The sequence below is a fragment of the Capra hircus genome, chromosome 9 (genome assembly GCF_001704415.2).
Source record: "Capra hircus breed San Clemente chromosome 9, ASM170441v1, whole genome shotgun sequence".
Classification (NCBI taxonomy): Eukaryota; Metazoa; Chordata; class Mammalia; order Artiodactyla; family Bovidae; genus Capra; species Capra hircus.
In genome coordinates this window covers 88,684,222-88,825,788 of record NC_030816.1, presented here as the reverse complement: position 1 = coordinate 88,825,788, position 141,567 = coordinate 88,684,222, and the positions used below count along the sequence as shown (strand labels likewise).

At 50.2% G+C, this 141,567-nt stretch overlaps 3 protein-coding genes and 2 long non-coding RNA genes across 6 annotated transcripts; 3 read left to right on the top strand and 2 right to left on the bottom strand.

Moving 5' to 3' along the window:
• On the top strand, positions 2,131-15,420 carry MPC1 (mitochondrial pyruvate carrier 1). Its single transcript, XM_018053459.1, has 5 exons — positions 2,131-2,329; positions 11,541-11,544; positions 13,735-13,831; positions 14,411-14,543; positions 14,889-15,420. Exons 1-5 carry the CDS (start codon positions 2,259-2,261, stop codon positions 14,911-14,913), a joined length of 330 nt encoding a protein of 109 aa, XP_017908948.1. The 5' UTR covers positions 2,131-2,258; the 3' UTR covers positions 14,914-15,420.
• LOC108636754 lies at positions 23,283-24,815 on the bottom strand. Its single transcript, XR_001918571.1, has 2 exons — positions 24,354-24,815; positions 23,283-24,079 (listed from the first exon to the last, which is right to left on the bottom strand). It is a non-coding gene; the product is annotated as an uncharacterized LOC108636754 (long non-coding RNA).
• On the bottom strand, positions 26,915-33,660 carry LOC106502493. Its single transcript, XR_001296116.2, has 3 exons — positions 33,392-33,660; positions 27,698-28,039; positions 26,915-27,479 (listed from the first exon to the last, which is right to left on the bottom strand). It is a non-coding gene; the product is annotated as an uncharacterized LOC106502493 (long non-coding RNA).
• On the top strand, positions 47,131-62,896 carry SFT2D1 (SFT2 domain containing 1). 2 transcript variants are annotated; one of them, XM_018053457.1, is made up of 8 exons: positions 47,131-47,284; positions 54,102-54,188; positions 54,720-54,802; positions 56,598-56,679; positions 57,584-57,619; positions 59,099-59,157; positions 60,761-60,790; positions 62,356-62,896. In XM_018053457.1, the coding sequence occupies exons 1-8, from the start codon at positions 47,222-47,224 to the stop codon at positions 62,393-62,395; spliced, it is 480 nt and encodes a 159-aa protein (XP_017908946.1). In that variant the 5' UTR covers positions 47,131-47,221; the 3' UTR covers positions 62,396-62,896. The 2 variants fall into 2 exon arrangements, with proteins under 2 accessions (XP_017908946.1, XP_017908947.1); XM_018053458.1 differs by lacking the exon at positions 62,356-62,896 and adding an exon at positions 60,931-61,755 and having other exon boundaries at positions 47,132-47,284.
• Positions 69,287-72,425, top strand: PRR18 (proline rich 18). Its single transcript, XM_018053522.1, has 2 exons — positions 69,287-69,372; positions 69,469-72,425. Exon 2 carries the CDS (start codon positions 69,482-69,484, stop codon positions 70,247-70,249), a length of 768 nt encoding a protein of 255 aa, XP_017909011.1. The 5' UTR covers positions 69,287-69,372; positions 69,469-69,481; the 3' UTR covers positions 70,250-72,425.

Genomic DNA, 141,567 nt, shown 5'->3' with positions numbered 1-141,567 from the left:
GGTGTCATTTGCATATCTGAGGTTACTGATAGTTCTCCTGGCAATCTTGATTCCAGCTTGTGCTTCATCCAGTCCAGCATTTCTCATGATGTACTCTGTATAGAAGTTAAATAAGCAAGGTTACAATATACAGTTTTGACATACTCCTTTCCCAACTTGGAACCAGTCTGTTGTTCCATGTCCAGTTCTAACTGTTGCTTCTTGACCTGCATACAGATTTCTCAGGAGGCAGGTCAGGTGGTCTGATATTCCCATCACTTGAAGAATTTTCCACAGTTTGTTGTGATTCACACAGTCAAAGGTTTTAGCATAGTCAATAAAGCAGAGTGAGTGAAGTCGCTCAGTCGTGTCCGACTCTTTGTGACCCCGTGGACTGTAGCCCAGCAGGCTCCTCTGTCCATGGGATTCTCCAGGCAAGAATACTGGAGTGGGTTGCCATTTCCTTCTCCAGGGGATCTTCCAGACCCAGGGATCGAACCCAGGTCTCCCGCATTGCAGGCAGATGCTTTATCATCTGAGCCACCAGGGAAGCCCCAGTGAAGCAGAAGTAGGTGTTTTTCTGGAACTCTCATGCTTTTTCAATGATCCAATGGATCTCTGGTTCCTCTGCCTTTTCTAGACAACCTGACAGAAAATAAATCTGATTCAATGAAATGATTGCTATTTCAATTCTCAAAGGCATTTCTTTTCTTTACTATTAATTTTGAATAGATAACATATGATCGTTGCACAACTTTCAAAAGGAACAAAGGGTGCACAAAGAACAGTCACCCTCCAACCTTCACCCCCTTAACATCCTTAGAGGCAGCCATTGCCAACATTGCTCTTGATCTTTGGAAACACAAATTTATATACTTTCTTTGTCTCTGTGCACAGATGGCCAGCATACTACACACATGATTCTGCACCTTGATTGTTTTCCTATATATCTTAAAGATCTTTCTGTTAGCACAAGTTCCTGTGTCCCACACACTAAGGCCAAACAAACAGAAACATTGGCATTTGGAGGAGAGAAAGGTTTACTGCAGGGCTAGGCAAGGAGTTGGGTGGCTTATGCCTTTAAAAAATGTTAAAAACCCTGAACTTCCTGAATGGTTTTGGCAAAGCACTTTGAAAAGCCAGGTGAGACAGGGGAATAGCAAGGTACAGTGACCACCTGGTGCACAAGCCTCTGACTGGCTGATGGTGAGGGAACGAGGTGGTGTCACAGGGGTTACCTTCATGCAGCCTGGGGCTATATGCTCACAGAAGTTAAACCTCCCTTGCGGTGGGGTGTTTTCATATCTTTAAAGCAACTCCAGAAATGTGCATCAGATACTGTTATCTGGTAAAGCAGAGAATGGGGGAGGTGGGGAGGAAGGCCGCTTCCCATGAGGCCCCACAGAGTCCTGCGGGCTGTATTTTTATATCAGAAGGCACAGCTGCCTTACGTTTTAGGCATTCCGCGGAAAGGACGCAGGCCTATTTCTTTGACTCTCTCCCTTTGGTGGCTATGGAAATCGTTTCCCATCCTCCCATATTAAAAATAAATAAGTAATAATGGTGTTTACGTTCCAGTTGATGTCAGGGCCTCTGGACCGCCGCCCCTCCCTGCTCTCTCCCCACCAAAGGCCTTTTAATTGACTCATACCTCCACAGTTTGGGCCAGTGTAAAGCATTCACCATAAAAACCAAGCAAAACCCAGAACAGCCGGGCGCTCCCACGTCTCCCTCTCCCGGCGGCTCGCCCCGCACGTGGCTCTGCAGCTCCGGGGTCGGTCCTGAGCTTGTGACCGGCTCTCCTGCCGGTACAGAGGGCGGCTTCTGGGGACGCCGCCTGTCCGGAGCCTGCAGCAGCTGCAAAAACCCACGAGAGGCGGGTAGCGCGCCCCTGCGGGCGGCGAGGATAGACCCGCGCGCCAGGAAGCTGTCACTTGCCGCCCGGCGCGAGCCCGCTTGGCTGCCTAGCAACCGCTTGCCAATCGCCGCCGGGCCCCGGCCGTTTTACGGCAGCGGCCCTCCCCCTTCCCCTCCGCGCACCGCCTCTGAGGGGCGGGGCGGAGGTGTGCGGCCAGCGCCAGCCAATCGGCGCCGCCGTCTCGCGCTCAGCGCCCTCCAGTAGGCCGAGAGCCGGGCGGCGGCCGTAAGGCGGGGCCGAGCTGTCGTGACGCGCGCGGGCGGTAGGGTGCGGTGTCCGCGCTGTCCGCTTCGCCGGGTGTCATTGGGATCCGAGGCGCTGCGGCGAGGGCACCGCGGGCGGCTAGGTGTCCGGCACGGCCATGGCAGGAGCGCTGGTGCGGAAGGCGGCGGACTATGTCCGGAGCAAGGACTTCCGGGACTACCTCATGAGGTGACGAGTCCCCCCGGGGCCGGACCCTGGACGCGCAGAGGACTCGGGGCTCCGGAGCGGATGGCGCGCGTGACGTGGGGCGCGGGGCGGGCGGGAGCCCGGTCACTCCTGAGGTGACGAGTCCCCTGGCCGGACCCTGGACGCGCAGAGGACTCCGGGCTCCGGAGCGGATGGCGCGCGGGACGAGGGGCGCGGGGCGGGCGGGAGCCCGGTCACTCCTGAGGTGACGAGAGTCCCCTGGCCGGACCCTGGACGTGCAGAGGATTCCGGGCTCCGGGCTCCGGAGCGGATGGCGCGCGTGCCGAGGGGCGCGGGCAGCGGGGCGGGCGGGAGCCCGGTCACTCCTGAGGTGACGAGTCCCCTGGCCGGACCCTGGACCCTCAGAGGATTCCGGGCTCCGGAGCCAATGCCGCGCGTGACGAGGGAAGCGGGCAGCGAGGCGGGAGTCCAGTCAGCCGAGCAGGGTCCCGGGGTAGCGGGCCGGCGGCTGGGGGGCCGCGGCGCAGGGTCCTCCGGACGGTGGGGCGCAGGCGGAGCCCCGGCGCGGTCGAGCGCTGAGAGCCGGCCGGGTCCGGCGGGTGGGGCCGGGGCTCCGCCTCCAGGCACCTGCCTGGCAGGTGTGCGGCGGCCGGGCGCGGGGAGGGCGCGCCCTGGAGTCGCGCGGGGCCAGCGGAGCGGCGGGGGCCAGGGCTCCTTCTCCGCCACAAGGGCACCGTGCCCGCCGGGGCGACTCGTCCTTCGCGTTTCTCAGCTTCAGGAGGTCAGGCGTGGGTGGGAGGGAGTCATATCCAGCACAGTCTTACAGAGGAATATTCTGCCAACCTAGCGCACGCTTTTTTGCATGGTATTTTCCGTTGATTCTTTCCAGGTAGAAAGGGTCTTGGCGGGATGAAAGGCCTAAAGACACTTTCTGTATTTTATTTCTGTCTCTAGCCTTGAGACGCCTGCTTTGTATTTCAAAATATTTAATAAGACTTTAAAGCCGTTTTATGTAGTTTATTTGGGGGCTTCCCAGGTGGCGCTAGTGGTGAAGAACCGGCTTGCCAACGCAGGAGACTACAGAGGTTCAATCCCTGTGTGGGGAAGATCCCCTGGAGGAGGGCATGGCAACCCACTCCAGTATTCTTCCCTGGAGAATAAATTTAAATTTTAGTTTTTATTTGTGTGATTTTCTTAAACCTAGGTAAATTTAATGCTGCAGTGTTTTTCAACAGTTTAATGTAGTAGAGTTAATGACAGCTAAGAGATGTAACCATCCATAGGGTACAGTATGAAGGCAGCTTCATTTACCAGTAAAAAAAATATATATAATTTGTTAAAATTTTGAATCTTATTGCAAATACTGTTTACTTCTAATTTTAAAGATCAGTAGGGTAAGAAAAATAATTTTCTGCCATAAATTTGGGATCAAGAACTTCACTCTTGAGTTTTCTGAAAAAAAAAACCAAAAAACAAAAAACAAAAAAAACAAAACTTTTTGTACTTGTATAGCACTGTGGTTAATTAAGATAGATGTTTAGTACTGTGGAGTACAGTATTTATCAGGTTAATGTCCTGGAAAGTCTGAGCAAAGTAATCATGTGAGGCTGTGTGCTTAGTCCCTGCAGTTAAGTTTCCCTATGGCTTCAGATACTACCTTAGGTTTTACTGATGTTTTCTCCTGTGTATGAGCCTTCCTAATAGTTAAGGACAACTAAGGATAAGACTGTATGGTGTAATTAAGAATAAAATCTTATCCATATTAGAAATATGCTGATGATCACCTAGGAAGAGTTTGTAGAATATATGTATTTTCAAGGAAGAGAGTTAGCTCCACTTTTCTAAATTTATATTTTTTCTACTAGATAGGTGTCTGAGAGCCAGACATTTCAGTTGAATGCTTTGATGTGTGGTCTAACGTATTTTCAGAGGTTAGGTTCATGTAGCTTTAATGTTTGTATAACTTCTCTAGCATCACTTTAATTGTATTAAGCTCTGACTAAATGAGGAAGAGAATTGCAGTGTCCAGGAAAGTGCTGCGAGGTTTGGCTCTCAGCTAGGATTCCGAAGAATGACTTCAGGCCAAGGGATCTCCAGCAGTCAATCCCAGTGGACTTTAATTACCCCATCTATGAAATGGGCTTAATCATAATGTCCTGTCTCACTGGGTTGTTGAGAACATTAAACCAGGTGAGGGGTGTGAAAATAGTTGGAAACCTCAAATCACTATGTATTTCTATTATAGCTTGCTGTCTTTGTAGCAGAAACATTTTAAAAAGTTTCCTGTTATGGGAAAAGTTAAAATCATAAATGTGGATTTTTTACTGAACAGAGCTTGAGTCTATGCACCCGATACACAGCAAAGCCAATCTCCTGACCCGGCATGGTGGAGAAGGAAAGTGCCGTGTTTATTGCAGGGTCCCTGCAAACCAAGAAGGGATGGATCATGTTCATCCAGACTCCCAGATGACTCTCAAGAAAGGGTTCTTAAAGACACAAAACAAAAGAGCGAGAGTTGCAGGGTGTGTGATCAGCTTGTGGACTTCTGACTGGTGGATGGTGACATAACCAGGTGATTTGGGGAATCTTAATAACAATCTGGAACAACAGACTGATTCCAAATAGGAAAAGGAGTATGTCAAGGCTGTATATTGTCACCCTACTTATTTAACTTCTATGCAGAGTACATCATGAGAAACGCTGGGCTGGAAGAAACACAAGCTGGAATCAAGATTGCCAGGAGAAATCTCAATAACCTCAGATATGCAGATGACACCACCCTTATGGCAGAAAGTGAAGAGGAACTAAAAAGCCTCTTGATGGAAGTGAAAGAGGAGAGTGAAAAAGTTGGCTTAAAGCTCAACATTCAGAAAACGAAGATCATGGCATCTGGCCCCATCACTTCATGGCAAATAGATGGGGAAACAGTGGAAACTGTCAGACTTTATTTTTTTGGGCTCCAAAATCACTGCAGATGGTGACTGCAGCCATGAAATTAAAAGACGCTTACTCCTTGGAAGGGAAGTTATGACCAACATAGATAGCATATTGAAAAGCAAAGACATTACTCTGCCGACTAAGGTCCGTCTAGTCAGGGCTATGGTTTTTCCTGTGGTCATGTGTGGATGTGAGAGTTGAACTGTGAAGAAGGCTGAGCGCCGAAGAATTGATGCTTTTGAACTGTGGTGTTGGAGAAGACTCTTGAGAGTCCCTTGGACTGCAAGGAGATCCAACCAGTCCATTCTGAAGGAGATCAGCCCTGGGATTTCTTTGGAAGGAATGATGCTAAAGCTGAGACTCCAGTACTTTGGCCACCTCATGCGAAGAGTTGACTCATTAGAAAAGACTCTGATGCTGGGAGGGGTTGGGGGCAGGAGGAGAAGGAGACGACAGAGGATGAGATGGCTGGATGGCATCATTGATTTGATGGACATGAGTTTGAGTGAACTCCGGGAGTTGGTGATGGACAGGGAGGCCCGGTGTGCTGCGATTCATGGGGTCGCAAAGAGTCGGACACGACTGAGCGACTAAACTATAACTATAATGACAGTCTTCTAGTTCCAACTTCTTATGGTGGAAATGTAGTCACCACCCCCACCATGGGTGGGGTCTTTGTTCCTGCAGAACAACTCAAAGGTCTGTGTTAGACTGTTGTGTGTGTCCCTTTAGGAGTTAGCAGCAGCATTAGGACTTGGTTTGTCGCTGAACTATTGTTTACTCTTTCATTACTTTTCTTGCTTACATTTCCTTCTTTCTGTGTTTCCTCACTTTCCCCATTAGTAACTGCCTGAATCTGCCCTTGGGAACTTCAGGAAGGCCTTGGAGACTAAAGCCCTTTTCTGTAACAAGAAATGGGGGCATAGAGGGGCTTTTATACCCAGAAAGGCCCTACAGGGTCGCGCTCATTTTCACAAGGTGTGAAGCTGTGTATTTTGACCTGGAAATACTTTTGTGGACTGAACGGAGGAAGTGAGTGTCCTACTGTGCTTGTTTTCTCTGCTGTTCTTGGCAGCAGTGGGATCTCATGCCAGCCTGCCAAGAGATGATTGAGGACAGGTTTGAGGACTGGTATCAAAAGTCTCATCAGAAGCTCTTTTATTAGCCTTTTCCCCTAGAAAGACAGACTTCTCTCTCCAGAACTTATTAAAGGGATGTTTCCTCTGTTTGTTCTTCCAGTCTTCCTTACAGCCCCTGCTTTGCTTCTGCAAAAGCAAATGAAGCAAAAGACAATTTCATATTCTCCTCCAATCAGAAATGGGGTTCTGTGCCTGCTCCTCTCATCAGTTCTACATTCTTTGCAATCCTGGACTACTCAAGAGCTCCAGCCTTCTTCTTACAGCCTGCCAAAGGGGTATAGAGGTTTTCCAAACTAAAGCTGTTGTAGAGTTTTAAAGTCATCTTATTAACGACAGAGTTGACATCTGCAGCAAAAATTTAAAATCATGTTTCACATAGATTATAAACTCCTGTCAGTTACATTTTCTGAATAAGATTGAAATGCCTTTCTTACTGAAGTGAATTTTCAAGTGTATTTTAAAATGTTGATTTTTTTTTTGTTTTTGGTTGAGAATTCTGAGTTGAAAGAGCAGGCTCTAACCAAAGGCAGCGTGTGGATTTTGTTTGGATCTGGTACGGATGAAAACAGCTCTAAAAGGCATTACTCGGACAACTGGGACATTAAAATAGGGTCTCAGTATTAAAATATTAAGTAATTAGCAATAGTTTTGTTGTGAATGCTGGCAGTATTGCACCTAGTATTGAATTTGAATGATAGGTTTGAATCCGAGCCCTGCTGCTTTCCAGCTGTGTCAGTTCAGTCTTGGACAAATTTCTTGGTTTTTGTGCTTCGGTAACTGTTTGATGACACACCATAGTGCTGCGTATACTTACCGAAAGAAATGTTCTATTAACTTGTATTTTTATGAATATTCCGTGCTTAGTCCCTGAATTCCTGGTACTCTCCTTTTGGTACCTTTCAGCTTTCCTTTCCCTGATTTCTTCTTCTTACCTTAATGAAACTCTTGAATCAAGAACTTTCTGGATCTCTATTCTGTTATCTTTCTAAAGAGGAATAAATTATGTCCCCACATACCTTATCAGTGGAAAGCAAAAGAAGATAGCTTTTTTGGGGGGAGGGGGGGTCCTCTCCTCTTATTCTCCCTCCTGAATTAAGAAAAATAAATTAGAAGGAGCAGCTAAGCTTGGAGATAGGATGTGTGTTTTGTGGTCTGTCAAAGTCTGTGCATGTTTATACTAGAGATTTATTCCCCTTCCTAGAGGAGTGAATGGATGTTTATGTGCACATATGTGCAAAGGAGGTCTTCTTAAGTAAGCCTAGATCATGAGTGTTAGAAAATCAGTTTATCAGTCAGCATGCTCTTATAAACTCCAGGTAAGTTGGGTGTTTGCAGTGAGTATTCTCCAGTTAATAAGGTTTTCTATTCTGTTAATTTTAACTTCTAAGCTTCCAGGAGAGCTTTAAGAATTTATAGTTAATACCCAAGGGAGAAGTGGCAGGGGAAAACAGAACTCTTTCCAAATAGAATAGAATGTTAGAGCTGAATGGTCCTCAGACATCAGATGGTCCAGCACTTCCCTAGCCATATGGGAAAACTAAGATCCAAACCACGCAGAAAAGTTGAGACGTCGAGACCCTCTGGATGCCAAAGTTGTGAAGCCGAAACAGGAATGTATATTTAAGATTTGAAGGGAAGTAGTTAACGCACAAAAATGGTTTTGAAAAGAAGGTGTCAGTGCTTTCTTTGCACCCCCTTTTCCTGTGTATGTCTCCCTTCTCTGCCACAAGCTTCCATACCCTGCCCTTGGCTTTGCTTCCCTGTCGTGTAAATGACCTTCAAACACTTTCTGAGGCTGAGTGTAGAAGCAGAACTGGCCACAAGAGTTTCTTTTCTGCCTTCCAGTTTAGTTTTGACCAGTTGAATAACACACATTATGATTTGTAAAAACACCCTGATTTTAACTTGAAGTAGAAAATCAGGTAAAAGTTGGTGAGAATAAATGAAATGGTGGTCACCATTTTCAGCCTCTAAGAGAATTGCAGTCTAGAATATCTCAGAATCTTACTTTACTCTCAGGAGTGATATAGACAGACTATGCTAGGATCCTTTTAGTACTGTATAAGGAGAAGACTCTTGAGAGTCCCTTGGACTGCAAGGAGATCCAACCAGTCCATTCTGAAGGAGATCAATCTTTGGAAGGAATGATGCTAAAGCTGAAACTCCAGTACTTTGGCCACCTCATGCGAAGAGTTGACTCATTGGAAAAGACTCTGATGCTGGGAGGGATTGGGGGCAAGAGGAGAAGGGGACAACAGAGGATGAGATGGCTGGATGGCATCACTGACTCGATGGGCGTGAGTCTGAGTGAGCTCCGGGAGTTGGTGATGGACAGGGAGGCCTGGCGTGCTGCAGTTCATGGGGTCGCGAAGAGTCGGACATGACTGAGAGACTGAACTGAACTGAAAGCAAATTATAAATTACCTAAATTACCCAGAGTACTTGCAGAGAAAGCTAACAATTACTGTCAGTAATTTTAGGAAAAGGAAACAAATTGTCAGTGCCCAGGAGACTTGTTGAAAATAAAAATGGGTGTGGAAAAGACCTGGGACCAGACAAGCAGTATTCAAATAAAGGAGGAAAAGAAGATAACGTTTATTCAGGCTGGTCCTGGTCCTCCTCCTCTCTCAACTCCATCATCATTCGGCTTTTTTTTTTTTTTTAATTGTTTATTTGGCTGTGCGAGATCTTTAGTTGGGGCAGGTGGGATCTTAGTTGGGGCAGGTGGGGTTTTGTTCCCTGACCAGGGATCAACCCTGGAGCTCCCTGCACTGACAGTACAGTCTTAGCCACGGGACCACCAGGGAGGTCCCTCCATCAACATTCTTACCTGGTTTCTCCTTCACAAAAATTCAAGGTCAAGTGAACCAAGAAAACCTGTATCCATTTTGAGTTTTTTTTTGTTTTGTTTTGAGGTTTTTTAACCTTCACTGAAGTACAGGCAGCGTCCCGAGTGGAGAGAGGGTGTTCTCCACACAGTTTTACATTTCTGTCCCCAGGTGCAGTTTGTGTGGCTTTTAGGTTTATCTTTCTTTAGAATAGCTATTCATACTGGGAAACTTTTCTAGTTTGGCCCTGCACCAATGTCCTTTTTAGATTTTTTGACTGATAGTTGATTCACGTTTTGGACAACTCTGACGCAGAATTAAGAGATGTTGAGTTGTGGATTTTTGTATTTCCCAAGGATGTTTAGAACAGTTTTATTCTCAAGGTCGTTTTATAATCATTAAACCACTATTAAAGTGATGTGATCAACATTATTTTTGTGATCAGTTTCACGTAGGACTTTTGTACTGAGCAGGGAATGGTGGCAGAAATTAATTCCTCCTTCACATTCTGCCCTAAGGTCACCTGTTGTAAAATAGGGTAGAGTTTGAACTATTGTACAATCCAGGGAGAGAGTTCTGAATTGAAAACTAAATTATCAAGTTGACATTTTGGATTTTAAGAACTACATCTTGGAATATTTCTGAAATAATTTGTAGGAAAAAAACAATCAGCCATTGGTCATTGATCGGTGAATAAAAGGCTTCTGCCAGACCCTGAACAGAGGAGAGCAACCCCCAGAGGTGACTGCAGCCTGTAAACTGCCAGACCCTGCCCTAACCGGCTCAGGACGTTGCCCCCAGTAAAGCCCTGTGCTCAGCTGAGACCTGCTTGTTCCACAGTGGAAATGTCATCTGTTAGAACAGCTCACTTAACTGTGAAAGACGGGCTCTTTCTAGGCTGGTCGTAGTTCATAATGGAAGCTACTTGAAGTGTATAATTAGCACCTTTGGCAAGTACTTTCATGCTGAAAATTAGAACTTCCTTGATCCCTAACTCGAAACAACTAGAGGAGGGACCTCCCTGGTGATTCAGTGGTTGGGACTCCGCTTCCAGGGCAGGGGGCATGGCGTGGGGTTCGTTCCTGGATGGGGGAGTCGCGCAACGTGCCCAGGAACAAAAGGACAAGATGAGTTATTCGGACGTGACTGTGTGTATAGAGATTTATATTGTTTTATTCCAGTGATTCTTTCAGTGAAAGTGAAGTCGCTCAGTTGTGTCCGACTCTTTGCAACCCCATGGACTGTAGCCTACCAGGCCCCTCTGTCCATGGGATTTTCTAGGCAATAGTACTGGAGTGCATTGCCATTTCCTTCTCCAGGGGGTCTTCCCGACCCAGGGATTGAACCCGGGTCTCCAGCATTGTAGACAGATGCTTTACCGTCTGAGCCACCAGGGAGGTAAGCTGTACTTTAATAAGAGTTTGCCTTAACAGAACTGTTCAGCTATATCCTGGAAAGAAGAACTAGCCTTTCAGCAATAAAAGTAACTCGACATATTTCTGAATGGCATTAGTTTTAACATTCAGGAAAACAATTAACATTGAAAGTTTTTTCTCTTCATTCAGCAAACATTGTTTGAATGCCTTGTGAATGCTGGGTGTCACTTGGACCAGAGTTTCAGTCATGAACAGAATATAGAATTACACACCTATTTTTAGGGGCTTATGTTCTGGTGATAGCCTGTTAGTAAGAGTGGAAAGTTCCTTGTGGATAGAATTCTGCAGCACTGTGCGTATGTCCAACTAGTTGTATTCAAATAAATGCTCCCTTGAAGCCCGTGCTGTCCAGTCTGAGAACCCCCAGCCCCAAGTGGCCGTGGAGCTCGTGGAGGGTGGCCAGTCCAGGCTGAGGTGTCCAGGGAGTGTTGGCGCCCACTGGATCTCAGAGACTTAGAGCCAAAAAAGAATGCAAAGTGCCTCATTGTGAGGTTGTTCTTGATTACATGTCCAAATTAAAATATTTGAAACATTGGAATAAATAAGGTTAACTCCTGTTTTTCGTTTTTGTTAACATAGCTTCTAGAAATATTTAACTTCCTTATGTGGCTCCCGTGTGTGACTTGCATCGTATTCCTATTGGATAGCCTGGCTTTAAGGATTAAGTTTATTTTTGATAAAATTAAGGTTTACTTTCGTTAGGTAAAGGTTGTTATTAGAAATATCACTAACTCATCTCTTTTAAAAATGTGCTGCTTGTGTTGTAGTTCTGTTACTGAGACGTGGACACGTGTGCCGTTAAAGAAACTGAAATGTCTCTAAGCATCTGATCTTTTTTTTTTCCTTCCCTATGTCTTTCCTGTCCGAATCTTGGCGGCTCCTCACGAAATAGTACGGTAAGAACCTATCTCTCCTTCGAGCAAGGCTTCTGCAGACTTTGTGCCATAGCAGAGTTATGGACAGGAAATAGCACATCCTGCCTCCATCCTGCAGGCCTCGGGCCGGGGGCGCCTCCAGTGGCCCCTGGGTCCTCGAGGTCCCCTCTGGACTCGGGCTTCCCTGGAGGACCAGTGCCCTGCCCTGCACCTGTCTGGGGCACAGGCCAGATGCTACTCCAGAGCAGCGAAGTGACGACTGGCACCTCACACTAGATAGAAAGGATGTTTTCTGCGGTTAGATGATTTCGTAACTAGTTTTGAAATTATATTTTCCCTTTATGTTCTTTTTAAGAAATGTATCTTAAGTATCTCTCAGTGCTTATAACCACAAGTGTATATATAGCCCTTGACTTGCAGAACCCTGTGTCATATAACCCTACACTCAGGCCAGTGAAACTCTGAGCACTGTCATGTGACCGGAAGTCCCCACCCTGCCTCAGGTTTCAGATTCACGCCAAGGCCTCCACTGTCTGGCCACAGCTGTGATGCAGACACTGGGTATGGCCGAGCCCATACGTGTAGATGCAGAGGTTGCTGAGCAGAGCAGAGTGACGGGAAACAGTTAGACAGCAAGTGATGGGAGTAGACGTGGTAAAGAAAAAGGCGGAGAAGAAGATGATGTGGGATAAAGTGAGGGGCCACAGGGAAGGACAGGTCCCTCCCTGAAGTAAGCAGGTGAGGAGGGGGAGACATTGTGTCACTGGAGGTCTGGAGGGTGAGGAAGAAGGGAAGTGGCCAGCCCTCATCTAGACACCAGGACTAGGAAAGGTTCAGCTGTGTGTGTCTCAGACAGAATCCAGTCTGGAAGCAGGACTAATTAGCCACCCCAGCACCTCAGAGGTTCTGTGCACCAGCTGTGCCTAGGTTACAGGGTCCGTAACTCAGACGTAGACGCCGCAGTTCTCAGCATGCTGGCGCAGGACAGCTCTGGCGCTGGATAGCTTCTCAGGGCACAGCCTCGTGCTTGCGTCAAGCATATCGTGCAAACATTTCAGAGTATTAGATCATGACAAAGGGAATTCTCATCTTTTTTTTTTTTGCATTTCCCTTCTTTCTTATTCTTAGGAGGTTTTGAATTTTAGTGACTCTTGGTCAGTATTTAAAAATGCAGATCTAGAAATGTATTCTGCAGTCTAAATTTATCTTAAATGCTCTGATAGGCAGAAATAAAGCACTGCTTAGTGTTCTGATAACCAGAAAGGGTCTTTAGCCAATGATGTGTGGTTTCCTTCATATTTTACTTTTATTTTTTTCGGCTGTGCCGCGTAGCTTGTGGGAATCTTAGTTCCCCAACCCGGGATCAGACCTGGGCCTCCGAAGTGAGAGACTGAGGCCTACCCACTGGCGCCAGGGATTCCCTCCCTCATACTTTCAAGTATTATTTGCAAATTGTACATAAATAAGACAAGTTTTAATTTAATAGGGGAAGCCCCTGGGCTTATTTCAGCCTCAGAAATTAAATTAAGTTGGCTGTCACTGCTGTTCAACATGGACAACTAGGTTGTGGTGGCCTGTGATGGCTGTGGTTGCCCGTAAGAAACAGTTGGTCCATTTTCTAAATATAGCTCGCTACTGTTATTTTAAAAGTATTTTCAATCTTTATTTCATACTATCTGAGGTTCCAAGTATAGATTTTTTGCTTCTCTGATCTGAATATGATCATATGAACTGAAAGCAGTTTCTTCCCTTTCTAAGTTATTTTCTTCAGAAAAAGTATCCAACTTAGGGTCTGTATTTTAAGAGATACTGACACATCGTAATGAAAACTTGAAAAAAGAAGTTCTGATAGATTTAAACATTGCAGAGAATAGTTCTAACAAGGTTTAAGTTAAGTTGTGGCAAGATTGAATTATGCAAGAAGTTGATCTCATTTGAAAATTCTCTAAATGAGATGGTCAGAGATTACTTACCTGTCATCTGGAAGTTAGCAGGGACCTTGGTAAAGTGCCTGCTCCCTTCAGTTTGGGGTCTCACCTGTGAGAACTGCTGATTCATAGGCCAGCATTTGCACAGCCCAGCGCCTGCCTGCCTGGTAACCTTCCAGGGGTTAACCGCACAGTTTGCGTTACCATCTAAGGTAGAGGAAGCTGCAGCTGTTCATGGCTCCATCTTCACTTCTCGTCTTCTTTCTCTCCTCATTTTTTACAGCACTTTTGGGGCCCAGTAGCCAACTGGGGTCTTCCCATTGCCGCCATCAATGACATGAAGAAGTCCCCAGAGATCATCAGTGGGCGGATGACATTTGGTAAGGACGCAGGTGTGGACGATTGGGAGGGATTAGGTGTAATTATAGCAGGATACAGCTCCTGCGCATGTTCCAAGTGTGTCGCCCCAGATACTGCAGTCACAGTAGAAAGTACCGCAGAGAGCCTGCTGGCATTGAGGGACCTTACGTCACACAGCAGGGAGCAGCTGGGCTGCTGTGTTTAGAAGTATTTGTTAGGGTCCTGTCTGCCTTTCAGAGTTAGTGCCCCCAGTTAAAGAGTGTGTCCTCTTGAGCTTTATTCAGAAAAAGTATCTTTAAGTTTACTTGAAACTCTTAATATTTGACCTTAAAACATGTTGAGGGGATTAAATAGCAGGTCTTTCAGGTGACAGACTATAAACAACTGTAGGGGACAGAAAAGGAGCTCAGAACTGATGTCCGTGCACTGACTTTAATAAATAAGAGTAGCCAGCAACGGGGCAAACCATCTCATGAGTTTCCCGTCTGCGGAAGCATGTAAAGGTCGTAGCAGAAGACGCTCCTGTGTTGAGGCAGTCGGCCCAGCAGCCCTTGCTCCTGGAGGCTGTCAGTCACTGTCTGTCTTGCGTGTCCTGACAGCCCTCTGCTGTTACTCCCTCACGTTCATGAGATTCGCCTACAAGGTGCAGCCTCGGAACTGGCTCCTGTTTGCCTGCCACGCCACCAACGAAGTTGCACAGCTCATCCAGGGAGGACGGCTGATCCGGCACGAGTGAGCAGACCCCTCCCACCCTTTGTGTTTTGAGGACCTGGGCGGAGTAGAGCAGAGATCACTAGGGGTGGGTGTGGACAGAAGTGCATCCCAGCTGGGGAGACTTGATTCAGAGCAAAACTATGCCAAGAATTTGAAACAGTGATTGGGTGGTTAATACACAGTGAAAAGTCACTGATTAAAACAGGAACATTGGCATGAAGTAGGCAATCACTGTTTCTGTAAAATCCTGACTGGAAATAAGTGTTACGTCAAGCTCTCCATGACCTTTCTTAAAGGCCTCCTGACCTTTGAGGCTGTGGAGAAGTTGTTTCCTCACGGGTTTTGCCTTGTGCTTCTTCCCAGGATGTCTAAAAAGGCATCAGCGTAACAATGGGAGATGAAGAACCGGCCTTTGAAGGGACTGCATCGCCAGCTGCTGTTGCCGAGTCACGGATTCCACCATCATGAATCGTCTTGCTGAGGAAAATACGCAGAATGCTGTTTTTACTAACCAGACTATTTTTCTAGACATAGCAGAGTCCGTAAACCAACTCTCTGCTGCCTTACGAGTACTGAATATTTTCCTTCTCTTCAGAAAGAGTAGCACAAATATGCAATCAATTTAATAATTCTCAATGAAGGTTTTATCTGCAGTAATATGTGTATTACCTATAAGAATATACTTAGTGAAAAGCTGAAGAGAACAAAATTTGTAACCATTAGCATTTAAGTACTCAGAAGTCACATCCTTAATGACCATGACCCGGCTGACAGCTGGCCACATGCCGGAAAGCACATTGCCAGTGTTTGAAAAGCTATTTGTACTTCTGTGCAGTGTGTATATTGAAATGCTGTAAATTAATGGCAATAAATGATTTAAATATTTGTCAAAAGAGTATGATTAAATACCTTGCTGTGTTTGTTAAGAAACTGAAGAACTGTATCCCAGAAAGGACACTTACAGGTGAAAACTGAGCTCCCTGAAAGTGGGCGAGCCGGCCGGGGGCAGTGACAGGCCGGGGCCTGTTTCCAGAGGGCACCCCCAGTCCCTGCTGCTCATAGCGCCCTCTGCCTTGTGGGCAGGCAGTGGAAAGTGGGTGCCCCTGGGCACACCCGTGCTGTTGCCACGGACGCCGTGGGGACTGCAGGCCCCCGGCACGCATCGACACCGCATGGCCAGCGCCGTGCGGGGCACCGGGAGGGGAGGCTGACCCCAGGCAGGCGCACGCTCGGAGGGCGGGGGTGGGGCGACCCTGAGGAGCCTGTCCTGATGCCTCGGGTCAGCACGCAGCACGGCTGGGGTTTCTAACGCTCCCCTGCAGAGGGGGGCGGGTTTGCTGTGCTCTGGCGGTAATGGACAAGGGAGGCAGATGGAGAGGAGTCCGCAGGCTCTGTGTCCCTTCTCAGCCAGCCTGTTCCCGCTGAACCAGAGGCAAGGGGGCAGGGGGCCTGTGTGACTGGGGCCTCCTGCCTCGAGGTGCATCCACCACAGAGGGGAGCCTGGGGACAAGCCCTTCCCCCGCCATCAGGTTCATGCCTCCACGGCTGCCTACCTGCAGGGGAGGGTGGTTGAAAGAAACTTTGGATCAGAGCCTGGATGGGCTTAATTAAACAGCGCCTTCTGCTGGACCAGTTGCACAAGTAACAACTTGTAAGCAATGCAAACCACCCAGCTGCACATAAAGGAGCCTCACGGCCTGTCCCGTCCGGAGCCAGCACTGTTAGCCTGCGGTTTGGGATCCTCCCCTCCCCCTTGCACCTTGGAGAACCCGTCCTACCCGTCTCTAGTGCCAGCGAGGAACCCGTGTAGCTCCAGGTTGTCAGTTGGGAGACTGATAACCATCTGCCAGCTCTCACACCTGGGCACCTGGTGAGGAAATGCAGACAGGCCGGCAGGGCCACTTCTGCCCTGAGTGGATGTGGACGAGCAGGGTGTGTGCTGGGCGCAGGGCTCGGGGAAGGGACCCATGGGCCCCGTGAGGTGCATGGCCCACATCAGAGGGGGCGCTGAGGGGCCCCGGGGGCCAGCTTCCCACGGGGTCTCAGGCGGCCCTCAGCTCCCCGTTCTCTGTGCAGAGTCCCGGCGGGGACACATGCCAGGACCCCAGAGGAATGACGAGGAGAGGTGTGGGTGCAGCGTTGCTGGCTGGAATCCGACTCCTAACTCCCTTCAGCATCAGCACCAACAGGACAGCCGTGGCCCAGAACCAGACTTATTCTCTTAAAGGTTCTCGGTTCCTTTAAAATGACCGGTGAATCAGAAGAAAGGACACTTAGAACAAGTGGGTTTTCTGTTCGTAAGTGAAAATCTCATCAAAGAGACTGGCCAAATGGTATTAAAACTTCGTTCTCCCAGTGGGCTGGACGGAACCCTCCTGGGAGCACGGACTCCGGGCCCTCCAGCTCTGTGCTCCTCCTGTGAACGTACCAAGCCTTGTCTTGGGGCGACATGAGAAGTGAGTTTTCACAGAACGTGGTTGCTATCTGATCTGCCCTCTGGGCGCAGTGCCTGCTCCCTGCAGGGTGCCCGCAGGGCATCTCGCCTGGGTATTGGCTGGAGTGTCAGTAGAGAACGCCAAGCCAACATAAATACGTAAATATGTTAGCCATATATATATGGTCGCTAACACGGTAATAACAACTGAAACAGGAAAACAGGGCTCGGTTTGGTGCGAATGTGGTTATTCTAAAAGCCCAACGGAGCAGGACCCGATGGCCTTCCGGGACGGACCCCTCCCCCAGGTCCTTCGCTGAGCCCTCCTCTCAAGCCCCCAGATGACATCTCTGGTGCTCATTCCTGAGCTGTCTCACGGATGCTAAACCCCCTCCAAAAGGAAGAGGTCAACTACCAAGAGCACACGGTCCCCAGACATATCAGTGCCTGAGGGTTGATCATGTGAACACCTGACCCCTCCCTGTGACCTCACCATCAACCAATCAGAGAACTGATCACACTCCCTGGGACCCCACCCCACCCCCCGCATCTGGCCTGTAAAACATGCTTTACTGAAACCCACAGGGAGCGGGGCTATTTGGAGCACCAGCTGTCCAGACTCCTTGCCCATCACCTGCAGTAACGCTGCCCATTCCTTCCCCACAGCCCAGGGTCAGTGGGCTGGCTTTACTGTGCAGGCAAGGAGACCCAAGTTTGGGTTGGTAGTGAAGTCGCTCAGTCATGTCTGACTCTTTGCGACCCCATGGTCTGTAGCCCACCAAGCTCCTCTGTCCATGGGATTTTCCAGGCAATAGTACTGGAATGGATTGCCATTTTCTTCTCCAGGGGATCCTCCCAATCCAGGGATCGAACCCAGGTCTCCCGCATTGTAGACACGCTTTACTGTCTGAGCCACCATTTTTACTTACCAAGAGCATTGCCAGCGGCTGAACAGCAAAGGCCGTCTGCCTCTATGGGGACTGAACCCCGAGCTGCGACAGCTGTTGACCTTCAACACCCCCTGAGGGAGTTCAGGGTGGAGGGAGGCACTCAGTGCTCCAGGGAATCTGGTGGGACAGGTCTTCAGATAGTTGGATGTTTTAGAACAGATTTTATTATCTCAATCCTGGCATATCTAGAGACGCACTAAATCCCTTCATGGTGATGTCAGACCCTCATGACTGACAGAAAACCTTTTGTAAAATGACTGCTTCATGGTAGGGAACGCCCCCTTCACCTAAACCTTATATGTTGACTTTCCCCGACTGCCGCTTTGGAGCAGGCTCTCAGAGCTCCCTGAGATGCTGCCTCCTGGGCTGCAGTCCTCATTCTGCCCCAAGTAAAACTTAACTCCCAGCTCTCAACTTGTACTTCTTTTTTTAGTTGACAGTATCACCACATTTTCGATTTTTTAAACTGCCACGAATAATGTTCTGTCTGAAAATAATACTCCAGGGCTCAAAATGTTTTTCATTTCAAATAATAAAATGCGGGGTTCAAAGCCTGCCTTGTGACACTTCCATAATGAGTGACGTCGACTGTCACGTGTCAAAGGGCCACGAGGGCTTCGTCCGGGAAAGGACACTTCCTTTCTCTGACGGGTCACGGGGCAGAGGTGGGCGCCGTGACGAGTGGGCTTCGCTGTCCCGGGCTGGACCTGCACGTCCCAGCACAGACGTGGCGGCTGGGAAATCCACAGGCCCCTTCAGTGACGTTCCTCCCGCCTCGCTGGCCGTGCCCCACACCTCCTGCAAAGGCTGCTCCCGCCCGCCACGGGGCCACGTGGGACCTCCGGCCGGGCTCAGGGACTGTGCCTTCTTACGTGCTCGTCTGGGATTTCTCAGCCATCTTCTCAGATGTGTTTGTGCAGGGGGGTTGGCTGAGGGTATCCAAAACACAAGTAGTCACACAATCTAAGGTCTTGACACCCGACGTTACATGGGAGCGCTTCCACAGCCTGTCATTGTCTCCGAAGAACTCGGTTTTCAGGCCTGGAGAGAGCGCACGGAGCAGAGTCACACGAGGGGTCTGTCACCCAGGCAGGGTCCTAGCCTGGAGGAGGGCAGAGGCTGACCCCAGGGGCGGGAGGGTGGTACTGGCCCCAGGTGGTAACTCTTACCTAGACAGTCACAAGGGCAGCTGGACAGTGCTTTCTATGTCTAGTTATCAGAGCTTTGCTATAAAGTAGCGCATTATTCCATTAACTCTTCACTTACATCTGGACATGGGCCACAGTGAAGAACAGGATAAATACTCAATCTTTCCTTTTCTGCTCGATTTTTCGAGTATAATGGGCTCAGTAGCCATTTCAATTGTAACAGGTTACTTTGACTTATTTTTTCTGGTGTTTCCCCTTTTGAGCAGAGCAGCATCAGGAACCGTCATAGGTTGAATGTTTTCGTCAGTGACGATCACTGTTTTCAGTTCAAAGGTCATCACTTTGGCCTCTGGGAGCCCCTGTCCGAGTCTCTCTGCTTTGATCGCACTAAGCCCAGCACGAGCCCCCCCGAATTCTCAGCCCCACTGTGAAGGCCCCCCTCCTCGCGTGGGGAGTGTGTCAGCAACCCACACGCCAGCCCGGCTCCCTCCTGCTGCCAGAGGCGCAGGGTGTCTTGGCCAGTTCAGCCCACAGCACTCAAAAGGACTTGGAAAAAAGGCCATACGCTCACACTGATATTTCCCTGTCAATTCTTGTTGAGTTCAGTTCAGTTCAGTTCAATCACTCAGTCATGTCCGACTCTTTGCGACCCCATGGACCACAGCACGCCAGGCCTCCCTGTCCATCACCAACTCCCGGAGCTGACTCAAACTCATATTCACTGAGTTGGTGATGCCATCCAGCCATCTCATCCTCTGTCATCCCCTTCTCCTCTCACCTTCAATCTTTCCCAGCATCAGGGTCTTTTCCAATGAGTCAGCTCTTCGCATCAGGTGGCCAAAGTATTGGAGTTTCAGCTGCAGCATCAGTCCTTCCAATGAATATTCAGGACTGATCTCTTTCAGAATGGACTGGTTGGATCTCCTACCAGTCCAAGGGACTCTCAAGAGTCTTCTCCAACACCACAGTTCAAAAGCATCAATTCTTTGGTGCTCAGCTTTCTTCACAGTCTAACTCTCACATCCATACATGACCACAGGAAAAACCATAGCCTAGACTAGATGGATATTTGTTGGCAAAGTAATGCCTCTGCTTTTCAATATACTGTGTAGGTTGGTCATAACTTTTCTTCCAAGGAATAAGCATTTTTTAATTTCATGGCTATAATCACCATCTGCAGTGATTTTGGAGCCTGAAAAAATGAAGTCAGCCACTGTTTCAACTGTTTCCCCATCTGTTTGCCATGAAGTGATGGGATTGGATGCCATGATCTTCTTTTTCTGAACGTTGAGCTTTAAGCCAACTTTTTCACTCTCCTCTTTCACTTTCCTTAAGAGGCTCTTCTGTTCTTCTTCGCTTTCTGCCATAAGGGTGGTGTCATCTGCATATCTGAGGTTATTGATATTTCTCCCAGATATCTTGATTCCAGCTTGTGCTTCATCCAGCCCAACGTTTCTCATGATGTACTCTGCATATAAGCTAAATAAAAACAGTGACAATATACAGCCTTGATGCACTCCTTTTTCTATTTGGAACCAGTCTGTTGTTCCATGTCCAGATCTAACTGTTGCTTCTTGACTTGCATACAGGTTTCTCAAGAGGCAGATCAGGTTAGTACTTGCAGAGTACTTCTACTTAATTTCTTTAATTTTTGTAATCAAATTGTTTAATGAATTGTATTATTTCTAACACAAGCATTTCATTCCTTACTTGCTTTACCCAACAATATAAAAATAGTTTCTCAATCATTCCATTATTACAGCAAACAATGAAACTACTGAATGCCAGCTTGGCAATTACTCTTGTTCCTTGCCCTCAGAATTCACGTCCTCAATATGTAAGTTCTAAGTAATAGTTCTAAATTCACTGGAGACGGTCTTTTTTCTCTGCTACATGAACACTTACCCAATGTAGAGTTCAACACAGGTGTTTGCGTTTGTTTTCAGTGTGAAGGCTTTTGCATTCCAGTAGCTGGTAGTTCTTAGAAGGGGAAGCTCTAGGCTCATGTTCCCAGTATCAGTTCAGTCGCTCAGTCATGTCCGACTCTTTGTGACCCCATGAATCGCAGCACGCCAGGCCTCCCTGTCCATCACCAACTCCCGGAGTTCACTCAAACTCATGTCCATCGAGGCAGTGATGCCATCCAGCCATCTCATCCTCTGTCGTCTCCTTCTCCTCCCGCCCCCAATCCCTCCCAGCATCAGAGTCTTTTCCAATGAGTCAACTCTTCGCATGAGGTGGCCAAAGTACTAGAGCTTCAGCTTTAGCATCATTCCTTCCAAAGAAATCCCAGGGTTGATCTCCTTCAGAATGGACTGGTTGGATCTCCTTGCAGTCCAAGGGACTCTCAAGAGTCTTCTCCAACACCACAGTTCAAATGCATCCATTCTTCGGCACTCAGCCTTCTTCACAGTCCAACTCTCATATCCATACATGACCACTGGAAAAACAATAGCCTTGACTAGACGGACCTTAGTCGGCAAAGTAATGTCTCTGCTTTTGAATATGCTGTCTAGGTTGGTCGTCACTTTTCTTCCGAGGAGTAAGTGTCTTTTAACTTCATGGCTGCATCACCGTCTGCAGGGTAGGACACTGGAAATCAGGCCAAGAATCACGCGACCGTCCAGGCACCTCAGTATCTATGATCTCGTCAGTTCCTCAGTGTGGGCAGTGAGGTCTGTCTACACTCGTGGGTTCTGGCTAAACAAATCAACTCTACCTTTTGATATTTAGCTTCTAGTAATGCTGGGAGGGATTGAGGGCAGGAGGAGAAGGAGACGACAGAGGATGAGATGGCTGGATGGCATCACTGCCTCGATGGACATGAGTCTGAGTGAGCTCTGGGAGTTGGTGATGGACAGGGAGGCCTGGCGTGCTGCAATTCATGGGGTCGCAAAGAGTCAGACACGACTGAGCGACTGAAATGAACTGAACTGAACTGAATGTTACAACCTAGTTTATTTTAACTTTTTTTTTTTGCAAAGAGCGGGCTTCTCATTGCCGTGGTTTCTTTCGCTGTGTTGCAGACTTAGTTGCCCCATGGCATGTGGAATCTTTCTGGATTAGGGGTCGAATCTATGTCCCCCGCACTGGCTGGTGGATTCCTAACCACTGGACCACCAGGGAAGTCCAGTTTAATTTTTAATTTTGTTCTGATAGGCAAGTTTTATCTTGTACCCTTTTTGAGTTATCACCATTCTATTTAAATAAAAATAATAAAACTGACTCATTGGAAAAGACCCTGATGATGGGAAAGATTGAAGGTGGGAGAAGGGGATGACAGAGGATGAGATGGTTGGATGGCCCCACCGACTCAATGGACATGAGTTTGAGTAAACTCTGGGAGATGGTGAAGGACAGGGAGGCCTGGCGTGCTGCAGTCCATGGGGTGGCAAAGAGTAGGACATAATGAGCGACTGGACTGAACTGAACCAAATTTTCTGCATACTAGGCTCTGTATTTTCATGCCAAGGTTGACATCGCACACGCTCACATAATTCTCGGTTAATATCCTCTAGACCTTGCGCGGTCCATTTACTTTTCTGTAGGCAGAGTTTGGGGAGACGGATGGTCTCAAGATCCCGTAGGACAGGCACTTCCCTGGCGGTCCAGGGATTAAGACTGTGCTGCCGATGCAGGGGGCCTGGGCTTGCTCCCTGGTCAGGGAACTGGACCCCACATGCCACAGCTGAGCTCGCATGCAGCAACTAAGACCTGCTGCAGCCAAGCAAATAGAATATTTTTTTATTAGAAAGATTCCACAGGATAAGCAAAAACAACATATCTCTCTCTCTCTCTCTCTCTCTCTTTTGGATCTGAAATCCTCTCTTCATTCAGACGTCAAAATGCAAGCTTTGCTTCCTCTGTATATTTTCTGGGCTTCCCTGGTGGCTTGTCGGGTAAAGAATCCACCCCCAATGCAGAGGACACAAGAGACACAGGTTCGATCCCTGGGTCGGGAGGATCCCCTGGAGGAGGTGGCAACCCACTCCAGTATTCTTGCCTGGAAAATCCCATGGACAGAGGAGCCTGGCGGGCTATGGTCCATGGGGTCACAAAGAGCCAGACACAGCTGAAGTGACTGAGCTTGCATACGCACATGTATTTTCTAGCGTAATCAAATACCTCCTAAGTAGTTCACCCACCTCAAACCTTATAGTGACTGTAGTTAGGCACTTAAAAATACAAGCAAAACCCCGAGAGTTCTCTGACCACATTTGCTTAATTTTTAACTGCAGCTCCGCTCTTGGCCCAAGTTCTGCCAAGAGTCAGGGGAAAGGTCAGCATGAGCCGGATGGAAGGCCAACGCGTGCTGCCGTGCCTTTCACTGAATTCCATCGCAGTGTCTTTGCTTCTGGCCAAGAGTGAGAGCAGAGCACGGGGTGAAGCTGTTAAAACAGGCTCCCGTCAGCAGCGCTGGGCCTGCCGACATCCGTGCTCGGTGTCTGGAAACCAGCGCTGGAGATGGGAGCCGACGGTGTGGATGGTAAGGACAGTCTGCAGTGCGCGGATCCAGTCTTTCCAGTTCTGCTTCATTTAAACACAACCACATTCACCTTTCTTCTGAAAGCCTTCCTAATTAAGAATTACATAACCTCATAGTTGCTTATTACAGTTTTCAGAAGTTACTACTTAGAGCAAAGAGTACATCTTTCAACACAATTTGGGCACCTAAGCCTCCTGAGTGGGCATTGAATCTTAGCGGTTGCTTTTCCTAATCAGACGCTCTGAAAGCCCCCCTGATCAATGAGGTCATCTCTCTGTGGAACTGATAAGCTTACAGCGTGTTTAAAATAATCTGAAGACTTCTTGAACATAAGAGAGACAACTCTGCAAATTTAATTTAAAAGGCTTCCTTTTCCTGGAGATGGGAGAATTAAGCAAGCACTCAGAGAAATGTGAACATGTTCCTGGTTGGCAGAGCTGTCTTAGGTTGGATGGTCCGTTCCGTCCTCCTGGGGGCAGTTCTGGGAAGTTTGCTGGTCTTCCTCCTCCTTTGGCTTGGAGGCTCCTTGGGGGCTCCTGTAACCAGAGCCCGTAACACAAGCAGCGTTTGTGTATTTTAGGAAGTTCTCCAACTTCCCGTTTCCTCACAGGCCTCCCTGGCAGCCGGCAGGCAGGAGGCGAGGTTGGGGCTCCCGCTGTGCCCCCAGGCCTCCCACGGGCGTGCCCCAGAAGCAGGCTCCCTACGGAACATCCACTGTACGGGCCCGCGTGCGGGCAGCATCATCGCTTAGAAGATGGCCGGTTCTGGCAGCAGAGGCCCCGCCACTGATCAGGGGAACCACTTTCTCACCTATCCGCGCCCGTCACACCGCCCAGGTGTTGGTCCTGGAAGCACAGTCTTAAAACGCACTCGCATTCTGCATGATTCTCTGATGGATCCTGTAGCATTTACTTTTCTGCTTAGACTGGTCCAAGGAGATTCTGCTGTTTGTGGTCAGGGGCTCTAGCCATCCTGAGGCAAGGAAAGTGGAGTCTGAGGCTTCATGTCCACAGTTCCTGGAGGGATAGCAGTAGTACCACAGGCATCTGGAAACACCTTTTACGATCATAAAAGTAAATAGATAGCTTTCAGGAAGGCCGAGGGGTGGGGCTCCTGCCTCCCCAGGCCCAGAGTGCCTACATCTGCAAAAGCACTTGAGCATTAAAATGTGCTGGAGACAGGGAATAAAACAGAATGCCTTTTAAAAAACTCGTGATAATAAATCCATTTCACTGGGACTGAAACGGCTCCTGCAGGCAGGATGAGTAGCTCTACGTTTGACTACAGTGAAGAGTCCAGAAGAGAGTTCACAGGAGGAGTCCGGAGACACAGAGTGAGGGAAGGGAGGGAGGCAGGGAAAGAGAGGAGGAGGGTGGGGGGCAGGGAGGGACGGAGGAAGAGGGCGTCACACGGAAAGAACTCATACAAGGAGGAACAGCAGCAAATCCACACAAGAAGCGCTGAAACAAAACCCACGAACATCAAATGCAAGGAGAAAACTCTAAACGCTTCCAGAGAGAGGATGAAGCATCTGTAATCAGGGTGGTTAAACAACCTGCCGGTAAGTAGAGCGTGTGTCTCCATTTTGGGCTTCCCTGGTGGCTGAGCTGGTTAAGAGTCCACCTGTAATGCGGGTCACCTGGGTTCGATCCCTGGGTTGGGAAGATCCCCTGGAGAAGGGTGTCTCCGTTTACGCGAGGCCCTTCTAGTTTACATCTGTGGCCCAAGTTTCATTACTAGAAGCGCCCCTTCACTCGCAGAAGTTTCATGGTTGAATTTTATCCTCACTCTACCTGCAAAGGAGTAAGAGACAGCTTGGTAGGGAAACAGTCCAAGAGGATACTGGTGTAATGGGCTTCTCTTTTTTAAATAATTTTATTTATTTCTGGCTGAGCTGGGTCTTCGCTGCCGTGCTCCAGTTTTCTCCAGCTGCAGAGAGAAAGGGGGCGACTCTCCAGCCGAGGTGTGTGGCCTTCTCCCTGCAGTGGCTCCTGTGGTTTCCAAACACGGGCTCTAGGGTGCACGGGCTTCAGCAGTTGCGGTTTCCGGCTCTAGAACGCAGGCTCAGCAGCTGTGGCGCATGGACTCAGCCGCTCCATGCATGAGGAATTTTCCTGCACCAGGGATCAAACCATTGGCAGATGGATGTTTGTCCACCGTGCCACCAAGCAAGTCGTCCTTTAATTGTTTTAAAGTAGTAAAAGAAAATGACTTTGAATGTTAGCTTTTTAAAATTTGAATTGTCACTCAAATGTGAGGATATAAACATTCTCACTCATACAAGCCTCAAAAATGTTGCCATCCACTAAAAAAAGCTCTTGGAGGCAGGATTCAGACATGAAAAGAAACAAACCCAGGAGACTGCTATAAGAGCCACAGAGCTAAGGGTGATGAAACGCCCAGGAAAAGTCCACCATCGGAACCAGGTGGGGAACAGACTGTGTCCACAACAGTCCCAGGGCTAAAATATCAGCACCATGGGGGCTGAAGGAAGAGGGAGCCCCAAACCACGGGCAAAACGTCCTGAATTGCAAGATACAATAAGATATTGCCAAGTTTACCAAGACTGGTAAAGATTCATAATTAGAGGTTTTAAATTGAGGTTAGCCACAGTAAGAACAAAAATACAATCTTTAACCTTTTAAACTGGCAGAAAACTCAAAATGGCCACAAGAAAGCAGGAAAAGAGAATAAAAAGAAGCAGAAAAGAAAATAAAATTCAATAAAAGCAAAGCATAAGATCACAAAAGCAAAATCCTAACATACGGTCACTATAATAATTATAAAGAGACAAAACTTACCAAATATAAAAGATAAAGACAGATTGAATATAGAAAAATATATACAATAACATGACGTCTGGAAGAGGCATGATTAAAACCGAAAGATACTGAAAGATTAAGGATAGAGGATGGCAAAAATACAAATAAAATGTTAGCAAGTAGAGGTCAATACCACATTAAGAAAATAATTTGTCATGACTAAGTGTGAGTTATTCCAGGAAAGCAAAGTTGATTCAATATCTGAAAATCCATCAATATTATACACATTTTTACAGATCCAGGAAGACATCTTATAATTATCTCCACAGAAGCGGTAAAAGTCTTGGACAAAACTCAGAACCATTCCTGATAAAAATTACTTACTTAAGATACTTTCTTAGTATAATAATGATGATAATGTAGATAGTCTTTGGTCCTGAAGCCAGCATCTTACTTAATGAAGAAGCATCAGAGGGATTTTTACTAACATAGAGAACAAGGTAAAAGTGTGTTAGCTGCTCAGTAGTATCTGACTTTTTTCGACCCCATGGACCGTAGCCCGCTAGGCCCCCCTATCTCTGGGGTTCTCCAGGCAAGAATACTGGAGTGGGTAGCCATGCCGGTCTCCAGCGCTGCAGGGGACTCTTTACCATCTGAGCCACCGGGAAGGTCAAAGTAAGGTATGCCCCGCATTTTCTCAACTAGTCCACACAGAATATGCTCAGCAGTGCAATTAGATGAAAAGTATTCAATTGCAGGTGTAAGAATCAGCAAAGAAGTAAAAAGTCTCTTTACATATGATATGGAAATACAGCAGGAAAACACCAGTGTTTCAATGTTGTTTTGTTTTGATTTCATTATGAATGATTGTGAGCATGTTTTTTCATTGAAATACTATTTTTTTCACCTGTCAGGTTGGTAAAAATAGAAATGTCCGGTGGTACACCCCACTGTCCAGGCTGTGGGCAAACACACTCTTACATGTGACTGGTGGGGAGGCACATCTGTGTGATCCACCTGCCGGCACACACACACACTCTGACCCAGCAGTTCTCTTCTGAGAATGTGCCCTGAAGATAGACTCCGCAGCAGGCAGGTTCTTGACGGTCCCCAGGCGCCCTGCGGCCTGGGGCTTGTGCTCCGCGCTCCTTCCTTCCGTGAGTATTACCTGGACCTGGAGACAGTGCCAGTCGCTCAGTCATGTCCGACTCTTGGCGACCCCCTGGACTATACCCCTCCAGGCTCCTCTGGCCATGGGATTCTCCAGGCAAGAATACTGGAGTGAATTGCCATCCCCTCCCTCCAGGGGATCTTCCCAATCCAGGGATCAAACCCGGGTCTCCCACACTGCAGGCAGATTCTTTACCATCTGAGTTAGAGGGAGTGACGCACCTCTCATTAACAGAATGCGATGAAAGGAATGGAGGCAACATTTGAGACTAGGTTGCAAAAAGGCTGTGTCTTAGGTCTTGCTCTGTCTTGCTCGCTCACGTAGATGGAAGACAGACTTGAAGCAGTGAGCCACTGCAGACAACCCAGGAATTCAGGGTAGCCTCCGGCCAGGCAGGAAGTGAGGCTCTCAGCCCAGCACTGCAGAGGGCTCGCATCCCACACACAGCCGCCCGGGCGAGCTTGCACGAGGGTCCTCCCTTGGGTGAGACCACAGCCTGCTGGTACCTCGACCCAGAGCCAGGTGACCGGCTGAGTTGTGCGTGGATTCCTGATCCCCAGATTCTGTAAAGTGATAAACAGCTGCTGTTTTAAGATACTACATTTGGAAGTAACTTGCGATACAGTAGCAGCTAACTCATAACTCCAGGTATACATCTGTATGCACGTGCTTATGTGTAGGTGTGGCTGGGTGCTCACTGCTCAGTTGTGTCTGACTCTTTGTGACCCCATGGACTGCAGCCCACCAGGCTCCTCTGTCTGTGGGATTCTCCAGGCAAGAGTACTGGAGTGGGTTGCCATTTCCTTCTTCAAGGGATCTTCCCCACCCAGGGATCGAACCTGCATCTCTGAAGTCTTCCACACTGGCAGGCACATTCTTTATGGCTGAGCCACCAGATGTACATATGTGTACGTGTAATCAAGATGTGTATGTATGTGTACATGTATGTGTGTATATGTGTGAGTATATGAATATGTATTGTTATTCATTGTAGCATTATTTGTTGTTGAAACAATGTAGGAAGAACCTAAGTAGTCACTGAGAAAACTGTTGAACACAAAGCAACATTATTCAGCTGTTAAAAAAATAAGGACTTCTAAGAACTGATGTGGATATTCCAGGATATACTGCTAAGTGAAAAAAGTGAAATACAGGCTTATTTGGTATCCTGTCCTCCTGTAAGAGAGAAGGGAGATGGGGGAAGCAACACATCTGCTCTTTGTGCAAAGGAAATGCAGATGAATAAACCAGACAGGAGATTAGGCAGCAGTGCGGGAAGGGTGGGGGTGGGGGTTGAGGGGGAGGGGAGCAAGACACCGCTGTGTGTCTGGAAAGACTTCCCCAGAATAGCACTTAGAATCAGCCAGGATGTGGGGCACCCGGCTGGGACACAACGGTTCCAAATGAACCGATCACTAACCTGATGTGTTTGGAAAACGGTTTACTGACCACACAGTGTAGCTCAGAACAGAGTGATCCATGCTCAAACATTTTGCTGTTGTTCAGAACTGTGTTTCCCGCAAGGGTTAGGGCAACGCTCCGAACTGCAGTGCGGTTAGTCTAGGATTGAGCAACTATGCAAACACAAGACGGGGATGAAAACCAGGCTTCTCACCCTCAGGAAAAGACGTTATGATTTAAGCAAAGAGGAGGAGGGGATGATGGGAGCTGAGGGAATCAACTCACAGGGTCCACGTATCGCCCCAGCTCTGTCCGCTTGGGTGGCCTAGAGGCAAGAACACCCCCGGGACAGTGGGCGCACCTGGAGGCCAGATATTTGTTTCTGAGTATGAGTCTCCTTGGAAAACAGTTGGCTCGGCGTGGGGTTGGGAAAACACACCATGAGCCTGGAGCATGCTATGGTGTCAGAAGTTAAGCAAGTGCTCCAAAAACGATGTGGGAACGTGGGCAGAACACAGGAGCCCCGCAGGCGAAATATGGGACAATCTGAGCAACAAAATAAACAGTGACAGTGATTACTAAGCTGGAGCATGAAATCAATACCCGTCAGCCCACAGCCGCATCAATGAGGGATGAATGAGTGACGGAATCCACACACATGCAGGCAGACAGCGGAGAGGGACAGTTCTTCCTCATAACAGAATCACAAAGACACACACAAATGATGGGAAGAGACAGTTGCCCTTAGGCTGACGCCACAGTAACTATGTCTGTAAGCCAGAACCACCTGCTGTTGCTAACACGGCAGGTGTCAGCACGATGGGAAATCATAGTTGAGTCTCAGTACATTTCCTCTGAGTGTTAGTCACTCAGTTGTGTCAGACTCTTTTGACCCCATAGCCCACCAGGCTCCTCTGTCCACGGAATTCTCCAGGCCAGAATACTGGAGTGGGTCGCCATTCCCTTCTGCGGGGGATCTTACTGGCCCAGGGAATCCAGAGGATCTTCCCGACCAACGGAGAGAACCTGGGTCTCCTGCATTGCAGGCAGATTCTTTTCACTGTCTGAGCCACCAGGGAAGCCCACAGGTGTGTACCAGTGACGAAGGAAAGCAGTGACTCTACAGTGAGGAAACCCCACGGACAGCACCCGAATCATCAACATTAACAGAACAATCGTTCTGATCGGTTCTAATTGGTTCCAAGACCCCCTCATAAGATGTCAATGTTATGTAAATAGTTGTAAGTATAATGTAAACACTATGTAAATTGTGTTGGCAGTAGAAACTCAAGGTTTGCTTTTTGCAACTTTCCAGGAAAAAAAAAAATTCTTTTTATTGTTTTCCTTCAACCTCCATAGGTGGAATCCACCAGATTTGAAACCCCTGGTTACAGAGGAAGACTCTAGACACCCTGTGGTTCTCAATAGGATGCAGAGAATTCTGCGGGATTCTTGCCTCAAAAACATCAGCTCAATGTAACTATGAGGAAATATCAGATTATCCCAAAGCGAAAGACATTCCATGGAATCGCTTGCCAGAGATCTCCCACGTGCTCAGGTTGTGAAAGACGCAGGAGGCCCGCAGACACCCCCGCACCCTACCCCCCGGGGCTGGGGCTGCTGGTCACAGTGGGACTGGCTCCTGACTCAAAGGAGTGTGTTAGTGAGACAGTTGGAGAGATATGAATGAAATTTCCAGCTTAATTAACTCAATTTGCATCCACATGAATTTCCTGATTTTGATCACTGTGGTCTGGTGATGTAATATGTTAAGAGTGGGAGAAATTAGGTGAAGGATATGAGCAAAATCCAGACTTCCTTCCTTCCTACTTTTGCATTCCAGTCCCCTATAATGAAAAAGACATATTTTGGGGGTGTTAGTTCTAAAAGGTCTTGTAGGTCTTCATAGAACCTTTCAGCTTCAGCTTCAGCTTCTTCAGCGTTACTGGTTGGGGCATAGACTTGGATTACTGTGATATTGAATGGTTTGCCTTGGAAACGAACAGAGATCATTCTGTTGTTTTTGAGATTGCATCCAAGTACTGCATTTCTGATTTTTGTTGACCATGATGGCTACTCCATTTCTTCTAAGGGATTCCTGCCCACAGTAGTAGATATAATGGTCATCTGAGTTAAATTCACCCATTCCAGTCCATTTTAGTTCGCTGATTCCTACAATGTTGGCCTTCACCCTTGCCATCTCTTGTTTGACCACTTCCAATTTGCCTTGATTCATGGACCTGACATTCCAGGTTCCTATGCAATATTGCTCTTTACAGCGTCGGACTTTGCTTCTATCACCAGTCACATTCACAACTGGGTCTTGTTTTTGCTTTGGCTCCATCCCTGCGTTCTTTCTGGAGTTATTTCTCCACTGATCTCCAGTAGCATATTGGGCACCTACCGACCGGGGGAACTTCCAAATGTTCAAGCTGGTTTTAGAAAAGGCAGAGGAACCAGAGATCAAATTGCCAACATCCACTGGATCATGCAAAAAGCAAGAGAGAGAGTTCCAGAAAAACATCTACTTCTGCTTTACTGACTATGCCAAAGCCTTTGACTGTGCGGATCACAATAAACTGTGGAAAATTCTGAAAGAGATGGGAATACCAGACCACCTGACCTGCCTCTTGAGAAACCTATATGCAGGTCAGGAAGCAACAGTTAGAACTGGACATGGAACAACAGACTGGTTCCAAATAGGAAAAGGAGTACATCAAGGCTGTATATTGTCACCCTGCTTATTTAACTTATATGCAGAGTACATCATGAGAAACGTTGGACTGGAAGAAGCACAAGCTGGAATCAAGACTGCCCGGAGAAATCTCAATAACCTCAGATATGCAGATGACACCACCCTTATGGCAGAAAGTGAAGAGGAACTAAAAAGCCTCTTAATGAAAGTGAAAGAGGAGAGTGAAAAAGTTGGCTTAAAGCTCAACATTCAGAAAACGAAGATCATGGCATCTGGTCCCATCACTTCATGGGAAATAGATGGGGAAACAGTGGAAACGGTGTCAGACTTTATTTTTCTGGGCTCCAAAATCACTGCAGATGGTGACTGCAGCCATGAAATTAAAAGACGCTTACTCCTTGGAAGAAAAGTTATGAGCAACCTAGATAGCATATTCAAAAGCAGAGACATTACTTCACCAACAAAGGTCCGTCTAGTCAAGGCTATGATTTTTCCAGTGGTCATGTATGGATGTGAGAGTTGGACTGTGAAGAAAGCTGAGCGCCGAAGAATGGTCGCTTTTGAACTGTGGTGTTGAAGAAGACTCTTGAGAGTCCCTTGGACTGCAAGGTGATCCAACCAGTCCATCCTAAAGGAGATGAGCCCTGAGATTTCTTTGGAAGGAATGATGCTAAAGCTGAAACTCCAGTACTTTGGCCACCTCATGCAAAGAGTTGACTCCTTGGAAAAGACTCTGATGCTGGGAGGGATTGGGGGCAGGAGGAGAAGGGGACGACAGAGGATGAGATGGCTGGATGGCATCACAGACTCGATGGACATGAGTTTGAGTGAACTCCGGGAGTTGGTGGTGGACAGGGAGGCGTGCTGCAATTCATGGGGTCGCAAAGAGTTGAACACGACTAAGTGGCTGAACTGAACTGATGAGCAAAATCTTCTGTGTTTGCAACATTTTAAAGTTATTTTGAAAGGAGACATCATAAAGGACAAAGATGAGCTACTATAAAAATTGGGACATGATCACAAGCGTGTAGGAAGCACTTAAGATGCTCCTGCATACCACTGTGCTCCCTCTTCCATGGATAGAGACTGGACACAAAGGGGTTAAATAGCTTGTCTGAGATCAACCATATAGCCAGGGGGCTCGGGGTTTGAACCCAGGTCTTCAGGACCAGCACCCTCCACCCAAGCACCAAGCAACTGGTCAATCTCCATTCCAGTAATTGTGGAGCGCTCGCCTAAGACAACAAGTTCTTTTTTTTCTTTAGCTTTTCATTTATATTGGGGTGTAGCTGACAGTGTTATGGTAGGTGCAGGTGGAGAGCACAGCCACTCAGCCACACATAGACACGCGTCCACTCTCCCCCAGCCCCTCCAGTCCAGACGGCCACATGCATTGAGCAGAGCTCCCCGTGCCGTGCAGCAGGCTCTGGTTGGGTATCCGTTGTACAAACAGTACGGTGGCTCAGATGGTAAAGAATCTGCCTGCAATACGGGAGACCTGGGTTCGATCCCTGGGTTGGGAAGATTCCCTGGAGAAGGGAAAGGCTACTCCTCTCCAGTATTCTTGCCTGGAGAATCCTGTGGCCAGAGGAGCCTGGTGGGCTACAGCCCATGGGGTCGGACACAACTGAGCGATGAACACTTTCTTGGAGTACCAAGAGAGACCCCAGCAATGTGTACATGTCGATCCCAAACTCATTCTCTATCCTTTCTCCCCTCCTCCCCCCCTCACCCCCCACCCCGGCAACCTTAAGTGTAAGACGACAAGTTCTGACGTGTTAAATGCCGGGAGTCACAGCAGATAACACATCTGTCTTACCTGATCTCAGCTCAAGTTCTACAGGCAGGATGTACAGGCATCTACTTGCAGCTAGAGTCTGCCTAACCGGAACTCAGATGACACACAACAGTCAGAGGAGAGAAACTTCATTCTGTGGACACAACGCAACCGGACAAGTCCTTCCGGAAAGCCCGGGGCACACACCTGCCTTCCCAGGAGGACTCTGTGCTTTCTTCCGTTTACACTGGCACCTGTGGGCTGGTCCCCAGGCAGAGCTGCAAGGTCAAGGCCAAAAGAAGTAAAGGGGAGGCTCCTGAATAAAGGGGGGGGGGGGCATGGGAGCGATGAGAGGGAGGAGGGGAAAGGGAATTTGTCCGTCTGTCAGTTTTAGCAGCCAGTTCAATATTTGGGGTTTTCAATGAAACATACAAATCACTGAGCTCCCCTACGCCATCGGTCTGTCTGCAGGGAGGACGGTGCTCCTCCTGATTTAAGTCGTGATCCCCTAGTGGCAGAGTCACCAGGCTGGGCTGGAAGGATTCTCTCCCCAAGGGAGAGCCTGGAGCTCCCACACACCTGACTCTCCCAGAAGCAGGGATAGCCCAGAGCGGCTTGGCCCTCCGAGGCTTGCCCCAGACTTGAGGCTCTTTTGTGGCAAAATTACGCCATCTTGTGGCCTCGTGAGATTCGAATGCTGAGGTGGAGAATTGGAATGCATTCGCAATTGTGAGGATATGAAGACAAACAGGCGAGGCTCACGATGGAGGTCCAATCTACTTTCTGAAGTTCACGTGTGCGTTATTCTGGAGTGAAGACATCCTGCAGCTCCGTCCGCTTGGGGCGTGGAGTGCCAGGAAAGAGTGCTGGCTGCCCAGAGAGACCCCAGCTCGCGCATCTGGGGGCTAATATCCTTTGTAGCAGCATGAAGCAGTTCTTTCCTTTTGCCCTTTGACTGTGTGCGTGCTAAGTCACTTCAGTCGTGTCCGACTCTGGGCGCACCTAGCCTGCCAGGTTCCTCTGCCCATGGAATTTCCCAGGCAAGAAGGCTGCAGTGGGTTGCCGTGCCCTCCTCCAGGGGATCTTCCTGAACCAGGGGATCAAACCCATGTCTCCTATATCTCCTGCATCAGTCGGGGGGTCCTTTAGCATTAGCACCACCTGGGAAGACCCATCTGAACACAAATTTGAAACTCATGTTCTTATCCAGGGAATAGAACTTCCAAAGCTGCAACCAACCAGAAGTGCATGAAATAATATTATTTCTATGTAGAAACATGAAGAATTTTAAAATAAACAGCAGAAAACCTGAACAAGTTCACAGCAACTAAGGGACCAGGCTGAGAAACAACCATTGGTTTATCTAAATAAATGATGCAAATAGCAGAAAGTGAAGAGGAACTAAAAAGCCTCTTAATGAAAGTGAAAGAGAAGAGTGAAAAAGTTGGCTTCGAGCTCAGCATTCAGAAAACTAAGATCATGGCATCTGGTCCCATCACTTCATGGCAAATAGATGGGGAAACAGTGGAAACAGTGTCAGACTTTATTTTTCTGGGCTCCAAAATCACTGCAGATGGTGATTGCAGCCATGAAATTAAAAGACGCTTACTCCTTGGAAAGAAAGTTATAACCAACCTAGATAACATGTTGAAAAGCAGAGACATTACTTTGCCAACAAAGGTCCGTCTAGTCAAGGCTATGATTTTTCCAGTGGTCATGTATGGATGAGAGAGTTGGACTGCAAAGAAAGCTGAGCGCCGAAGTATTGATGCTTTTGAACTGTGGTGGTGAAGAAGACTCTTGAGAGTCCCTTGGACTGCAAGGAGATCCAACCAGTCCATCCTAAAGGAAATCAGTCCTGGGTGTTCATTGGAAGGACTGATGCTGAAGCTGAAACTCCAGTACTTTGGCCACCTCATGCAAAGAGTTGATTCATTGGAAAAGACCCTGATGCTGGGAGGGATTGAGGGCAGGAGGAGAAGGGGACGACAGAGGATGAGATGGCTGGATGACATCACCGACTCGATGGACATGAGTTTGAGTGAACTCCGGGAGTTGGTGGCGGAAAAGGAGGCCTGGTGTGCTGTGATTCATGGGGTCGCAGAGTCGGACACGACTGAGCGACTGGACTGGACTGAACTGAACATCCGTCAGTCATGGAGCAAGCACTCAACATGTAGCAGGCGCAGTCTTAGGTCTCTATTTGCAGAATCTCATTTAATCTTCCCAACATCCCCTATCGGGTCAGCACTGTTATAAGTCCCAGTTTTCTGTGAAGATGAAGGAGGCGGAGACAAACACAAAGTGACCAGGTCATTTGAAATGACAGGGCTCAAACACAGACCCAACATCGGTATAAGCGGTGCCCCGACCTGTCTGCAAGCTGCCTTCCTCTGCTTCAGCCAAGCCAGCTTCAAGGAGCGGGAGTGTGGGTCCAACATCACTCTTTGACCCCACTGTGGTCAGGAAACCCTTCTGGACACAGCAGCTGCAGCCACACACCCCTCCTACGGCTGGACACGGCCACGGCCGGCCTGGGCTTGGCTCCCGACACTCACCGTGCAGGTGGCTCCACAGTAGTGCCCACCTTTCCACAGTCCCCAGGCTGACGGCCCCTTTCTGCATATCCCGATTAATTCGAAGCCGTGAGAGGTCCGCTTGTGTTCAGAGGCCAGCAAAGGGGTTTCTTGCAGGTCTCAGACGGACATGAATAGGGTGCCTGGAAGCCCCATTCACAGCAGTGTTGAATCCACAGCGGCAGCGGTGTGATGCTGACCACACCACCTGTCGCCAGAAGGTGGAGGAAGAGCAGAGGCCCGTTCTTACGGGCCAGGCCCTCTCTGCTCTTGGGAGACAGGATTCAGGGACGGCATTTTCACTCGTCAAGCGGTTGGAGGTGTAAAACCTTCTCCTGGCAAAGGCATACTGCCCACCAGATAATCAGAAAAAGAATCACCTTTGTGTCCTTCTTTGGAAAACCACATGTGAGTAAAACGGAGAAGCGGGATAGTTTCCAACAGAGCAGACCCCTGGGGAACACACCCTTCCACTTCTCACTCGGGGGCTCACGTGGCTCAGCGCCGGGGCAGGGACCCTGGGGCAGGGCATGCTGGGCACCACTGGACACCACTTAGCTGGCACATGGTTCCAGACCTTCTCAGCCGTGGAGGGAGGGCTGGTGGGCACCCGGGTGGAGGAAAGGCCTGGCTCATGTCAGCCGTTTAAATACCCAGCTTATCTTTCTATATCTCACCAGCCCTCCGAGGGGGGAGCTACACACAGGATGGGCTCTGCACTGTTCATAGGCTGGCAGCTAGACTAGCTTTCTCCCCACAACTAACTTCAGGTGGCAGATGGAGGCAGCTTATGTCTCAGACTCTTCAAATGTGCTCTAGTTATTGTTACCGGAGAAGGCAATGGCACCCCACTCCAGTACTCTTGCCTGGAAAATCCCATGGGCGGAGGAGCCTGATACGCTGCAGTCCAGAGTCGAACACGACTGAGCGACTTCACTTTCACTTTTCACTTTCATGCATTGGAGAAGGAAATGGCAACCCACTCCAATGTTCCTGCCTAGAGAATCCCAGGGATGGGGCAGCCTGGTGGGCTGTTGTCTATGGGGTGGCACAGAGTCGGACACGACTGAAGTGACTTAGCAGCAGTTATTGTTACTTATGACAGTCCCTGGGACAGCAAGGAGATCAAACCAGTCCATCCTAAAGAAAATCAACCCTGAATAGTCATTGGAAGGACTGACTTCAGCCTGAAGCTGAAGCTCCAATACAGATGCGAAGTGCTGATGGATTGGAAAAGACCCTGATGCTGGGAAAGACTGAAGGTGGGAGGAGAAGGGGACTACAGAGGATGAGATTGTTGGATGGCCTCACCTACTCAACGGACGTGAGTTTGAGTAAACTCCGGGAGTTGGTGATGGACAGGGAGGCCTGCGTGCTGCAGTCCATGGGGTTGCAAAGAGTCAGACACAATTTAGTGACTGAACAATAATTGTTACTCATTTATTCATTCTGAAAATATCCTCTGAGCATCTATCACAGGGTGGGGTCTGGACACAAGGCTGCCCTCGGCCAGGCAAAGCCAGGGAGAGACTGTGACCCTGCTTAGGGACGGACACAGCAGCGTGGAGAGCTCCAGGCAGGGGACCCTGCTCACGTTGTAGGAGGTCCGGGAGGGCTGCCCAGAGGAGGAGGCCGAGGAGATCGAGGGAGCTGGCCAAGAAAGGCAGTCTGGAGGAGCTCGGGGCGGGTGGGGCACACGGGAGCAAGATTTCGGGCAATGAGAACAGGGCAGAAAGGCCTGTCGGTGGGCCTGTGGCTTCTGCAGGCTGAGCAAGGAGAGCTGGCTGAGCTGCGGTCTGTGCAGGTGCTGCAGGGTGTGTGTGGGAGCTACAGGGTGTGTGCGGGAGCTACAGGGTGTGTGCGGGAGCTGCAGGGTGTGTGTGGGAGCTGCAGGGTGTGTGTGGGAGCTGCAGGGTGTGTGTGGGAGCTGCAGGGTGTGTGTGGGAGCTACAGGGTGTGTGTGGGAGCTGCAGGGTGTGTGCGGGAGCTGCAGGGTGTGTGTGGGAGCTGCAGGGTGTGTGTGGGAGCTGCAGGGTGTGTGTGGGAGCTACAGGGTGTGTGTGGGAGCTGCAGGGTGTGTGTGGGAGCTACAGGGTGTGTGTGGGAGCTGCAGGGTGTGTGTGGGAGCTGCAGGGTGTGTGTGGGAGCTGCAGGGTGTGTGCGGGAGCTGCAGGGTGTGTGTGGGAGCTGCAGGGTGTGTGCGGGAGCTGCAGGGTGTGTGTGGGAGCTGCAGGGTCTGTGTGTGCGCACGGAAAGGCAGTTGTGGTGATGTGCAGGGCTGCAGAGAAGAGCTGGGCTGGGTCATGACCAGCTCCGCGAGTTACCCAGTTTATCCGGTCTTTTGTTACTCTGAGGACGGAGGGGAGTTGTTGGAGGCTCTTCAGCAGAGGAGTGAGACGAGCAGGCTTAAAACGACCTCCATGCCACGTGCGGACAACCGCCGGAGCGGGACCCGTCTAGGCAGATCAGCTGGAGCTGACACTGGCCACTTCTGTGCCGTGTGTCTCCCGGGACGGTAGTGTTCTCACGTGTGGTTTACTGGCCCCCACATCTGCCTGCCCTGGGGGGGGTGGTCTGGCGATCATCTCAGGGTCCCTGCTGACTCAGGAGAGAGAGTGGGAATGGCGCCAAGCTCCCGTTGCAGTGGGACCCTCAGAGCATCTGTTTGCAGGGGTGTCGTCAGGGATGGCACAAAGGAGTTGGGGTCTCTCCGGGGCCACAGGCAGCCTCAGAGCTAAGGCTGTTTCCCTAAAGGCTAACCTCTTCTCTGCTCGTTTCACCCACATCCTTTGAGGTGTGCATGCGTGTGTGTGTGCTAAGTTGGTTTAGTACACGCTGTAGAGGGGTTAGTCACTCAGTTGTGTCTGACTCTTCGCAACCCTATGGACTGTAGCCCGCCTGTCCACGGGATTCTCCAGGCAGGAATACCAGAGTGGGTTGCCATGCTCTCCTCCAGGGGATCTTCCCGACCCAAGGACTGAACTCTCATCTCTTATGTTTCCTGCACTAGCAGGCAGGGTTTTGTTTTTTTTTTTTTTTTTTTAACCACCACCACCATCTGGGAAGTCCATCTTTCTAGGCGAAACAGTGACAGACTTTATTTTCTTGGGCTCCAAAATCACTGCAGATGGTGACTGCAGCCATCAAATTCAAAGACACTTGCTCCTTGGAAGAAAAGTTATGACCAACCTAGACAGCATACTGAAAAGCAGAGACATTACTTTGCCAACAAAGGTCCGTCTAGTCAAGGCTGTGGTTTTCCTGTGGTCATGTATGGATGTGAGAGTTGGACTGTGAAGAAAGCTGAGCACCGAAGAATTGATGCTTTTGAACTGTGGTGTTGGAGAAGACTCTTGAGAGTCCCTTGGACTGCAAGGAGATCCAACCAGTCCATTCTGAAGGAGATCAGCCCTGAATACTCATTGGAAGGACTGATGCTGAAGCTAAAACTCCAATAATTTGGCCACCTCATGTGAACTGACTCCTTGGAAAAGACCCTGATGCTGGGAGGGATTGGGGGCGGGAGGAGAAGGGGACGACAGAGGATGAGATGGCTGGATGGCATCACTGACTCGATGGACATAAGTTTGAGCAAGCTCCGGGAGTTGGTGGTGGACAGGGAGGCCTGGCATGCTGTAGTCCATGGGGTCGCAAAGATTTGGACATGACTGAGCGGCTGAACTGAACTGAACTGAACTGTCCCCAATTCCTTCTCTTCCACCCACACCTTGACAGCTGGTCCTGACCCTCTGCTTGGAAGTAGCCTCACAGCCTTAACGGGAAACGGACTTTATTCACTCAGAGGCATCTGGGGCCTCGGTACTCATGCAGGGAAAGCTCGGTGTTACATTTTGTACCAAGGTTTTCTGTCATGTCCAGAAGAGCAATTAAGACGAGCTGATAAGACAGAGTAAGTGGCCAGTGGTGAACTGTTATCAGCTCTCTCCCGAGTTCTGCACTCTTTCTAAGGTACTTCTAGCTGCACAGGGACTCAGGTTTGAGTGTAATTTCCCAGCTGAATTATTACTGGAGAGTGTCTGATCCAACTTTCTACCGAGTACTGTATGAAATCTAAGAAATGAGAATAGCAAACTTGAAATGCTTTATATTATCTTTGTTTCAAGATGCTTAAATGTTGCCATGGGGTTGGGTTCCCACATCCCTCTCCCCAGGCCCCTCTGGGAGGCCAGCCCCTGTCACTACCGTCAGCTGGTGGAGGGGTGGTGGTTTGTGCATGGACTTCTTGCGGGGAGGGGTCCTGAGGTGGGGTGGAGAGGCCTCTGAGGGCTGCTCTGGGCCCGGGCTTGTCTGCAGAAGGGACCACGTGTTCCCCGATGGGGACCTCCTTCTCCCTGACTGGGGGCTCTGCCCCTGGGACCTATGTTTGCCTTTGACACTCCTGCTCCCCTGTGGTCAGGTGAAGGGATGGAGGGAGGAGGGACGGACGGCAGGTGTGGAGACCCCTCCACCGGCCCCCCAGTAGGACTAGAGGAAAGTGGGGACTCTCATCCCGGGGCCCAGAAAAGACTCTCAAGCTTTGCGTCTCCCCTCTTGGAACCTTCTTGTCCCCCTGCCTTGTGTGTGAAAAGGCCATTAGCTCTGGAAAGCTGTGTCTGAGAGGCAGGAAGAGGAAGGAAGTAGGCAGCTCCTGGCTTTTGTTCTAGGATTATGGGCAAGAGGTTGGTTTCCTTACAGACTGTTCACCAGGATGTGTCTACCAAAACATGTCACACAGGAGTCTGCAGACAGGGACAGTTTATCTGGGGCCTTAAGAAGGGCAATTTGGAGACACAGATTCAGGGTAACCCCAAAGGAGAAAGGATCAGGGGCTTCTAAAGACACAAAGCCAGGGAAAAAAAGGAAAAGAAAGAAGAAAACGAGGCAGGAAGATAACGAGAAGTTGCCTGGAGAGGACTGTGACTGACGGATGCCGAGTCAGAAAAGATCTGTCCTTAAGGACTCCATTGTCCTTTAGGATAAACATTTGTCCTAAAATCATGTTTTTGGGCCGGCGTCCAATAAGCAGATAGATGGCCCCAAGTCATTTTAGGGTAAATGTCCTGGTATCTTGGGGCTTCCCAGGGGGCGCAGTGGTAAAGCACCCGCCTGCCAATGTGGGAGCCACAGGAGACGCGAGTTTGATCCCCGAGTCGGGACGATTCCCTGGAGGAGGAACTGGCAACCCACTCCAGTATTCCTGCCTGGAGAGTTCCATGGACAGAGGAGCCCGGGTGGGTTCCAGTCCGCGGGGTGGCAAAGAGTCGGACACGACTAAGCCCGGCCACCTTCTGCCTGCAGGTCTGACATCTTGCCTTTCCAGCAGGTGTTCTGGACAACTTCATCAGGTCAAGAGGTCAGGCCCTCCTCCAGGCGGAGGCAAGCGAGTCATCTTCCTCTGCGGTGTCCCGGCTCCATGTCACAGAGCTTGTTGAGCAATACCAACTCCGTTTAAATTTTCCTTCCACAGGTGGGATGGGAGACAGGGAACCAGAGCTGGAATTGCGCATGATGAAACAGCAGTACTGATCATAATCGCGGAACCCAGCGCTGACTCAGCACTTGCTGTCTACACCTAGTCGGTTCTTGTTATCTGCACGTTATGTTTGACAAAGTTGCCACAAACACTGCTCCTAGGAGAGACATAGATCAGGTTCCTGTGAGCTTGTGAGAGCACTTTCCTCAAATGATCAGCCTACAGCCTCGCCTGATGTGCTTCTGTTTAAAAGCTTCTCAGCACGCATTATTGACTCATTCACGTGGAACTCACAGCCATCAGTGTATAACAGCCTGAACGCTTCTCGAAGACACATTCCCCTCCATAAGCTTTCTTGCGCTTAGGGTGCAAGGCAGCACTTCAGCACAAGGCTTGGGGCCTGTTTTAAACAGTGAGATCACCGACAAAAGGCGCAAATATGTGAAAAATGTGGCAGTAAGCAGACCGTGAAAGTGTCGCTTGTTTGCAGAATGAGCAGAAACAAGGAGACACAGCACAGTCTGGCTCCACCGCAGCCCAACTGGAGAGCGGGGCGACCAGCTTTTCACGCCTCTGCACCTGCCCCCACTCACTGAGAACATGCATGCAAGTATTAACTTTGGGTTACAAACAAACTTTGGCCAGTGGGTGAATTTGCAATATAGAACCCCTGAATAAAGAGGGTCAGGAGATATATTATTTTTATTTCGTCCTCATAACAACCCTGCAAGATAGGAACCACGATCCCCTTGATTTTCACATGGCATTGTGAAAAGGGAGTGGAGGTTGAATCGCCCCCAACATCACAGCTACGGAACAGCGGCGTCAGGACCCTAGCCCAGGCTGGCTGACTCCGAGCCTAGACCCCGTCGGCGTTTCCAGTGGGTTATGCCTTCAGGGCATCTTACGCAGCATTTTTTTTGGAAACTGAGTTTGACTCACAGGGCATGAGAAGCAAGAAAGTCCGGATCTCCAGTATTACATTCTAAGTAAAATTTCTTAAACCCAGGTACAGGTTAAAACCTGTGAAATTGCCCTTTTCAGGTTAAACAGAGTCAGACTTTGGCAATTTCACATGGTTCAGCCTCACATATCCTTGGAAAGCTTTCTCCCCATTAGTAGAGGTAGTTTATTTCATCGTTTTGTACACACAAAACTCAAGTTACTATACTTCAAAAGGAAAAATTTAAAAAACGAGATAGACAGACTCTTTTTGTTAAATAGAAGCATAGAGGCGTATCATTTTACAGCATTGATGCTTTTGAACTGTGGTGTTGGAGAAGACTCTTGAGAGTCCCTTGGACTGCAAGGAGATCCAATCAATCCATTCTGAAGGAGATCATCCCTGGGATTTCTTTGGAAGGAATGATGCTGAAGCTGAAACTCCAGTACTTTGGCCATCTCATGCCAAGAGTTGACTCATTGGAAAACACTCTGATGCTGGGAGGATTGGGGGCAGGAGGAGAAGGGGACGACAGAGGATGAGATGGCTGGATGGCATCACTGCCTCGATGGACATGAGTCTGAGTGAACTCCGGGAGTTGGTGATGGACAGGGGGGCCAAAGAGTCAGACACGACTGAGCGACTGAACTGAACTGAACTGTGTTCATCTATTTTCTGATCTTTTTAAACTAAGGAAAAAAGGGGACGATCTCACACTTTAGTATAAATAGGCCAAATATAAGTATTTCCACCTAAAAGATGCTTTATCAGAGCAAGCACATCATATTTTTCTAGGGGTCTTATGTTTTCTATCTCACTGAGATTAGATAAAATTCTACTGAAGACAGTAAGGATGGACAATAAAAGTTTTGGGGACTTCACCTTTTAAATGTGAGATTTTAGGGAAGGAATAAAGTAGGTGATTTAATAAGCAGAACAGTAAGCAGGCATTTTCATCACTATTTTCATCACCAAACTGGAAGGCGAAACGCATCACCTGATGACCTTGGAAGGAGCTCCATGGGCTTCCCTGGTGGCTCAGCAGTCAAGAACCTGCCTGCCAGTGCAAGGAATGCAGGAGACTGGGGTTTGATCCGTGTTAGGAGATCGCCTGGAGAAGGGAATGGCAACCCACTCCAGCATTCTTGCCTGGGAAATCCCAAGGACAGAGGAGCCTGCTGGGTGACAGTCTTTGGGGTCACGACTCAGAACTGGGCACGACTGAGTACACACCAAGGTCACCGCCCCTGGCCTCGGGCGCGAGGTGGCTTCTTATGGCCGCCCCTGATCTCGGACGGGGTGTCTCCTCCCGGCCGCCACTGGCTTCGGATGCAGGGTAGCTCCTCCTGGCCGCTGCTCTGACCTCAGACACGGGGTGTCGCAGCGGAGGCGGCCGTGCGCCGGCTCACTAAGCGCAGGCAGCCGCCTGCCGGCTCACTAACCCATGGAAAAGAAATGAAAAAAAGCGAAATGGCTGTCTGGGGAGGCCTTGCAAATAGCTGTGAAAAGAAGAGAGGCGAAAAGCAAAGGAGAAAAGGAAAGATATAAGTATCTGAATGCAGAGTTCCAGAGAATAGCAAGAAGAGATAAGAAAGCCTTTTTCAGCGATCAATGCAAAGAAATAGAGGAAAAGAACAGAATGGGAAAGACTAGAGATCTCTTCAAGAAAATTAGAGATACCAAGGGAACATTTCATGCAAAGATGGGCTCAATAAAGGACAGAAATGGTCTGGACCTAACAGAAGCAGAAGATATTAAGAAGAGGTGGCAAGAATACACAGAAGAACTGTACAAAAAAGATCTTCACGACCGAGATAATCATGATGATGTGATCACTAATCTAGAGCCAGACATCTTGGAATGTGAAGTCAAGCGGGCCTTAGAAAGCATCACTACGAACAAAGCTAGTGGAGGTGATGGAATTCCAGTTGAGCTGTTTCAAATCCTGAAAGATGATGCTGTGAAAGTGCTGCACTCAATATGCCAGCAAGTTTGGAAAACTCAGCAGTGGCCACAGGACTGGAAAAGGTCAGTTTTCATTCCAATTCCAAAGAAAGGCAATGCCAAAGAATGCTCAAACTACTGCACAATTGCACTCATCTCACATGCTAGTAAAGTGATGCTCAAAATTCTCCAAGCCAGGATTCAGCAATACGTGATCCATGAACTTGCAGATGTTCAAGCTGGTTTTAGAAAAGGCAGAGGAAACAGAGATCAAATCGCCAACATCCGCTGGATCATGGAAAAAGCAAGAGAGTTCCAGAAAAACATCTATTTCTGCTTTATGGACTATGCCAAAGCCTTTGACTGTGTGGATCACAATAAACTGTGGAAAATTCTGACAGAGATGGGAATACCAGACCACCTGACCTGCCTCTTGAGAAATCTGTATGCAGGTCAGGAAGCAACAGTTAGAACTGGACATGGAACAACAGACTGGTTCCAAATAGGAAAAGGAGTACATCAACGCTGTATATTGTCACCCTGCTTATTTAACTTCTATACAGAGTACATCATGAGAAACACTGGACTGGAAGAAACACAAGCTGGAATCAAGATTGCCGAGAGAAATATCAATAACCTCAGATATGCAGATGACACCACCCTTATGGCAGAAAGTGAAGAGGAACTAAAAAGCCTCTTGATGAAAGTGAAAGAGAAGAGTGAAAAAGTTGGTTTAAAGCTCAACATTCAGAAAACGAAGATCATGGCTTCTGGTCCCATCACTTCATGGGAAATAGATGGGGAAACAGTAGAAACAGTGTCAGCCTTTATTTTTTTGGGCTCCAAAATCACTGCAGATGGTGACTGCAGCCATGAAATTAAAAGACCCTTACCCCTTGGAAGAAAAGTTATGACCAACCTAGATAACATATTGAAAAGCAGAGACGTTACTTTGCCAACAAAGGTCTGCCTAGTCAAGGCTATGATTTTTCCAGTGGTCATGTATGGATGTGAAATTTGGACTGTGAAGAAGGCTGAAAGCCGAAGAATTGATGCTTTTGCATTGTGGTGTTGGAGAAGACTCTTGAGGATCCCTTGGACTGCAAGGAGATCCAACCAGTCCATTCTAAAGGAGATGAACCCTGGGATTTCTTTGGAAGGAATGATGCTAAAGCTGAAGCTCCAGTACTTTGGCCACCTCATGTGAAGAGTTGACTCACTGGAAAAGACCCTGATGCTGGGAGAGATTGGGGGCAGGAGGAGAAGGGGACGACAGAGGATGAGATGGCTGGATGGCATCACAGACTCGATGGACGTGTCTGAGTGAACTCTGGGAGATGGTGATGAACAGGGAGGCCTGGCATGCTGTGATTCATGGGGTCGCAGAGTTGGACACGACCGAGTGACTGAACTGAACTGAACTGAACTGAGTACACACTCAAGATTCAGTGTAATTCACTGTACAGGAAGCCCTAGTTTCTCCTCTCTCCTTAGCATGGTAGAGAACAAGAGAAAAAAAGTCACTAGCTCATTGCTAGTGTCCACCCACCCAGTGCAGGTGGAGAACTATGTTTACGCTGTTCAGAGGTTTGCAGGGTTTATGCACAACTGGCAAGGTGGGTTGGATTAGCTATTCCTTTTACAGGTAGGGTTTCACTCTTACAAACTTAAACACCTCTCACAAGGAAAAAGGAAGAAGGCAGCAGCCTCTTTCTTTTTCCTGAGACAGTCTGAAGTACAGTTGACCCTTAAACAAAACAGGTTTGAAATACACAGGTCCACTTAAACTTGGGCTTTTTCCAAAGTAAATACTACAGCACTACCGAGTCCTCAGCTGGTTGAGCCCAACACGCAGAGCCGTGGACACAAAGGATCCGAAGATAGAAACGATTCACACATGACAGCCTGGCTGTAAGCTATACAACAGTTTTAGACTACAGTTTGCGCGGACGCACCTAGCCCCCACATTGTTCAAGGCACAAGAAAGCTACTCTTTAAGACTGAACCCTTGTCCCTGTTTTCACATTGCAGTAAATTGCTCAGTGGTGTCCGACTCTTTGCGACCCTATGGACAGTAGCACATCAGGCTCCTCTGTCCGTGGGAGTCTCCAGGCAAGAATACTGAGTAGGTTGCCATGCCCTCCTCCAGGGGACCTTCCCGACCCAGGGATCGAACCCGCGTCTCTTACACCTCCTGCACTGGCAGGCGGGTTTTTACCATTAGCGCCCCTGGGAAGCCCGTTCTGATACTGGCCCCCAGCATTCTTCCATCAGGCCTGGAAGGGGGTCTGCGGCACGGGGCCTCGGGTCTGCAGCGCTGGACAGGAGTCTGCAGAATCGGATTCTGGTACAGTCACTGGACATGCATCTGGGCGCTGGATCTCTGGCCTGCAGTACTGGACGGGCGCCTGCAGTAACGCATGTCCGGTCTGCAGAGCTAGACTTCTGGTCCGGACACTGGACCCCCTGGTCTGCAGGCCTGGACCTGGGTCCGAGGCACCAGCGTCGAGGACACCCGTGAGGATCCACGTTCATGGGCCTATTCATCCAACCAGCAATGGCCATGCGCCCGCTGGGTCCCGACTCCTGGAGGTGGGGGATAGGCAGCGACGGGTAAACCCGAGCGCAGCGGAATCCCACTCCGCGCGTTGCAGAGTAGCCGCTTCGTCTCCGGGGGTGCCGGGGGCGGGCGGCGAACTCAGCACCGACACCCCGCCCCAAGCCCCGCCCAAGCCCGCCCCCCGCAGCCGCAGGGGGCCAGACGGGCGGGCGGCGGAGCCCGGCGCGCATGCGCACGCCGCTAGGACGGCCGCCGGGGGGCGGAGCCGGTGCGCCGGAAACTGGAGACCGGGACTTCCGGCCGGCTGGAAGAGTCTCGACTTCCGGGGTTTCTCAGGGGCTGAGAGAGGGGCGGGCCGGGCGCCGCGGCTGCGGCCATGGAGAAGCTGCGGCGGGTCCTAAGTGGCCAGGACGACGAGGAGCAGGGCCTGACCGCGCAGGTAGAGAGCCGGCGCCGGGGGCGCGCCGGGGCGGGCGCGCGGAGCTGGGCTGCGGGGCAGGCGCCCGGCGCCTCTCGGGAGGGTCTGGGGAGCCTTCGGGTGTGCGTGGCGTCTCTGTGGCGTCTGCGGGTGCTCGCGGTGAGGCGCCTCTCCCCCCCGCACTCCGTGGGGCCTTGAGACCCTCAGGACCCCGCTTCGCTGCCCGTCTCCCTCCCCCAGAGAGCCCGCCCGGCCCCGCGCCGCCGTCCCCCAGCCTCGCCCGGTGCCCCGCGCCCGCTGTGGACTCTGAACCCAGGCTGGCGGCGCGATAGGCGTGCGGGTCCCGGTGCTGCAGAAGCGGGAACCGCGAAGCTCCGTCGCCTCTGTTAGCCCCTGGAGTTAAGGGAGGGGTTGTGAGTGTGTGTCTAGTCTTGTGGAAGGAGGGGGACTGGAGGGAGAAAAAGAAAAAACAAACTCAGATGATTGAGAAGTGAAATAATACGGAATCAAAAGCTGTCTGTTGACCTCTATTAAGAGATTTAACAAAAAAACAAAAAACCCCTTGTCTCTGTGGTTTACCCACGAGACTTGATCAGGGTTACTTCCTCTATTTAGAGGGTTAAAAATAGTGCGGCAGGAACTGCTGTGTAAGTATCTGTGTTATTTGCCTGCAGACAAATTCATGCTTGCCTGTCACCGAATTGGAACATTTAAAAGGATGCAGTATTACAGAAAGACCTTTTATTTGTCCCCTCTCCTGTCCTAACTTCCTTCCTTGTGGTCATAATTGTTCCGCACCTCTAGTGAACAGGATTCGGGACGACTCTGAGGGTTCAGAGACTAAAAGAAAGCGTCTGCTCTAGATGAACTCTAACCAGTTTGGCAAATCATAACCTTAACATAAGAACCAGTAAATAGTAATATGAGAAACGTCCTTTAGACACTGCTGCCTAAAGGCGAGCCCCCGCAGCACCCACAGACGCCACCCCGCTTATTTATTGAACCACTGTTTTTTGCTTCCCTTTTTGCTCTAGATCTGTGCTATAGGCAGCAGCCCTAGCGACATGGGGCTATTTCAATTTAATTAGAATTAAATAAAATTTAAAATTGCAGCCACATCAGCCACGTTTCAGGTGCTGGCTAAGCGTGGAAGTTAGTGGCTGTTGCATAGGACATTGCAGGCTTGGGACACGCCACTCAGAAAGTCCTGTTGAGCTGCTCTAAAACCTTGGGGACAGGAGGGTAAGGGTGCCTCTTCTCTTGAGCCCACTCTCTAGAGGGGAGAAAGATTACGTAGAGAAGTCATTGATGGAAGCTGGGAGTGACTGGAAGGGACATGTGCTGTGAGTTCAGAGGAGGTGGTCATTTATTCATTCAACAAATATTTTGGTACCTACATGTGTTTGGTTTGGCTTCCCCCACATGGAATTTATATTTTAATTGGGAAAAGCAGTTAATAAACAAGTAAATATAAAAATATGTCAGTCAGTGGTAAGCACCATGGAAGAAGGTAAAGCAGGTTGAGGAGGTTGGGATTGCCTGATTGTGTTGGATGGTCATTGAGGGCCTGTCTGTCAGGGTGACATTACAGCGTCCCTCTGAAGAGTCCCCGGGGTACCTGGGCAACTCATGCAAATGTAGATCCTGAGAACAGTGCTCAGCTTGTTGAAGGCCAGTAAAGAGGCCGGAGTGTCTGGAGCCAGGGAGAGCGCAGTTGGGCTCTGGATTACGTGGGGTCTTGCAGGACCCAGTGAGGGTTTCAGCTTTTACTTTCAGCGCTGAGGAGCCGAGGGCAGAACGGGGATGTGCCTGACTTGGATTTTAAAGGATTGCGCTGGCAGGCCCATGGAGAACAGATGAGGGGCAGAGGACTCTGGGAGTGGCCCTGGGGAGAGACCACTGGCCGGATCAGGAAGATGGGAGTGACTGTGGTTTGAAGTGAGAGTGGGCAGGCTCTGTAAATGGCCTGGGTATAGAGCTGGCGGGGTTAGTGATTGACGGGTTGGATGCGTGAGCGCTGAGGGAGCCAAGGGCGCCTCTGGTTTTGACCTAAGCAGCTGAAGAGAGGGAGTCTCCCTTAGCTGGGCCGTGGAAGGCGCAGGTGGTAGGGCGGGGAGTGGGGAGAGTCTGGATGTTGAGTCTGAGATGCCAGCTGCTGAGTGGAGAGGCAGGAAGGCTGCTGGGTGTGAGATGCTGGAGGAAGTACTCATGATAACCAAGGGATTGTGGGCAAGCAGACCAGAGATAAGGCTCGGGTTTGACCTCTGGGCCTTTCCAGTGTGAGGAGCTCAGGAGTGAGGGGGCAGCCAGGGAGGAAGCGGGGAACCTGGAGAGGGCAAGGGTGGGGGAGCAGAGACCAGATCAGTTCATGTGAGAGCCAAAACTGAAGGGGCTCACTCAGCCGGCAGTCACTTTGGCCTCTGGCTAAAGCCGGAGGACACGCCAGCTGCCTTGGGCTCGTCTTCCCCCAGCGGTGGGTGTTGATCAGGGGTCTGGTGGGGCAGTGAAGGCCAGGGGTCAGGCAGTTTTATGGCCTCCGAGGTCACGGGAGAAGGGCAGGGACTGAGGGATGAGTCTGCAGGGCCCCTCCCCTGCTGCCCGGCTTTCCTGAGGGCCTCGGGGCTGGGAGCGCAGGGGATGCAAGGATAGGCCAGCCGCCCATCCCTGACCGCAGGCAGGGGCCATGCACCGGCCGTGCACCAGGCCTGCACCTTCTCCCAGCTCCTTTTAACCAAGAGCCAGATCACTCGCCTGGCACTTAACACAGGCCCCCAGGAGCCCGCAAGAGGGCCTGTGTTAAGTGTTAACTTTGTTGAGTGAATCAGTGAATGAAGGAGCGGAGGCTGGAGGGTGAAGTCATACTTTCTGTGTTAAGGTAGAAGAGGCTTAAGCATGTTCAGTCCTTGATGGTCAGTGGTGTAGGGGGTGGGGGTGGTGTCTCCAAGGCAACGTGGCTTTCTGTTGACCTTGGGGAGAAATCCCACTGGGTCAGGTCCCTGGGAGGTCAGAGGGCGTGGCACCTAACCTTGCGGCTAGGTTGAGCTTTGCCCTCTGTGGTGGTGGGAACAGGAGGAGGTGAGGGTCCCAGGCAAGCCTGGTGGTGGGTGGACGTCCGTTCTCTGCGGCAGATGGAGGAAGCCCAGGGAGGAAGCCCTGGCGCCAGCAGAGGCGCCTGGCAGAACTGGAGCCTGAAGTGGCAGTGGGGCGGAGTGGTCAGCGGTGGTGGAATGGGAAGGCAGGGTGCCATGGACAGCCATGCGCAGGGGAGGCCCAGCAGGCCGGGGCCAGGGCTCTTGAAGTGCAGATGCCCTGGTTTGATGTCCTGTCGTGCGTGACTGCCCAGAGGACGAGCAAGGAAGGCTTGAGTCATGAGGGGGTGTTGCTAGGTGGATGGAGAGAAGGGGAACCTCTGCTTTCTGTTGAAGCGAGGCACCCTGCCATCTATGCTGGAAAGAGGGGGCTAGCGGAGCGGTGAGGTGGGAGCCCAGGGGGACGTCACGGCTGGAGAGCAGTGGCCTGGGCTTGGACACGGGGTCATTTCAGGGCGTGAGAGACCCTGGGTCCCCGAAGGGCGGGGAGCAGACAGGCTGGGCTGTCAGTGGCTGCAGCAGTCGGCCCAGGCTCTGCTAGGAGGGGGCAGGGCCTGCGGTTGGGGTCCTGGTGGGAGAGGGTGACCGGGAGAGGGACCCGGAGGGCTCGGGGCGTGGCCCCGTGGGGAGGGTGTGCACGCCTGCTTCCGCTGCTGTCGTCCGGGCGGCTCCGTGTTCTCGCCGTCTCTGCAGGTGCAGCTCTGGGAGCTCAGTGCTCGGCGGTTCCCTTGACTCGTGGGGTGGTCGCCTGGGAGGTGGGCTCTGGCCACCAGGGCCTGCCTCACGCAGGTGTCCACATCCCGACTCTTCCATCCCCGTGGTCCGTTCCTTCACCAGCAGTACCGGTGCTGCTGGGGGGATGTTTTCCTCCATTGTTTCTGACTCATTTTTCTCTTTTTAATAAATTTCTAGTTGCAGGTGCTGTTGATTTCTTGCCACATAAAGAGGACACAAGAGAACAGGAGGGTCGCTCCTGCTTCATGAGATGTACTTTTTGCTTCCTCTCCCTTTGATAACAAGTGAAATGACTGGTGGCAATTTTAGTGTGTATTTCTCTTTTAAGACTCAATGTATGAGATCGAAGCACTTGCTGCTTTAGCTGGGCCCCTTCCTGATCCAGGTTGGACCACACGTTGCACCTACCAGCTCATGCTAACGCCATCTGTCTGCGGGGTCAGGGCAGGGCCTGTTTTTTTGGCACTATAGATGGACATTGTAACGTTTTCCCAACGTTACAATGTGAGTTAAGCGATCTGTGATATGTTTTTGTGTCCTGGACAATCTTTGGGGCTTGGGACAGGTCATTTGCTTGTGGATCGAATATTCCAAATTTGCAAATGGAAAAAATTTGTTTGGCAGATGACAGAGAAAAAATATCTGCTGTTGTACAAAGGGCTGTGCTGAAACCAAGTCAGACAAAGACCACGGGGCGATTGAAGCTTGAAAGAAAGTGAACACGAGCCCTGGGTCCTCACTCCCTGCTGAGTCCCGCCCCCCCACCGTCACCATGGGTCCGCACTGACCACTTAGGAACCCTGCCCCGGGACACCGTGTCTGACCTTTCACAGACCAGCAGACCGTTCCCTGTCCAGTGCGCCGTCTCCAGGGTTCATTCTCTCCCATGTGGTTAAAATGTACTTGATGTGTATTCTTCCTGATCAGAAAAAAAGTGAAATTTTAGATGTTGTTATAGGCAAGTTCATTCTTTGTTTACAGTGGTCAGTTTTAGTATAAACAGATGACATTGCTGGAAACAAGATTGTTTGTAAAGCAAATTTAAAAAACATTTAAAATGTGTTAAAATAGCGATGGATGTTACGTTGGCAGAATCTTGATTTAGTTGTTTTTATCTACTTTTCATGCTACGTAAGGATTCACAGACTAATCTGTTGAGGTAAGGAATGTAGACAAAAGTATTTTCAGCTTTTGTATACGAAACTATTTTTGCTTCCTTATTTTTAAAAATACATTATAAGCATGTGGTCTTTTAAGTATATGGTAATACACGTTAGAAATTTAAATTTTGAAATATAAATCCTTATGGTATATTTCTCGTTTTCTTGAAACAGCTGGTGTTGATACTTTTTCAGCCTTATTGGGAACTAAATTGTAATAATGTATTTAGTAATATAAATATGTATTTACCATTTGCAACAATGTAGATGAACCTAGAGGGTGTTAAACTTAATGAAGAGAAAGACAATTGCTAATGTTATCACTTATACATGGAATCTTAAAAAATATGCCGCATGTAGGTAACCAGACGGAAACAGACTCACAGGCGTGGAAAACAGCTAGCTGTTGCCAGTGGGGAGGGGAAGCGAAGGCGAGACAGGGCAGAGGCGAGAGATGCAGCCGCTGTGCGTAAAGTAGGTGAGCAGCTGAGGTACCATAGAGCACAGGATGACGTGGCCGCTGTTTCCCAGTAACTTTAAAGGGAATATAATTTATAAAGTACTCAATCACTGTGCTGTACACCTGAAACAAATGTTACAGACCGACTGTACTTCCTGTAAAGAAAATGTGTACTTTAATCATGACTGTATGCCAGACTATTGTATGAAATATATGGGGTACGCTTTTCCCATATGATTTGGTTAGAATATACATGACATCCTGGAGTGTTTTTGCTCTAGAGTTAGTTATCATTTCAAAGCACGTTTTTAATAACTTAGGTCTAGGAAATGCAGGCTTTTGTGAGTTAGTTTTATTTATTTATTTATTTATTTATTATAGGCAAGTTCATTCTTTGTTTACAGTGGTCAGTTTTAGTATAAACAGATGACATTGCTGGAAACAAGATTGTTTGTAAAGCAAATTTAAAAAACATTTAAAATGTGTTAAAATAGTGATGGATGTTACATTGGCAGAATCTTGATTTAGTTGTTTTTATCTACTTTTCATGCTGGTTTCAAATGAGCTTTTTGTAACTGAAGTTGTTGGGGTACCCCGTGGCAGAGCCTGATGGCGGCACCCCAGGTCCTGGCCATTGGGCGGATGTACCCGTTGCCCATCAGCTCACAGATGTCCCCTTGGGCCCGCTCTGGAGTCACGTGGCACGCTGGGCCCTGCTCGTGACACACGCTCCGCCCGCCCCCCCCCCAACACACCCTGCATCCAAAGCAGCTGGCGGGAGGTGAGTCCCAAAAGGTCATCGGGCCTCATGGCTGGACGGACAATGGGGTGTGGTGTTCACTGAGCGCCAGCTGAGGTCACGGCTTCGCTCAGCCCCTCCCCTTCTCTGCCCAGCCTCCCAGAGTCCTCGGGGCTTCCCCTGGGACTGGCTCCCGCAGGACCATTGAGTCAGGCTCTGCGTGCAGGAATCTGGCCCAGACGCCCTGAGACACGAGACAGAGAAGGGTGTGTGTCCCGACTCCATCTCCGCACCCGTCAACAGTTTGCCGGTCTTGTTCCATCTTTCCCCTGGTTTTAATCAGTGAGCATTTTAGAATGGGTCTCATCTCGTATGCATCAGTGCCCCTCCTGGCCCTCCCAGGAAGAGTGTTCCAGAAACAGCGCTGTTATCTCATCTGCAGAGGTGACAGCGTCTCCGGGACAGCCCGATCCCCAGACTGTTTACATTCCCCTTCACAGCCGAGGAGTCCTTATATTCTTAAGCCGCACCACTGTGTGCAAAGTAAAACAGGTTCATCGTCTGTGTTAAAGTGAAGATTTGCTTTAATGTCATATAAAGCACCAGATTGGCCAAGTGGTGATTTAAAAACATGTTCTAATTCCCCTTCCTTAAGGTGCTTGATGCCTCGACGCTTAGTTTCAACACCAGGCTGAAGTGGTTTGCCATATGCTTTGTCAGTGGCATCTTCTTCTCCATCCTTGTGAGTTAAGCTTTATGTTGCTTGATAATTTCTGCTTCGCGTGAGACTAAGCATTCCATTTATCTGGACTGTTTGGATGGGACTTATTTAGTCACTTGAAATAAAGGGGTAGAGATCAATAAAAAGATGTAGAGACTAATATTTAGGGGGGTTTATGGATTGTTAAATTCACTGAAGAAAAACCACTGTGTGTGTTAGGAGAGTTGCAGTCAGTGGTTTAGAAGAGTTTATTACCTTTTGTAACTTGCCATTTATAAAAAGAATACTTAAATAGAATGAGATTTACTTAGATATATAAAGAAGATTATGGAATAGCTCATTTATATATACTCATATGCAAATAGGCATAAGATTCAAATTAGCAGATAACATTGAAAATTAACTTTTTAGGAAACTATAATTAGAGGCCATATGTTAACACATTTATGCTTAAATATCATTATATACTATCATTATTATAGTAGCAGGTTTATATTTTAATCTATTACAGTGATAAAATTATTTTTAAATAACTCTAACATCTTAACTCAGGGAACTGGATTGCTGTGGCTTCCTGGAGGCATAAAGCTTTTTGCAGTGTTTTACACCTTTGGAAATATTGCTGCATTAGCCAGGTATGTATGGAAGTTTGGCTTCTCAAAATGTTTTGTTTGCTGTCATTATCAAAGTTTTCTTTTCTAATAGGATATATTTCTGTAGGTCTGTGCATGTCGTGAGTTCAAAATTTACATTCCCTCAGTAAATACTTAGAGCCCTGCTGTGTGCCAGCTGCCTCATAGTGTTTATGGTGAGAAGAGCCAGCCTCTGGAGGTGCCGCCTGTGTGCCAAGCACTGCCTGTCACCCTCCATTGTACATCCAGGGGTAGCGACGCAAGAGAGGGGGCGGTCAGTCCTTGGGGAAACACCGAGGGAGGTGACCGGGCTGGGGTCCCACCCGACAGCCCTCTGGAGTCCCGGCTCATAGCTGCCTCGTGAGGGGGACAGTCAGATGCCCGGCCTGCCAGCCGGAGCAGATCCCGGGTGGCAGTGCTGTGCAGAGGGGTCGGGCGGGGCCATGTGGGGCAGTGACTCCGAGGACTGTGCACTGGGCGTCGGGGGGTCTTCTCTGAGGGCCTCGGGCGCATCTCTGGGGTGCTGCTGTCTGTCACAGCTGTGAGCTCTCAGCATTCAGAGGTGAGCCCCCGTCTCCTCAGGGACGTTCCAGGTCAGAGGTGGTGGCGAGGGGACGGGTGTGAACCACCGCTGAGCTCCGTCGGTCTCTGGGCCCATCCTGCTCCTCAGACAGCAGTCTGGAGGGCCTCGGGGAGTGACTGCACACTACCTTGCTCCTGGAAGCTCTGCACGGACACTGCTTCTGGAACTGACTGCACTGTTCATGCGCGCCACACGCGTCGAGATAAGGGGGCCGTCGCTGAATTGGCCCATGCTAAAGACAGACTGCCTTGTCCTCCCAGGCCGCCCGCAGCGGCCATGCTGACCCAGCGCTGAGAAGTGACGCTGCGAATGACTGTGAGAGGCATTCCTGTGTCATGGGATACACAGAGATTACAGTTTCCTTCTAACACTTGTTACTCAGTCTCTCAGTCCTGTCTGACTCTTTGTGACCCCATGGACTGCAGCGCACCAGGCCTCCCTGTCCATCACCAACTCGCAGAGTTTACCCAAACTCATGTCCATCGAGTCAGTGATGCCATCCAACCATCTCAACATCTGTCGTCCCCTTCTTCTCCCGCCTTCAATCTTTCCCAGCATCAGGGGTCTTTTCAAAGGAGTCAGTTCTTCACATCAGGTGACCAAAGTATTGGACCTACAGCATCAGTCCTTCCAGTGAACACCCAGGACTGATCTCCTTTAGAATGGACTGGTTGGATCTCCTTGCAGTCCAAGGGACTCTCAAGAGTCTTCACCACCACGGTTCAAAAGCACCAGTTCTTTGGCGCCCAGCCTTTTTTATTGTCCAGCTCTCACCTCCATACGTGACCACTGGAAAAACCACAGCTTTGTACAGACCTTTGCTGGCAAAGTGATGTCTCTGCCTTTTAATAGACTGTCTAGGTTTGTCGTTGCCTTTCTTCCAGCGAGCAAGCGTCTTGTAATTCTGTGGCTGCATCACTGTCTGCAGTGATTTCGGAGCCCAGGAAAATAAAGTCTGGCAGTTTCCATTGTTTCCCCCCCTGTTTGCGATGAAGTGTTGGGACCCGAATGCCATGATCTTCGTGTTTTGAATGTTGAGTTTTAAGCCAGCTTTTTCAGTTTCCTCTTTCACCTTCCTCAAGAGGCTCTTTAATTTCTCACTTTCTGCGATAAAACAGATTTAGTGAGATTGTTTAATTAAGCTGACAGGGTTTATTTTCTTAAAAGCACTTATTTTTACACAGATCCATCTCTCATTTCTTTTGTTTCAAATAGTACATGCTTTTTAATGGGACCCGTGAAACAACTGAAGAAAATGTTTGAAACAACGAGATTGCTTGCAACAGTTATTATGCTTGTAAGTAAATAATGATCATTTTTTTAAAAACTTTCATAGGAGGGTGTTTTTTGGCATTATTTATGAATTATCACCCACTTGTGTACAGAGGAACTCATGTTTCCTTTGCTGAATGTAATAGTCGCACCCTTCAGGCTGTGAGTTTGAAGAGTTGGGATTGTGCAGTATTACCTCAGTGATTGGCTGGGGGAATCCTGTTTTCTTGGGCATTCTCTAGCAGAGTAGCGCTGTGTGTCTCAGGTGGGAAGCAGAGCTGCATGCGTTTCAGTTTCCAGCCCCCGGCAACCTTTCTTACTGGACCACCGTATGGATGGGGCTGGAAGGTCAGGTCACTTCTGGGTCCGAGTCTTCTCTGGGAGAGTCTCCTGGCTTTTGTCCCTTCCCTGTTGGAGTGGTGGACAAATACCCCGTTCTCTGTCTTAAGACCTGTCCTCACTGCTTTCATCTGCCTGTCCTTGTCACTCTGGGGACAGGGTGTGGCGTGACAGTGTACTCTTTCTGTATGAAATGATTATGGACAGCTCCTTATGTAAAGCTAAGTAGAATAGGACCCCCTGTACATTAACAGTTGTACTAAACACGGTGTTGGTGGTTTGAGTTACTGAACGTTAACATAAGCATCACACATCCCTGAGAACAGCTGCCCTCACTCATGCATTCGTGAAACAGCATCTGTTGGCTTAGTCAGCAGATGACTTATTTCGTGTTTCCAGTTGGCCCCGGAAGATTGCAGCCATAGACTTTAAAATAATACTCAGGGAATATATAAGGACAGTTCGAGTAAGCCGTCGCATTGATTTTGTTGTGTGGTGTGTTATTATGCAAATGAGTGCAGAATTGTGTATGCATTTTTGTTTGGCCTTTGAAAAGACTCAAACTCGACCGTTTTCCTCGCCTTCCCCAGCTGTGTTTCGTGCTCACCCTGTGCGCTGCCCTTTGGGTAAGTTACCCCAGCCGTGTCTATTTCCTGCTGTGTGGCCCCTCACCAGGTAAAAGTGTCATCAAGCTGCCATCTCAGAGGAGCTCAAAGTCTGATTTATTAAAACTCACCGAAGACTGGTGTCCTTAAAGTCGTGTGTGTAGCGTCCCGTTAGTGGCCAGACTGGCAGTGGAGCCTGCCACCTGAAACAGAGGTGAGGTTCTTCCTGCTTCCAGGTCAGGACGGCCCCCGTGATCAGGGGGCCTGTGAGGGCCCCTCGCTGAGGGTCTGCTGTGTTGTGGCTCTCAGGCGGGGAGGGCATCTCAGGCTAAAGGTGTCCCAGCACCGAGGAGAGAGGGCCAGAAAGCAGGCCAGCCAAAACGGCACCAGGGACCAAGGACGCACTCGTGTACACACAGCTCTCCAGGAGCCTCTAGAGGAGCTTCATTGCAGCTCTGTTTACTTCCTGATGCTCCTGATCCTTCACTGTATTTGCGTATTGTTTCTTATCTACTTCAAAAGGGGATTGAGGTGGCTCTTGAGCTCCCAAGAACACGGTGTGTTTCAAAGATGATGGGGTGGTGTATAATGCACTTCAGAAATGTCCCACCAGAAGTGTTCTGAGTTTAATGATACAAGGACTGGGCTTTAGTTACACAAGAATTCACTAAGTACCTCAATTCCCAATTGTAACGTAAAAGAATTTTCTTAAGCAATTTTTGCATATCCCTGTGGGAAATTGATTTCTGATGTGGAATGGTCTAGCAGTCTGTTTATAAGCAGTAGATTAAAAATAAGTGAGGAAGTAAATATAAAGATGGACACATTCTAAAAATGGGTCATTTTAAAACAACCATGGAAACTGTTAATATTATTCCGGAAGATCACAGTGAAGTACAGTCTTACTTCAAAAAGTAACTCAAGGAAAGAAGGAAGTGCCAGTGAGTCGGAGACATGGATTCCACGTAGGGTATAGGTCTGCTGACCAAGTGGGCTTTTCAATGTCGATTTTGTTTACTTATTTTAAAAAAATACTTGCTGATGTATTTAGCTGTGATGGGTCTCAGTCGTGATCAGGAGATCTAGTTCCCTGACCAGAGGACCAGGGATTGAAACCCCGGGCTCCCTGCATTGGGAGCAGGGGGTCTTAGGCACTGGACTGCCAGGGCTGTGCCTTGATGTTGACTTTGGAAAAGTTAGCCTTGACTTAAAAGGCCTTACATCAAAGGAGGTTAATACTTTGAGCCTGTGCACAATTATTTCATTAACATTTAATGCCATATATTTAGCAGCATTTAAGTAAATGGAATCAGAATTCTAGAAAGAGGATAGAATTTGTGGATATTTAATTTTCAGATTTACTGAATGGAAATTTTGTCATACTAAATAATGAAATGAATGGAGCTATCAGTTACGTCTTTTGAAAGGAAGGAATTGAAGGAGGCTGTGAAAGGTATTTTGAAGCGTTTACCGGGTTGTGTCTGTCTTTGCTGTTGTCAGTGGCATAAGAAGGGGCTGGCCGTGCTGTTCTGCATCTTGCAGTTCCTCTCCATGACCTGGTAAGTCTTCCACTCGTCGGAAAAGGTCGTTTCCTCAGCGGTGTCGTTCCCTGCCTGTGAGCCTACGGAGGTCATTGGGGAGGTTCTCCTGGCCCCGGGGGAAAGGGCCTCCCGAGGGGTCCGGTGCCTGCGGTCTGTGGTGTGTCCCGGGTGGCGGTGATGGGCGGGGCGGAGACTCAACAGAGGCGAGCTGCAGAGAGGCGGGGCCGCAGGGCCTTCTGACGTCACGCCGGGAGGCGGGGCCATGCTGACGTCACACGGGGCTGTGGGGCCGCGCTGACGTCACACGGGGCTGCACGCCCTTCTCTGCTGTGCCAGAGAAGGCGAGCAATGAACGGGATGCTACCCGCACGCGTAAACCCAGGCCGGGCACAGGCTGAGCCCGGGGGATGGCGGGGACCCCTCGCTCTGTGCGGTGTGGCTGAGCAGCTGCCTCTGGCCCTGAGCACTCACTGCAGCCCTGCCTCCCCGTCTCCCCGCGGCTTCCGCCCCTCTGGTCCCTCCTGACTGGCCGTCCCCTTCACGCAGCCAGCCGCGTTCAGGGCTGGGCGGCACCGAGGGCCCGGTGAGTATGTGATTGATGGAACGTGTCCCCCTCGCATGCTTCCGGGTCAGACCAGAAAAGTGTTCCTCGCTGGCAAAAGGCCTTTAAGAGTGTTCTTCCTTTCCTCTTTAGACCCGAGTCTCGTTTTCTTCCGCGTAAGAATCAGTGAGCCCCTTCCTGAGCGCTGTGGGACATCTCGGTGTCGGCCAGTCTAGGAGCTGTGTGTGTGCTGCTGCTGTCCCTCCCTCTCCACTGAGGCAATGTCAGCACATGTTAAAAGCGCTTCTTTACCTGTCGCAAAATAACTTTCAGACGCTCGACTCTGACATACGGGAAAACCTAAATCTTTGTCAGTTTCTATTAATGTTACTTTTTGTTGTTGATGTGTACTTGATCGTGTTCTTCTTGAAGGAGAGTGCAGTGTATTCTGTTACTTTATAGTTAATTTTTTTCTTAATAATTTAAAAGTGGTAACCTGTTACAACAAAAGTTCAGACTTTAGCAGGCATCAGAATCACTTAAGAGTTTGTTAAAAACATAGATTGCTTATTAAAACAACAGTTTTTCATTCAAGAGGTGTGGGGTGCTGCTGCTACTGCTAAGTCGCTTCAGTCGTGTCCGACTCTGTGCGACCCCATAGATGGCAGCCCGTCAGGCTCCCCCATCCCTGGGATTCTCCAGGCACGAACTCTGGAGTGGGTTGCCATTTCCTTCTCCAATGCATGAAAGTGAAAAGTGAAAGTGAAGTCGCTCAGTCATGTCCGACTCTTAGCGACCCCATGGACTGCAGCCTACCAGGCTCCTCCGTCCATGGGATTTTCCAGGCAGGAGTACTGGAGTGGGGGGCCATTGCCTTCTTCTGAGGTGTGGGGTGGGCCCTGGTAATTTGCCTTTTTAGCAAGTTCCCCAGTGATGCTGTATGCTGTCTGGATCATGCTCTGAGAATCACTGTATAATATTCTGCTGCTTCCTTTTTTTATGCTGTTAGAATATGGCCATTTGGCATAAAGAAAAACGTCATTTAGATTAAATTTCAACATCCTTGAATTTTTCTTGCAGGTATAGTCTGTCATACATCCCGTACGCGAGGTGAGCCTCTTTGAATTTCATCCTGTTCTTTCTGCTCCTCTCATTCTTTTTACAAAGATGTCTAAATTTTAATAATTTTCATATTAAAATATGATTTACAGGGCCTTTTTTAAGATTGACTTTTACTTTTTTCCCAAAAGGAAATGAGTTTTTAAACAAGCTTGATAGGAGCTTGCCACATAAAGTGAAAACATGTGAACACGGGTCCCAGGTGGGCTGGGAGCTGACTGCAGATGTAGCACCTGAACACCTGCAGGTCGGGGCTGTTGGCGAGAGACCCTGGATCCTTCCACGACTGTAAACACCCAGTAAATAGGAAGTGAGGCTGATGCATAGATGTTTGGTTTAAGCCAGCAGAAACGTTTATTCTGTATGTTGAGGTAACTGCCATTAAAATTTTTTTTTTTTCCCCCCAGAAAAATGTGTTAATGTAATTGTGGAGGGAAAAGCAAAACTAACTGCAGACTTAAGCGTGAGGTTCAGAGGCATACTCTCTTAAGGCACAGCTTCTCCATGAACTCTGGAAATGTAGGTTGTATATGAAAACAGCGAAACTGTATGCCTAATAGAACAGTGAAGGAAATTGGTAGAAATTCTGTTTTTATTCAAACGAGTGAGTCTTTCTGACGAACACTTAAAGGAGAAAAAGCAAACCAGGGTGACCTAGAACAAGAGCCGGCCCTCGGGACCTTAGCTGGGAGGGCTCCTGCTGTCCCTCAACAAGGGGAAGAGGCACCCTGGAAACGGTGTCCACTCCGGTGCAGCCGGAGCTCACAGCCAGGGTGAAGCATTGCTCCCCTGATGCGTGGGCCTGCGCCTCTTATCCTGGGCTCACCCTAAACAGTCTGTGTAACAGTGATCATGTTGAGACTGACTGTCCTGGAAGGTGAATGAGGTCTGCTGCTGCTACTGCTAGGTCGCTTCAGTCGTGTCTGACTCTGTGCGACCCCATAGACAGCAGCCCACCAGGCTCCCCCGTCCTTGGGATTCTCCAGGCAAGAACACTGGAGTAGGTTGCCATTTCCTTCTCCAGTGCATGAAAGTGAAAAGTGAAAGTGAAGTCGCTTAGTCGTGTCCGACTCTTAGCGACCCCATGGACTGCAGCCCACCAGGCTCCTCCGTCCATGGGATTTTCCAGGCAAGAGTACTAGAGTGGAGTGCCATGGTCTAGCACGTAGATTTTTTTTTTTTTTTGGAGTTCTTAGAATGTAGTTATAAACATTTTTGTTTTAAAATCTTGTTCATTATTTCTTTTTTAAAATTTGTTTTTTGGGTTTTTTTTTTGTATTTAATTTCTTCACAAGAAAATTAGCAATAAGTGCTGGTTAATATTTCTAAATAAATAAATACCATTTCAACAACTAATAATTTATTTCCGTGTCTCAGTTCTTGATTTCAAGTGACACTCAGAGTTTTAGTTAACCAGGAAATGCGCTGGGGGTGTTCCACTGAGTTCTGATGGAAGAAGGTGATGGTGCATTTGTCTCTTGGCAGGAATCTTTTTGCAAGTTCACTCTGGAGGCAAAATTATTATATTTTTCCTTTTTTTTTTTTTTTTAAATCAGGGATGCAGTAATTAAGTGCTGTTCTTCTCTCCTGAGCTGAAAGCTGTTTGAAAAGAAGGAAACTGAAAAGATCTTTTAAAAGTTGATGTTCTGTTTTTGGTGCGGTGTCCTTTTCCTGATACAGTGATCACTCCAGAACAACTGCACCGACCATCTAAGCCCGTTTTGCGTACTGGTGAAACTGCGTACCCATTAAACTGTTAGGTGCTTGTGACAGTAAATTCATTATGTGCCATTAATACACTCTGTCAGAGACGTCGAGATTTTAATCATTGCCAAGTGTAAATGATTTTTAGCCAGTTTTAAAATCTTTTTTCTAAACAGCATTTGAGATGTGAATATTTAAGGATAAACCTACACTGCAAGATATATTCAGCTTTTTTGGTGGTTTTTAAGGGTCTACATTTTTTAAATATGTTTTTAAAATAAAAACTTTAAATGTGAAAGCTTTTACTGTAAGCTGAACTGCTTCATTGTATGTAATAAAAATAATATATGAATCTTCATAATTTTGAAATAAACCCACACTTGGAAAAAATAACATTTTCTTGATCAAGTTTGTGATTTTTTATTTTTTCAAGTTTATGTTTTAAGTGGGTGGTCTGTTGATTCAGTTGAATAAAATGTAGTTTGGACACTTGTGCTGTCTTTCTGCAGTAAAACGGGTAAGATAGGATCTCTATCCTAGTAACTGCCCTGAGGACAGGTTGGTGAGGGGTGAGAAGACGGAGTGACTGTGAAAATGTGTTCAGTGTGTTGTGCAGGGTGGGCCCAAAAACAGGCGGCGCGGACGCCGAGGAGGAGGGCAGGCCAGGCGGAGCGGAGGTGCAGGAGAGCTGACCACCAGGTCCGGGTCGGGGCCTGCCCGGCACGGTGAGGCCCGGAGGGAGGAGCCGGCCCACCCAGGAGGGAGCGCTGCGAGGCAGGGCTGGATCCGGGGAGAAGTCGGGACAGGCAGACGTCACCAGCTCCCCTCGCCCCTCAGTTCCCCCTGTGTCCCTGGCCCGTCAACGACCCGGTGTGTCCGCAGGTGAGAGCCTGCTCCTTAGGAAGGTGGCCTTCCAGGCCATGGTGACTAAGCCAGGACGGGAGGGGCTCCCGGGAGGCATGGGGAGGACTCCTGCGTCGAGGGGTCTGTGCAGAATCAGCACGAGGCCGGGCTGCTGAGCACAGAGGGGACACATCCAGTCCTGGGAGGGCCCTGTCTCCAGCCGAGGCCATGGTCGGAGCCTCGCCTTAGACACGTCCACCAGTCCCCAGAACCGGCGGGAAGCCGGGTGCTGTGCAGAGGACCCCTGGACAGGGAGCACCTGGAGACGGGGTGCGGCCGAGAGTCCACCGAGATGGGCCCGAGGGACCGACCGACCCCTGAGACAGCAGGCTGCAGCCCTACGGAGCTCTCGGTCCGCACGGGACCATCTGTCCAGCCAGGCTCCAGCAGTGCAGGCGCTCCGGTGAGCCACACCAGGCCCTACCAGGGAGGAGGGACCCCACGATGGGCCTCAGAGCCTGGGGGTTGTGTGGGACTCGGTGGACGTGTGTCCCCAGCAGGGAGGGACGGCGTGAGAGGCCTGCCCAGGCCCTCTGTGCCCTGCCCTGGTGTGAGAGTCAGATGGTCTCGTTAACCACAGACTTCCTCATCAAACTTTTCCCTCATGCTTCCTCAGGGCGGGGGCCCCTTTGGAGCTAGCCTGTCATGGTCGGAGGTTCAATCCTTAGCAGGATGGCCCCCAAGTGAGGTTCTACGGGTATTCGCTCCCTAGGACAGCGTCCTTAGAGCGGGTCCCTTGTGCCACCTGGCAGGCAGTACAGCAATGCTCAGCGTGGCCCAGGTGAGGGACCCTCCCAGCATCCGCTGGGTAATAACCCTGACGCTGCACCCTGTACTACTGGAGAAGGCAATGGCAAACCACTTCAGGATTCTTGCCTTGAGAACCCCATGAACAGAATGAAATGGCACCTCATGCGAAGAACTAACTCATCTGGAAAGACTCTGATCTGGGAAAGAGTGAAGGCGGGAGGAGAAGGGGGCAACAGAGGATGAGATGGTTGGATGGCATCACCGACTCAATGGACATGAGTGTGAGCAAGCTCCGGGAGATGGTGAAGGACGGGGAGGCCTGGCGTGCTGCAGGCCATGGGGTCGCAAAGAGTCACACAACTGAGAGACTGAACTGAACTGAACTGAACTGAACTCTGTACCGCGAGCTCACAGTGGAGCCCTGGGGCTGTAGACCCGTGATCGCACAAGGATGGAGTACAGAGCAGCCACTCACTTCTGACCTGTTAGCTATAGAAAATATCATTTTCACTAAATATTTTACTAAGTTGCTCTTAAACTCTCGGTTTAAATGTTTAGTAATGACTTCTTTCCAATCCCAAAGAAAGGCAATGCCAATGAATGCTCAAACTACTGCACAGTTGCACTCATCTCACACGCTACTAAAGTAATGCTCAAAATTCTCCAAGCCAGGCTTCAGCAATACGTGAACCGTGAACTTCCAGATGTTTAAGCTGGTTTTAGAAAAGGCAGAGGAACCAGAGATCAAATTGCCAACATCTGCTGGATCATGGAAAAAGCAAGAGAGTTCCAGAAAAACACCTATTTCTGCTTTATTGACTATGCCAAAGCCTTTGACTGTGCGGATCACAGTAAACTGGAAAATTCTTCAAGAGATGGGAATACCAGACCACCTGACCTGCCTTTTGAGAAATCTGCATGCAGGTCAGGAAGCAACAGTTAGGACTGGACATGGAACAACAGACTGGTTCCAAATAGGCAAAGGAGTACATCAAGGCTGTATGTTGTCACCCTGCTTATTTAACTTATATGCAGAGTACATCATGAGAAATGCTGGGCTGGAAGAAACACAAGCTGAAATCAAGATTGCTGGGAGAAATCTCAATAACCTCAGATATGCAGATGACACCACCCTTATGGCAGAAAGTGAAGAGGAACTAAAAAGCCTCTTGATGAAAGTGAAAGAGGAGAGTGAAAAAGTTGGCTTAAAGCTCAACATTCAGAAAACGAAGATCATGGCATCTGGTCCCATCACTTCATGGGAAATAGATGGGGAAACAGTGGAAACAGTGTCAGACCTTATTTTTTGGGGCTCCAAAATCACTGCAGATGGTGACTGCAGCCATGAAATTAAAAGACACTTACTCCTTAGAAGGAAACTTATGACCAACCTAGATAGCATATTGAAAAGCAGAGACAATGCTTTGCCAACAAAGGTCTGTCTAGTCAAGGCTATGGTTTTTGCAGTGGTCATGTATGGATATGAGAGTTGGACTGTGAAGAAGGCTGAGCGCCAAAGCATTGATGCTTTTGAACTGTGGTGTTGGAGAAGACTCTTGAGAGTCCCTTGGACTGCAAGGAGGTCCAACCAGTCCGTTCTAAAGGAAATCAGCCCTGGGTGTTCTTTGGAAGGAATGATGCTAAAGCTGAAACTCCAGTACTTTGGCCACCTCATGTGAAGAGTTGACTCATTGGAAAAGACTGATGCTGGGAGGGATTGGGGGCAGGAGGAGAAGGGGACGACAGAGGATGAGATGGCTGGATGGCATCACCGACTCGATGGACGTGAGTTTGAGTGAACTCTGGGAGTTGGTGATGGACAGGGAGGCCTGGCGTGCTGCGATTCATGGGGTCGCAAAGAGTTTGACACGACTGATCGACTGAACTGAACTTATCTTTTAAATCAACTAGCTTTATTTCAAACAGTGAATTTCATATCGTTAAGATGAGTATTTTGGCGATTATCTCTTGCACCACAGAACCGTGGCTGTGGAACTGATGACCTCACCGCAGTATTCTAGCTTTACTATTTGGTAGATAAGTAGTTTATCCCCACTATTGTGTTCTGGGCATGTTATGCAAAAGCCCACGTAAATTATGAATTAAGCCGGACTATATTTCTTGACTGATCCCTTTTCCGCTCCATCCCCTATTCTGAACGGAGGCCTGCTGTCTTCCCTGGTGTGACTTTCCTTACTGGTAACTGTCGCTGGCTAACAAGTCAACCAAATAGAACGTGGAGCGGGCTCTCTAACAGTCAGCGCTCCAGTGACAGGGCCAGACACAGGCGGCTTTCGCGGGCTCCTGCAGGCCCAGGGGGGCTTTCCAGCCTCCGACGTCAGGGGGCTGAAAGTTCTCGGCAGAGGAACTCGTCGGCAGGGGGCTTTCGCAGAGTCTGCAGGCCGAAGCCCTCCAGAAATGCTAACTTCTCCGTGACCCCTGGGAGGGCAGCCCACCCACCACGAGGCTGGGGACTCCTCTCCCCCACAGGGGCTGTGGGGCCGCAGCACCCGCGGGGAGAGAGCGGAGGAATGGGTTGGGTGCTGGGGGGCGGCCCGCGGCGTTCACCTTCCCGCCTCCGAAACCAGGCACATGTGCCGCGTGCCAAGTCCCCGAGCTTCCGGCCTGGGACCGACGCGGGGGGACTGGGAGAAGCCCACGGACCAGGCTGGTGTGACGTGTGTGTCCATCCGACGGCTCCGAGTTTCTCTCGGGGGAAAAGGCCGACCAGCCGCTGCTGTGGGTGCTGCAGGCTCCTTACCCGCGGCGTCCCTCTCTCCTCTAGTGTGCTGATGGCTGACGTGGCCCTGGGGCCCACGGCTGGGCTGAGGCTCATCTCCTCTCCCCGGGGCCGCGTGCAGTTGGGAGGTGTTTCCGCCCGGGAGCCCTGGTTTTCTAGGAGACTGGAGACAGTCGGAGGGGCGGGGCGGCACGTGCCACACAGCACGTCCATCCTGTGTGTGGACGTACACGGCTGTCCTGACCATGAGATGCCAACCCACGCTTACCTCCCACTCACACCCTTCAAGAGTCACTTCCAAAGCATCCTAAGAATTAGGAAACAGGGCTTCCCTGGTGGCTCAGAGGGTAAAGCATCTGCCTGCAGTGCGGGAGGCCTGGGTTCAATCCCTGGGTCGGGAAGATGCCCTGGAGAAGGAAATGGCAACCCACTCCAGTATTCTTGCCTGGAGAGTCCCACCGACGGAGTAGCCTGGAGAGCTACGGCCATGGGGCCGCAGAGCCGAACAGGACCGAGTGACTTCAAGAATTAGGAAACAGGAAGCAGGGAAAGCCAGTCGCTGATACCGGCACAGCTCCTGAAGTGCTGAGGTCCCTCCTGGAATCCCTCTCTGGGCGTCCAGCTGCCCCCGGGGGCTGCGCCCATAGCCGTGGTCCCCTAGCCCCTCCTCCTCCTCCCGCCTCCTGACCCCCACCCTGCCCATCTGCACGGGTTTCACCGCCTCTGCTGCCCTCCACGCTCCTGGCAGGACTGTTCCTGCCGCCACGGCTTCCACGGCTAGTCCACACCCACCGAGGAACACTGGGGTAAACTGCCGGCGTCATTTCAGCGGCGCCGCAGGTGTTTTACGACCTAAACTGTCTCCAGTGTTTCCCCTGAGCCTTGGGAGGAGACACGATGCCTTGAGACACGGGCAGGGACAGGAAGAAGGTCCAGGGGAAAGGACAGCGGGGAGCCCTGTCTGGAAGTGGGGACTGTGTATTTTATGGAGAAAACAGACACTCGGGGTGGTTTGAGGGTGATGGTGGAGATGACAGGGCCTCCATCCCAGACCATCAAGAGAAGGTTTCCAGCCACCAATCATGTTCCTTTTTGCGTGCCCTGAGGGGAGCACGTGGGAAGGGGCCCGGACAGCAGCGAGGTGCTGGTGGGAAGCAGGAGAGCCTGGAGATCGGGCCAGGGCCCTGGGCAGGGGGCACCGGCCATGTCTGAGGACTCCCCGCTAACCTGGGCCATAACCCACACAACCTAGCTGTGTTCCTGGGTAGCCCAGAAAGGGATTCCCTGGGGATTCGGATGGTAAAGAAGGCACCTGCAGTGCAGAAGACCCAGGTTTGATCCTTGGGTCAGGAAGAAAAGAATTCCCTGGAGAATTCCTGGGAGTTACTGGAGAATTCCTGAGAATTTCCTCCATTCCCTGGAGAAACAGATGGTAACCCACTCCAGTATACCATATCCAGCAATATGCCCGGAGAATCCCATGGACAGAGGAGTCTGGCAAGCTACAGTCCCTGGGGTTGCAAAGACTGGGACGTAACTGAGTGACTAACTGCTTTCCCTGGCCCAGAAAAGCATATCCCATGGGGGCGGGGGGGGGGGGGGGGGGGCGGGGCGCGGGTGGAAGAGCTCTAAACAATGGATGATTCTCCGTAAGTAATGCAGGGACTCCTCATTTGAATTTTGACTTTAGGACGCACTGCTCTGTAATTATGCAGTGAATCATTCATTTATTTAACACACATTTGAAAACTGAAGGAATGTTTTCAGGTCTCTACCACTAGACTAAGTTGACAGTGAAGCTGTTGCATTCCTTTGAACGACTGTTACAGCAGTAAATGCTTTCCGTGTGCTCACAGGAGTCTCCTGTAATGAACTGAAGGTCCTGTATCACGATTTAACCGAAATTGGCCTTTTTTCTTTTTTTTGCCTCGCCAAGGAGTACGAGGTTTTTAATTTAAAAATGATTGTCTTTCAATATGATCCAAAAACAAAACCAGAAGGATGCCCTGAAATGTCCGTGCCCGCCTCTGAACTCCGGCCAGCTTCCTCCCGCGACACCGGGATGCGGGGCCGCGCGCGGGGCCCGCGGTCCCCCCGCCGCCGGCCTGCGCACCATCTTAGAAGCGCCGAGAGGTGGCACACGACTTTCTGGCCCACGTGCGAGGACCCCGCCTCGGGCGGAGGACACGCCCGGTCTTCCCCGCCTCTCATGGATTAGCCCCCGCGGTGGAAGGCCGCCCGGGGAGCCTCGGCCGCCCAGTCGCGGCGCCGGCGTGCGGGCGCAGCGGCTCCTCCTCCCGCGGGCGCGCCAGGCTCCGCGTGGACCGGCCGCCGCTGTCCCCGGAGGAGAGCCGGCAGAGCCCCTGGCCCCGGAAGGAAGGCAGGACGGAGGAAGGCAGCGGGGTGCCCGGACGCAAGGCCCTGGGTGTGGACGCGGGGGGCGTGTGTGCGCCGGAGATGCCGCGGCCCAGCCCAGGTGGGTGCGGAGGGCGGGCGGGGGGCGGACCGCGGCCCCCCCGGGGAGGGCGCCGGGCTCGGCGCGCCCACACGGTAGCCGCCCCTCTCCTTCCAGGGCGCTGACCACCATGCCGTTCCCGCCCGCGCCGCCGCCGCCGCCCACCCCGGCCCCGGGGGTCCCCGCCGCGCGCCCGCCGCCCCGGAAGCCCGGCGCCCCGCGCAAGGCGGCGGCGCCCGCCTGCGCCCCGCCCGGACCCTCGCCGCCCGCCGCGGCCGCCGAGAAGAAGAGGCGGCCTCCCGAGCGGCCCCCGGGGCCGCTGTCCAGCTCCTGGCCCTCCGCCACCCTGAAGCGGCCGCCGGCCCGCCGCGCCCCCGGCCCGGCATCCCCGCGCGCCCCGGCCCCGTGCGCGTCCCGGCCGGCCGGTTCCGGCGACAGCCCCGCGGGGACCGCGGCCGCGGGGGCGCGGACGGCCGCCTCGGGCGCCGGGCCCGACGCCGCCCTGCGCTTCTCGCTGAGCCTCACGCCCGAGGCCGTGCTGGTCGTCCAGCGGCGCCACCTGGAGAGGCAGCTGCTGGCTCGGCCCCGGCGGGCGCCCCCAGCCGACGCCGGGCGCCCGCCCGCCGCCTGCCCCCGGGCCGCGGGCCTCGGCCGCCTGGCCCCGCCGCCGCCGCCCGCCCCCGGCCCGCGGCCCGCCGACCTGCGCTCGCTGCTCAAGGTGTCGCTGCTCAACGAGCGGCACAAATACGACGACGTGGAGTACGAGGAGGAGGCCGCGACCGCCGACGAGGGCCTGGTGCGCAAGTGCACCCAGTGGCTGCGCGGCGTCGAGGCGGCGGCCGCCGCGCGCGACCGGGCGGGGCCCCTGGACGCGCTGCCGCACCTGAGCTCGCTGTGAGCGCGCCCGCCGCCCTCCCGGGCTCCCGAGAGCCGGCCCCGCGGCCCACCCCCTGCGGAGGACGGGGAGACGGCCGCCGCCCCGCCTGCGGCCCTCCGCGGCTCCCCGCGGCCCACCCCCTGCGGAGGACGGGGAGACGGCCGCCGCCCTGCCCTGCCCTGCCGCCGGCCGGGCCTCGCCCTGCGGGTCTGCCCTCTGCACCTGTTGGCTTCTTCCGCGCCCACGGGTGTCCTCGGCGCTCGTGGGTGGGGGGTGAGTCGCGGTACCCATGCCTCTCAGCCCCCACCCCTAAGGGTCCCCTGGGTCCCCCACCCCCAGCGGGGGAAGTCCCGTCGGTGGGTGTGGCTTTGCAGGTGCAGGGGGCCAGAAGGGGGGCGGCCAGGCAGTGCTGCGTGGACGGTTTTGCCTCTCTTGGGTGGGAACCATGTCCTGGGGCCTGGAAAACCCGCGACGCAGGTGAACCGAACTTCCGGTCGGCAACGGGGAGGGTGCTGGCCACTAGGAGAGTCTGCCCGGCCAGTGGGCGCTGTGATGGGCACCGTGCTCTGCGGTGGCCACGCAGACTTCTGAGGGCCGGGAGCCCACGTGCACAGTCCCACACACACAGGTACATGCCTGCACACTGACACATGCTTACCTTCACACACTCAGCTTTCACGCTCACACACTTGTGCTCTCATGCACACTTATCCATACTCACGCTCATGCTCGTTCATGCACACATGCTCACGCCGGTTCACATACAGTTCTTGCCCACCGTGCTCTCTACACTCACACACACACACACAGACACACGGGCGAGCACAGCTGCGGGGACGCTTCGGCGTCCGGGGTTCCGCGGCACTGGGCGAGGCCCGCTTCTGGAGGAGGCATCCTCTCTATCTTAGTGCTGCTCACACCTGTCTGTGCTACAGAGGGAAGGGGGAGGTGACGTGCAGAGAGCTGGACCACATGCGGGGCGCCACAGGCGGGCCAGAAACCCGTTTCTGTAGGGACTGTGGGAGTGCAGGGCAGATGGGTGTTTTCAGCGCTTTTAGTCCCTGTGTGAGAATCAGTGACGTGGTGGCTTTGTACCGTTTATACAGTGGTTTGGAAAAGGGAAGTTTTTATTTATTATTTGAATACAGGGTAAGACTCCCCTGCCTTTCAGAGGTCATACTCTGCTCCACTAACTCCAGGCTGATTTCTAGGTATTCCTTCTGTGCATCTGAGTATATTTAACGCCAAGGTTGAGAAGGGGGGAGAAGGTTATACTCAGATAAAGCTGGTTATATGAGAGTGTAATGTATTACCTCAACTTTTGTCTTATTTTATAACACGTAACTAGTTTAATGTTTATCTCATTAGACTTTAAAGTGTCAAGTCTTGCTTGCATTGTACATTGAAGCCTTACATTCTTAAAAACCAGTTTTGTATTTTTCCTGCGGAGGTCTCTGCTCTCGTCTCTCCCGTGCTAGGCACGCCTCTAGGTAGACACGAAGCATCTAAGTTTGTGGGAGCTGGATAACCCTAACCCTAACCCTAACCCTGCCAGACGAGACGCAGGACCGAGGACCTCCACCTGATGAGTAGCTTGCCTTCTGTGTGAGTGCCCAGACCTGGACTGTGTTTTATTTTAAATGTGTGTCTTAATACCAGAATGGCAAAGGCAGCAATCGTGTGGAGGTGACTTTAAGACACATGTCTCTGTGAATGCTGCGGGCACCCCCGTGGAGTCTGCCGAGCTCAGTCCTGGGGGAGGAATGCTGCTCTGGACGTCAACTGTGAGGCCAAGGAGGGCAGTGCCCTTGGCCTTATGTGCACTCGGCACAAACACCAGTGATTAACAGGCCCCGGTTCATGCCCGTTGTGACAGTAAGGGCATTGTGAAGACTTTCCTAAAGGAGCTGATGTTTGCAGAGCGTCCTGCGTCTGTGTGTCTGTCCTGGCCCTGGCACTCGAGTTGTCTGTGTCCACGTCTCGTCCTTTGTCTCCCTCTCCTCCCCTCCCCGCTCCGCTGGACCCCCAGCCCCGTCTTGCCCATAGCTGGCCACGGACACCACGCACTTTTTCTCCTTGGCGAAGTCGGCTGGAGTTGTGTGCCTTGTTCTTCATTTTGAAAGCAGATGGGTCAAACGTTCGTGTTGCTCTGGTTGACAACCCTCAATAAAAGACAAAAAAAGTGTTTTACACGTGACACGTGATGTGCATTCATGCTGTAACTGACGTTTTCCAAGTCGCTGCCCTGCAGTTTCTTCATGTTTAAGTAAAAGAGAAGCTTGATGCCTGTATTTCTTTTTAGGGGGATATTACACACTGGCCAGGAAGAGAAGAGCTCACCAAGGTGTTCCGAGAGGATTCCTGATGGCCCAGTGGTTAGGACTGAGTGCTTTCACTGCCCAGGGCACAGATGTGTTCAGTCCCTGATCAGGGAACTAAGATCCCACACGCCACCCAAAATAGAGTTCTTCTGAGATGGCCTCTCCCTGGTACTGCCCTGCCTGAGGCTTTGGGATTTCCAGGGGTTAGCAAAGGGTCGTGCCTGCCTGCTAAAGAGTCGAGTCTGACTCTTTGCAGCCCCGTGAACTGTAGCCCGCCAGGCTCCTCTATCCATGGGATTTCCCAGACAGGAATACTGGAGTGGGTTGCCATTTCTTCCTCCAGGGGATCTTCCAGACCCAGGGCAGAGTCTTATGTCTTTTGCGTTAGAGGGCAGATTCTTTACCACTAGCTCTTAATTGCTGCCAGCAATGACCAGGATTTTAAGAATTCTATTGCTAAGTCAAATAATGTCATAATAAAACTATTTGGCTTTCCCTGGTGGTTCAGATGGTAAGAATCCACCTGCCATGTGGGAGACCTGGGTTTAGTCCTTGGGTTGGGAAGATCCCCTGGAATGGGAACCACCCACTTCAGTATTCTTGTCTGGAGAATCCCATGGACGGAGGAGGCTGGCAGGCTACAATCCATGGGGTCACAAAAGAGTTGGACACGACTGAGTGGCTTTGACAAGGCTACTTGCCAGCAGTACCTAACCTCTTGTGGGATCCCAACCCCCATGAGAGCTAATTCCAGAAATACTCCTAAGAATATGCCTGCTAACAACAAAATCTGTGTATGTTTCAGGGAGCTCATGACCCCAGATTAAGAGTTCCATCTACGCTCACTACTACAATGTTTTTCTTTTGCTGAAAGTAATTTCAGTCTGGGGTGTCATTCCAGTCAGAAGAGTCAGTTTGAATGATGGTGAGAGCTATAGATTACTCAGAGCGTGAGGTCTGTCTTTGAAATCTTTGGGTCCATGGACAAAAGGTGATAAACGATGTTCATGGAAGGAAGAAGGTGGAACCCCGCATTCTCTGGGTAACTGGTGATGTTCGGGCCTAATCCTCCCATCACTGCCCTGCCCGTAGCTGGGCTGGGAGCACACACTCTGTAGGCCGGGCGTCTGTGCTATAGTGAGCGGACATGGAAGGTCTCTATCGAAGGGCAGGGCATGTGTGACTAAATGCCACATATCTAGGAGATTCCCTGGCACTTTAAGAGAGGTTTTATGTCCATCTGTTCTCTTCCTGGAAAAAGCAGATGCCAGAAATCAGAAACTTCAGTTTTGTGGTTTCCCAGCAAATGGCACAGTTCCAGGGACGGTGGTGATCTGTGGGATCTGGTGAGATTACACTGACTCTGAAACTGTAACTTGTACCCTTGAATCCAGATCGCCAGGAGAAATATCAGCAACTTCAGATATGCAGACGATAACACTCTAGTGGTAGAAAGTGAAGAGGAACTGGAGCCTCTTTATGAGGGTGAAAGGGAAGAATGAAAACGCTGGTTTTAAATTCAGCATTAAAAAAAAAAAAAAAAACGATCATGGCATCTTGTTCCATAATTTCCTGGCAAATAGAAGGGGAAAGAGTGGAAACAGTGACAGATTTTGCTTTCCTGGGCTCCAGAATCACCGTGGATGGTGACTGAAGCCATGAAATTAAAAACCCTTCTCTTTGGAAGGAAAGCTATGTCAAACCTAGACAGCATACTAAAAAGCAGAGACATCAGTTTGCCGACAAATGTCGGCAAATGTCAAAGCTATGGTTTTTCCTGTAGTCATGCATGGATGTGAGAGTTGGACTGTAAAGAAAGCTGAGCACTGAAGAATTGAGCTTCTGACCTGTGGTGTTGGAGAAGACTCTTGAGAGTCCCTTGGACAGCAAGGAGATCCAACCAGTCCATCCTAAAGGAGATCCTGAATGTTAACTGGAAGGACTGATGCTGAAGCTGAAACTCCAGTACTTTGGCCCCCTGACGCGAAAGATGCCTGAAGTGCCCACGGTCGTTCCTGCCTGGAGGAAGCCCGCAGGAGTATCAGAGCTGGGGCCCAGGCGTCTCTGGAGGTCTGGGAGGGGCCCCCAAGGCTGTCTCTGCATGTAGGGGACCCACTCAGGATGTAGTGCTGCCTGCAGGGGCACACCAACGTTCCTCTATTTGTAGGTGTAGACAGTGAGTCCTAAGGGGAGGGCCTCTCACACCAGCACCCAGTTGCTGAGCTGCCCTCATCACCAGGCCCCCGGGTTCAAGTTCTGAACCTTCACAAGAAGGATCTAGTGAGCATGGAGGGGTGCTCGGGTGACCGCCTGGGGAGGGCCCTCACAAGGGGCCACTTCTGCGTGCCTCCCTCAGTGGGTTTTCCATGGAACCGACTTTTCCATGGAGTACAGATTTAAAACCTTTCATGGATAAAGATCACACTGAGCGAGTGAGTGAAAGTCTCTCTGTCATGTCTGACTCTTTGCAACCCCATGGACTGTACAGTCCATGGAATGCTCTAGGCCGGAATACTGGAGTGGGTAGCTTATCCCTTCTCCAGTGGGTCTTCTGAATCCAGGGAATCAAACTGGGGTCTCCTGCGTTGCAGGTGGATTCTTTACCAACTGAGCTATCAGGGAAGCCCTACGCTAGAAATCAATGAAATAAGACACTAACAATACAGAAAACTCACAGTCTTAAGTTGCTTCTTTTTAAAGATCAGTTGGGCTTCCCAGGTGACCCTGGAGCTAAAAGAGTCTACCCGCCAGTGTAGGAGACGTAAGAGATGCTGGTTTGAGCCCTGGGTCGGGAAGATCCCCTGGAGAAGGAAATGGCAACCCACTCCAGTATTCTTGCCTGGAGAATCCCAGGGACAGAGGAGCTTGACGGGCTACAGTCCAGGGGGTCACAAAGAGCTGGACATGACTGCACAACTTAGTACACGAAGATTAGTTAAAATGAGCAGTACCTGTTGTGACTGATCGTGAAGAAAGAAAGACAGAAAAAAACCACAAACTGCCAAGATCAGGAATAAGGGGGAATTTAACTGCAATCCTACAGATTTTAAAAGGGCAATCAGTCAAACCAGGGACAGGCGGAATCGAAGTAACAGCTTTCCCACCCACTGCCAACAGTGCTGGTTGGAATAGGCACCAAGTGAGGTTTTCTCTGTGTTATTTCAGAAACATTTCCTTTCCGAGGTCAATATCTAGTTTGCCAAACAGAACAGCTGATATTTGCATGTGTGAGGCATAAATGTTTTTTTATTTTGCATTGCGATTCATTTGGATGCAAGGAAGATTTTGCCTGTTTCCTTAAGCAAAGGATAAACAGAAAACCTCCAAGACACAGTCGCAAATACGTTGGGAAAACTGGCTTCCCTTTTGCTGGGAGAGCCTGGTTTGCAAGGCCACATCGTTCACAGCGAGGGGCCTCTCCCGTACCCTCATCCCTGGGAGTCCCGCAGCCCACTCCTCCCCCACAGCAGGCTGCAGTCTCTGCGGAGCCTCTGGGTTCAGTCTCTGCCCTGGTCCTGGCCTCTGCCCTTTTCACTGTTATAACGAGTGTGTGTGCGCATGCTCAGTCAGTCTGACTCTTTGCAACCGTGTGGACTGTAGCCTCCCAGGCTCCTCTGTCCATGGGATTTCCCAGGCAAGAATACTGGAGTGGGTTGCCATTGCCTCCTCCAGGGGATCTTCCGGACCCAGGGATTGAACCAGCATCTCCTGTGTCCCCTGCATTGGCAGGCAGACTCTTTACCACTGTGCCACGGGGGAAGCCCCATCGATAACAAGACTCGCCTTCTTTTCAGAGCACTTACATTCACCATCGATTTGGATGACACTCTCTGGTCAATTTTATAGACAGAAGGGGGACCCATGATGTGGCCCAAGCACTCAGGTGTGAGTGGCAGCAACCGAATTGTGGCCAGTGCCCAGCAGATCCAGGCTCCACGGTGCTGGGGTGGTGGAGGGAGGGGAGATCACCCTGCCCCACCCCCCAGATGCTATGTCCAACATCCACGGGGCAGCATCCTGGGAAGTCTGTCTGGACACCTCCCAACATGGACTCGTCACTGTCACTTCATGGGTGGAGGGGCCAGCACACTCCTAGTCACGATGCTCCTGAGGGTTAAAGAGTCACCTGAGACTCACTGATGTGTTACCCAGGGCTGGGATGGGGTGATCTGGTCTCCAGGACCGAAGCCTTATCCCAGGGACTTGCTGAGAAGGTGCTCATAGGGAAACTAAGTTTCTGGGTAAAGGAGAAAGCAGAGAGACGCTGGAGGAGACTGGGTGACCCCGAGGGGCACTAGTGGTATCCAGGGGTCACACGATGATGCAGGTGGGCTGGCAGTGCCCGAGCCCAGGGCCTGGCCCACCCCAGCTCCCCACGTTCACAGTGAGCTCGTTGGTCACTGTCTGCCCCACTTCCCGCTCTGGACCTGGGCGATGGGAGCTCCAGGCGGGGGACCCAGCCTGGCATGTGGTGACGTGGTGTTTGCACTCATAGGGCTCAGACCCCTGAACATGACCCCATGGACCCTGGGGCTGCACCAGCTGAGACAACCCAGCCAGAGAGTTCTGAAACAGTCTCTCAGTGGCAGGGACGGGACTCCCAACAATGGGCCCATTCACGACCAAGCACAGCCAGTACCCACGGCTGTGCCGTCCCAGGGCCTGCAGAGAGACACTGCGGGTGATGGGAGGGCCAGGGACAGACAGAGATGACTTCATGCTTGTTATAAAGCACAGCTGTCCCAAGAGACCGGCTGGTGGGCACCAGGGCCCCACAGCCGAAGCCAAATTGCAGAGATTGTTCCACTTTCGTTCCTCACTTTCCGTCTGCTCAGAAGGCATGTCTGAAAGTCAGGGGCACCTTCTCAAGGACGGCTGTCTGTGCTCAGTGTCTGGCAGCTCCCGGCAGAGATTACACTACTCTTCCACTAACAATGGAATATTTGACCATAGTTTAGAAAAATGTCCTCAAAATGTTAAACATGAAACACAAAGGGAGGGGACCACTCACCAGTGGAAAAGAAAAGATGAGCAGACATCCGGGCAAAAACGGAGCTGTGATCACGTGAGTGGTGCCTTGAAGTCTAGCTACACTGACCTTCGTTCTAGAATCACCAGGAGATCCTCATTAGGGAAGTAAATGAGGGGACCGTCTCTGGTGGTCTAGTGGTTAAGACTCTGCCTTGCAAAGCAGGGGTTCTGTCCCTGGTCTGGGAACTAAGAGCCCACATCCTGGGGGGCAGCCGAGTCCACATGCCCCAACTAGAGTCCACGCACTGCCAGGAACAATTCTGCATTCCGCAACGAAGACCCAGTGCAGCCCAACAATAAATAAGTATTTTAAAAGACAGCAAATGAGATGGGAAGGGCCGCAGCCAGCCTGTTGCCCAGTTGCCCTGCAGCTGCCCATGAACGAGTCCTTCGTGCGCACTTACTATCAGTGTTGTGAAGGTTCAGCTCTGCCCTGAGACGCAGGTAACTCTTCACACAGCTGTACAACCAGAGGCGGCCCATTTGCTCCAAAACAAAAGTGGGGTTTTCTCCCAGCACAGGGGAAAGTGAGAGGCATCAGAGGAGGTCAGGAGTAGGGGGACCGCAGGGCCAGGACAGATGGGATAGGAGGATTGGTCAGCTGTGCCCACTGGCGTGTCTGCCAGCCCTGGGAAGGGGCAGGAGAAAACTGGTGAGCAGAGAGGGGGATGAGGCCGCTGGGGGTGGGCTTTGGAATGTGCCCAAGGCCCTTGGCCCGCCCTCCTGGGCAGTATACAGACCAGCCACCTCCAAAACCTCCCTTGTCCTCGTTTTCCTGGTGTGAGCAAACTCTCTGGATTTTCAGAGAGTTTTGGTACCTCTCCATGGGAAACACCCTCAGAGTCTGTTTTTAAGGAAATAAACCCAAATCAGTATCTCATGACATCACTGTTCAAACATACATTTGAACTTAAGACTGGGCTTCCGTGGTGGTTCAGATGATAAAGAATCCACCAGCAATGTGGGAGACCTGGGTTTGATCCTTGGGTTGGGAAGATCCTCTGGAGGAGGTCATGGCAACCCACTCCAATAGTCATACCTGGAGAATTCCATGGACAGAGGAGCCCTGGTGGGCTGCAGTCCACGGGGTCGCAAAGAGTCGGGCACGACTGAGTGACTACCTGCACGCACACACATGGAACCCAGTTCATGGAGATGTGTGACCAGAAGTTCCGTGCTTGCCTGCTGGCAGGGTGCCCGCCTTGGAACATGGATGCCCCAAACGCTTGGATACTGTCCCAGCAGCAGGGTGATGGATGGTCCTGAGCAGCCCTGTCCTTCTCCATAGCAGCACAGTCAGGCTGGCTGTACCTCAGAGCCCAGACTGTCCTTGACTGTGAAGGATCACTAACACCCCACCCTGAGCTGCAGAGAAAGCAGGTCTTGCTCGTTCGGCTGAGGCTGCGGACGCCATTTTTCCAGAACATGATTGCTGACTTTGACTGGTATTACTGGTTCCTTCACGAGATCAGGAGCCCCAGTGCTGGGTCCCAGGGATGTCCACCCAGGGCATGTGGTATGTTGGTGCTGTGGGGGGACACGCCCAGGGGTCTTTCAGGAACCTTGGATGGGTCCACACAGAAAACTTGCTCTTCGACCTCGTTGAGCTGGGAGCAGGGTGCTCTAGCGGGCTGTGCTGAGCTGGTGCTAGAAGGACCTGGAAGCTGCCCCGTGTCCTGTCTGCAGTCCCGGATAGGTATGTGATATTGACAGGAATTCCCCTGCATCAACTGAACATCAGGCATCGCGCAAGAGGAAGACTCAGCCACAACTTTCCTCAATTAGATTTTAAAAAATTACTAAATTACCCAAGCTCATTGTGACCAAAGGTACCAGCTTTTTAAAGAAGAAGTTAGGAGTCCGTGTCCCCAGGATGAACCCTAACTTTGTTCCTCCAGCCTTCTGCAGACGACCTACAGTCTGCTCTTATCTTTCTGCTGGGGGGGGGGGGGGGGATACTGTAATTTTGTGAAATTAAAAAAAAATTGAAGCCAAATGAAAAAAAATTTAAAGCTTATAAAAACATTAAAGGGACTCCCTCATTTACTAAGACTTTGATGGTCACTGATGTGAATCAAGAGGACCCCGGCCCCAGCCACGTGGGGCGACCGTACTGGCGGCCGCAGGGAGCCGCTGTCCTTCGTCTCCGTCTCCTGAAGGCAAAGTGCCAGAGAGCGGGCTGTTTGAGCAGCGGCCCTGGGCGTGCCTTCCTGGGGGCCTCCCCAAGTCTACACCCATGGGGAAGAGCCAGCATCACCTTCATCCCATTCCCGGTGGGAGGGAGATGCAGAGTCACGGCGCTGCAACACCCACCAACCCCGGATTTTCCAGGGACATGCGGGTTCACTGAGGTTCTCCACCCACGCAGCCTTTACTTCCGGTTCACGAGATTCTTCCCCTGTGCTGGCTTTACTTCCGGTTCACGAGATTCTTCCTGCCCCGCCCCCCCCCGCCCCCAACGCTGGCTTCACTGACTGTACTTCCGTCAGGAGAACCGAAGGCCAAGCTCGCTTGAGGCACCTTCCATCCTCTTCCTCCTCCCCTCAGGCCTGCCGACTGGAAGGATCTGAGAGGCTCTCTTCCAGCTCATTTGCACCAAATAAGGGCCCCTTTGGTGCACGACAAACCCAAATCAAGGAAGTGATCGCTTTCATTCAGAAATCGCTCTGTGTCCTCGTCAAATAATGAGTCTTAAAATAGCAAGACCACAATAAAGGGCGAGTCCTGGGCAGAGTACACACCTGAGTATGTGGATTAAAGCCGCTGTGGAAACCATCCATGAGCATGGTCTCCACAAGCCCCAGCTTCTGTAGAATCCTATTTTATTTCTGTATCAACTAATTTGACTCCAGGATCCTATTCATTTGGCTTTTCCTTTATCAGAAAACTTAGTATATCATAAAAGTTTGCAGTCAAGTACAAATTTTGTAATTTGCAATAAATAGAGATACTGGATTTCCCCACCTAGTTTGTAATTTAACAACAACAAAAAGTCAGATAAGAACAGAAGAGAAAAGAAGTTGCCCAGTGGTCACGTGATCTTGGTCAGAAAGATTCATTATCTCTTGTCTTCCCTCTTCTTGTTTTCTTCAAGCAGACAAAGAAATAAGAGTTAAACAAAAGTATTTAATGCATTGGGCTTCCCTGGTGGCTCAGACAGTAAAGAATCCACCTGCAATTCTGGAGACCCGGGTTCAATCCTGGGGTCGGGAGATCCCCTGGAGGAGGGCATGGCAACCCACTCAGTATTCTTGCCTGGAGAATCCCACAGACAGAGGAGACTGATGGGCTACATTAGAAAGAGCTGGACATGACTAAGTGACTGAGCACAGCACAGCATTTTGGTGTTATGTGGTTGGAATTAAATATCAGTGCAGATATGGACACTGTGGCTGCCCTGCAAATAGGTTCATCAGTACCACGTGTCTAGGTTCCATATGTAGGCACTAATATACGATATTTGTTTTTCTCTTTCTGACTTCCTTAATTCTGTATAATAGGCTCTAGGTTCATCTACTTTAGCAGAACTGATTCAAGTGTGTTCCTTTTCATGACCAAGTAATATTCTGTTGTATATATGTACCACAGCTTCTTTATCCATTCATCTGTTGGACATCTAGATTTGGAAGGTGGATTCTTAATCTCAGGGACCACCAGGGAAGTCCCATTCTTCAATAATCTTTTATATCCATTTTTACATAAACTATTAAGTAGCCTGATAAGGTTGGAGAAGGAAATGGCAACCCACTCCAGTACTCTTGCCTGGAGACTCCCACAGACAGAGGAACCTGGCAGGCTGCAGTCTATGGGGTCTCAAGAGTCAGACATGACTTAGCGAATAAACTACTACTGCCAAAATTCACATTGGAGACGGAAATGGCAACCCACTCCAGTACTCTTGCCTAGAGAATTCCACGGACAGAGGAACCTGGTGGGCTGCAGTCCACAGGGTCACGGAGAGTCAGACACGACTGAGTGACTAACACACACACACAGCCTGATAAGGTTGTGACCTGGCGATTTTTCAATGGGGTAGCAGGAAAGAATTTGATGTCTTCCTTGCTAACAGGACTGTGATGTGAGTGAGGCACTGGGAAGGAAAGGGGGATTTGGACATTATTTCTTTGGTATCAGATCCTGCTAGAATGAACACTTGAATTTCTGTTTCACGGCTTCCACTAGGGGTGATCTGCAGCTCCCCACCGGGCAGCTTCTGCGCTCTGAAGCGTGGGCTGCCCTGCTAACTTCCAGCTCTTCCAAACGACTAGTTGAGGTTTCTTTGGGTGGTAACTAGATACTCAGCTCAGTTATTAAAACAAGCAACTTTTAAAGTTTGGTTTTCACAATCCATAAGAGCATCTCAATAAGGAAATAGAGAAAGCAAAATCTAATTTTAGTTCTTTGGTTTCTAAAATAAAAGGTAACTCTGCCTCAGCTTGAGCAAAAAGACTTCTGAGAAGGTTGAGGGATCTGAGAAGAATGGAAGTGGGGGGAGTGCCATTGGTGAGGGAGACTGAGAGGCCCACACCTCCAGCCTAAAATGAAGGAGTCGGCTGGTGAATACAGTCATTAACATTGGAACAACTTTGAGTGGCATCAGAGGGTAACTAGACTGACCTGGTGATCATTTCCTAATGTGCAAAAATACAAAGCTACTATGTTGTACATCTTCAACTAGTACGTACAGTACTATAGGAGTGTAAGTTAGTTATGGGCTTCCTAGGTGGTGGTAAAGAATCTGCCTGCCAATGCAGGAGACAAAGAGCCGCGGGTTCGAACCCTGGGTCAGGAAGATCCCCTGGAGGAGGGAATGGCAGCCCACTCCAGTATCCTTGCCCGGAGAATCCCATGGACAGAGGAGCCTGGCGGGCTGCAGTCCTTGGGGTCGCAAAGACTGGGACAGGACTGAAGCGACCCAGCATGCACGCAAGTGAATTAGACTTCAATTTCTAAAACATTGAGAGAATGGGAGGAAAAGCTGAGGAAGCAGGCTTTGGTGAGAGTGGTTATCCAGCCCACAGGCAGTAATGGGGGGGGGGGTCCGTCTTGGGTGACCCTGTGTCAGTCCCTGCGGGTTGCAGATTTGGGGGTTGGCTCTCACGTCGTGGGGGTGGGGAAATGAGGATGTTTGCCCAAAGAGGGACGGGCTGGATGCCACTGGCCACTGCAGGTCAGGGATGTGAAGCACCGCCCTGTACCGGGCCCCTCTGAGCTTGTCCGCATGGTGACCGTGGGCATCCACCTACCAAATCCGAACCTGCCGCTTCTGGTCTGAGAGCTCGGGGTGCATCACTGCGCATCCCTGTGGGGCTTATATGCTGGTGGTGGGAGATGCTGAATACTGGGGGCGAGCCCTCAGGTAGGAGAATCAGGTCCCTGGTGGGACTGACCCCCAGGGCAGCCCGAGTGATGAATGGGCAGTGGGCCTGCAGGGAGGCGAGGGGATCGTGCAGGGACCCGCGTGAGTAGGCGGGAGGCAGTTCTGGGGAGGTGCTTGCCGGGGTCTCCACAGGGCGGTTGCGCCTAAATAGTTCTGTGCCTCCGTGTGTGGCCTTCGGTCCCCGCCCTCAGGGAGGACCCGGCCTTCTGTGAGCATCAGCTCACCTCCGGATCACCTCATGTCTGCAAAGTCCTCCGGGGAAGGAAGAAACATGGTTCATTTGTCAGCTAAGTTGCTACTTTTTCAGTTGTACCTTACGGAAATTTGAAACGTATTTTAAAGGGTAATTAAATACCAAAAATAGCAGACGTTCACTTTTTGCAAGGAGAAATTCTATGGCTTGATCTCACGTCGGTCACATTTTACTGTTCTCGTGAAGTGAAGTAATTAAAGATGCTAAGTGCTGCTGAGCAAAGCCAGGCTGTGACTAGAGTGGTCCTCTCCTAAGTGCCGCACCAGTTATTGTAACAGAATGAGGACTCTTCCTGTTCATCCTGAGGGTGTCCTATGTACGTTTTGGTTACTGAGCAACAGTAGTCAAAGCATTTTCATATGCTTTGTCTCATTGTTCTAGTAACAAAAATATCAGATTGGGTAGAGGGAATGTTCATTTCTTAGGAGATGAGATATTTGACAATGGTGAAATAAAAACACAGGAAACAACATGATTTTGAGAAGTTTTCTGAAATTTTTGGTAACCATGAAGGAATTAGTAACTTAAAGTAATTGTTTCCTCTAAACATCAAAGTCAAATAATGAGCTTTTGTTCTTTTTTAATAATTAGGTTTTTCCTGCTTATAAAAACCTGGGGGAATACTGAGATATAAAAATTAGAAAATGAAAACCACTCATAATTCTGCTACCCACATGTCATCTCTTTGATCATCTTTGTGATTCTCCCTTTTGGCATCTATGCAAATATAAAGAGCCCTACTGAAAATTAACAGGAGAATTCTCTCACATTATTAAATATTTTTCTACCACATGATATTATTGGCTATGTAGCTTTCCCCTATTACTATAATTTTTAAAACAAATTCCCTACACAAGTATTCAGTTTACCCTCCATTTGGGGGAGACATTTTAAACACCACTACAGTGAGTAACTGTGTCTGCTAATATTTATGCATTTGTCTAAGCCACTTAGTTATGTAAGTCATTAAATTTTTGGGCTCCAAAATCTCTGCAGGTGGTGACTGCAGCCTTGAAATTAAAAGACGCTTGCTCCTTGGAAGGAAAGCTATGACCAACCTAGACAGCATATTAAAAAGCGGAGACATAATTACTTTGCCAACAAAGGTCCATCTAGTCAAAGCTTTGGTTTTTTATGTATGGATGTGAGAGTTGGATTATTAAGAAAGCTGAGCATAGAAGAATTGATGCTTTTGAACTGTGGTGTTGGAGAAAACTCTGGAAGGTCCCTTGGACTGCAAGGAGATCCAACCAGTCCATCTTAAAGGATATCATTCCTGAATGTTCATTGGAAGGACTGATGCTGAAGCTGAAACTCCAATACTTTGGCCACCTGATGTGAAGAACTGGCTCATTTGAAAAGACCCTGATGCTGGGGAAGATTGAAGGCAGGAAGAGAAGGGGGCGACAGAGGATGAGATGGTTGAGTGGCATCAACTACTCGATGGACATGAGTCTGAGCAAGCTCCAGGAGTTGGTGATGGACAGGGAGGCCTGGCGTGCTGCCGTCCATGGGGTCGCAAAGAGCTGGACACGACTGAGCCACTGAACTGAGCTGATGTGAGTCTCACTTTAGTGAATAGGGATGTTTATGCATCTTTATATGCAGCTCTGATTTTTCTTGGAATAAACTTCTGGAACCATGAGTCTGAATATACGGAGTCTTTTTAAAATAGCTTTTCTCTTTTAAAAATTGAATATTTATTTATTTGGCTGCTCTGGGTCTTGGTTATCATGTGCAGGATTTTTTTTTTTCAGCCACAGAAAGCAGGATCGTTAGTTGTGCCATGCAAACTCTTAGTTGTGGGATGTGGGATCTAGTCTCTGACCAGGGATCCACCTTGAGCCCACTGCGTTGGGAGCACTAAGTCTTAGTCACTGGACCACCAGGAAAGTCCTGGCAGCTTTTCTTTGAGAAAGTCTGTGATAACAGACACTTCAGAGTGACATCTGAGAATGTCCTTCCCACTGACCCCTGCAAGTATGTGGTAGGATCACTTAAAGAAATGTTAATCTGATAGGAAAAAAAAAAAAAAAAAAGACAGCTTGTGGGATTTTGTTAATTAATAGTGAAGCTGAACTTTTAATTTATTTTCATGTTGTAACTACTGTCTTTCTTTTTGGATAAATTGTTTACCTTGGCTGTGTTTTGAAAGGATTCTATTCAGCCTATGAAAGGTGACCATAATTACTCATATTTAGAAAGCTTTTAGTGTCTCCTAGACTTGTCTCCAATTGCAAACTCTGTTTGGCCAAACTCAAGACCAGCTCCTGGCGCCCCTTCCCCAGGCCTCCTCGTCCAGGGGGTAGGGCGGGGGCAGCGGGAATCCTGCTGAGTAGGGGTGGAGATTCCCCGCCTCGGTTGGTCACCCTGGCCTGCCCTCAGCAAGAACTCTCACCCCTGGTGTCGTCATCCGAAGTTCCCCACCTGCTGACCCTCGGACTGCAAGGAGGTCCAACCAGTCCATTCTGAAGGAGATCAGTCCTGGGTGTTCTTTGGAAGGAATGATGCTAAAGCTGAAACTCCAGTACTTTGGCCACCTCATGCGAAGAGTTGACTCATTGGAAAAGACTCTGATGCTGGGAGGGATTGGCGGCAGGAGAAGAAGGGGATGACGGAGGATGAGATGGCTGGATGGCATCACCGACTCGATGGATGTGAGTCTGAGTGAACTCCGGGAGTTGGTGACGGACAGGGAGGCCTGGCGTGCTGCAATTCATGGGGTCGCAAAAAGTTAGACACGACTGAGTGACTGAACTGAACTGAACTGAACTGAATTTGGACTTCTGTGAAACACTATTACCACAACCATTATTTGCCAGCACTCTGCTCCCCTTAGGGGGCTTCCCTGCTGGCTCAGAGGGTACAGCGTCTCCCTGCAACCCGGGAGACCCACGTTCGATCTCTGGGTCAGGAAGATCCCCTGGAGGAGGAAATGGCAACCCACTCCAGTGTTCTTGGCTGGAGAATCCCATGGACAGTAGAGCTGAGCATAACAGTCTGTGTCGGGGAGCAGGACATCTCTGTTCCTTTCGAGGGTAGCTGCCCACTTCCCGGGGAAGTGAAAGTGAGCGCCGAAGGGTGGACCTTCAGTTTTCTCTCTGGCCGCCATGAACAGGGTCCTCTTGCAGACGCCCAGATCCCAAATCCGCCCTGGCCACACGTCTCATCATCCTGCTGCCAGGATGCTCGAAAGCACCTGAAAGGACGGACTGATGTGATTGGTTGAAGAACAAACAGATGATGACGTCTGCTTCCATGGTTACTTAGTCTCCTGAGGCATCGTCAGGCTGTGACTCGCACGTTTGCACTCAATTACGTCCAACTCTTCACGACCCCATGGGCTGTAGCCCGCCAGGCTCCTCTGTCCATGGGATTTTCACGACCCCACGGGCTGTAGCCCACCAGGCTCCTCTGTCCGTGGGATTTTCCAGGCAAGAACACCGGAGTGGATTGGTTTAGTGTAATTCTTCATTTCACGAGTGCCTGCAGCTTTTAAAACTGCAAACACATGTGGTGTTCCCAAGCGCTTACTGGTTTCCAGGCAAGAGCAAAGATCCTAATGTTCAAGCTTTCTTGGGGGAAAGAATCTAAGAAGAGCAAGAAAGTTATGGGGTGAGAGCAAACCAGCAATGAATTCCGACGTGAAGGGCAGCTGTGGTTAGGATGGTAACATAGAACTGGCGATGCTGGCTAGGGGCCTGTGAGCACCCGTTGGTCGCCAGGCACTGCTGGGATGTTGTGACAACCAGCTGTAGAGACTCAGGCGGCATGAGTCCCCGGCCCGGGATGGGGGTGCACACACCAGGACTGAGGGCCAGCTGGAGCTGCGCCCGAGTGCTTGGAGCTGGGGTGGGCGCACAGGCACCCGGAGCTCGGCGGGATGGGGGTTCTGCTAGATCAGGGTTGGGGCGTACAAGGCAGCAGAGGAGAGGAGAGGGCAGGATAAGGGGATGGGCGCGCCGACCTCTCTGGCACCTTCCTCTCCGGAGGCCACCTGGGCACCCTCTGTGTTGGCCCAGGAAAGACAGTGGGCCTGGTTGTTTTTCTAGGGAATTAAGAGGCGACTAGAACCAAGCCTGAAAATGCTGCAGCAGGCCTGACAGGCCTCTTTATTTAAAAACAAACATCTCATTGTTTGGTAGCTTTGGGGTTTGTTTTATAAAATTAAACCTGGCAATGGAGATCAGATTTTTGTATCCCTTCACTCTTCATGAAAAAGACTCAAGAGAAAAGAAACGTATTATATTCTTAAATGGGCTTCCTTGGTAGTTTAGACAGTAAAGGGTCTGTCTGCAGTGCAGGAGACCTGGGTTCAATTCCTGGGTCTGGAAATTCCCTTGGAGAAGGGAATGGCTATCCACTCCAGTATTTTTGCCTGGATTGTTCCATGGACAGAGGAGCCTGGCGGGCTAAAGTCCATGGGGTCACAAAGAGTCAGACATGACTGAGCAACTAACACCCACATGTTCCTAAATACTCCTGGAAATAATGTGGAGGGTTTTTTTTTTTTTTTTGAAACATTAAAATAAGTTTTAAGTGGCAGCACCATTAAACTGTCTTTTTCCTTCCAGCTGAGTTAACAGCTCTTCTGTGTCATGGTTGAGCGATCTGCGTTCAACCCTGGCTGCCCCTGGATAGTTAGAAACAAAACAAGACAGGAGACAACGCCTAGTGACTCAGATCCCCGGGGGGCCTGAGGGTCAGACTGAAACTTCCTGGTGACGGTAAGGTGCAGCCGGAGTTGGGAACCTCTGTCTAAAACTCGACTACCCAGACTCCACACGCCCAGCTCCCCAGGGAGTTATCTAAGCACATCACATACACCAGCGACTTAGAACCCATGCGTGTTTTGTTTCCCTTCTCACCAGCATTTGTAGCAGAGAAACCTTGGGAACGCAGGCCTCAGAGGAGCACCGCCTTCACGGCGTAACGGAGCGAATAGGAGATGAGAGAGCTTCGGTTCCCAGCGCGGAAACCCAAGGCAGCGGTGTTCTGGCTTTCGGCAATGCATCAATGCTGACACGTGTCCAAGGCAGTAAACCCGCGTGGCGCTAAACCAGGGCCCCGTCGCCTGCTGCTGGCTTGGGTTACGGACAGGGTGAGCCCTCAGAGTTTGCAGCCACAGGGTCCCAAGATATTAACAGGGAGTCCCTGCGTCAGGCAGGTGAGGTCCTTCCAGTCCCATTTACAAATTAGGTCTCAGAATTTAGAGGGAGGCGCGGCAGTCCCTGACAGGCCAGAGGGTTAGACAGTCGGGGTCAGGGTTGGACGCACCTGGGCGGTTCCCTGTCCTTCCACGACTCAGCCATGTGAGCTTGGAGTTATGGGCCCAAGTCAGACTTAATGGCAGACTCTGGACACTGACCCCAGGGCTCCGCCTTGCGGGGCCCTTTCATGCTTCCAGGTGCCCTTCACCCCCAGGTGGCTCACTGCCTCTGGGGGGTCTCACTGCCTCTGAGACCCCACACCCCGGTCCCCGACCCCATCGTAGTTCTCATTCCGTTCAATTCTACCACCATCATCTTAGAACAGGCACACTCGTGTCCTCCTTTCTGGGTGCTGACAGTGGGTCTGAGTCGTGTGCTGTGACGTCCTGGGCTGTGCTCTGCCGATACCTCTGAATCCCTGCAGGTGACGTCCTGCGGACCCACCCTCACATAGTGTGACCGCAGCATGCCTACCTCCCACTGCCGCCCCCTGCAGACAGAAGCCTCCATCCTCCGGGCAGCACAGAGCAGCAAGATGGTCACAACATCGCCGCCTTCTTGCATGCCACCCCGGGTTCACCCGAGTTTAGCGTGAACACATGTAGAAAAAAAGCTTTCCTCCTGTGGTCACTGTGGTCGTGCTGGAGTACCCCCACAGCCCACGGGTGTCCGAGTCATGTCAGCTGCAGGCCAGGCTGCCCGCTCCTCAGGGTCTCCCCGCCAGGGGCCTGGGACTGACGGAGAACGGGGCAGAGGATAGAACGGCTGAGCGACCTGGCGACGGCCCCGCAGGGCGAACCGGCCACATCCCAGCGCCTGACACCGGGGCTGGCTGGGGGCAGGCCCCTGGGGCAGGCCCGGGAGGACAGTATGAAACGTGGGAGACAAAGGAGGCTGTCTGTCGGCCTCTTCCCTCCTGGCCTCTCCTCCACATGCAGAGTACACGCCTGCCTCCCCGCCTCCAGGCTCCATGGCCAGGACTGAGGATCTGAGATCGCGGCCAGTGCTGGTGGGCGGTGGGCTGGGGTGTTCCTTGAGAAGCTCCTGCCGCCTCTCCCATGGAAGGAGGTCCCAGGCTGTGTCTCAGCCATCTGGAAGGATCTGGTAGGGGAGCTCCCAGGGGAGGGGAGCTGCAAACAGCATGTTGATGCCACCATCTAGAGCTTTGCCCCATCTCAGCTCTTTCCCTGAAGACTGTGCTGTTAGAAGTGAAAAACTCACCTGACTGATTTGCGCAGACTCTCACTTCCATAAATCAGCCCATTGTGCATGCTAAGTTGCTTCATTGTGTCTGACTCTTTGCGACCCACTGGACAGTAGCCTGCCAGGCTCCTCTGTCCCTGGGATTCTCCAGGCAAGGATACTGGAGTAGGTTGCCAGTTCCTTCTCCAGGGGATCTTCCTGGCCCAGGGATCGAACCCAGGTCTCCTGCATTGATAGGTGGGTTCTTTACCTTTAATGCCATCTGCAAAGCCGTAGATCAGCCCATTAGTTTATACATGTTTTTTTGCTTCTCAAGTTATCTGGGGTGAAGAATCAAGTATTTTTTCTATCTTCAATTTCAATGAAATTTTAAAAAGAGCTGCAAAGTACACGGCAAAGTTTTCTGTTATTAATTTAACAGATGTAAGGTTTCTTTGACCCACGTTGTAGCCCAGGTGGCCTAGTGGTGAAGAGCCTGCCCACCAATGCAGGAGACATAGGAGACCCGGGTTCCATTCCTGGGGCAGGAAGACCCCCTGGAGGAGGAAATGGCAGCCCACTCCAGTGTTCTCGCCTGGAGAATCCTGTGGACAGAAGGGCCTGGCGGGCTGCAGTCCACGGGGTCACAAAGAGTCGGACACGACTGAGCGACTGAGCACGCACGAAGATTTCTAAGCGGTTTTGGATTCCTTCCTGCCGGTTTCTGTGCTTATCTCCCAGGGACTGCCTTTGAGCATCACGGTTCTGAAGGACCTCTGCCTCCTTGTGGGTTTGCGCAGTGTGTCACGTTTAGAACCTTCTAGATGTGACTTTGTTTCCGACTAGGAGCCTGAACTCAGCTCCTGACAAGCTGACGGAGAGAATTTATCCAGATTAGGAAGCTTGCACGGCACACGCTTTATTGGGCCCTTGCTTTGGGCCTCCCTGTGTCTCTGTCCTTAAGCCCCACACCGTTAATCTTCTGGGTTCCTGCTAAGTCACTTCAGTTGTGTCTGACTCTGTGTGATCCCATAGACGGCAGCCCACTAGGCTCCCCGTCCCTGGGATTCTCCTGGCAAGGACACTGGGGTGGGTTGCCATTTCCTTCTCCAATGCATGAAAGTGAAAAGTGAAAGTGAAGTCGCTCAGTCATGTCCAACTCCTAGCGACCCCATGGACAGCAGATTTTCCAGGCAAGTGGGTTGCTTCTGGGTTGCTTTCAGGCAAATGATCAGCTGTGCGCGCGCCCAGCCATCCTCCCTGTTGCATTGTATTTCAGGTGGACAAGCGTGGGCTTTTCGGCTGCAACCCCAGAGGCGCCTGCGGCCACCACATCACCCCTCCCTTTGCAGGGTCCTCTTCCTTTTCTCTGACTCTGCTTTGGAGAGTGCTTCCTTAGCTTCGGGAAGAGGCTGTAATCTAACTCATCGTCTGTTTGCTCTGAAAGCCAGCGTGGACGTGCAGAGGCCAACTGGATCACCGTCAGTAACTGTGCTGCCGGTCTGCGAAGCCAGCCCGGCCTCTGCAGGGGTAAGTGCCGCCCTGCTGGTGGACGCAGATCGGGGTCCCTGGCTTTCTGTCAGCCTGAGTCCTTCCACCTTTCCTCCACACAATGACAGTCATCAAGCACGTATGTTTCGAGTGCCTTTTGGTTCCAGACAAGACTGCGTCAGTGAGACTCTTGGTCGGAAACAGTAGGAACTACTTCTGAAAAACTTTGCAAAAAAAAAAAGTGAATGGATGGGAGGGATGGTCAGCAGCTCACAGAGCTGACGAAGGGTCTAGAGAGCGGCTGAGGGGAAGCAGGCAGGATGGAGGAGACCAGGGGCGAAGCCACAGGCAGGGACCATCACCAGGGCCCACATACCCCTGCTCCGCTGGCCCGGCGCCCTGCTGCACCCAGCCCTCAGGATCCGAACACGAGCCCTCCTGTGGGCAAATGCAGGTCCCGAGCTTGGCTGACGCTGCCAGGACCTGGCATTTGAGTAGAAGGTGGCAGGGGCTTCCACGAGCAGGTGAGTGTGGACAGTGACCAACTGGGGGTCTTTGCAAGCATCTCCCTCTGGGACTGCACTCTGGCAAGTCAGGGGGCCTCGTGTGTCCTGCTAAGAGAATGGATGCCCCTCCTCCAGGCCAGGGCGGCCGATCTCCACGACACTGGCGGTTTAGGGTGGGCTGTTCTCGGTGGCACCGGGTGGGCGAGCTGCCTGTGTACTGGGGGACGTCTAGGAGCACCTCTGGCCTCTATTCACTGAGTGCACGAGCAGCCCCCTCCTCAGGAATGACGACCGATAGGCAACAGTATCTGCCCCTCCTGACTGCGGCCCCCAACCCCATCAGAGGTTTTGTTAAAGTTCCACAGTGCACATCAGAGCTCCTGGAGCAGAAACCCTGGGACCTGAGGTTAGAGCTTGCTTTTTAAAGTCTTCCCAGATGGTTTTATGCGTGTTAGAGCTGAGTGCCGTGGATATGGGGGCTTTGTCAGTGGGGGCAGGGGAGGGTGGTTAGGGTTCCCTTCTAGAAAGGTCGCTCTGGCAGGCAGAGGAGTTTAGAAAGGCCAGGATGGAGGGGATGAAACCTGCGATGAAGACTGAGGTGGACGTGGAGCAGAGAGACCGGATGTGAACTCTCGGGGGTGGGTCCCACAAGACGCACTGTGGATGCAGGGACAGGTGCCCGAGCACCCCTGGATTCCTGATTTGGAGGATGGTGTGATGGTGCCCGAGATTGGGACAATCAGGGTGACACCCTGGAGAAGAAAAGAGCTCAGAGTAGGATCCGCGGGGCTCTGGGGGCTGACGGGACCCCCTGATGGAGGCCAGTGTGGAGACGGGGTGTGGCGCCGTCAGCAGCCTGGGGGTCACCGCAGAAGGAGTGAGAGGGCAGAGCAGAGCCCTGTCAAGCCAGCGGCATGTGGGCAAGGGGAGGACCCGGGAGGCAGACGGAGGGGAGAGGCCAGGGAGATGGGACGAGGAGCAAGGGGCCAGAGCTGAGGGAGACCTCAGGAGCGGACCCCTGGCCGGGCGCCAGGATGAGGTGATGGACAAGGGCCAGGGGTCTCACACTCTGTGGACAGAAGTGGCCTTTGCAGGGGTGATTTTGGTAGTCATGAAAGTAGAAATCAGATCACAGCAGCGATAAGTAAGGGGCAAGACGGCGAAGGAGGAGAATGCCATCTTTAGAGGGAACAAGACAGTTGACAGCACTCCCCGGGGGCTGAGAGGCAAAGGAGGGCTTCTGTCTGTCCCTGAAGCTTTTTGCCACGTTGCCGACACACAGTCTCTACCGCGCGTGTGTAAGCCCATGTACTTTGGCCAGTGTTGATATATGTCTGCACCTGTGAAACCGTCGCCACGATCCAAACCCTGGATCTTCTCTGCTGGGGTGTCTATTCACATCTTTTGCCCATTTAAAAATTTTGTTGTTTCTGGTGATTTTCCCCATTCAAATCTTACAGGGTTCCTGCACTCACTGTGTGTGTGTGTGTGAAGTCACTTCAGTCGCGTCTGACTCTTTGCAGCCTCTCCAGGCAAGAATACGGGCAATATTCTCCAGGCAATACTCCAGGCAAAATTCTCCAGGCAAGAATACTGGAGCAAATTGCCATGCCCTCCTCCAGGGCATCTTCCCGACACAGGGATCAAACCCCTGTCTCCTGGGTATCCTGCATTGTCCAGCAGGTTCTTTACCATTAGCACCACCTGGGAAGGCCCCCTCATTCACTGGAAAGGGATCAAATATTTAATGAGGAGAAATTATAAAAGGTTTAGAAATGCTAGGCTTACACAGACACCACCATGAATGTGGGTTTCTTAAACAGTTTCCCTTCTCTTTGGCGTTTTTGCCTTTGTGAATGTGTCTTCTTTCTTCAATGGCTAAAGGATCAAAATGCAGACACCACAGCGTGAAGAAGCAGCAGGATCCGAATGGAAATCCTGAATCCACTTCTCGAGGAAACCGCGTTACAGCGCCGGGTCCCCTGGGTGCCTTTGTGGCCTTTCTCTCTTTTCATCTTGTTTCATCACCGGCGAGGGGGCAGGCCAGTCCCCCGTCCGCGGTCCAATCCGGTGCGGAGGTTCAGGCTGTCTCCAAGGGAACCGGGACCGTCTTCCTGTTGCTTCCGCCACCCCCTCCAAGTCCTGTAAGCGCGTCTCTCATGTAACAGGAAAACACGCAAGAGGGGAGCTTTGCCTGCTGATGAGAAGAAATCACTCGGCCCGGCGGGTCTGCGGATGGTGGCTTCCCATCGGGCTTCCTCCTCCCCTGCTACTGTGGGGGTCAGGGGCCCGCGGTGCACGGAGCCCCCCAGACAGCAGGTTCACAGGCCCAGCAGTGGGGAGCGACAGGACGCTACAAACGTGGAGGTGGTGGGAGCAGGTTGCCATGGCGACACAGGTGAAGGCCCAGTCGGCGCAAGGCCAGCCTGGTTTCTGTCTGCTTGTGGGTAGAGCATCCTCTTCTGGTTGGAGGGTCCTGCGAGCCTCTCCCAACCCCCCAGCCTCACAGTGACCTGCACAGGAGAGGAGCTTCACACAGGGGCTGTGTTTGTCCGACTCAGAAACGTGCGATGACACGGTGCTCATCCTTAGTATGTGAAATGCAGTCTCTTCTCTTCTACTACATTTATAGTATACAGAGTATGTTGCATTATTTTCTCTCCTGTTCCATAAAAAATGATTCACTAAACTGAATCCATGACCCTAGCGGTTGCAGACTTGAGGTTTGGAAAAGTTCCCAGATTAATGAATAAACTTTCAGGTGCTTTCCTAAGTGTGGTCAGAGGCTCACTTGCTTCCTTTCCTCTTTGAGGCAGAAAGAAACAGAGGCACAGATTCACAGACTTTCCTCCCGGGGTCCCAGCTGAGCCGGCAGGGTCTGGGCAGCCGGGCCAGGGTCCTCCCCAGTGTCCACTGCCTCCCGGCTCAGGCAGAGAAGAAATGTCTCCAGTTGCAGAGGAGAAGCTTGTTTTTTAGCCAGTTTTAGCAGAGAAAGACTGAGGGCAGGAGGAGAAGGGGGCGACAGAGGATGAGACGGTTGCATGGCATCACCGACTCAATGGACATGAGTCTGAGCAAGCTCTGGGAGTTGGTGACGGACAGGGAAGCCTGGTGTGCTGCAGTCCATGGGGTCGCAGAGAGTCAGATATGGCTTAGCCACTGAACAGCAAACGACACTGGAATACCGTGGCCTTTACTTGAGGGCTCTAACTGGTGTACGAAGGCACTAGCATGCGATTTCTTCCTTTTCTTTAAAAAATGTTTTTCAGGGATAAAGGTCCATGTTCTTGGTATTCCCAAATCTCCCAAAGCAATTCATCTCAATTTAGAACATTCTCTGGGAAGGTGTCCTCCGGTTTGTAAAGTCCACACACATTGTCAACACATTTTCCTCTAGAAATGCGTTTCTATTTGTCTTTATTTTTGTTTTCAATACTGAGTTCATTCAATTTAAATTTCTCTCTTTAGAATTTATTCTACCTGCTTCTGAGTTGTAGTTATTTGATGCCATAGTAAATCAGTAGGGCCCCAGAATCATTAGTATAATTACTTATTGAAAAAATAAGACTTTGTAACGAAGCACAAGAGTATGAGAATTCTCACAGGAGTGTGATATTTATTTGAAATTGCACAAAGCTGGTTCTGTGCTTTTCTCTTATTTTTTCTAGTGTGCCGTTCTTTTCTTTCCTTCTGTCTTTCTTTTCCTCACTTAATCTCTCTTTCCCTCTCATTGATTCTTGAGGCTGTGTGTGATTGTCTGTTTTGAAATGTCAGCAGTCTTTCTCTTTAGTCATTTACACTCTGGGCCAGTTAAACAGCCAGGCCCTTCACCTTCCTGTCTGTTCCATCCTCACCCTCGTCACCTTCACAGCAGCGGGGTCTAAGCTGCCCAGAGAACGTGGGCTGACTCAGCACAGGCAGGAATCCTGATGAAATTTGAGGAGACCACAGCGTCGTTTACAAAGCTTCCCTCCAAAGTGAAGACATAACAGCTCCTGGAGACCAGCAAGGGCATGCTGGGCTTGGATGTGACAAGTGACGGATAACAATGCCACCTTTCTTCAGGAAAACAAGGCTTCCTGAGCATGTGGGGAGCCGCGGCAGTGGGCGGTGACCTCCTTCCGGGGGTGGGTTGGACAGGGACAAGAGAGGCGACCAGCTCACAGGGACTCCACCAGCCAACTCCCCAGCTACCGAGCCACACTGAGCGCCATCAGGAAGGGAGCATAGCACCCGCCTAAAACAGAGAAATCCCATGAGTCATTGGCTTTTAAGGCAGAATCAGCCGACCTGCCGTGAAAGTGAAAGTCGCCCAGCTGTGTCTGACTCTGTGACCCCGTGGACTATACAGTCCATGGAATTCTCCAGGCCAGATGCGGGAGTGGGTAGCCTTTCCCCTCTCCAGGGGCTCATCCTAACCCAGGTCTCCTGCATTGCAGTAGGATTCTTTACCAGCTGAGCCACAAGGGAAGCCCAAGAATACTGGAGTGGGTAGCCTTTCCCCTCTCCAGGGGCTCATCCCAACAAAGGAGTCGAACCAGGGTCTCCTGCATTGCAGGAGGATTCTTTACCAGCTGAGCCACAAGGGAAGCCCAAGAATACTGGAGTGGGTAGCCTTTCCCCTCTCCAGGGGCTCATCCCAACAAAGGAGTCGAACCGGGGTCTCCTGCATTGCAGGTGGATTCTTTGCCAGCTGAGCCATCCCATGGTGTAATGGTGAGCACGCTGCACCCTGAATCCAGCCGTGAAAGGCCAGCTCATTATAGTCCTTCTGAAGCAGAGACTGAGGTTCCCAAGTGCAGATTGCTTGGGTGCAAGGGCCTCAGAGCTGCCCGGAGCCCCTCTGCACACGGGAGTCCTGTCCTCTTGCACGGACAGCTGCCACCTCCCCCCGCCAGTTTCAAGGGCAGGCTGCAGGACAGAAGCTGGACCTGCACCTTGGGGGACCCTGTCCTTCACGGCAGGAAGTGCCTTGGCTACATGGTTCCCTCGGGGGGAGCACCGTGTCCCCCAGTGTCCCCATGCTGGCAACTGGCTTTGCAAATGTTTTGGAAACTGGGACACTGGCTTTTATAGTTGCATAAACTCTCTTTCAAGGGCATAGCTCAGTCTGTCAAACTCTCGTCAGACAAGAAACTGGATCTTGGAGCTCTGGACTTGTGCTACCACGGAAACCTCCAGAAATTTCAAGTTGGTGGCATCTCATTATCTCAGAGTCTGTACCTGATGCTGAACAGAAGGAAAGCAACGTGAGAGCTGAAATGCGCGTGGGCTGCGGCTTTGAGAGTCACCAGCGTATTTGTGCATATCATATAATCACTATTGTTAAAGAAAGCCGTGTTATTCCAGAAAATTAGATCCAGCTCCTTAAAATTTACAAATTACACACTCAAATTTTTTCAAAATAGTTACAGAAAAAAAGTATTTAATACTGTGTCACACAGGAATCAGCATAATAAATTATAGTGCTTTTAATAGCCATGACTTCAGTAAAGAATATTTTCTGTTGTGAAATACACTTGGTATGAAAACCTGAATGTTAGTTGGTAGGGGATGAAGCAGAAATGCCGAAAAGTTGAAATGTGGTTTGCTAACAGTGAGATGAAGTTGCCGAAATCCGAGGAACCCGGACCCTGCGGGGCCACGAGAGTCTCCAGCTGGGGGTTGGCATCCCGTCTGTTCTCTGCTTGTGGTCTTCCTTCCTGTACAGTTTGTGCTGCGGCGACATCCGTGGGTCAGGGAGAGAGCCTCGCCTGCAGGGAAGGGACGGGCAGGTGCCTGGTGAAAACACACCTCCAGCACCACGGACAGGAACACAATCGTCCCTGGACGTGAAGCTGACCGGGGTCAGGGGGCAGGTCAGGAGCTGGGGCGGGGTGGAGGGTGCAGATGGTGGTAAAGGGTTAAAGAGGAGGGTAAGGCTGAAGCCAGGTGCCCAGCGCTCCTTTTCTCAGGCTTCTGCAGGGCACAGGGCTGTCACCAAGGGATGCAAGCAAGATCAGGGAAGGGTCCGACCACACAGTGGCCAGGGCACAGGTGCACACACACACACACACACACACACACACACACACATCATCAAGGATGGAAACTCGGCAGCATAACCCAGGCTGTGGGGTCCAGAAGGAGATCCTCCTCCAGCACGAGACAGCAGGTCAGGATGCTCAGAACTGCCCGAGAACTGCACTGGGGCCGGAGCTGGTCCCCTCTAGGGCGGGCCTTTGTTGACCTTTTGAACTGTGGTTTTCGAGAAGACTCCTGAGAGTCTGTTGGACTGCAAGGAGATCCAACCAGTCCGTCCTAAAGGAAATCATTCCTGAAATCTCTTTGGAAGGACTGATGCTGAAGCTGAAGCTCCAATACTGTGGCCACCTGATGAGAGAACTGACTCGTTGGAAAAGACGCTGATGCTGGGAAAGATTGAAGGCAGGAGAAGGGGATGACAGAGGATGAGATGGCTGGATGGCATCACCGACTCGATGGACATGAGTTTGAGTAAACTCTGGGAGTTGGTGATGGACAGGGAGGCCTGGCGTGCTGCAGTCCATGGGGTCGCAAATAGTGGCACACGACTGAGCGACTGGACTGAACTGAACTTGGTGACCCTTCAGGAACTCCTTGGGTTGGCCAACTTTGCACGAGAAGCTTGAGATCTGCTGCCGTGAGAGTATTTGCAGCCCAGCAGGGAGCCAAGGCCACGAGGCCGCACACAGCTGCAAGAGGCTGTTGGGAGGAGCAGTTATAACACGAGGGACACGCAGCCCCTCTGTCACCGCCTGAAGCAGCTGGAAGACGTGCTTCCCAAACGTGCTGGCCGCCCGGGTGTGGAGATTGCAGCCCGGCTCAGAGCCTGGGCCGCTCCGGCGTTTCCCGCATCCCCACTTCCTGGACAGTCACTCTCGCATGGAGGGTGTTCTGCCAATTTGCACAGTTGTGCCAATGCACCCAGGGAGGTGCCCACAGCTCAACGACGAGCACAGGTCGGGGGCTGTTAACCGGGCCGACAGGTAGCGGGCGGTCCTGGCGAGGCCGAGCCTGAGGGCCGTGCCCGGGGCCGGAGTGCCGGAGCTGAGGGGCTCTCCCGCCACGGCTGCCACGTGTGTCTGGCCTTCCAGGTCTCTGAACCCGAGGGGACAGAGCGTCCACACTGATGGAACTGCAGTGTCCTTGATTTGTGACCTTAGTATTATTATTATTTTTTTTTTCCTCAGAATTTAACAGTTTGGGTTTCTCTTTTCTTCAACTAACTGCATTCATAGCACCAACTCTCAGGTCAAAAGCTGACAGGATATTCCATGATTTTAAAAATAGTTTTTCCTCCAGTGAAATAGGTAGTGTACCCAAATGTCAGATATGGGTAATATATTAGTTTGCTGTAACAAAGTGACACAGAGTGGGTGTCTTAAACACCAGAACTTTATTGTCTCATACTTTTGGAGGTCAGAGGTCTGTGGTTAAGGCTTGGGTAGGGCTGGTTCCTGCCTTGGCCCTGCCCCCGGCCCCCAGTGATGGAGGGGATTCTTGGGGTTCCTGGGCTGTAGCTACGTCTCCCTGAGTCTGTCTTCACCTTCATAGTGTTCTCCTGTGTGTGTGCGTCTGAGTTTCTCCTGTATACAGACACTAATCATGTGTGATCTGGGGCCCACTCTGCTCCAGTACGACCTTGTCTCAACTAATTACGTCTCCAACCACCCTCTTTCCAAGTGAAGTCACATTCTAGGTGCTGGGGCTTAAGACATCAACCCACAAAATTTTGAAGGTGATTCAACCCACCAGAGTTGCAGTCAAATTATAGTTGCCATTTTTCCTTCTTAAACTTGAGCCTGTTTTTAGCATAGTGTGTACCCAGAATTCAGATTTTCAAAGGTTAATTCTGTTATCAGCAGTGGGCTTTGTGGAAGTTGTGAAGATAAAGACGTGAATTTCACAGCGCCACGCTCACGCGGGTTCACAGCACTGCGCTCACCTGGGCTTCAGTCCTGTTTTGACAAGATCGCCGTGTTCTGATGACACAGCAGGAAGTAACGTTTGGGGTCAGGGTGATGGTGGTTTCTCTCTGTCGGCCTCCATGAGCGCATCCGCAGCACGGGTGCTTGTGAAATAGAGGGTCTGAGTTTATCTGAGCTTTAATCGCATGTGACACTTCCTGAGAGTGAGTGTCAGTCCCTCAGTCTGACCCTGTGTGACCCCGTGGACTGCAGCCCGCCAGGCTCCTCTGTCCATGGGGTTCTCCAGGCAGGAATCCTGGAGTGGGGTGCCATGCCCTCCTCCAGGGGATCTTCCTGGCCCAGGGATTGAACCCACGTCTCCTGACAGTTCATATCTGTTCCTGTTTCAAGATTTTCTTGCTCTGAGGCTCTCTCACTTCTGTTACCGTGGCAAAGCCCAAGACTTTTTAGGAAGATGTTTATTGAGATCTCATATACTTTATTTTTTTTTAATTTTTTTTCTTTTTCGTTTTACTTTATTTTACTTTACAGTACTGTATAGGTTTTGCCATACATTGACATGAATCCAGCACGGGTGTATATGCGTTCCCAAACATGAACCCCCCCTCCCACCTCCCTCCCCATAACATCTCTCTGGGTCATCACCATGTACCAGCCCCAAGCATGCTGTATCCTGCGTCGGACATAGACTGGAGATTCGATTCTTACATGATAGTATACATGTTACAATGCCATTGAGATCTCATATACTTTAAATAATAGCTTTACAAGCATCGAGAGAGTTGGACGTGAAAAGAGCTCAACTATTTTATTTCATGGCCGAGTTTAAACACATCAAGATGCTCGGCGTCCCTGGGTTACTTCAACAGGAAGCTGCCGCTTCTCGCCTCTGACGGGGTTAGGATTTTCATGAGAGCGGCTGGGGCTCTCATCAGCTTCCAGATTCTTTTCTTCTCTGAGCCGAGTAACACACACTCAGCTCCAGGACCATGTACAGGTGCCTCCTGTGGGCCAGGCCGCATTCTCAGGAGAGAGACACAAGAGGTGAGCAAAACAGGAATCCTCGGCCTCGCGGGCCTCGATTTTGCTGGAGGGAGACAGGCACGGAGCCAGAAAAGTCAGCCGTTGTTTACTCAGTCATGTCTGACTCTTTGTGACCCCAGGGACGGTGGCCCGCCAGGCTCCTCTATCCGTGGGATTTCCCAGGCAAGAATACCACAGTAGATTGCCATTTCCTTCTCCAGGGATCTTCCTGACCCAGGGATCGAAACCATGTCTCCTGTATCTCCTGAATTGCTGGTGGATTCTTTACTGCTGAACCACCAGGGAAATCACTTGTTAATATAAATCAGGTAAAAACACGCACAAGTAAATTACATACATAAAAAGTTTGCCATGATGTGACGAGCAGAGTGGAGGAAAATGAATCAGGGATGCACCTGAGCACCAGGGTAGGGGAGGCCCAGCAAGAAGTGCGCTGGGAGGGGGCGGGATGGGCCCGCGGGGCAGCCGTGGGCACAGACCTGCCTGGGCGAGCTCCCAGGCAGCGGTTGCCAGGCTCCCGGGCCTGGGCGTGAGCTGGGGCCCTGGGGCGCAGGTCACGCGGGCGGGGAACTTCCATGGCAACAAGCCTCGGGGAGAGAAGAGGTGACAGAGCCCTGTTCTGAAAGGGCAACCGGGGGGCAGCCTGGGGGCCTGCACGGTGGGAGGGGGCTCTCAAAGCCCCTCTGAAGCGACCAGCCCAGAAGCTCCCCGGGTTTGTAAAGCACCTGCTGTTTGCAGCCTTGTGTAGGCCATGTGGGCAAGGGAACAACAAAGTCACTCTGACCAGGACAGGGTCTTGTCTCGTGGGAGGAGGACACACACATGTTTGCACAACACCCTGCAGACACCCACATGCACACGTGTACACACATCACATACACACACGCACACACACATCACATGCACACACGCACACATGTACACACATCAGCACACATGTGCACACACATCACATGCACACGTGTGTACACACACACTTGTGCACACATACACTTAGACAAGGTCAACATTGCCAACCTGGATGAGCTACAAAACCGTCACGTGAGATCTGATGACGGGTCGCACAACCAGTGATCACATTTCTCACGTCTGTGAAAAGTACAAACATCGGAAGGTGAGGCACAGAGAAGGAAACCACGTTACATCTTCCATTCTTGACATAAAAAAGCATCCCACCCACAGCAAGCTGCCCCCCACAGGCACTCGAGTGGCTGTAATAAGAAAGGACAGACCGCAGCAAGGATGTGGAGAAATCTGAGCCCTGTGCGCTACAGGTAATGAGGTGAAACGGTGCAGCCACTTTGGAAAGTAGTTTTCAGTTCCTTAAAAAGTTCAGCCTCGAGTCACCACGTGACCCAGAAATTCCACTTCTAAGCATATACCTAAGCTAATAGAAAATTTATGTTCACACAGAAACTTGTACATGATTTTTGTAACATTATTCATAAGCATTAAGCATTATTCATAAGAGTTGAGCAGTGAGAATAACCCTAATGTCCATCAAGTATGAATGGACATCAAAATCGGCCTCTCCATACCGTGGAATCCCAGTTAGCCATAAAAGGGAATTATGTTCTTATATATCTGGTGTGGCACAGACGAAACTTGAAAATATTACGCTAAGTGAAAGGAACCAGACGTAAAAGACGACATGTTGCACTGTGCTATTTGTTTGAAATGATTCTATCTGTGTGAAATATCCAGGCTAGAGGCCTGCTGGGGTCCGAATCAGGTTGCTGGGGCTGCCCTAACGAAAGAGCACAGTCGGGGCAGGCGCTTAGACGTTTATTTCCACACAGCTCTGCAGGCTGGCTCTGAAGGTCAGAGTGTGGGCAGGTTCGGTTTCTCCTGAGGCCTCTCTCCTTGGCTTGCAGACACTCGCCCACCCCGCGTGTCTTCACGTGGGCTTTCTCTGTGTGCCTGCACTCCTGGGTCTCTCTGTGTCTGAATCTCCTCTTCTTATACGGGCAGCCATCAGGTTGGATCGTCTCACTTTAATGATGACTTCGTGAAGCCTCCATCTCCACATACAGTCACACTCTGAGGGGCTGAGGTCAGGACTCCAACACCAGGCATCTCTGTCCCGGGGATTCTCCAGGCAGAAACGCTGGAGTGGGTTGCCGTGCCCGCCCCCAGGGGATCTTCCCGACCTAGGGATCGAACCCCTATCTCTTACGTCTCCTGCATTGGCAAGCAGGTTCCTTACCACCAGAGCCACTTGAAGCTAATGGGCAGGGTCTTCCTTTGGGATGTTGAAAACGGTCTGACGCTGATTCTGGTGATGGGCGCACAGCCTTGCCAGTACACTGAGAGACGCTCAAGTGAACTCTTTAAAGAGTTTTATGACCTGTGAATTATATGCCTCAGTTAAAAACAATCTTCTGCTAACCTCCAAAAGAGGCTAATGCAAGTGCCCAGTGGAAGAAAGACATGAGAAATGAGGGCAAAACGTAAGGAAGTGTTTCCTGTAGCCTGCAGGACCCCCGCGGGCTGGTTTCCCAGTGCCTTTGAGCAGCCACCTGCTAAAGACTCCACGCTGTTGCCAGGCTCCAAATACCAGGAACGAGAAAATGCTGAGACATAAAACAAAGGCTCGCGGTGGCTGAATTCCCCGGGCTGAGCCCTGGTGACTCAGAGCTTCTGCGGGCAGGTCAGGTCTGGAGCCGGCGCTGCTATGCCACGAAGAGAATCCCTCTGCAGCGTCCCCTGGCCTGGTCCTCTGAGCGTCTTGCGTCCACAGCTGCCTTGTGCAAAAGCCATCATCGCTGTTCCGCCTGCCCCCTGGGAGCCTGGGCGGGGGCTTTGTGGAGCCCCTTTCTGCTTGACGGAGCCCCGAGCCTTGGGGACACAGGGCCGCTCACAGCGGCTGACGGCTGTCTCTGCCATCTGCCTGCTCATTCTTCCAGCTGCGCATTTGTACAAACCAAATACCGCAGCCTTCTTGCAGCATCGTAGGGAACCATGTCTTGGGAAGTGTAGGAAAAAACTCAGGGTGAAAGGGGGCTTAGAATAACAGTGATCTCCAGCCACAGTCTGATGCGATTCTCCTCAGGTGTGCCTTAATAGGTCACGAATCTTGAAAGATCATGAGAAACAGCTAATGGAAAGAGCCTCCGCAGCAGACATTTTCATTCTGCTGAAAACCAAGAAGCACCGCACGTCCTGCTGGAGGAGGCAGTAACCGCTTACGTCACGAGCTGAATCTGCGGCCTCTACCGTCTCCACGTAACGCCCTCAGTTCCTGTGCGACAACACGGCCAGGCCGTTCTTAGTGGCAGAAAATATCCCTATTGTGTGGATGCTAAAAGTCTATATTCTGGCAAAAGTTACACTTTCAAGAATGTGAATTTGCAGTTTCTAACAAACCTTTCAGAAAAAGGTCACTTTACCTGAGCGCACATGAAAAATTCAGGCAGCTGGTCGTCATCCACGGTCACAAAAGAGAACATGAGCTGAAATCAGCCAATAATGTGGAAAATCCAAGGACCTCGCGTATTCTGAACTCTGGCTCTGGTAGGGGTGGCGGCTCCTTGGTCCCTGGCGCCCTCTGCAGGAGGAAAGGGGAAGTGACGAGGGTCAGCAGGACGTCTGGATGGCACGAGTGAGCAGGCGTGGGGACAAAAATCAGCCGTGAGCACACCTGCGGCCGGGGTAGCATCTGCGCGCATGATTTACGCGCCAAGGATTTCAGGTTGAGAAGCCTTCAACCAGAGAAGACACACAACATTCTTTTATAGGACGACTGACCGACATAAAGAGACCAGCCCTCCCTGATTTTCAAAATAGTTGTTGTTTGGTTGCTAAGTCGTGTCTGGCTCTGCAATCACCTCGACTGCAGCACACCAGGCTCCTCTGTCCTCCACTATCTCCTGGAGCTGGCTCAAATTGATGTCCATTGAATCAGCAGTGCCTTCCAACCATCTCATCCTCTGTCATCCTCTTCTCCTCCCGCCTTCAATCTTTCCCAGCATCAGGGTCTTTTCCAGTGAGTCAGTTCTTTGCATCAGGTGGCCAAAGTGTTGGAGCTTCAGCATCAGTCCTTCCAATGAATATTCAGGGTTTACTTCCTGTAGGATGGACTGGTTTTATCTCCTTGCTGTCCAAGGGACTCTTAAAAAGTCTTGTCCAGCACTGCAATTCAAAAGCATCAATGCTTTGGCATTCAGCCTCCTTTATGGTCCAACTCTCACATCCATACGTGACTACTGGAAAAACCACAGCTCTAACTATATGGACCTTTGTCAGCAAAGAGATGTCTCTGCTTTTTAATACGCTGTCTAACTTTGCCATAACTTTCCTTCCAAGGCACAAGTGTCTTTTAATTTCATGGCTGCAGTCACTATCTGCAGTGATTTTGGAGCCCAGGAAAATAAAATTTTTCACTGCTTCCACTTTTTCCCATTCTATTTGCAATGAGAAGATTGGACTGGATGCCATGAGCTTAGTTTTTTGAATGTCAAGTTTTAAGCCAGCTTTTTCACTCTCCTCTTTCACTTTCATCAAGAGGCTCTTCAGTTCCTCTTCACTTTCTGCCATAAGGATGGTGTCATCTGCATATCTGAGGTTATTGATATTTCTCCTGGCAATCTTGATTCCAGCTTGTGTTTCTTCCAGTCCAGTGTTTTTCATGATGTACTCTGCATAGAATTTAAATAAGCAAGGTGACAGTATACAGCCTTGACATACTCCTTTTCCTATTTGCAACCAGTCTGTTGTTCCATGTCCAGTTCTAACAGTTGCTTCCTGACCTGCATACAGATTTCCCAAGAGGCAGGTTAGGTGGTCTGGTATTCCCATCTCTTTCAGAATTTTCCACAGTGTATTAACACACACTGGAAAAATTAAAAACCAGAAGAGGCAGAAAGCAGCAAGAATTTAAAGTGCAGTTACACCCTGGCTTCGATAACAGAGATGCTCAAGACAGGCAAGGTCTTATGTGAGATGGCCCTGCTCTTCCCAGCAGGAGCGCCCCGGAGCGCGGTGGACAACAGCCCACCGACCGCCGGGAGATCTGTCTCCGCGTTGGAAAGGGAGCATCTCCTCCGGTCCTGCCTCCTACTTGCCCTGAGCAGCGGGTGATGGGGCCGCCTGTCCCCTGCTGCTTTCCTCCCGAATGCTCCCGGGGCCCAAACGTGTCCTTTTTCAATGTTAGATCGGGGGGATACGTGTGATTCTCAAAGAGGACCCTAAATTACTCGTGGCAGTAGGTTATGTCCTGTATTATATGCTTCTTTTTTGGACTACTCGATTATAAAATAGTAAGACTAATGTTTCTGCCCGCTTGTGGGTATCAGCCCTGTTTGTTTGTACTTAAAGCTTGTCGTGTAGAACTTTTCTGAACTGAAGAATCATCTATGGTGTAAACTAAAAGGATAAGGACGTATTTGATTTTTTTAAAAAATCATAAAGTAGCCAACCTTCTGATGTGTAATTTGCACACAGCAGAAGTCCACCCATCTCTAGTGTGCCCGTGGATGACTGTTGATGAAAGTGTGACTCTGTGAGCCTTGACACCAACAGGATGTAGACTACTCTCTCCCCAGTGAGTCCTCAGTGCTGTGGGCCTTGTTTGAATGATCAGCTCCTTATTCTGTATCGGGATGTTTCTTTCAGCACGACCTTGGGCTCCACAAGGACAAGCGCAGACCAAGGGATGCTCTCTGGGTGAAGATGCTCCAAGAGAAAACGGAGACTCAGCAGAGGCAGAGGAAGACCCCCGGCCTCGGCTCTCAGTGGGACCTGGAGAGCCAGCAGAGAGAGGTATCTGTGGTCTGCCGTGTTTGCAGGACGGATCCACGTGCTGCCGTTATCGCGCTTGGGGAAGGGCCCTTCAGGCCTCAGGTTCGCAGCAGGTGCCTGGTCCAACTTCACCTCCTCTCCATCACACGCAAGCCCTTCCCGTTGCGTCTTATCCCGACCATTTCCCAGGGGAGAGCTTGGCTGGTAGAGGTCAGGGAGCTGCCCCCAGGCGCAGCTGGGCAGTGCCAGAGCCGGGGTGTGCCCAGGCTGCTGGCTACTCCTCACTGCCCTTGGCAAGATGCGCTCTCACCAGCTTTCCCCTCACCCACGACCCCTGCTGCCTGCTCCCCCACAGTCCAGGCCCACAGTCCAGGCCCAGAGGCCAGGCCCACAGTCCAGGCCCATTTTGAGCGGAGCTTGCTCAGGACTGGCTCCTTCCTGTCTCTATCTCTGAATTCCTCCTCGGAGTTGCCATCTCAAGCCTCTCTAGAGAGGCTACCTGAACATCTCAGACATGTTTCATATGCCTTCCCAACTCCAGGTTTCTTCCCAGTTGATGGCCTGCCTGACTGCAGGGGGCCTGGGCCTTCCCACCATCCCACCCTCTTCAGAAAGCCTTCATTAGCTCCCAGCAGCTCCCAAACACACACAAACTTCTCCCACACCATTTTAAATAATCCAATACAGTTCCTTTTTTATTTTTCAGTCAGTTCAGTTCAGTTGCTCAGTCCTGTCTGACTCTCTGCAACCCCATAGACTGCAGCAAGCCAGGCCTCCCTGTCCTTCACTGTCTTCCAGAGCCTGCTCAAATTCATGTCCATTGAGTCGGTGATGTCATCCAACCATCTCATCCTCTGTCGTCCCTTTCTCCTCCCACCTTCCATCTTTCCCAGCATCAGGGTCTTTTCCAATGAGTCAGTTCATTGCATCAGGTGGCCAAAGTATTGGAGTTTCAGCTTCAGCATCAGTCCTTCCAATGAACACCCAGGACTGATCTCCTTTAGGATGGACTGGTTGGATCTCCTTGCAGTCCAAGGGACTCTTAAGAATCTTCTCCAACACCACAGTTCAAAACCATCAATTCTCCGGCACTCAGCTTTCATTATGGTCCAACTCTCACATCCATATATGACTACTGGAAAAACCATAATCTTGACTGGATGGACCTTTGTTGGCAAAGTAATGTCTCTGCTTTTTAATAGGCTGTCTAGGTTGGTCATAGCTTTTCTCCCAAAGAGCAAGCGTCTTTTGATTTCATGGCTGCGGCCACCATCTGCAGTGATTTTGGAGCCCAAGAAAATAAAGTCTGTCACTGTTTCCACTGTTTCCCCGTCTATTTGCCATGAAGCAATGGGACCGGATGCCATGATCTTGGTTTTTTGAATGTTGAGTTTTAAGCCAGCTTTTTCACTCTCCTCTTTCACCTTCATCAAGAGGCTCTTTAGTTCCTCTTCGCTTTCTGGCATATGGTGGTGTCATCTGCGTGTCTGAGGTTGTTGGTCTTTCTCCCGGCAGTCTTGAGCTGCACCAGGTCTTACTTGCAGTGCACGGGGGCTTCTGTCTTTGCTGCAGCAGGCGACATGTTTTAGTTGCAACATGGGAGCCCTTGGCTGTGGCTTGTGGGATCGAGTTCCCCGATCAGGGATCGAACCTGGGCCCCTTCCATTGGGAATGCAGAGTCTTAGCCACTGGACCACCGGGGAAGTCCCTCACATAGCTGCTTTTGAAGTTTGCTGTCTTCGTGCCACAGGCTGACCACCAGAGCCGCCAAGGCCTGAGTTCCATGGATCTGATCTGGGACCTTCCCTGAAGTACGTGCTCAATGCAGCTTGCGCCTCCAAAGCAGTTACTTTGTGCCAATGAGAGACAAATAATTAAAAAAACCTAAAAAAGATTAAAAAAATAGATTCGATGGTAAGATGGGAGAGGATACAGGCTGTGGAAAAAATGGAGGGCAGGTTAAAGGATATCTGGGGTGCTAGGGAGGGCGGCCCTGTGGGTCTCTGGGTCCGACCACCCTGGAGAAGAGCAGGTGCCAAGGCCCTGGGGTGCGTGTGGTAAGCAGGGCACAGTGAGGACCCCTGGGTGCTGGGAGAGTGGGGACGCGGTGGGCAGGGGCAGGGCAGGGGTCCCGGGCCTACGGGCCAGACGGACTGCGACTTTTACTTGGGGTCCGAGGAGGCGCCGCCTCAGGGTTTTAGCAGAGAGTGGGGTCGACCGAGAGCAAGCTCATAGGTCATTCCCAAACTTCGGAACCCAGCTAATGCTGCCACGTGTCTGCCGCTTGCTGTTAGGGTGTCCTCAGGGGTGTCTGTGTTGCGGTTCCCTGGAACGCAGCACACCGAGGGCTAGAGTGTGTCTGGAACTCCCTCAGCTCCTAACACACGGTGGTGTTTTTACATTTTGCTCACGCCACTCGGCCTGTGGGATCTTAGCTCCCCAAGCTGGGACTGAACCCAGCGGAAGTGCGGAGTCCTAACCCCTGGGCCCCAGGCAAGTCCCTGGGGGCACCTCTGAGGCTGTGGAGAGACACCACATTCAGAGGGGCGCCCGGGCCACGCAGCTTCCATTTATACATGGTCCGGGCCGGTGGCTGTTGGGACCCAGACCCAGGCTCCGACAGGCCTCGGAGGAGGGAGGGGACCCACAAAGGAGCGGCTTGCCCTCAGTGGTGGGAGAGTCGGGTCCCCTCGGAAAAGGTGCTGAAGGCCTCCCGCAGGGACCGGAAACAGGGCCTGTGAGCACGTGAGTAGTCAGGGTGGGCCGTCCTGGTGGGGGCCTAGTCCAGGAGAAACGGTGTCCTACGAAAAGGGGACACTGGACACAGGTGTGGGGGGGTCCTGTGAGCACGCGGCAGGACTGGGACGCGCCTCCCGCGGCCCCCAGGGCCGTCCGCAGCCCCGAGGGCCGGAGGGCCGGATGGATCCCCCTCAGTGAATGCCCCTCGGCCCTGGGGTCAGACTTCCGGCGTCCACGCCGGCCAGAGAAGCCGCGTCCCTGGTTGTCCGCCGCGTCTGTGCCGCCCCCGGTGCAGGCTCTCTCTAGCGGATGTGGGCAGCCTCCTTGGGGGGTCTGTGTGCGTTTGCTGGGAAATCACACAAAACCTCGTCCCCCACCCCCCCCACCTCCGGCAACCTCCTACGCAAACCGCCCGGCTCTGCACCGTATGCGGAGCGCCGTCCCTGGGGCCGCCTCCCCGGGCCCCCGGCCCTGCCCGTCCCTGCACGATGGGGGCCCTCCTGCCCGGCCTCCATCCATCTGGCGCCACCGCGGTCCCGTCGCTGCCCCATGGCCACGCTCAGCCTGGCCCGGGCACCACTGCCCGCCCCGCCAGGCGCACTCGCTGCCCCTGGGGCGCCCGGACAGCGCCCCTCCCGCGCTCACCCCGCCCCCCGCGCCCTCGCCCCCCTCGCTGTGCCTGCCCCCCGGGTTCTCCTCCTTTGCCCGAAGCCCCGGCCACCCCTCACGCGCCAGATCACCACCCGGTCTATCTCCCCGCTGGTTCCCTGGGAGGGAAGCCTTTACCTATGTGCTCCGTCTTGTTCCCCAGTGTCTCCCCAAAGCCCTGAACAGTGTCTGCCGCGGAGGGGGCGTTTAAGCCGTGTCTTCGGAGGAAGTGAGCAGCTGTGCGAATAGGGAGCACTTAGTGTTTCTCTGAGGGCTTCCCTGGTGGCACAGACAGTGAAGCGTCTGCCTACAACGCAGGAGACCCAGGTTCGATCCCTGGGTCGGGAAGATCCCCTGGAGGAGGAAATGGGCAACCCACTCCAGTACTCTTGTCTGGAAAATCCCAGGGACGGAGGAGCCTGGTTGGCTGCAATAAAGAGTCAGACACTTCACTTTCACTTTCAGTGTTTCTCTGAAGTGTGCTTATAGCTGATGGCACAGCATTGGCTGAGGTTGAACGGCTTCTCTGTATCTACCAGTAAGCAGTCTGTAAAAAGACAAGGTCTCGTGGGTTTCCTCCACCTCTGGCCCCTGCCCCACCCCCACCTCGGCCCAGAGGCTTCATCCTGTGGCGCTTTCTAGGCATTTCTCTGGCCCCTCCAAGGAAATCCAACCAGTCCATCCTAAAGGAGGTCAGTCCTGAGTATTCATTGGAAGGACTGATGCTGCAGCTGAAACTCCAGTACTTTGGCCACCTGATGTGAAGAGCTGACTCATTGGAAAAGACCCTGATGCTGGGAGGGATTGGGGGCAGGAGGAGAAGGGGACGACAGGGGATGAGATGGTTGGATGGCATCACCGACTCGATGGACATGGATCTGGGTAAACTCCAGGAGTTGGTGATGGACAGGGAGGCCTGGCATGCTGTGGTCCATGGGGTCGTAAAGAGTTGGACATGATTGAGTGACAGAACCGAACAGAACTGACTGAACTGGCCCCCCAAGAGCATAAGAATGTCCTCACCCCACTGCAGAGGAAGCTCCAGGCTGCATCCCCCTTTCATCCGAGAGTCAAATGGATGCTGAGAGCAGTGAGTCTCTGAGCCTGGACCGGGGCGGCGGGTGGGGGTAGGGGGGGGTGCTGAGTCAGCTTCTGGAGAGGCGGGGGGCGCTGGGGGCCGGAGCTCCAGGTGACTCTGGGGGGCCCTCGCTGCCCGTGAGCAGAGTTGAGTAAACAGTAGCACCTGAGGACTTTGAAGAGGATGCTCACAGCTCCAGAGAGGGCCTTGAAGTGGAGACCAAGAAAGAGCTTTGCTCTCCGCCCAACTGGAGGTCAGACCCGGATCCATTCCCAAGCACCGGGGTCCCCTACCTCCCCCAACATCGCCACCCCCCTCCCCCACCGCGACGGGGCACCTTGATGGGATTAAAAAAATACACCCAAGCCCTTTCTGTTGACAATACTTCGTGCCAAATACCACTGTCCTCGCAGGAGGCTCATTTGCATTCTATTAATATGTGCATAAAATGTTGTCTGGTCTGAGCCCAAATACACAGACTGGGGAATCAAAGGGAACCTCTTCCCACCTTTTGCCGGCTTCCTCCCGAACAGTTATTTGTTCTAAAACAACTTCCTCAGCAAATTTCCTTTCTAAAGGAAACTCCTCTCCATTTTAAAGGAAAATTACCCCTTATTCCCTGCTCCTTAACCGATTTCTGACAGGGGGCCCTAATGAGGGTGGGAGATTGCAGCTGGCATTTTTCCTGCCCTCCTTTTTAAAGCTGTGGGTGAGGTTCTTGAGAAAATATTCTGAGGAAATTTAGTGACTACAAAGGACTTGCCTTCTGTGTGGAATTTATACGAACACCTAACTAATGCTTTTATTCTGGGGCGGGGCAAACAATTACTGAGGTGCCGTAGACTTTGAACCAGGTCCTATGAGGGAATTATAAGAAGAGCTCTAGTTTATAGACATTAAAGGATAGGTTTCCTGCTCAAAATAGCATGCCATCGCTAAAGTAGATTAAAAATGGTACGGAGAGCAAAAATAGGGGGAAAAAAACACCCAGCTTTTAATAAAATGTTTAAAAACATTTAATAATGTTCAGCAAATATTCTTGGTAAATTTTGCATGCTTCCAAGAAGTTAAAATAGGCTTTTTGGGGGGACAAAAACTTTCTGTCTCTGAGACTGAATTCGCTAAAGATCTTAAGGGCTTTAGTGGACTTATTTAGTTATCTTATTTTTCTTATAACCAAGGATGTGAAACTCTTGAAGTTTGTACAGTTGCAGAGTTAAATGGAGCTTGGAAATCCTCTGGTCCACTTGCCTGGTAGGAGAGACCCTGAGGGGCCAGGGCAGCCTCCCTCCCCAGGCTCTGTCCTGGCTCGGTGTCTGTCTGATCCAGATGCTTCAGAAGTCTTTCTGTTTTTGCTACTATATTTAACCAATTTTAATAAACTCTTCTGGTCTCCATTGTGGCTCAGCTGGTAAAGAATCCGCCTGCAATGCAGGAGACCTGGGTTCGAACCCTGGGTTGGGAAGATCCCCTGGAGAAGGGACCGGCTCCCCACGGTGTTCTGGCCTGGAGAATTCCATGGACTGTAGAGTCTGTGGGGTCACAAAGAGCTGGACACGAGTGAGCGAGTTTCACTTTCACTTTTCTGGTTAGAAGTGAATGGTATGCCGGGGGCCAGCGTGAGGAATTCCGCCCATGGCAAAGGTCATGAGGAAGGAGGCTTGGCATACGCAAAGGTGTGATCAAGCCTCAGGAAACCCCCTGTTCCCGAGCATCTAACCCCAAAACCAGAGTCTGTTTTATGCTCTCACCTACACCTCTGACTTTACGGGGGGCTCTCCCCCATAACTGTCTCTCTCGGAGAAGGAGTAAACGTGCAGCTCCAAGGCGATAAAAATTCTTGGGCGTGACAAGAGTGTTTCAGCTTGCCGACTCCTCTGAAGGTTATCTAGCCCACCTGTATAGGTTCGTCCGGCCACATGTGATTATTTACAGCCTCCCAACCTGAGAGGCACGAGATGTTTTAGACTTACTAAAGGCAAATTCTCTTGGGGAGTTAGAAACTATTAGTATAGTGGGTTGGTTAGGAATTATATTGGTGAAGGGTTTTTCATTTGTTGTGTCAATAATTGCTGTTAATTCCCTGCTCTGGGTGGGACAAGGATATCTCAGGTCAAACCTCTCTGCTGACAGACTAGCTTGTGTGACAGGATTATCCATACTGCTGCCACTAGGCACATGATTGTTTACTACCTCTTAACCATAAACAGCACAGAGAGTTTTGGAGTATTTTGAGAGTCTTAATTAGCATAGGACTTTTTCTTCTTGTTGAGTCAATGATTGCCGCCAGGCCTCCCTATCCTTAGGCACCTGGGAATATATTAATCAATGTATTTGGAATATAGCAAAGGAAATATAGTAGTTTTTCAGGTTAGCAATACTAGACTTTTTGAGCTAATGGATTTTCTCTTTTGTAATAGATCACTGTACTTTGTTATAAATCACTGTGTCCTTGCTATGTAAGAATGTAACTTTATCATATCTTAAGACTAAATAGATCTTAAGGGGAGCATTGGTGAAAGGATTTTCATTTGTTGGGCTGATGTTTGCTGCTAAATCTCCATGTTCCCTACCCTTATAATGAATATAACTAACATATAGGAGAAATAAGTATTAACCTTTAAGCATATAGGAGAAATAAGTATTAACCTTTAAGACTAATCATGTTAACCTTGGGTTAAATAAATTCCTTTCTTGATTGTAACTCACTACACCCTCACCCTATAGGAATGTAACTTTATTTGGAGGGCGGTGCTTGGTTTAAGAAAAAACACCCTTGGAAAAAATAAGTTTTTTGGTTATCAGAAAGAAAGGATCATAAAATGTCAGCAGGTCTCACTCATGGCCAGAAGATGATGTAATATCCCTAAGACCTTTTTTTTTATACATTTATGTGAAGCACCTGATTTTAAAAGGTCAGGGCTGCTGACCCTCCGGCTACTCTGTATTCATCCCTATGTGTAACAAAAGGTATAAAAGCTAACCCAAAAATAAAGACATCGGATCAGTTTCCGGAAAGACTGATTCCCCCATGTCGCTTCTTTCTTGCTCCCGTTTTTCTGGCTGAATTCCCATCTGGAGCATGGATGCTGTTCCACATAATCCAAGTTATTCAGCCTCTTTTTCTCCACTAATCTTCCTACTACACTATCCATTTCTAATCTCTCTATATCTGTGATTAAATATGTATTTTTCCAAAGACGCCGACTCCGTCCCCCCACCTTCGAATCACCCTGGATCCACCGGGGCTGGACCCCGGCAGATGCACATTTATTGTACCTGTAGTTCACCAGGATTTGAGAGACACGGTGCTGCCCAGCTTGGCATCAGTGGCACGAAGCCTCAACCCCATGAAAGTGCCTGTACTTATTCATAAAACAGTCCCTTGGACTCCAGAAGTCTGTGTTAGCTGGATTCTGGAGAGCGGATCTGAATGGCAGTGCTCCGAGTTCTAGGCTTTTGGTCCTGGTTCCCTGCTTTGTAAGTGGGACGTGTAGGGGCAGGCCTGGAGGGGGCACTGGACGGTGTCTGGCCTCACTCGCCCCCCTTTCAGATGCTGTCTTTCCGTGGGTTGTGACCTGGTAGCGTATGGCGATTTTCCTTAGGGCACATCATGCTTCCCAGGTTTTCATGGACTTTCCTCAGGCCCAGGAGCTAAGAACTTCAGTCTCTGAAGGGAGAGAGTCTGCTCTAAGACACGTTTTTATAATGACTTTTGAGAGACTGGACAGATTTTATATAGTTCTGTTTATAAGAAACATGCAGTGAGTTTCCAACTTAGAAAACGACTCCCCATGGCCTTGTGTGTGTATGTAAGATATGATTTCTATCTTATTTCAAGCGTCCAACCTGTAGCTTTTTGGCACAAGAACTCACATCTGCAAAACAAAGCTATTTGAGAGGGATGCGGTGTCCTGTGGCCTTCCCAGGCGGCTCAGCCGGTAAAGAACCTGCCTGCAATGCAGGAGATGGAAGAGATATGGGCTTGATCCCCGACCAAGGGTTGAACCTGCTCCCCCTGTATTGGAAGACAAAGCCTTAACCACTGGACCACTGGGGAAGTCCCCTAAATGGCTAAATCTGAATTTACTTTTAATTTCCATGGTTTCCATTTTCCCCTTCATTGGAAGGATCTAGACTCCCACATTCAACTGAATTAATAGATACTAACGTCAGGCAGGCTGTTGAAGTAGAATCAGCAGGAACTAGGCTGCACCTAACCATCCGACCTCCCCACCCTCCCCCAGCACCCTGACCTGTAGATTCTCTTACTGTGTTTCAAGAGGCGTCTGCAGAGAGGGGTTTCCTGGGCGTGCCATCTTTGCTGGGGAAATTCAGTGCCCATTTGGTTCATGTAGCTGTGAGCACAGGTGCCACTAATTTGTTGTAAGCTCGAGTATTTAGGTGGTGTTTATTGTGGAGTACGTCCTGAAGGAAAGAGCTGGACAAATGCAGGGCAAGATATCTTAGGGAGAGCTGTTCATAGGCACCAGCCCACCGGTCACTCCACACACCCCTTGGCGTGGCCAGGGCTTTGAAGCCCCATTTACCCTACGTGGGGTAGAAAATCCTATTTAATTATTCAAACGAAAGTACTCATGATTTGGGGGCTTCCCTGATGGCTTAGTAAAGTATCTGTCTGGAGTGCAGGAGACACAGGAGATGCGGGTTCTATCCCTGGGTTAGGAAGATCCTCTGGAAAAAGAAATGGCACCCCACTCCAGTATTCTTGCCTGGGAAATCCCATGGACAGAGGAGCCTGGCGGACTACAGTCCACAGGGTCACAAAGAGTCACACACGGCTGAGCAGCCAAGCACACACGTGCTCGCATGATTTGGGCCGACAGGTTTGTCATGCATATATAACAGAGAATGGCTGACCCGTGAAATGAACACTTGATGCTTGTTGAAATATTTTAAAACCAGCGCATATACTGACCATTTATTTATAAATTAATAGATACTTGTGTAATATCTTTTGAAACACTGAACTTTAATTTTAATTTCCCTCCTTAAAAAAAAAAAAAAAAGGATACTGGGCTTCCCTGGTGCCTCAGTGGTAAAGAATCTGGAAGGCAGAGCAACGCAGGAGCCACAGGAGACAGGTTCGACCCCTTGGTCAGGAAGATCCCCTGGAAGAGGGCATGGCAACCCACTCTGTATTCTTGCCTAGAGACTCCCATGGACAGAGGAGCCTGGTGGGCTGCAGTCCATGGGGTCGCAGAGAGTCAGACACGACTGAAGTGACTGGGTTACGCACACATGCCCCAGCCCAGTTCCACAGAAGAGGAAGTTTCCCGGCCCCCAACTCCCGGAAAAGAACGTGCTATAAACTTGCCCTCCCTGAGGGCCAGTGCCTACCAAGATAAAATCGTTCACTTAAATAATTTTAATATAATAAATGTGAGTAATTTAGTAGGAACTGATATTTATGGGAAAGTGCTAGCATTTGGCAGATTCTGATGGGGAAGAAAGATCGCATCCATTATTTTCAGCAGTGTTCAGGTGGGCATTGTTCTACTAATTGTATTTGAAGACATTAATAGAAAGAGAAAATCACTAAAAATATACATATCAGTTCAGTTCAGTCGCTCAGTCGTGTCCGACTCTTTGTGACCCCATGAATCACAGCACGCCAGGCCTCCCTGTCCATCACCAACTCCCAGAGTTCACTCAAACTCACATCCATCGAGTCGGTGATGCCATCCAGCCATCTCATCTTCTGTTGTCCCCTTCTCCTCCTGCCCCCAATCCCTCCCAGCATCAGAGTCTTTTCCAATGAGTCATCTCTTCACATCAGGTAGCCAAAGTATTGGAGTTTCAGCTGTAGCATCAGTCCTTCCAAAGAACACCCAGGACTGATCTTCTTTAGAATGGACTGGTTGGATCTCCTTGCAGTCCAAGGGACTCTCAAGAGTCTTCTCCAACACCACAGTTCAAAAGCATCAATTCTTCGGCACTCAGCTTTCTTCATAGTCCAACTCTCACATCCATATATGACCACAGGAAAAACCATAGCTCTGACTAGATGGACCTTCGTTGGCAAAGTAATGTCTCTGCTTTTGAATATGCTATGTAGGTTGGTCATAACTTTCTTTCCAAGGAGTAAGCGTGTTTTAATTTCATGGCTGCAGTCACCATCTGCAGTGATTTTGGAGCCCAAGAAAATAAAGTCTGACACTGTTTCCACTGTTTCCCCATCTATTTGCCATGAAGTGATGGGACCAGATGCCATGATCTTCGTTTTCTGAATGTTGAGCTTTAAGCCAACTTTTTCATTCTCCTTTCACTTTCATCAAGAGGCTTTTTAGTTCTTCACTTTCTGCTATGAGGGTGGTGTCATCTGTGTATCTGAGGTTATTGAGATTTCTCCCAGCAATCTTGATTCCAGCTTGTGCTTCCTCCAGCCCAGCGTTTCTCATGATGTATTCTGCATATCAGTAATGGGAAGAAAAAGTATTATAAGTATACTATTTCCGGTAGCATAAATAATTGAGTGGTTTTCAAAATAGCAGAAAATTCTGTTTCTTTTGCTACTTTGCATACATTAGGTGCATACAATTGTTGGTTTTACACAACACCGAAATTATTGACTTTTTAATTCATAGTGATGCTTTTGTGTCAAGGAATCTAGCACACAATTTCCAAGACCTTGAACTCAGTGAAAACCACACCATGACAAACTACATTATACCCCAGAAAGAGAGTAATCAGAATCAAATTGAGACAATTTATTTCGATACATTAACATTATTTTCACTGCTCTCAGCAGAATGCTTTCTGCTGTGTCTTAATGACATTCAATCTACCTGTATTATTTAGCACAAATAAATGCCTGAGGTGTGTACAGTGTATGTACATGTGCAAATACATGTGTGTGTCTTTTAAAATCATACTGTTGATACAAAGACAAATCAGGATCAACCCTCTCTGCATCATCACTAATGCACCCCTGCAACTCTGCGATCTCTTTCCCTTACAGGATTAACTCTCCAGCACCCTGAGCCTTTCTGAACTTTACTGATTACAGGAAACAAGCTAAAGGACCTTAAAAAAAATCAAAATACATGTCACAGACTCCACGCACTATGTAAATTGATATTGACGAAATTGGTAAAAACACAGCAGCAGCAAGCAGTTCTACAGGCCAGCCTACCTTAAGTGCTTTGTATGTATCAACTAACTTGATGCTTACAAACACCATGTCAGCTGGACACTCTTTATTTTCAGATCCATTTTGCAGATGAGGAAAATTGAGGTACAGTGAAATGAAGTCATTTGTTAAAGGGCCATAGTTTTCCAGGGGCAGAACTGGGACTTGAACCCAGGTAGGGTGCTCTAGATTTCAAACACTGTTTTAGTTGACCATCCAGCCTCTCAAACAGCCTTTTGCACGCAGGCATGCCTGCAAGCACATGCATTTTCTCGGTTGTTGTTCTGTTTCTAAGTTGTGTCTGACTCTTTGCGGCCCCATAAACTGCAGCACGCCAGGCCTCCCTGACTTTCACTGTCTCCCCAGGCTTGCTCAAATTCATGTCCATTGAGTCGGTGATGCCATCCAACCATCTCATCCTCTGCCGCCCCCTTCTCCTCCTGCCCTCAGTCTTTGCCAGCGTCAGGGTCTTTTCCAGTGAGTCAGCTGTTTGCATCAGGTGGCCAAAGTATTGGAGCTTCAGCTTCAGTGAAAAATCAAAACAGCGAACTGCCCATACCAGGCCCTCTCTGTGAACTACAGGTTTCCCTGGTTATCACGCGAGACACGAGGCACAGCCCAGGAGGACCAACTGGGGTTTGGGGTCACCAAGAGATCTCCTTCTAGGTCAGGTTTCCCACCTGTTGAAATGAGATGACCACTTTGCAAGGTTGCCGTGGGTTCATGTTTGTTAAAGAGACCCAGAGCACAGATCAGAGCCTGACTTCTTAGAATAGACAGGTTCAAGACACAGCTGTGAAATTAGGTAACAAAAGCAGAAGCCACCAGACTGCCTGGGGCTTGGAAGGTGCTCAGGACCAGAAGTCACTTTGATTATTCTTAGAAATACAAGAGACGCAGAACATGTGAAGAGCTTCTGATTTCATCCTGTACATTTATTTTTGTAAAATTAACTCTAATAATGCACAGTGGGGAAAAAAGCCAGGAAAGTAGCTGATGCTTTTTTTTTTTTTTTAATGAACATAATGTTTAAAACTTTATTTTAAAGTCCTGTTACCTAGGCAATCTGACAGTCCAGCTTGTCTCAATTCCCTAAGTTTCTGGATGGCTGAAGTCTTACTACTTCGACTTCTGGAGTAGAAAAGGGGCTGATCAATGGTTGTTTTTAATTTGTACCTATTGCCTGAAGGCAATCTAGCTTATGGTAAAGACACACAAACATAAAATTATACCTTAAAAAAAAAAAATCAAACCCAACTGAGCGTTTAGGACATAGCATGAAACCATAGCTCATTCCACAGACGTTTACGTCCTTGGCACAAGCAGTTCGAACACACGCGCGTGACAGCACGTGCCACACTGCCGTCCCCAGGAGAGGCCCTCTTGTAGGCACTGATCAGCTCAGTTGTCTTCACAATGGTGTGGCTGTGGGCTTCCCCTGTCTCCCCCCATCTTTAGAAGAGAAAAGGGGGCGTACATGTATGTCCCGGAAACCCAGCTAGAAGGCGCAGAGCTGGAGCTGGGCTCCGGCAGTTCGGGGAGAAAGGCCACGGTCCAAATCTCAGCAACTTCCCCAGGAATTCAGCCCAGGAGGGGTCAGAGGTACAAGAGCAGCCAGGGCCCTCGACTAGAGGCGTGCAAACGAGCTTTGGGTGGACTGAAGACCCCACAAGACCAGCTGTCGACGGGGCTCCAGCCACATTGCTCTCCGACTGATACAGAACAGCGTTTAAGAACCGTTCGGGAGGACGCAGCTGCACATGTTCTTTGGTCCAGCAAATTAGCTCCCTGGGGCTATGGAAGGAGTGACCACAAAGCGGTGCTGGGCACAGGAGTTCAGTCCCTTGCAGTTTCTGGAGTGCGGAAGTGTGAACGCACGGCAGCCTCTCCCGATGACTAATGTGCTAACGTTAAGACGTGACGACTGGGAGGAAAAGCCGAGGATGTGACTACAGTGTTTGGAGGCGGCAACAGAAAGACACCGAGGTCAGGGGCTCCAGTCACACTAGGACCTTTTCAAGGGACCCGGGGGAGCCTCAGAGCCAATCGGCCAATCTGGGGCCTCTGAGGAGCTTCAGGGCCTCCATCCAGGGTCATCTCAGCAGGATCCAGACAGAGGTCATCTCAAAATCATCTATGAGCGAGGTCTTCTTTTCATGCAGTGAGTCTCACTGAAGTCCACGGGAGACACACAGAGTTTCTGAGCAAACTACTTCTGCAAAAACACTGCCCACTTGGGCAGAAAGGAATGGAGAGAGTGCAACCCCCAGATTCCACTGTCAGGAGGCAGGCTGAGGAGACCACGCAGCTGCAAACAAGCGCTATACCTTTCACTTCAAAGCAGAGACTCAGAAGGTGGAGCCAAAAGCCGGTGGTGAAGCCATGAGGATTATCCCCAGCGTGCTGTGTGTGTGCCCACTCAGTCGCTCAGTCGTGTCTGACTCCGTGTGACCTTGTAGACTGTAGCCCACAGGTTCCTCTGTCCATGGGATTCTCCAGGCAAGAGTACTGGAGAGGGTTGCCATGCCTTCCTCCGGAGGATTTTCCTGACCCAGGGATCGAACCTGAGTCTCTTACATCTCCTGCATGAGCAGGCAGGTTCTTTACCACTAGCGCCACCTGGGAAGGCCCGATTTTCCCCAGACTTGAAGCCTAATTGGGGAACTTCCAAGCTCACCGTGTGGCTTCGGGATTCCTACAGCACAAAGACCCCTCTTCACCTTTCTCTCCTCTTGTGAAATGAGCAGCTCATAGCCCTTTCCTGCTGCCTGTTCCACCATGGTTTGTTGGCTGGGCTGGGGACAGATGACTTTTCTGTCTGACTTCTCAGGTCCCTCATAGCTCAGCTGGTAAAGAATCTGCCTGCAACACAGCAGACCCCAGTTCGATTTCTGGGTCAGGAAGATCCCGTGGAGAAGGGATAGGGTACCCACTCCAAGATTCTTGGGCTTCCCTGGGGGCTCAGCTGGTAAAGAATCCACCTGCAATGCTGGAGACCTGGGTTCGACTCTGGGTTGGGAAGATCCCCTGGAGAAGGGAAAGGCTACCCACTCCAGGATTCTGGCCTGGAGAGTTCCACAGACTGTATAGTCTGTGGGGTCACATAGAGTTGAACACGACTGAGCGACCTTCACTTCTCAGGTCCATGGATGGGCAGAAACTGAACTTGACTAGACCCAGGAGCCTCCTCTGCCCTTTTGCAAATTCCAGTGAGGAGCTGATGAACTTTGAGTTTGCCTATGAGAGATAAGAATCTTGGGAGCCCTGGGAGCGGCTGAATGTGTTTGAATAATAAAAGCTACAGGGTGGATGGTGGCAGACAGACCCACGGTGGCCCCAGGTCCTGCTGCTGATGCCTTTGTGGAATCCCCTCCCCGACTCACAGAGCAGGACCTGTGACTTGGTTCTAACCCACAGCTTACGGCAGTGGTGACCAATACCGCTCTCCTGACCGTGGTGCCGTCTGCTGGTAAACTCACTTTCCCTCCCTTTGTTGACTCTGAAGATGCTAGTGACCACGAGTTCTGCCACCGAAGGAAACAATACTGTCAACATCCCTGTGAGCAGGGACACACGTTTCTGCAACGAGACCTCCGGATGAGAAGAAGCCTGGCCAGCACCTCGTGAGGCCCTAGGCAGGAGGCTGCGCCGTCCCATCCCTGGACTCTGACCCGAGGACACTCGGAGATCACAACTGTGTGTTGTTTTAAGTTGTTACAGTCGTGGTAATTTGTTACACAGCCACAGGGAATTAGCGCATGTAATTTATTCCTTTAACACGAGTAAAGGGTGTGATGCCAATATATAGTAACAATTTTAATGGATACATGATTATGGCTTTGCTTCACTATTTTCATTAATCTGAGTTCTTAGACTACTTATAGCCCAGTTAATTTATGAAATAAGCATTAAGGTTTTAAGACAATTTTGCACAGAGTAGTAATTTCTCTTGTATTTTTTAGCCCTCAAATTTTAATTGATGCAGTTTGCTAGATCAAACTTGGATTTATGGGGTGCAAAAGGATTGTTAACTGTGCTTTGATCTCCTCCTGTTTATCAGATAGTTCTAGGCACTTACCAGACATGATCATATTCTCAAAAAAAAAAAAAAAAAAAAAAAAAGCAGGGGGCAGGCATGGTCCAGGCTCTATATATGTATACATAGAGCTGATTCACTTCCTTGCACAGCAGAAACTAACACAGCATTGTAAAGCAACTATACCCCAATTAAAAAAAAATTTTTTTTAGATGGTTATAGTCGTAAAGCAAATGAACAAACAGAAGTCCTGAGAGAAAGATATTATCACTAAGTCTAGTTTGCACCTGGAAAAACAGGGTTGGAGATGTTGAATGACTTGCCCATAAGGGCAGAGCCTGGATTTGAGCCCAAGTTAGATGTACCCCCAAACTCACATTCTTTATGTACATTACGCTGGTTATTTTTAAATTTTTAAAAGTCACAGAGGTAGCAGATTCTGTCCCTTCAGTGCTATTCGTCTGTTTCCTGTAACCAACACGCTTTTTAGAGTGATAATCTTTAAGTATTGTAAAATTTTCATAATTATGTTGAACACACGAGCAGTAGAAATGCAAGCACTTTCCTTTATTATTTCAGCAACTCTTCCAAATTCATTTTATGAAGCCAGCATTATTTTGATACCAAAGCCAGACAAGGATGCCACAGGAAAGAAAATTACAGGTCAACACACACGCTAAAGTCCTCAACAAAATACTAGCACGGAGGGAGTTCCTGGTGGCCTAGTGGTTAGGATTCTGGGCTTTCACTAGCGTGGCCTGTGTTCATTGCCTGGTTGGGAAACAGATCCAGCAAGCCACATGACATGGCCCAAACATAAAAACACTGGACTTCACTGGTGGTTCAGTGGTTAAGACTCTGTCTTTTAATGCAAAGGGTGTGGGTTCAATTCCAGGTCAGGGAACCAAGGTCCCACATTCCACCAAGTGTGGCCAAATTAAAAAAAAAAATGCTAGCAAGGGAGAGAATGCTTGCAAATCGTGTATCTGATAAAGGACTAATATCCAAAATCTATAAAGGACTCATACAATTCAACAACAAGAAGCCCAAACAATCCAATTTAAAAATAGGCTGAAGATCTGAATAAACATTTCTCCAAAGAAGACATACAGATGGCCAGTGGGTACAGGAATGGACGCTCAGCGTTGTTAACCACCATGGAAAGGTGCACCACAGCCATGACGAGACAGCACCTCACGCCTATTAGAATGATTATTGTAAAGAAGGCAAGAAATAACAAGCGTTGGTAAAGATAACAAGGAAAGGGGCCCCTCGTGCTCTGTTGGTGGGAGTGTGTATCTGTGTGTGCATGAGTGTGCACCCGGTCGTGTCTGACTCTGTGCGACCCCCTGGACTGTGGCCTGCCAGGCTCCTCTGTCCATGGGATTCTCCAGGCAAGAACATTGGAGAGGGCTGCCATTTTTTCCTCCAGGGGAATCTTCCCGACCCAGGGATTGAACCCGTGTCTCCTGTGTCCCTGGCATTGGCAGGTGGGTTCTTTACCACTGAGCCACCTGGGAAGCCCCTGTCTATTGGTGCAGTCACTATGAAAAACAGTATAGAGACTCTTCAAAAAAAATTGAAAAAACTATCATATGATCTAGCAATTCCACTTCTAGATATTTATTCAAAGAAAACAAAAACACTAACTTGGAAAGATATATGCACCCATCTGGTCCCATCACTTCATGGGAAATAGATGGGGAAACAGTGGAAACAGTGTCAGACTTTATTTTTGGGGGCTCCAAAATCACTGGAGATGGTGACTGCAGCCATGAAATTAAAAGATGCTTACTCCTTGGAAGAAAAGTTATGACCAACCTAGATAGCATATTGAAAAGCAGAGACATTACTTGCCGGCAAAGGTCCGTCTAGTCAAGGCTATGGTTTTTCCTGTGGTCATGTATGGATGTGAGAGTTGGACTGTGAAGGAAGCTGAGCGCCGAAGAATTGATGCTTTTGAACTGTGGTGTTGGAGAAGACTCTTGAGAGTCCCTTGGACTGCAAGGAGATCCAACCAGTCCATTCTGAAGGAGATCAACCCTGGGATTTCTTTGGAGGGAATGATGCTAAGGCTGAAGCTCCAGTACTTTGGCCACCTCATGTGAAGAGTTGACTCATTGGAAAAGACTCTGATGCTGGGAGGGATTGGGGGCAGGAGAAGAAGGGGACGACAGAGGATGAGACGGCTGGATGGCATCACCGACTCGATGGAGTCTGAGTGAACTCCAGGAGATGGTGATGGACAGGGAGGCCTGGCGTGCTGCGATTCATGGGGTCGCAAAGAGTCGGACACGACTGAGCAACTGAACTGAACTGAACTGACAGTAGCCAAGCCATGGAAACAACCTGTTCTCACTGATGGATGAATGGATAAGGAAGATGTGCCCTAGATATGCAATGGAATATTATTTAATCATCAAAAGAATGAAAAGTTCCCATTTGCGACCTGGATGGACCTTGAGGTGAGGCATCATACCAAGTGATATAAGTGAGACACAGACGGACACTGTGTGATCGCTCTTTTATGTGGAACCTGAATACAGATTAGAATAGAGTCCAAAAAGTCAAACAAACCTCCCAGACCCAAGCCCACAGGCAGAACAGACGGGTAGAGGATTGGAAGGTGGGAGAAATAGGTGAACTGGTTGGCACATGTATCAAAGATTTGATTCAACTAATTACTTAATAAGGTGGTGAGATGCTAAGATTGATTCAAAAGAGAATTTCACGGATGAAGATTTAGTCCATGGAATTCTCCAGGCCAGAATACTGGAGTGGGTAGCCTTTCCCTTCTCCAGGGGATCTTCTTCCCAACCGGGGGATTGAACCCAGGTCTCCTGCATTGCAGGCAGATTCTTTACTAGCTGAGCCACAAGGGATTTATGTAGTGGCTGGTAAACAGTGTCTTTCACTGAGAATGACAAACCGGCTGAAACTTGAAGGCGCACGCACACACACACACCAACAGAAGACAGTAGAATAGCCTTAGTGGGAAAATAACCCTGCTATATATACTGAATTCCTTTTAGGATTATTTCCTTAAAGTGATTTGTGGTTATCTCTCCTTACATTTTATCAGTTTTTATATCTTCAGAGGTATTTATAGATTTCTGATTTTAGACATTCTTTCCTTCCTGTGATGTATGATTAAATATATTCTTTCTTCCTTGTGAGAAAGGGAGTTTATCACGTATAACGAAACCATTAAGAAGTAATTCGCAAGTCTTATGGAGAAGGAAATGGCAACCCACTCCAGTGTTCTTGCCTGGAGAATCCCAGGGACCGGGGAGCCTGGTGGGCTGCCGTCCATGGGGTCGCACAGAGTCGGACACGACTGAAGCGACTTAGCAGCAGCAGCAGGTGATGCGGATGACTCCTTGGCTCCCCAAGCTCTAATGCCAACTAAACCATTTTACCACTTTCTTTAAAAATGTTAAAGATAAACAGTCTTAAGAGGCAGGTTTTGTTGGAAGCGCCTTTGCATAGCGCTCTAAATTCCTAAGGCCGTCTCCGTGTGTGGTCTGGGGGCTGAACCCGGGGAGATGAACCCTGTGGGTTCCCAGGACCCGCCCTGGGACCGCGGTGGACGCCGCGGGGGTGTCACCGGGACGCGCCGGGCTGACCGCGGGGTGTCGCTGCAGCAGAGACCAGGCCTGGGCCCCGTGGGATCCCCGCGGGCGTCGCCCACCTGCCCCGGCGCATCCCCTCCGAATCCCGGGAAGGGACCCTTGCTCCCCAAATCAAAGCCAGCTGTAACGCATCTTAAATAAGAGCTCAGACAGAAGCGTTCAACGGAGACCCTCAGTCCTTGCTGGACAAGCCACTGCCACTTGAAGTTTTAAAGAATGGTTGAAAGGCGCACAAAGGAACATTCGGTTATTCAAAAGGGTTGATTTTTACGAGAAGCCTCCAAAGGACTCCCCGCAAAGTGGGTTGGTACTGACATCCCCGTGTCCCTCCACCTCGGGGAGAGGCCCTTCTGCACCCCCCGCCCCTGGGCTGAGCCCTCCATTCGCGCCCTGGAAAACGGGTTAACGTGCGAGATCCAGGAATCCCAGTCTCCTTCCCTCTGGCTCCCCCGGGGCCTCTTTTGGGGGACGATAGGAACTGAAGCTTCGAACGGCTCGCCTTGAAAGGCCAGGGGAGCGCGGCAGGTGGCCGGCCGCCGGCGGGGCTGCAGGCGGCGTGGGGGCCGCGGCCGCTCCCTCGGCGGGAGGCGGGTCCCCGCTGCGCGCTCATTAGCGCCCACTCTGCTTAATGGCTTCCTGGGGCTGGATGTTTACTTGTCGTTTGTTTTCGCCTCTGTTGCCCAGCTACCGCACCGCACGCTGACCGCGACTTTTCTTGGCTTCTCTGCAGCGCGCGGCGGGAGTTGCTGGACGTGCGCCCCCGCGCCAGGCCTCGGCGCGCACAGCCCCGCGCCCGGCGGGCACCCCGCGCCTGGCTGGCACCCGCGCTCCCGCGCCTACCGGGTTGGCTCTGGGGCGGGGCTGGGCGCAAGGCCCAGGACCCGGGACCCGCGTTCCCGGTCCGGCCTCAAGTGCGCTTCATCGTCAGCATGGCTCAGGAATGGCGGGGGAGGGTCCTCCTGGGCAAGCCGCGGCTCTTGGAGGCCCTCTGCCCAGAATTTGGTGGGAGCTCTGCTGGCCCCGTCGGCCCCTCGGGGACACGTGAAATGCTGGGAGCTGACAGCAGGGGAGACCCGAGCCCCGGGGCCTTCACACCCTTTACGCCCCGGGGTCTGCCCTCTGGCCAGAGTTTGGGCAGAGTCTTGGGAACAGGCCCCGGTGAATGAAAGCCCTTCCCTCTGGAGGGGGAAGGGTCCTACCTACCTTGGGGGGTAGGGGGGACCGCCCTGAGTACCTGAGGGAGTTCGGGGTACCGCCTGAAACGACCTCCTGAATGAAGAATTGCTGTAGGAATCCGACTGAATAGACTGGTCCGTGCTCCTCCGGGTTACCCTGGCAGCGTCCATAAACCCTCTCCTAGCCCTGGACTTCCTCACGGTCGGCTTGAATTGAATGGAAAATTCCACCCCAAGCTATTGATAGAGATCCTTGGGGAAATTAGAGGGGTCTTCTGGGGAGGTACTGTTTTAAAGAAGCTATTTCATGTATCTAGTTGTACCTCCTAAGACAGGCCATATCAGTTTCTAAGAGATGAATGGTATTTAAAAGCGGTGAGACTCCGGGTGTTTTCTGTGAGCCTGGCAGACACGTCTTTTATCACAAGCAGCATATTCCTATGTGACGATTGGTTTACAGTGTATGGTAATTCTGGAGTCTGCATGTCAAGGCGATAAAACTAGAAACTGAATTTTAGGAGAAAGTTACCTTTATCTACTTCCTCTCACTGCCCTCAAACCTACCCACCCCTTTCTCCCTTCCTTTCCAGAAGCCCTCCTCTCCCTCACCACCTCTCCGAAGAATTCTCCTTATATTAACTCCTAGTTACCACCATTTAGGATGAAAAAAAAAAAGAAGAAGAAGAAGAAAGAAAGAAAAACAGTTTACTTCCCTTGGAATTGTTTCCTTTAGTTTTTAAATATACATAACCCCTAGAATTAAGGGACAGAGACTTTTAAATGTGTTAGTTTTCTGGCGTCAGTTACTGTTGAAGATAATCCTTTCCTAACTAGACAGCTGCAAGTTAGCCAGGTGGTGTCCTTTGATGCTCAGAAATGGCATTTTAAATTTCTAATTACCCACTGACTTATTGTTTGCCATTAAATTGTCACTTTGCGATATATGTATGTATATATATATGTATATATATGCCCACGCACATATATACTGTTCTTTTTGAAGATAGATTGTAGGGCTGCAAAATGAACTGCCCAAATGTGGAATCTGGAAGAACAGGAGTGGCACTGAGGAGTTTTGGAAGCTGATCCCCCGGAGGAAGCTTGTGGAACAGAAATCAAACAAAAACTCCAGAATATAAAATTTAAAAGTTTGTATTTATCCTTTTTTTTTCTTCTGAAATTGAATAATTTCCCCCCACTTTTTAGCAATTAATTCTGGGAAGTAGTGATGTAATCTGCCTTCCAATTAAGTTAACATTACATAACATTTTTAAGTATTTTAAAACTATTGATTTTACTTTAATTTCTTAAGTAAAATAAGCACTGTAAAACAGTGCTTCTGTGTTTGGTATTTTCCTTTAGGGCACGGACGTCAGTGATAGCAATAATCAAGAGCTACAGTTCAGAGGTGGCACGAAAGTACATGGTTTTTCCTTCAGGACAATACTTGAGCTGCTTCTTTCACCGAAGAGAGGAAACCCATTTCAGTAAAGTGGAGCACTTACTTTCCGCTTAGAACTGTGCACAAATACAGATACAAGTAGCCTAAGGGTTGAGAAACGAGTGTTCCCAAAACTAGTTTGAGATTTTCAAGTAGGGCTGCAGGAAATTCCGTAAACTGGCTTTTCTTTATTGAGTCAGGCAACACTAACAACATCACACGGTGGTGTCGTCCCAACAGCATCACTTATGCTAACAGAAGCATGATTTTTTCAGAAGGTAGGAGAGAGCAGTAATTTGAAAGCGAATCAGCCAACAGCTCAGAGCGGTTTGTGATGCATTTGGGTAAATTTTGGTTGGTTCACATGATCTTCATGAGAAGCTCAAAGAATTTGGTGGGTGACTGTCACCTTCCCTGAAGTCTGAAGTGTTCTTGATAATGAAACCCTCTGGAACTCTTGCATAAATATTTATTAAACGCTCACCATGCCAGAACTGGTCCAAGTTGGTACAGGGGGAACATTACAGGCCAATAATCACAGATAGTTTTCCTATAGACACGTTGCTGAGGCAAAGCGTTTTTAGGTGTTCAGTTCAGCCGCTCAATCATGTCTGACTCTTTGCGACACCGTAAACCACAGCACACCAGGCCTCCCTGTCCATCACCAACTCCTGGAGCTCAGGTGAGCATCACCTTTTATTAATACATTCATATTAATGGGACTTCCCTGGTGGCTCAGAAAGTAAAGAACCTGCCTGCAATGCGGGAGACACGGGCCTGCTGTCTGGGTCAGGAAGATCCCCTGGAGAAGGGAATGGCTACCCACTCCAGTATTCTTGCCTAGAGAATTCCATGGATAGAGGAGTCTGGCAGGCTACAGTCCACGGGGTGGCAAAGAGTTAGACATGACTGAGCAACTGATACAAACACTTCACATTAATGTCCTGCATGAAGATTCCAGTCTCTCTTCTCTAACCTGCATTCCAGATTTTAGAGGCAATGTTATCTTTCACGTTACCCCATATATTGTTATGTACTATTTCCATAAAATGTCTAAAGAAAGTTTGCTCAAGTTTGCAAATTTCTTAAGAAATTTGTGCATTTAATCCACTTAATGTGGCATTTCCAGAGAAGATTTAAAAGTTGTTAGTAGAGTGATTTTTTTTTTTTTTTTTATAGAATGGAAGAGTCAAGGGCAATTTTGGAGTGGTGTGTGGAGCTTTGCAGCCCTGGTGAAGGGAGGTGATGGCGTGCCAGTTCTGGGAAGCTCCTCTGAGTGGGGCTATGGAAAGGAGCCAGTGGGCTGCTCCAGACTGGAAGGAGGGATACGGGACCCTGCTGAAGCTGCTCGATGTTGAACGGGGGCTTGAGCGTGTTTGCCCTGAACTGCCCATCTCTCTGTCCGCAAGACGTAACCCTGGTGACTCAGGTGGGCCTCTTAGAGTGGACGCAGAACGCTGACTATCTGAACAAGGGTTTAAATTAGAGCTAGAAGGCCGAGCAGAAACACCTTCCTCACCACTGAGACCCTGTTTGTGTGGAGGTGAAAGCTGTTGTCTTGTGTAACAGGCCGGTGGGTTGAAGGGTCCTCATCACCGCTGGGAATCTCAGTTGTCATGGCGATCAAGGATGTCACAGCTGTGAGATGAGGCTCTGTGTCTGACATGGGGGCGTCTGAGCACCAGGTTGGCTGCCAGCTCGTAGATCCTCTCGGGAGAAAAATAGTACTGTTTTCTGGAAAGTACGGGACTCTGATCTAAATAAGTGTCTGCGAATGTTGTGATAGTTTTGGAATTTCAGAGTAAAATTTTGTTGAAGGATAGTTGATTTACAATGTCCTGTTAGTTTCAGATATTCGGACACACACACACACACACACACACACACACACACACCCCGTGTGTATATATTTTTCTCTTTCAGATTCTTTTCCCTTGTAGGTTAATACAAAATACTGAGTAAAGTTCCTTAGGCTATATACAATAGGTCCTTAATGTTGGAATATTTAAATGGTATATATATAAAATGCATTTCTTGTCTCTACCAAGATAAGTTTAGTTTCTCTGTGAGTTTTAAGAATTAAAACATTGATAATTTTTGACTTGTATACAGTGATAAATTAAGAAGTCTACAGGTAGTTATGTTTGTAAATAATAGTATCAGAGACTGAAATACCAGAGTAAATCTGGCAGAGTTGAATGAACTGTAAATTTCCAGTTTTAAGCCAAAAGGAAGAATTTATTGTTCAAATGTTAAACTTGGCCTCAAATACATATATATACACACACACACATATATATTACTGTTTAGATTTATGTATGTATTTGTTGTTGTTGTCTTAAACTTTTTAGTTTGTATCGGGGTATAGCCAGTTAACAAGCAATGTTGTGATTGTTTCAGGTGAAAGGTGAAGGGACTCAGCCGTACATTTACAGGTATCCATTATCCCCCAGACCCCACTCCCATCCAGGCTTTGGCCTGAAATATCAAGCAGTATATCTCATTGTGAATTCATATTCTTTTTTATTTATAAGGTAATGAACACATATAATATCAAATACTACAATAGACTACTCCATGAGCAAACAGGACCTTATAATTGAATATTTTTTCCAGTGTCCCCTCCTAGGAGAATAGGAACCAGGCTATTCATCAACACTGAACAGAGGAAAGAGGTGAGATTTCTCACATTGGTGAAAAATGTGTTTTCTAATACTATATTTATTTCCATTGCGGATATTTTTGCACGTCTACTACGTTCCATGGTTTTTAATTACTTAGAATTCAGATTTTCATTTCAGTGACGTGGTTAGTGTAATGAGCATTTGAAAACCTTATTGTATGTAAAATAACATTTTGCACCACCCAAACAGTTTCATTCAGATGACGTCAAAGAAGAAGTCATGATCTCTGCCTGCAAAGAGAATACAGTGTGTCTGGGAGGAAAAGCATTCAGTAAATGTGACTCAAGGAGAGTGAGGAACTCATCAGATAGAAACAGGGTTGGAGAGAAAGAGAATAAATTATCCTGGGGAATTCCCTCGTGGTCCACTGGTGAGAACGCCATGCTTCTAATGCTGGGGGCCCTGGTTCAATCCCTAGTGAGGGAACTAAGATAAGAACCTACAAGCTGCATGGTACCAGAAAAATAAATACATAAATTTTCTTAAAAAAAAGAAAATAAATCATCCTTAGCCTTTGCTATAAAATCAAGGTGAAAATAAGCGGAGGAGGTTTCCTGGAGATAACAGGTGTTAGTGTCGTCTTAAAGGTCTTGCTTTTCCAGGAAGGAGAGGGCTTGCCCGCCGTGTGTCTCCAGTGAGTTTTAGCTGGTGTTGTCGCCTAAGCTCCTGGCTGCACTACCGTGGGGCCTGGGAATGGTTTTCTCCTGATAGGAGGTGTGTTTTCCATCTTTCTTCCTTTGCAGTCCTGTGCACTGCCCTTCCCTCCTGAGGGAGCTCTGCTATTTCAGAAACCACGTAACATCTTTGGCAAGCTCGCACGGCCTGATTTGGAAATAAAATGGCAGGAGGATCTGGGACAGAACGTGAAATATCATGAACTGAATTTCAACACCTGTATGTCATCGGTTGGGTTTAGCGATGATGAGAACTTTCCGCCTTTGTCCCTAGTGCTGGGTTTTGTCTGCGTGCTCAGACACAGCAGCAGGAGAGGTAAGGCCACCTACATCTGGCTCCTCGTTTGGCTCTTCTGAGCAGGTCCTCAGACCCCTGAGCGCCTCTAGGGAATGGGGAAGGTCGTGCTTATTTCATGAGGCTCTCATGAGAAGACCCTTATGTGCACGTGCCTGGCACAAATTCATCTGAAGACAAAGTGAAGCGTGTGTGCTGTTTAAAGTAGGTTTTATTTTGTGTGTATGCTTTTTATCAAGTAATTTTTCCAGATAACTTGGTAGGCTGTGTCCTGAACGTCTTCGTCCTTAGAAGGTGGTGTGGGTGCCAGTGGGACCCAAAGCCCTTGGCAGAGGGTAGGTGCTTCCATCTGTCCCTCGTCCCTTTGGTGCCCCAGCCCTCTTAGCTGAGCTGGGAGGCCCGGGCCTTCGCACCTGGGTGTCAGGACCACAGCATTTTCCACTGCCAGTCAGGGCAGGGTTGTTGGAGCCGCTCTGTCAGATGGCTGGAGATGGCTGAAAGCTTAATTTGTAGCAAACATTCGACTTCTGTTCCGCATTCTCTGGAGAGGAGACAAAATGCCCTCATGGCTGTAGACCAGCTGCTTAACCCTTTCAAAGCAGGATAAATCTTACATATTAAATTCAGAAAGGTGGTTTTCTCTAATACTAGAAACGTGGAGCTTTTGAAAAAAGTCACGATCCGCTTGAAATAAGGCTTTATTGTCTGTGCAGAAATGGAAGAAATTAAAAGTATTTTTAATGTTAATTGTTTCTAATGACCCCTCTGAATTCAAAGAGGAACTGAAAGCAGTTTCCTCTTCCACATGTTCTTGCTAGTACATACAGGTATATAGAAGTTTTTACTCTGGCAAGAGTGAGAAAGATTTTGGTAGACAACTTGTAAGATTTCATGGAAGTTTCGAGACAAGGATCAAAATGTTGTCTTTTTTCTTTAACTGTATATTAGTCTGCCAACTTCAATACTAACATTAATTAATAAAATGATGTAAAGATATTACAAGAAAAGACAACTACAGACCAATATCTCTCGTGACACAGATGTAAAAATTCTCAACAACAGTCAGCAATCAAATTCAAAAAAGTAGGAAAAGAATGAGAAGTCAAGTCATGAGACTAGGAGAACATATTTGCAAAAGCCAACACCTAATAAAGGAGTGTTATACAAAAACATACAAAGAACTCTTAAAGCGCAACAATAAGAAAAGAAACAGCTGCATTAAAAAAAAAAAAGGGCTAGGGACTTCCCTGGTGGTCCGGGGGTCAAGCATTCATGTTTCATGCAGGGGATGTGGGTTTGATCCCGGGTCAGGGAACTAAAATCCCACATGCTGAGGGACAACCAAGCCCACACGCCACAACTAGCAAGAACCCCGCACACACATACGAAGAGCCTGCGCACTGCAGTGGAGATCCAGCCCCCAGATTTCTTAGAAATAAATAAAAAATGGGCTAAACACCACGGTAGACTCCTCACCAAAGAAGACGTACAGGTAGCAAATAAGCGTGTGAAAAAATGCTCCATTTCTATGTGCCTTCAAGGAATTGGAAATGGAGACCATGATGAGAGATCACTACACACCTGTTAGAACAGCCAATAAAAAGAGAAATGGCCAAAGTCTGGAACGCCGACAGCACCGAATGGTGGTGGGTTTGTGGAGCAACGGGAGCTCTCGTCCATTGCTGGTGGGACTACAAACTGGTACAGCCACTTTGGAAGACAGTTTGGCGGGTTCTTACAAAGTTCTTTCAATGTCCTATCTTTTTGCAAATCGGGAAAGGAGTACGTCAAGGCTGTATATTGTTACCCTGCTTATTTAACTTATAGGCAGAGTACTTCATGTGAAATGCTGGGTCAGGTGAAGCACAAGATGGAATCAAGATTGCTGGGAGAAATATCAATAACCTCAGATATGCGGTTGACACCACCCTTATGGCAGAAAATGAAGAAGAACTAAAGAGCCTCTTGATGAAAGTGAGAGAGGAGAGTGAAAAAGTTGGCTTAAAACTCAATATTCAGAAAACTAAGATCATGGCATCTGGTCCCATCACTTCATGGCAAATAGATGGGGAAACAATGGAAACAGTGAGAGACTTTATTTTTGGGGGCTCCAAAATCTCAGCAGATGGTGACTGCAGCCATGAAATTAAAAGATGCTCCTTGAAAGAAAAGCTATGACTAGCCTAGACAGCATATTAAAAAGCAGAGACATTACTTTACCAACAAAGGTCCGTCTAGTCAAGGCTATGATTTTTCCAGTGGTCATGTATGGATGTGAGAGTTGGACTATAAAGAAAGCTGAATGCTGAAGAATTGATGCTTTTGAACTGTGGTGTTGGAGAAGACTCTTGAGAGTCCCTTGGATTGCAAGGAGATCCAACCAATCCATGCTAAAGGAAACCAGTCCTGAATATTCATTGGAAGGACTGATGCTAAAGCTGAAACTCCAATACTTTGGCCACCTGATGCTAAGAACTGACTCATTGGAAAAGACCCTGATGCTGGGAAAGATTGAAGGCAGGAGGAGAAGGGGACAACAGAGGATGAGATGGTTGGATGGCATCACTGACGTAATGGACATGAGTTTGAGTAAACTCCGGGAGTTGGTGATGGACAGGGAGGCCTGGCATGCTGCAGTCCACAGGGTCACAGAGAGTCGGACACAACTGAGCAAATGAACTAACTGACTACAAAGCTCTGCATACTCTTTCCATACAACCCAGCCATCACAATCTTGTTATTTACCCAAAGGAGTTGAAAACTATGTCCACACAAAAATCTGCACATGGATGTGTATAGCAGCTTTATTCATAATTGCCAAATTGTGGAAGCATGTCCTTCAGTAGGTGATGGATAAATAAACTGTGGTACTTCCAGACAATGGAATATTGATCATCCCCCCCAAAAGAGCTGTCGCGTCATGAAAAGAACTAGAGGAAACTTAAGTGCATATGACTAAGTGAAAGAAGCCAGTCTGTAAGTGAACATACAGTATGATTCCAGCCGCATGGATTCTGGAAAAGGCGAAGCTACAGAAACCGTGGAAAGATCAGTGGTTGCTACTGGTTGGGGTGGGGGAGGGTTGAATGGCCTGAGCACAGAGGATTTTTAAGGCAGTGCAAGTACTGTGTATGATGTTGTAATGTTGAATGTATGCCGTCATTTGTTTGTTCAAACCCATAAACCTCCAAGAGTGAACCCTAACGTAAACGTTAGAGTCTGTGTCAAAGTAGCTTCATCCCTGGTCACAAACGGACACCCTGGAGAGCAAAGTTGATGAACAGGGAGGTTGTGCCAACCTGTACCTTCCTCTCAATTATGTTGTGAAGCTAAAACTGCTCTAAAGTAAAGCGTTTATTAGAGACAAAAGAGTGAGTGCTTAATCGTGTCCAAGTTTTGCGACCCCATGGAGCCAGGCTCCTCTGTCCATGGGATTCTCCAGGGCAGAATACTGGAATGGGTAGCTGTTCTTTCCTCCAGGGGAGCTCCCTAAACCAGGAATTGAACCTGGTCTCCTGCATTGCAGGCAGATTCTTTACCATCTGAGCCACCAGCTTCTTTCAAATATCCCAGTTTTAAAAGATGACATAAAGTGACTCTCAAGCCTGAAAGTCCCTTTCCAATCCTGGCTTTTTGCTCCACGTGGGTATTTCTGAAGCCTTTCCATGCAAGGGCCCCACAGGTGAGTTTGGAGCGTGGTGGGTGCAGCTCACACCCAGCCGTGAGAAAGCCTGCCGCCTTTCATCTGGCCCGTGGGTCTCTGCCGGCCCTGGGGCTCCTGTTTGGTTTGCCTGAACTGAGGCCAGCGTATCTCTGACTCAATATTGTTACTCCAGAGCTGACCTGAGGAGGAGATTGTTCACAGAAGGGTGAGAAAAAAAGAAAAAACTGAAACGCAGCAAGACCCTTTCCAACATGAAAAGGAGAAGTGCTACTTGAAATTAAATCCAAAATGAGTTTCAGGAAGCCGCTCTAATGCTGTGTCAACAGAGGGGGTCAGTGAGCGTGGACACACTGACCTTTAGGAGAGCGGCAGGCAGGAGATTAAAGGGATGGAAGGGCGGGACGTGGCCGGCCCGCCCTAGCCTCGCGCTCGTGTCTGCGGCCTGCCGTGTGGGCAGCTGCACCCTTCTTCCCCGTGTCATTTCACGTTTCCCTCCTGTAACCATGTGGCGCTGGGTTGTGGTTTCTCTGGGCGACGCGATCCAGGCGGACATGTGGCCACGGCTGGTGGTGTGAGAAGCTGGGTAAGGTGCAACCGGGAAGCCTTGCAGAAATCCCAGAAAGGACGCCATTGAGACACCGAAACCAGGTCATGCAGGCTGTAGCAGCTCGGCCTGTGTGGCTGCAGGTCCCCTTTGAGAGGGTGTGGTCACCCTTGGGAGACCCAGATGCCAGGCAGTCCCAGTGGCCTTTTCAGCAGAGAACGGGGGTTCCCTTGGCCACAGTGAGGCGTGTCTGCCTGGGGCGGGAACTGCCTTCAACTGCCACTTTCAAAGTCAGACTTTGGGTGGTTGGCTGGATTACAGCAGGTGGGCACTATAGTCAAGGTAGTGTTAGTCACTTAGTCATGTCTGCCTCTCTGTGACCCCATGGACTATAACCTACCAGGCTCCTTGGTCCATGGGATTCTCCAGGCAAGACTATTGGGGTGGGTGGCCATTTCCTTCTCCAGGGGATCTTCCCAACCCAGTGATTGAACCCAGGTCTCCCACACGGCAGGCAGATTCTTTATCTTCTGAGCCACCAGGGAAGTGCCACCAGTGGGCACTGTGGGTGGATCTCAGAGCTTTATGACTCTGTATGTCGCCGTTAACCACACACACAGACCTTGCTCTTCACAGACAGACAGTCGTGCCCTCTGCTGTTCCGGGGGCCTCTGAGGGCTGAGTGTGAGGCTGCCTGTCATTCTGCTGTAACTCGGGCCTCGGTCAGCTGCGTGGTATCTGCACCCTGACCCGGCCCTTGGCCACAGGGTGGATGGGCTTGGCGGGGCTGGATGAAGGCGTGCCCAGGCGTATCAGCAAACCGGCCTTTCTTGTACGTGTCGGGGTAGATTCCCCACCATCACCAGGCGGTGGCACGTCTGACCGCGTAGCCGCACAGCATCAGTGGTCCCCGGCAGTGGCCCTGACCAGAACCACCCCAGGAGACTCCTTAGAAACATCCACTCTCGGGACCTCCCTGGTGGCCCAGGGGGTAAGACACTGAGCCCCCAGCGCAGGGGACCTGGGTTCGGTCCCTTGTCGGGGAACTAGATCCCACCTGCTGCAAAGAAGACCCGGTGCAGCCAAATAAATACAAATAGATTAAAATAGAACAAGAAACCCACACTCTCAGGCTGCCCGCACGCCTCCTGAACTCAGGAGCCCGGGCTGTCCAGCAGTCTGGTTTGTCAGCCCCGCCGGTGATCCTCATCCTAGAGGCTAGAGCGTGAGAACCAGGCTCCCGCCTTCACCCCGCTCGTGGACTGGACTGTCCCATCTGATGGCAGGGCCGTCGAGTCCGTGTCTGGATCTGCAGCGGGCGGCCGCCTGCCTTTAAGCAGTGAGCGCCTGGGCCTGTCTCTGAAGGTGGTTCTTTCCCAGGGGTCAGGGGCACTCCCTGCCTGTCCCCGCCACCCCCTGCCCTGAGCTGCACCCCAGTCGGTCAGGGCACCGGGCTCTGAGTGTTTCCTTACAGGGCAGATGTGGCCTTGCCTGTCCAGGTACCTGGCCCACGCCTGGGGCGTATCTGTCAGAGATCCACTGGGGGTTAGGCTGTGGCCCCTGTGCTGACGCTGAGCCTGATACACTTGCCTGGGGGCCGCGGTGGGGGGCCTGTGGGGTGTCTCTCTTGCCGGGGTTGGGGGAAGAGGAGGCGGAGGCATCTGTCTGCGGGGTGAACATGTGTGTGTGTGAACCCCACGCGGCATTTCCTACAATACAGGCCCTGGGCTCTCCGAGCACGGGGCGGCGATCGAAACTGGTTCCCAGAGGCGTTTCAGCGTGCTCCCCTGGCTCGGGGACGGCACACGCCCTGAGCCCTCGCGGGCCTTTGGTTTCAGTGTCAGATCCTGCTGCCACTCGTGGCAGCCGCCGAGGTCTGCAGGACCCCACGCACTATGAGAACGTGTGGGCGGCTTCCAGCCCTTCCTCTGTCCAGTGGGCTGGAGGCCGTGGTTTGGCCTCCACAGCACGAGACGTAGAACTGGTGACACTCAGGCTCTGAGTAAACACTGTCCCGGGAGGTGAGACAAGACCTGGCGGGGACAGAGAGCAGCGGAGGGGAGGGGAGGGGAAAAGGATGAAACGGAAAATGAAGAACGTTTTCATCATCTCGTAAACCACTTAGAGAAGAGATTTCTTAGAAGGGAGGTTGAGGGGCTGTGGGATGGACATAACCTGTTGCGTGATTTCACAGACTGCTAGCCTTCCAGGAGCCAGGTCTGAACTTTGCTTTTTCCAGCTCTTGGGGTTTCCCTGGTAGCTCAGCTGGTAAAGAATCTGCCTGCAGTTCAGGAGAGCCCAGTTCGATCCCTGAGTCAGGAAGATCCCCAGGAGTAGGGAAAGGCTACCTATTCCAGGATTCTTGGCCTTCCGTTATGGCTCAGCTGGTAAATAATCTGCCAGCTGTGGGAGACCTGGGTTTGATCACTGGTTGGGAAGAGCCCCTGCAGAAGGAAAGGCTACCCACTCCAGTATTCAGGCCTGGAGAATTCCATGGACTGTATAGCCCATGAGGTCACAAAGAGTCGACATGACTGAGCGACTTTGACTTTCTTTCTTTTCAATAAAGAATAGCTCTTTGCAGACACCTGGTGAGCAGAGTGCTCCTGGACACATAGTAGGTGCCCAGAAAAGACCCACTGATGGAATGAATGGCCCCTGGGAAAGCCAAGGGAACAGCAAGGCCAGTACCTGGGGAGGCAGGCGGCTTGCCTGCAGATTCCCTGGAGACCAGTGTCATGCTTCTGAGCCAGGGCTTGACCGGGGCCACAAGAAGGGTCTGCAGCCACAGCCAGGACCCTGGGGGCCGAGTGTCCCCTTCCTTCCGACTACTCTTAGCAGACAGTAGCAGATGGGCCGAAGTGCCTGGCCCAGGAAAGGAAGTGAACTTGGGGTTTGGCGACCCTCCACAGACTGTGTCCCGTTGAGTCAGTTCTAATGAGGTGGTGGATGAACCTAGAGCCTGTTATACAGAGTGAAGTCAGGCAGAAAGAAAAACAGGTATCGTATATTAACACATATATACAGAATCTAAAAAGATGGTACCGACGGTCCTACGTGCAGGGCAGCAAAGGAAACACTTTGGACTCAGGAGAAGGAGAGCGTGGGATGATTTGAGAGGATAGCATTGTGACATTTATATCACCATCTGTAAAACAGACGACCAGCGTGAGTTTGATTTGTGACACGGGGCCCCCAAAGCTGGTGCTCTGTGACAACCTGGAGGGATGGGGTGGGGATGGAGGGGGCTCAGGATGGGAGGACACGTGTCTGCCTACGGCCGATTCATACTGACGTATGGCAAAAACCCTCGCAATACTGTAAAGTAGCTATCCTTCTGTTAAAATTAATTAATTTTTTCAAGAAAGATTGTGTCCCAGAGGACACTGTCCTCTTGGATTCTCCCTGACAGCGCCTCACCACTCAGTACTGTGTCCCCTCTGTGAGCAAATAAAGAGAACTTGCTTCTTGAGAACGAAACCACGGTCGCGTTTGTCAGGGGAGTGTGTCATTTCCTTGGTTCTGTCTCGTCACAACAAAAATCTGAAGCAACGGATGCTAACGCCCTCGAACAGAACCTGTCTCAGCTCTTGGACAGACTGTGTTACAGCTCTGGGACAGATCAGTATTACAGTTCCATGTTACAGCTCAGTTTTATTCAGAAAATAAAAGGAAAATACATCCTCGAAGGGTGAGTGCATGCCGACCCAAAAGACACGAAGAGGAGAGAGAGAGGGAGAGGGCACACGTGCAGGAGAGAGCCCCGGCCCTATGGCTCCCCTTTCTATATGTTTCCGCCTCCCCGGGCCTGCCCTGTGTAAGCTGGGCCAGCCAGGGGTGCTGTTTGTCCCACCTGAGGTCCCCACTCCAGTCCTCGGACCTTCTTTTGTTCTATTTTCGAGGGCTTTTCCCTCCCTTGTCTTGTAGCCACCGCCCTTATGAACTCCTGTTTCCTATTCCAACTGCCTAACAGGTTCATCTCTATGAAGCCACTGGGTGACTCTGGTGGGGTCTTAAGCAGTCAGCCCTCCCGGGTGCCCTCCGTAGGGCTCGGCACCTGTACCTGGTGCTGGGAGGAATTCCTAGCTCCCCGGTGTTCTCAGGTGGCAGGTGCCTCCCACCGGCTCTGCTCACCCCAATCCTGCAGCCTTGCAGCCAGGGACCTCCCCCAGGCGCCCTGGGGAACAGCGGGCCTGTAGCTGCGGCTGAGCACCTCCTGATGGAGACTTTGGACCGTGTGTATGCTGCTGCCTCGTCGGCTAGTGAAGACACAAGCCTACACTGCATGTCAGCAATCGTGGTGGCCCCTTCAACGTCCAGAGGAGGCCACAGGCTCTCTCTGCCTGCCCTTCAACCCTCAATCAACAGAGTCCTACCGCAAGGCCTCTCTCTCCAGAACCTGAGCACAGGTCACCATGCCTATGAATTGACGGCGACCCATGTCCAGGCCAGAGAAAGCAATGGCACCCCACTCCAGTACTCTTGCCTGGAAAATCCCATGGGCGGAGGAGCCTGGTGGGCTGCAGTCCATGGGGTCGCTAAGAGTCGGACACGACTGAGCAACTTCACTTTCCCTTTTCACTTTCATGCATTGGAGAAGGAAATGGCAACCCAGTTCAGTGTTCTTGCCTGGAGAATCCCAGGGATGGGGGAGCCTGGGGGGCTGCCATCCATGGGGTCGCACAGAGTCGGACACGACTGAAGCGACTCAGCAGCAGCAGCGCGTCCAGGCCGGCCAGCCTCTTGTCCCCTTCACCACTTTGCTGCTCTGGATGCCATCACACCCCGACGTCTCAACAAAGTGCCGGGGCAGTGCTTGCCTGCATTTCAGTGATTTCTGCCCCGTGACAAAAGGCCCCCGAGCCCAGCGGCTTCAAACGAGACTGGATTATTTCTAAGCGTTGTTTGCAGGATGCCGTTACTGGTTTCCGTCACCTGGCTGCGTTTAGCTGGGAGCTAACTGGCTTTCGACATCTTCGTTCTCTGCCTTTGTCCCTTCCGTCTCTCTTTTTGTTTCTCTCTCCGTGTTTCTGCCTGTCCCCCTCTGCCTCTCTCCTCGTGTTTCTCTGCCCGCCCCTCTTCATCTCTCGCTGGTGGGGCATCCGCGCTTCCTAAAGGGAGCCTGTTTTCTAAGAAAGAGGCACCGGGAGCTGCTTGTGCTCTTCAGACACGGGTTTGGGAGTCTCAGAATTCCGCTCTGTCACACTCTGTGAGTCTGGAGTTCACAGGGATGGCCCGGGGAACCTGTCCCACCTCTGGACGGAAGTGGTCACTTGTCCCTGCGAAGACGGAGGAGCCAGGCTGCCTTCTGAGGCCGGTCCAGTGAAAACCCTCCAGCTGCTCCCCGTTTCGTAAAGGCCGAGGTCCTGAGCTGCCTGAGAGCGGACTTGTTTATTTGTGCCCTGTCGGCTCTCTGCTCTCCTCACCTGGACACAAGCTCCCTGCGAGCCAGCATTTCTGTCCTGTGGTC

What these genes read in the sequence shown, in the direction of transcription:
- MPC1 (XM_018053459.1), top strand. Translation starts at nt 2,259, where the DNA reads ATGGCAGGAGCGCTGGTGCGGAAGGCGGCGGACTATGTCCGGAGCAAG. An exon ending in CAGTGGGCGGATGACATTTG is followed by an intron (nt 13,832 to 14,410) that starts GTAAGGACGCAG and finishes GTGTCCTGACAG; the next exon opens with CCCTCTGCTGTTACTCCCTC. An exon ending in GGACGGCTGATCCGGCACGA is followed by an intron (nt 14,544 to 14,888) that starts GTGAGCAGACCC and finishes GCTTCTTCCCAG; the next exon opens with GATGTCTAAAAAGGCATCAG.
- SFT2D1 (XM_018053457.1), top strand. Translation starts at nt 47,222, where the DNA reads ATGGAGAAGCTGCGGCGGGTCCTAAGTGGCCAGGACGACGAGGAGCAG. An exon ending in TTGCAACAGTTATTATGCTT is followed by an intron (nt 56,680 to 57,583) that starts GTAAGTAAATAA and finishes CGCCTTCCCCAG; the next exon opens with CTGTGTTTCGTGCTCACCCT. An exon ending in TCATACATCCCGTACGCGAG is followed by an intron (nt 60,791 to 62,355) that starts GTGAGCCTCTTT and finishes TTTTTAAATCAG; the next exon opens with GGATGCAGTAATTAAGTGCT.
- PRR18 (XM_018053522.1), top strand. Translation starts at nt 69,482, where the DNA reads ATGCCGTTCCCGCCCGCGCCGCCGCCGCCGCCCACCCCGGCCCCGGGG.